Source organism: Typha latifolia, chromosome 2 (assembly GCF_019914945.1).
Source record: "Typha latifolia isolate L0001 chromosome 2, TyphaL0001v2, whole genome shotgun sequence".
NCBI lineage: Eukaryota > Viridiplantae > Streptophyta > Magnoliopsida > Poales > Typhaceae > Typha > Typha latifolia.
Genome location: NC_133087.1, coordinates 5884219 through 6027810, shown reverse-complemented (window position 1 = coordinate 6027810; position 143592 = coordinate 5884219). Strand labels below are relative to the sequence as shown.

At 36.0% G+C, this 143592-nt stretch overlaps 12 protein-coding genes across 24 annotated transcripts in view; 2 read left to right on the top strand and 10 right to left on the bottom strand.

The window, feature by feature from the left end:
* Positions 1-7981: 7981 nt before the first annotated feature.
* On the bottom strand, positions 7982-8827 carry LOC140782084 (large ribosomal subunit protein eL27x-like). Its single transcript, XM_073128452.1, has one exon. It carries the CDS (start codon positions 8716-8718, stop codon positions 8311-8313), a length of 408 nt encoding a protein of 135 aa, XP_072984553.1. The 5' UTR covers positions 8719-8827; the 3' UTR covers positions 7982-8310.
* Positions 8828-12193: 3366 nt separating this feature from the next.
* On the top strand, positions 12194-16377 carry LOC140782245 (cellulose synthase-like protein D1). Its single transcript, XM_073128717.1, has 5 exons — positions 12194-12939; positions 13017-14591; positions 14699-15239; positions 15383-15791; positions 16007-16377. Exons 1-4 carry the CDS (start codon positions 12398-12400, stop codon positions 15788-15790), a joined length of 3066 nt encoding a protein of 1021 aa, XP_072984818.1. The 5' UTR covers positions 12194-12397; the 3' UTR covers position 15791; positions 16007-16377.
* Positions 16378-17133: 756 nt separating this feature from the next.
* Positions 17134-20309, bottom strand: LOC140781176 (probable glycosyltransferase At3g07620). The gene is made up of 5 exons (XM_073127018.1): positions 20265-20309; positions 19323-20154; positions 19107-19237; positions 18409-18757; positions 17134-18154 (listed from the first exon to the last, which is right to left on the bottom strand). The coding sequence occupies exons 2-5, from the start codon at positions 20121-20123 to the stop codon at positions 17495-17497; spliced, it is 1941 nt and encodes a 646-aa protein (XP_072983119.1). The 5' UTR covers positions 20124-20154; positions 20265-20309; the 3' UTR covers positions 17134-17494.
* Positions 20310-27818: 7509 nt separating this feature from the next.
* Positions 27819-32517, top strand: LOC140780989 (uncharacterized). The gene is made up of 2 exons (XM_073126730.1): positions 27819-28314; positions 32205-32517. The coding sequence occupies exons 1-2, from the start codon at positions 27958-27960 to the stop codon at positions 32232-32234; spliced, it is 387 nt and encodes a 128-aa protein (XP_072982831.1). The 5' UTR covers positions 27819-27957; the 3' UTR covers positions 32235-32517.
* A 4296-nt stretch (positions 32518-36813) lies between these two features.
* LOC140782220 (probable aquaporin TIP2-2) lies at positions 36814-38283 on the bottom strand. The gene is made up of 3 exons (XM_073128688.1): positions 37982-38283; positions 37626-37873; positions 36814-37347 (listed from the first exon to the last, which is right to left on the bottom strand). Exons 1-3 carry the CDS (start codon positions 38106-38108, stop codon positions 36976-36978), a joined length of 747 nt encoding a protein of 248 aa, XP_072984789.1. The 5' UTR covers positions 38109-38283; the 3' UTR covers positions 36814-36975.
* Positions 38284-52461: 14178 nt separating this feature from the next.
* Positions 52462-54643, bottom strand: LOC140782850 (aquaporin TIP4-1). The gene is made up of 3 exons (XM_073129679.1): positions 54283-54643; positions 53508-53755; positions 52462-52984 (listed from the first exon to the last, which is right to left on the bottom strand). Exons 1-3 carry the CDS (start codon positions 54407-54409, stop codon positions 52607-52609), a joined length of 753 nt encoding a protein of 250 aa, XP_072985780.1. The 5' UTR covers positions 54410-54643; the 3' UTR covers positions 52462-52606.
* Positions 54644-58251: 3608 nt separating this feature from the next.
* On the bottom strand, positions 58252-78125 carry LOC140782637 (protein phosphatase 2C and cyclic nucleotide-binding/kinase domain-containing protein). Of its 7 annotated transcripts, none has more exons than XR_012107923.1 (16): positions 77985-78125; positions 76252-77349; positions 74941-75072; positions 74640-74855; positions 74381-74506; positions 74246-74308; positions 72475-72557; positions 63575-63806; positions 61163-61476; positions 60977-61068; positions 60811-60877; positions 60340-60617; positions 60175-60240; positions 59951-60072; positions 59101-59257; positions 58252-59005 (listed from the first exon to the last, which is right to left on the bottom strand). XR_012107923.1 is itself a non-coding variant. In XM_073129316.1 (16 exons), the coding sequence occupies exons 2-16, from the start codon at positions 77272-77274 to the stop codon at positions 58760-58762; spliced, it is 3210 nt and encodes a 1069-aa protein (XP_072985417.1). In that variant the 5' UTR covers positions 77275-77349; positions 77985-78125; the 3' UTR covers positions 58252-58759. The 7 variants fall into 7 exon arrangements, 5 of the variants coding, with proteins under 5 accessions (XP_072985417.1, XP_072985418.1, XP_072985420.1 ...); XR_012107922.1 differs by having other exon boundaries at positions 60807-60877; positions 60984-61068; XM_073129316.1 differs by having other exon boundaries at positions 60984-61068.
* An 8126-nt stretch (positions 78126-86251) lies between these two features.
* On the bottom strand, positions 86252-110776 carry LOC140781805 (uncharacterized). Of its 5 annotated transcripts, none has more exons than XM_073128036.1 (15): positions 110605-110776; positions 110401-110467; positions 108635-108771; positions 105943-106283; positions 98656-98693; positions 98450-98529; positions 96805-96872; positions 91240-91546; positions 89672-89784; positions 89526-89591; positions 88185-88275; positions 87984-88051; positions 86946-86983; positions 86643-86857; positions 86252-86531 (listed from the first exon to the last, which is right to left on the bottom strand). In XM_073128036.1, the coding sequence occupies exons 3-14, from the start codon at positions 108753-108755 to the stop codon at positions 86671-86673; spliced, it is 1518 nt and encodes a 505-aa protein (XP_072984137.1). In that variant the 5' UTR covers positions 108756-108771; positions 110401-110467; positions 110605-110776; the 3' UTR covers positions 86252-86531; positions 86643-86670. The 5 variants fall into 5 exon arrangements, with proteins under 5 accessions (XP_072984137.1, XP_072984136.1, XP_072984138.1 ...); XM_073128035.1 differs by having other exon boundaries at positions 108635-108824; positions 110605-110744; XM_073128037.1 differs by having other exon boundaries at positions 108635-108775; positions 110605-110665.
* Positions 110777-123164: 12388 nt separating this feature from the next.
* LOC140782425 (probable xyloglucan endotransglucosylase/hydrolase protein 26) lies at positions 123165-125235 on the bottom strand. The gene is made up of 4 exons (XM_073128977.1): positions 124975-125235; positions 124583-124683; positions 124290-124483; positions 123165-123832 (listed from the first exon to the last, which is right to left on the bottom strand). The coding sequence occupies exons 1-4, from the start codon at positions 125138-125140 to the stop codon at positions 123430-123432; spliced, it is 864 nt and encodes a 287-aa protein (XP_072985078.1). The 5' UTR covers positions 125141-125235; the 3' UTR covers positions 123165-123429.
* A 2232-nt stretch (positions 125236-127467) lies between these two features.
* On the bottom strand, positions 127468-128712 carry LOC140782391 (probable xyloglucan endotransglucosylase/hydrolase protein 26). Its single transcript, XM_073128922.1, has 4 exons — positions 128528-128712; positions 128244-128344; positions 127960-128153; positions 127468-127870 (listed from the first exon to the last, which is right to left on the bottom strand). Exons 1-4 carry the CDS (start codon positions 128691-128693, stop codon positions 127468-127470), a joined length of 864 nt encoding a protein of 287 aa, XP_072985023.1. The 5' UTR covers positions 128694-128712.
* Positions 128713-138472: 9760 nt separating this feature from the next.
* LOC140782332 (probable xyloglucan endotransglucosylase/hydrolase protein 26) lies at positions 138473-139936 on the bottom strand. The gene is made up of 4 exons (XM_073128845.1): positions 139719-139936; positions 139435-139535; positions 139148-139341; positions 138473-139058 (listed from the first exon to the last, which is right to left on the bottom strand). Exons 1-4 carry the CDS (start codon positions 139882-139884, stop codon positions 138656-138658), a joined length of 864 nt encoding a protein of 287 aa, XP_072984946.1. The 5' UTR covers positions 139885-139936; the 3' UTR covers positions 138473-138655.
* Positions 139937-142446: 2510 nt separating this feature from the next.
* Positions 142447-143592, bottom strand: part of LOC140782369 (protein SPEAR1-like) — a 4398-nt gene continuing 3252 nt past the window's right edge. The window contains exons 3-5 of one of the 3 annotated variants that reach the window (XM_073128894.1): positions 142972-143042; positions 142807-142897; positions 142447-142686 (exon numbers count right to left, since the gene is read on the bottom strand). In XM_073128894.1, coding sequence (XP_072984995.1) covers positions 142588-142686; positions 142807-142897; positions 142972-143042 — 261 coding nt within the window. In that variant the 3' untranslated portion in view covers positions 142447-142587. Of the gene's footprint in view, positions 142699-142806; positions 142898-142971; positions 143043-143592 lie in introns of all 3 variants that reach the window. The other 2 variants (XM_073128893.1, XM_073128895.1) reach the window with 2 other exon arrangements.

Below are 143592 nucleotides of genomic sequence, written 5' to 3'. Positions count from 1 at the left end.
AGGATAAAATACAACCGTTAATCTTTTTCAATATATTTAACCAAATTACATATCGAATTTAAAAATCCATATTTTAATTAAAGTTATAAAAATTTAAATCAGTATTCCAACCAATCTAAAAAAATATCGATTGGGTTTAAATAGATATATGTTTCTAGCGTATCTTTGTTCTTTGAAATCAAATTAATATTATTTTGTCTCTAATAATTATCTTCAAATTCTAATTATGGTAGGGTCAAATACAATAGAAAAGTAGCAGTTTTATATTGGATATAACCATAAAAGATAAAATGAAACAAATAAAACTATAAAAAGGTAAGTGAATTACAATAAAATATGATTACCATCAATAAAATATATGTTTGTAGGTTCTTGGTCTCACTATGGTACTGAAGGAAATGAGACCATATCCTGGAATGTGATCAGTTTAAAGTAATACTACAATTCTCAACAATGTTTCTCCAGCTCAAACTCTTTACAGTATTGAGAAAAAAAAAATATACAGAGTGCTAGACACAGTACCGACGAGAGAATGCATCAGATATGCACAAAGTGTGTAGCACCAGTACAGAGCAACGGAAAAGGTAACTCAAATTAAGTGTATGTTAATCCAAAAAATTGGAGGAGTTAAGAGATCAAACTCTATTACTTGATCCAAGAATCAATTGGCGCGAAAAGAGAATCTTAGACATCAAAGACCTTCGGATCCACGGATCCTAATAGTGATCAGGTCGCATTAAAAGTCCTTAAAAAAAAGGTCAAATAGCTCCCTCCATAAGATAGCAGAGTTTAGATCCATAGAGACGACGGAGAACGAAAATCCTAAGGAAAGATTACCAATTTGTGGCGATCAGAACTGCAGCTTGGTGAAGAACCACCGGTTCTTTCCAGTCTTGAACCGCTCCTCGAACCTGGCATTGGTCTCCTTGCAAGCAAGCGGCGACCTTTATGTCACGCGACTGAAGAGCGTCGACGGTGTCGACGTCCACGGCGTAGCGAGTGGGCATGAGGTGGGTGAAGTTGACGAGCTTGAAGAAGGCCTTCACGCGGAATTTCTTCGCCGTGTCCTTTCGGATCACTTTTCTCGGATACTTCGCCACGCCGGCTTCCAGGCAGTGGCCGTACCCTACTCGAACACCCGCACAATGACCGCCTTCAAGAACTTTACCATCTTGGAAGTAGGAAGTCGAAGGAAGCGGACTACGGCGGCGGCTCTTGCTCGAAGGAGAAGCGGAATGGAATTGATAACGCTTTTAATAGCGTAACAGAAAAATTGAGGGCTTCTATGTTTAGGTGGGTAAAATTACGCGTGTGTGTGTGCGTAAGTAGATAATGGATTAGTTTCAGGGCCGGAAAATGTTTGAAGATATCAAATGCGTAAAAAGGTAAGATTCCGCTTCCATCCAATTCTCATCTGTCCAGAAATCATTCGTTTATCACACTACTCCTACTAGAATTTGGTTATTACCTAATTCTTATCCGTTCATTAAACTATTTCCTACTAGGACTAGGAGTCGGCTTTCACTCTCACTATATAATATGAGCTTCTCTTCAAATGTAAAACTACTCCACTCCTCTCACTCACTCACTCACTCACTCTGCCGCTCTTCTTTCCTCTCTCGTCTCTCTTTGTACTACTCTTCTAGTTTCTTAGCCCATCACTCTTCATCATGTCTATTAGAGCTCTTTTCTCCTCCTTTCTCCAACACAAAGAAGCCGAAGCTGGTAGTACTGCTGTCCACTCCTTTCACCCACTCGAAGGAATCACTTCTCCGATCACTTCTCCATCTCCCTCCCCAACCCTACCAGACCTATCCGTCCCTTACGCCCCAGTGGTCCTCGTTGTCACCATTTGCTTCTTGATCTTCCTCATCGTGGCCATCAGTATCTACAAGGATAGTCGACGCCACTCAACTGATGCTATTACTACTGCTCCTCAAGCTGCCGACAAGATCCCGGTGACCGTCTACTCTACGGACGACGGCGGTGACGAGAGCTGCGTGATTTGTTTAGATGATCTGGTGGCAGGAGAGGAGGTTAGAGTCTTGCCAAGATGTCATCATACCTTCCACAAAGGTTGCATTGATCGGTGGCTCACCGCACCGTCCAGAGTCTGCCCGATTTGCCGGGGCCCTGTGCTCGGGGAGGAGACCAAGCCGGAGGTTACCATTAGCGTGACCGATATTTCTGTGGTGATCTCCATAAATGTATGAGATTATTTCTTGAAATGCCTGACCGAATAATCTAGGTTTTAAGCATGCATGAAATGCTTGGTGGATACATATATGTAGATTTCTCAACTTAACTTTGATAAGTGAGAAAAAATATTGTTGTCTAGTTATTGTACACAAAGTGATTCAATATATGATTCTTCAATTTTATCTCCAAGCTTGTGCTTTCTTGTTTTGTTTTCATGATCTCTTTTATGTTCATCTACGCATAACACTTGTCTAGAGAAGATTACCGTTTAAGATTAAATAGGAAGAGTTCCACTCTCTATTGGTCTAGGGCACACTGCAAGATGAATGCAGACCAAATGAGGTGGGGGCCCTACAGCACCAAATCTTTACCGCGATCAACTATCAGATTAGATCTTCTTGTGATATAGAATTTTGACATTCCAAATTTGTCATTCCGTGTGCATAAGGCGTTACACCAAATTAGTGAATTCACTTCTTGTGAGTAATAATTATTTATTAGTGTTGATGAAAAATTGAAAGTGCATAGTAAATTTTATAGTGTTTGACGAAAATGTCAAGAAAAAAATTGTAATTACCACAATTAATAATGCCATTCAATATAAAAAAGTTATAAAAAAGTTAGAAAGTGACTCTCTCTCTCTCTCTCTCTCTCTCTCTCTCTCTCTCTCTCTCTCTCTCTCTCTCTCTCTCTTTCTAACGTTTGTTCTATAATACTGATGACAATTATATATGAATGACTTGTAGATGTTTGTTATATAAAGAAGTTAATATGCTTATGCTAATTGAGAAATGCAATGTAAGCAATAAAGATAAGTTAGATTCTTATACATATAGGAGAATTAGTGTAAACACTTTTTTTTCTTGCATATGTTCATAATTACCTGAGTTCACAGCCTTGCGACAGTAGTTGCTTGTTAAGAGGAGATCTTGAATTGATTTTAAACTTCATTGACGGATTTAATTTTGGTGTAATATCAAAATTCATCCTAATGGGTGGTTCTTCGATACTTTAGCACCCAAAATAAGCGATTGTCTCTAACTCTCTCCTCTCATCTTCTTGTCTCCTTTATTTTGCCAACGGAAAAATTGACTGAGATTTTGGTGGTTTGAGAGATTAAATGATGCTTCTGCTGCCCTCTTTGGCTTGTTGTTGATTTCCTTCTTAAGCTCTCTTTGTTTATAATTTATTTACCTTTCTTTCCCATTGGCTGGTTGTTAGTAATCACAACTAGCGTCCCTGTCACTGCTTCTCACTACAAGTTCCTCTCTGGTGTGACTAGGACTGTGGTTGGTGAAATTGTATCAAGTTAGTTGGTTTTGGATTCGATTCGAATCACAAGCCTTCAAACCGAATAAATACAGACCTTTAGACCAACTTAGAAACTACTTGCTAGCTTACAAGGCTAACATAATTCTCTCTCTCCTAAATAGTTATGTTAAATTTGGCTAATATTTTCTAACCAAGTTAACAGAAAAAAATTTAGATCCGAAGCAAATATCCGGCAACCTTGGACTAACATTATTCTATTAAAAAAGTGGATTGGTTTGCCACTGGGTCCCACGATCAGGCGTGTATTAGATTTCCACTACTATTTTATCATGCGCTTCTCTTTAAACCCAATTCTTGTGGGGGTTTTATACTGATACATATACACATCTAAATAGATGATTTTAGACAAGTACACATGCAAAAGAGAACACGTATCTCTACGATTAAGCCAAAAATATTGGGTCCATTGCCAATCCTGTCACCAAGAAACTTTATGATATCTAAAGAGAAGAACAAAGTAAAGAACAATCAAGTGTTGGATTTCGAAAGTAACAAATAAATACTACACAAGCTCAGACCATATCAGTTACTCTATTATTATTGTTTACCCCTGCGGTAGTACTTTCAGAGAAACAATCGGATAACAATTGGTAAACGGATTTGAATGACTCTGAGAGCCGACGATATATAAGCTGCCATGGCTTCTGCAGGAGAGGCGCCACGGAGGCCACGCTGAGAAAGTAAACTGCCCATCTATAACGAGGATGAAAGATGATTGAAGCAAGCGATGCGAAGGCCAAAGCAAAGGAGAGAATGGCGACGATGTCAAGGGATTTGGCAAGATTAGCGTGACTGGGGAAGCATGCCGCAGCAACTAGAGAGAAGAAAACAAAGGATAGGATGAAGAAGGTGAAGGTGTGGATTGGGGTGAGGTGAGTGGCTATCATTATGTCCTTGCCCTCCTTGGTCGAGGTAAGATAAGTGGAAACAAGAGATAAGATCGCGCTGAACACAACAGGGAGCAAACTATTGTTTGAAGTAAACTGGAGCAGAGTGGAACGATTAAAATCTTGTGGAATGAGAGCACCTCCTCGTGTGGTGGGAATTCCACCCTCCGCTCTTTGTTCGCTTCCCATGATTATGCCCTCCTAATGAAGCCATTTGATGCGTTTTATAGGGCTAGATGGGGCCAAATCTTTTAATTCCACGCTGGGGACCCACTAGCTTTAGAACTGGTACGTGATGGCAGGAATCCTCAACTTCCTTTTACTTTCGGGGGGCAAAGCTAATTTCGAGTGGGCCAAAGATTTTGGTGTTGGGGGGGAGCTTCTTGGCGAAACCTGCATGCATGCACTCTGTAAGTTAGATATTCGTTGTCTGTTTTTTTATTATTCTTTATTCCTTTTCCGAGTGAAGAAACGTTTGGTTCGCAAAAAGCGCGGATGGTAGAGATTGGGACAAACGATAGAGAATGGGAAAGCAGACGATGATTTATAATAAATTAATCAGTTTTTCAATAGGCTAAATTATAAAAAAAGCAATTTGATGGGTTTTTTTTTTTTTTTTTTAGAGCTAGTGCGATGGGTGAAGTTATGGGAAGAACGTCCAAAAGAAAGTGTGAACACACGGTCTGTATAGTAGTGCCAAATGGAACCTTGTATATGCAATCAAGTGAACTTTACATACCACTTCTGTTTTAGCGTACAATCTAGGTCAACAACTTTTCCAGTCACATAATTATTCTTAGACCACCGGTGAAAACGAATCGGATAGTCCTCAACCCATATCCGGATCAATATTTTTAGTTCGGATACGAATATTAGACTGATAGCAAAATTTAAAACCTTATCCTAACTAAATGAATACGAATAATTTTCGGATAAAGGATCGGATCTTAAACGGATATTAATTAAATTTAAAATAATTATAATATTTTATTTAAATATAATTAACATAAAATTATTAAGAGTTTTACAACAAATAATTTTTTTTTGTATGTCAAATATATAAAATTAGAGAAATTAATCTCTATAAATAATATATAACGTATTATTAGTAATAATATTAATATTTACTATTTAAATAAGCAAACTAAAAACTGTAAATTATTTAAAAAAATATGCGGGTAAACGGATATCTGATATTCGTATCCAAATCCGAAAAATATATCCGACCCGTATCCGAATTTTTTTCAAAAATTCTATCTGTATCCGATCCGAGTCGGATAGTGGGTCGGGTCGAAGTTAATCCGACCCATTTTCACCCCTATCCTATACAGATACTTTTAATACCCAACTATAATAGCTAATTTTAACACTCGGTATCGATTCCTCGATACCAATTCCCAAACTATATTATATAAAATTTCCACCCTAATTTCTATACATAACCAATTGTAGATCAAAATGAGTCAATTCGAGGGGAAGATTGAATTAGAGAACTTAGCCGTTTAACTCGGCTTTTGAAATTGGTTGAGTTATTTATAGCTTTCAAAATTGGTTGAGTTATTTATTAGTGAGTCAAGTAAATGCGATCAAAGTCACATCACTTTGCATTGGAGATCGAGTCAATTTTCTTAGTTCAATTGTGATGCAAATCAACTTGATCCAATCCGAAACAACTCTGGCCTAAATTAGGGATGTAACTTTTGAAAAAAACTACAGACAATCTAACCATTGGATCTTCCTAAATTTTGAATATATTATCACCCTTGAAAAAAATCGTCGATCGAACATTAGTCGAATGTCAGATAAACCCTAGCTTATTAGCGCTTCAATGGCTAAATTAATGCTAAGTTAATTCCTTAATGAGATGAGGAATAAGTTATTATAAAATAGGGGGATTAGGAATAAGAGGAAGCCGACCAAAGACTTGAGCAGTGGAAGGAATGAGATGAGAGAGAGCGCCAATGACTAGAGCAAGAAGAGAAGGAGATAAAAACGCAATGTCATTTTCAATTATCACATAAACTCCAATTAGGATTTCCTCCACATATTTATAGAGGCTCAACCTTAAGGACCCATCAACTAAGTTAAATAACCCTAACTACCAAACTCACATGAGTGAGTTCAAACACAAAATTACAGTTCTCTATTGTTGCGAACGTATACAGGCGTTCAAACACGCAAATCGCGTTATCTATTTTTATGAATGCGCGAAAATCTTTTCATTTCTTTAAACAAAAAATCAACTAAATAAATATGCTCATCCTAATGAACCCAATGTCACAAGTGGAGTCAATACGGACCAAATAGTATCAATTAATATCTATTTTAACTATGACTTAAATTATTTAATTAGTTAATAAGATATTATTTAATTAGATGGTTGGATTAAGTTGAATTAGCCCCCTTTAAATAACGTGGAGTTGAACCTAATCGAGTTATCAAAAATTAAATTAAGATTATTTCCTATCTATCTCCCAACCCATCATCCAAATTTGAATACCAAAAACATAGAGTAGACCTTACAAAACAAATCCATCTTCTCACGGACAAATTCACCGAAGAATATTCTCCCCGAAATCAATATATTTAATCAAACTATTGATCAAATTTGAAGATCCATATTATAAATAAAGTTATAAAAATTTAAATAAGCTTTCCAATGCATCTAAAATAATAATGATTAAATTTTAAATAACAAAAGTATAATAAATATAATATATATAATGTCATATTTTTGTCATTAAAATCTAATCAATATTATTTTATATGCATTGCAAAACTATCCATTCTACAATTTTGTCTAATAATTATCTTGAAATACAAAGTATGTTTTAGATCGGATATAACAATAAATAGATAAAATGGAACAAATAAAACTATAGAAAGGTAACTGAATTACAATAAAATATAATTTTCCTAATAATAAAATATATGTTTATAGGTTCTTGGTCTCACTACCGTACTGAAGAAACTGATCCCATATCCTGGAATGTGATCAGTTTAAAGTCATACTGCAATTCTCACAATTTCCAGTTCAGAATCCTTTTGCAAATTGAAAAAAAAATAAGACAAGTACAAAGGGGAATTCCATTACACCCTAGCTTTACATTGCAACTACAGGCTTGAGTGCTTGACGTACAAGTGAATGCATCCCATATGCACAAAGTGTGTAACACCAGTACAGAGCAACGGAAAGGTAACTCAAATTAAGTGTATGTTAATCCAGAATCTTGTGGGAGTTAAGAGATCAAACTCTATTTCTTGATCCAAGAATCAATTGGCGCTCAAATTGCAAAGGATATGATGGATCTTGTAGCAGAAGGAAAACAGATTATGTCTCCCCATGAGCTAAATAAAATTCTAGAATAACGCGCAAATAGTCCAGTCACTTGGAAGATAATAGTTCCAACATCATATATGAAATTATGGAACTCAATGCACTAAATTCAAATTCATTCAAATAAGAACCCTAATACCAATTCATTCATATACTGCTGAAGATCTCCTACACTCTTTGGATGCCAAAAAAAACGTAATGGAAATACTAGAGAAACAGGAAATAATAGATATAATGTCAGGTAAATAGATTAAAAGTGCATAGAATTTGATGCATTCCTCATACAACACCTAAAGATTCCAAAAGAGAGCAAATGTTCCTCGAAGATTACAAGCGTAGAACTATGGAAACACACTTATCAATAAGACGATTACGAAAGCAGAGCATCTTAGATATCAAAGACATTCGGATCCATGGATCCTGATAGTGATCGGATCGCATTAAAAGTCCTTAAAACAAGATCAAATAGATCCATAAGATAGCACAAATAAGAGTTTAGATCCATAGGACCACGGAGAACGAAAACCCTAAGGAAAGATTACCAATTTGTGACGATCAGAACCGCAGCTTGGTGAAGAACCACCGGTTCTTACCGGTTTTGAACCGCTCCTCGAACCTGGCCTTGGTCTCCTTGCAAGCGGCGACCTTTTTGTCCCGCGACTGAAGAGCGTCGACGGTGACGACGTCCTTGAGATCGACGTCGAGGGCGTACCGAGTGGGCATGAGGTGGGTGAAGTTGACGAGCTTGAAGAAGGCCTTCACGCGGGACTTCTTCGCCGTCTTCTTCGCCGAGTCCTTCCGGATCACTTTCTTCGGATATTTCGCCACGCCGGCTACCAGGCAGTGGCCGTACGGCCGGTCGCGGGTGCCCTCCTCGAACACCCGCACGATGACCGCCTTCCTGCCGGCGAACCGACCCTGGAGGATGATGACAGCCTTACCTGGCTTCAAGAACTTTACCATCTTGGAAGTAGAAAGACGGAGGAAGAAAACTGCGGCGGCGGCTCTTGCTCAAAGGAGAATAGAAACGGAACTGATAAACGCTTATAATAGCGTGAGAGGAAAAACTAGGGTTTCTATGTTTATGTGGGCAAAATTACTTCTATAACCTTATACTGATCGCGCCAAGCCCAAGCATGATGCATGTAGCTTGGCTTGTTGGTGATATTGGTCGAGTCCTGCCAATTAGCCGACGAACGACACGAGGTGAAAAATAAGGGTATCAGCCGGCTTAGTCTTTTGCTCATGTTTCGCTCAAAATTAAATTTTATTAAGCTCAAACACTAATAGATTGGAACATTTTTAGCTAGTGTTCGACCCATTTAGTTCATTTAGCTTGGTGAGCTATGTCATGCACATTAACTTCTCCTAGCTCGTCTAGGGCTCATAAGCTTGATTCACTTAGATCAAATAGTGGGCTAAATACCTATTAATCAGCGATCAATTTTTAACTATTAACTTTTAATATAAAACTATATATATATATATATATATATATATATGTGAGTTAAGATTTTCTCTCTCCACAATATGATGAGTCTTGCTTATGTCCACCTACTGATCGATCACTACTAAAGACTATCAAATTTGTCTCAAACGTAATAGCAATAAGATTTTCAATTTTATTGATTACTATTGTTTCTTTTTAAGAATACAAAACTCTTTTTTGTTGTGTTATTTCTTTTTATAGTAATGACATATTATATTATTAGTTAAAAAGTTATAATCTATGCTTAAAAAAAGGAATGGAGTTCGAAGAAAAAAGCCAAACCCTTGGGAAGGCCCATGGATTAAGAAGCCTAATCCATGAAGGCAATTCGTATGCAGGGAATGGATCGGATTGACAAATTCATCCAACAAAATCTGATGAGACTAGTGAGAGAATTAAGAGTAGGGTTTGATACTCTCACGCTCGACGGAGTTCTCGATGGGGGTAAGTCTCAAGATAGATCACATCGCTCGGTGGGGAGTGGATCTAAGAAGGTAGAAGGGCGGAATAGGAATCCTCTATACAGTAAGGTACTTCGAGAGAATTCTTATCAAGAAAATCCTACGATTTTAAAGACTGAGGCAACAAGAAGGTGATCGAGGGGTTGTTTTTGGTTTGGTGAACGAGGGCATTGGGCAACATTGTGCAGGAAGAATGTTTTTTGCTACAAGTCCAACAATTTTGGATATCAAGCAACAAAATGGAGAAATAGGGCTTTCTCTTGTGAGATCCTCTTAGGTGCTTTTAAGGGCTTTAGAAAAAATGTGGAAAATTGAGTTTAAGCTGCAACAATGTATGATAGCTAGGGTCTAGAGAGCAAGAATTTCTACGCAAAATTTAGGGTTGGCTATGAGCACTATGTGGAATGGAGAGCATGATTGCAGAGCGAGAGGAGTCTTAGATCATGAGTATTTAGTGGATTTTTGTCTGTATAGAAGATGGAGAAAGTCATAAGAGGAGGAGAGATAGATCTAGACACTACAATAGTGATCTTTTCTCAACGGCGGAAAGACTTGGCACATAGTGTGCCAAAAGAAATCGATCTGGATTCGTTAGCAGGTATTTTTTTACATTGTTGAAATCATATTTATTTTATGAAAATAGTTTAAAATTTTTAAAAAAATGATATACAACTAGCTAGTATAAATTAGAGATGGTAACTTTGCCCTTTGACACGAATATTTTTTGAGAGACTATTGCTCTAACATCAATTATACTTTTTCTACATTTCAATCAACTTGATATATTTGTTAGTAACATATTATATATTTAACTTATATGTGATTTGAAAATTTCTCCTTAATAATTAGCATTAAACTCTATAATGACAAATCGAGAATTACTAAGAATACTAGAGATAATATCAAATTGAAGTTTCTCTTCTACAAAAATGTTATAAAATACATTTATTGTACAATAAGTTATAAATCATAAACTTGCAAAAGAATAAGCTTATTATCAATCATTTTAATATCAAAGTAACTGAAGAGTATATAGTCTAATGTTTTATTTTTTATTCTCTTAGGCTATTGAAATCTCATTTGCGGTCTTAATGTGACAGCACATATCAAACTTTAGTTGATATAGTACTATATCATAGAACATTATTCTCATCCCATTTTTTATAACTTTCTCTTTTATAGTGGACTTCTCGATTAAGATAGGATATTTATTTTCCATCACATAATGAGATTTTATTATTATAAAGACAAACTTCAATTTCTTATTCTATTATTTATAGTTATTTTATCAAAGTGATCAAGTTTATCATGCGATAACATGGATGAAAGTGCAGCGCTTGAAATAGTCATTTAAAATCACCAATTAATTTATGCTTATAAAAATATTAGAAACTAAAGAATATCGTGGAGCCAAATGAATTCAAAATGTCTAGACTCATGTAATGATTAGGCAAAGGTATGCAAAGGTATATCTATCTTCTGAATAAATTTGGCGTTAGTTAGTTGCAATTGAAAATAAAGAAAATAATATCTTTTCAGGATACAATACCATCATGAATAAAGGTATAACTGAAAAAGTAAACAAGAGTTAATATTAACACACTATGCATTGAGGTTTTCCAAGAATCAAAATAACTTTCTCAATTTTAGAAAATTTATTGGTATATCTTAAATTAATAGCACCCTCTTTAATTTATGGAAAATAAAAAGACAATAACTAAGAAGTGAAGGTAGTTAGATAACTAAAATATAGTTAAGAAAGTTAAATATGAAGGGATGCTAGCTAACTAACTACACATTTAGTTTGAATAGTTATTATTATGAAAAATAATTTTATCGAAACATATATTCACAAATCTATTTATTTATTTATTTTAGAATAACAATAGAAATCAACATCCCTAATAAGAAACACATGATAAAATAATAGTAGAAATGTTATTGATCATAATCTTATTCTAAAACCTAACGACAAAACATCCCACTTTTTCTAATACAATAATGTGAATTAAAGATTCCTCTGATTCCCAAACAGTATAAGATGTTATTCATCGTACTGGATGCAAGAGGATCTAAGATTATAAAATTAATCAAGGGGCTCAATCATTTGGTTGGATAAAACTTAATTAGACTCGATTTATATATTAATAAATAAATAACTATATATAAAAAAAGTTTGGTTTGAGCTTGATTTGAAATAGTCATGAATTTGCTTATGACTCAAATTGAAATTAATCAATTCAATTTTGATCTTTCGACTCAAGAATAAAAAAGTATTTTTTTATTCTAAAATATTTTGGTGACAATTATAATATTTAAAGAATATAATAATAATTATGATATTTAAATAATTTCAGTGGCAATTATTTAAAAAACTCAAAAATAAAAAATTATATAAACATACTCGTCGCACTAGATCAAAAATCTACCCCTCCCTCTCCCGCAACTATCGGCTCATCGAATGACTTCCGTCTCGCAATTCCCTCCTCACCACACCACTCTCGAGAAATCCTACCACATCCATGCAACCACCCAAACCTTTCCCACCCACCTTTTGTCTCTCTTCCTCCTCCTCCCCTTCCCCTCTCCCATGACAACCAGAAAATATCATCTCTGGATACACAAACTAGAGCACAAATTGATTTCTGAATCATAAAGGAGGGAAGGAGAAGAGAATCATACACTTACCACAATGTCATCTCCCAAAAAGCCGCCGATCAAGTTCGCGCGGCGGACGTCGAGCGGCCGCATCGTGAGCCTCTCCCGCGACGACGACATCGACATCGGCCTCGCCTCGGAGCTCACCTCCACCTCCTCTGGCGGCCCCAATGACTACGTCAACTACACCGTCCTCATGCCCCCCACCCCCGACAACCAACCCTACGGCGCCACCACCACCTCATCTTCCACCGCTGCCAACTCCCGCTCCACCGCCGCCTCATCCAAGCCCGACGACCTCCCGAGAACGGCTTCGAAGCTGGAGAGGAAGATGTCGATGATGAATTCGACCAAGTCACTGCTGTTGAGGAGCCAGACGGGGGACTTCGACCACAACAGGTGGCTGTTCGAAACGAAAGGGACGTACGGGATCGGGAACGCTTTCTGGTCGCAGGACGCCGCGGGGTACGACGACGACAGCGGCGTCCCAATGAGCATGTCAGATTTCATGGACAAGCCGTGGAAGCCGCTTACGAGGAAGATCAAGATACCGGCCGCCATACTAAGCCCTTATAGGTATGTACCGAGATGCAACGCCCGTTAGTTGTCTGAGATAATGTATGAGAGACAGGAAGATATGTTTTCTTATGCAGGCTGCTGGTACTTGTGCGGCTGGTGGCGCTCTTCTTGTTCTTGTCGTGGCGGATTCAGAACCCGAACGAGGACGCGATGTGGCTGTGGGGACTGTCGATCGTGTGCGAGGTCTGGTTTGCCTTCTCCTGGTTGCTCGACCAGCTCCCTAAGCTCAACCCCATCAATCGAGCTGCTGATCTCGCGGCCTTGCGCGATAAATTCGAGTCGCCGTCGCCTGGCAACCCCCACGGCCGCTCCGATCTACCAGGTCTCGATGTCTTCATCTCCACCGCCGACCCTGAGAAGGAGCCACCCCTCGTCACCGCCAATACCCTCCTCTCCATCCTTGCAACAGAGTACCCTGTAGAGAAGCTCTCCGTCTACATCTCAGACGACGGCGCGGCTCTTCTTACTTTCGAGGCAATGGCTGAGGCCTCCACCTTCGCCGAGGTGTGGGTCCCTTTCTGCCGTAAGCACTCCATCGAGCCCCGCAACCCGGAAACCTACTTCGCCATCCGCGGCGACCCCACTAAGAATAAGAAGCGCCCCGACTTCGTCAAGGACCGCCGGTGGATCAAGCGCGAGTACGACGAGTTCAAGGTCCGAATCAACGGCCTCCCTGACTCCATTCGGCGCCGCTCGGACTCGATCAATTCCCGCGACGAGCTCCGCGAGAAGAAGATGGCGCGCGACAAGGGGGAGGAAGTCGACCCATCCAAGATCGTCAAGGCGACGTGGATGGCCGACGGTACCCACTGGCCGGGCACGTGGGCGGCCCCATCCCCCGACCACTCCAAAGGAGACCACGCCGGGATCCTCCAAGTGATGATAAAAAGCCCACACTTCGATCCGCTCTACGGCGCACCGGGCGAACACCCGTTCATGGACTTCACGGGCATCGACATCCGCCTCCCCATGTTCGTCTACGTCTCCAGAGAGAAGCGCCCCGGTTACGACCATAACAAGAAAGCCGGCGCCATGAACGCGCTCGTTCGCGCCTCCGCTATACTATCCAATGGCGCATTCATCCTAAACTTCGATTGTGATCACTATATATATAACTCTCTAGCAATTCGAGAAGGAATGTGCTACATGATGGACCGCGGCGGCGACCGGATATGTTACATCCAATTCCCGCAGCGGTTCGAGGGGATCGACCCCTCCGATCGCTACGCAAACCACAACACGGTGTTCTTCGACGGCAATATGCGAGCTCTCGATGGTTTGCAGGGGCCTATGTACGTGGGAACCGGGTGTCTCTTTCGGAGGTACGCGCTCTATGGATTTAACCCACCGAGGGCGAATGAGTACTCGGGGTTATATGGGCAGCATAAGAGAGCAGCATCAGATGTGCCGCTGGGCGAGGAGGGGGAGGAAGCGAAGCCCTTCGCGCACCACCCGGATCTCGACGCGCCGAGGAGGTTTGGAAACTCGACGATGTTTACGGATTCAATCGCCGTGGCGGAGTTTCAGGGACGGCCGCTGGCTGATCACCCGGCGGTGAAGAATGGGAGACCGCCGGGGGCATTGCTAGTGCCGCGGCCGCCGCTTGATGCGCCGACGGTGGCGGAGGCCGTCTCGGTTATCTCATGCTGGTAAGACTAATCCAAATATGTTGTTTGTTTTTCTCTATTTGCAACACCGAACGCTGGAAACAGTTAGAAAAAGAAGTTGAAACCTAGCTCTCCCTAACAAATATAAGGTATGAGGACAAGACGGAGTGGGGACAACGCATAGGATGGATCTACGGCTCCGTGACCGAGGACGTCGTGACTGGATACCGCATGCACAACCGGGGGTGGCGCTCCGTCTACTGCATCACAAAGCGCGATGCCTTCCGCGGCACCGCCCCGATCAACCTCACCGACCGGCTCCACCAGGTCCTCCGGTGGGCCACCGGCTCTGTCGAGATTTTCTTCTCTCGAAACAACGCCCTCCTCGCCTCCCCTCGTCTCAAATTCTTGCAGCGCATCGCCTACCTCAACGTCGGCATCTACCCCTTCACCTCCATCTTCCTCGTCGTGTACTGCATGCTCCCTGCCCTCTCCCTCTTCTCCGGCCACTTCATTGTCCAGTCTCTTAACATCACCTTCCTCGTTTATCTCCTCCTCATTACCGTTACACTCATGCTCCTCTCCCTCCTTGAGGTCAAGTGGTCCGGCATCGCCCTCGAGGAGTGGTGGCGCAACGAGCAGTTCTGGGTCATCGGTGGCTCCAGCGCCCACCTTGCGGCCGTCCTTCAGGTGATTTGATGTAGCATCAATGGGAGCTTTTAGAAGATGTCTACTTTAGTCAAGCACTAGCATCAAATCTTCTATTTGGTCTCTTTCTTGATGTTGACCATAAATTCTTTTTATTCTCTCTCTGTCTTCATTTGCGACAACAGGGTCTTCTCAAGGTTGTTGCCGGAATCGAGATCTCATTCACTCTCACCTCCAAGTCGGCTGGAGACGACGAGGAAGACATATACGCTGACCTCTATATCATCAAATGGACTAGTCTCTTCATCCCACCTCTCACCATCATTGTCATCAACCTCGTAGCTGTCGTCGTCGGGTTCTCCAGGACTGTCTACAGTGAGATACCACAGTGGAGCAAGCTTCTTGGTGGAATATTCTTCAGCTTTTGGGTGCTGGCACATATGTATCCATTTGCAAAAGGGTTAATGGGAAGAAGAGGAAGGACGCCGACCATTGTTTATGTCTGGGCTGGGCTTGTAGCCATTACAGTGTCGCTGCTCTGGATCTCCATAAGCCCACCAGATGATAGCGCCAGCCAAGGAAGTCAATCGTAGGGTGAGTTATGAGCTACAGGATGTTAGAATTATTGTTCTTCAAGTTTGCAGGTCTATATGACTGGAATTAAAGATGTGCTTGTGTAGGTGAAAGTTGTTCTTTTCTTCTTTTTTTGGCTCTGATAAATCCTGTATGTAATTTTATATCCACATACTGACATTTAGCAATTCATTGATTCTTTCTAATTTGAAGACTTCAATCATTTTGTTATGCAGGTATGTTAAGTATATTAGATGCAATGTTGTGCTGCTTGATCCATAAGCTTTCTCCATTCAGTCAAGCTTGCAGAGGTTGTAGACAAATTAAATGAGCATATTTCTAGACTTCTAAACTACCCTGCAAATGTCTCATTGTTCGATTCGTTTCCTGTGAGGTTTAGTATCCCAGTCAGTGTGTGACTTCAGATGGGAGAGCAAAGATGATTCAGAAAGGAAATATCCAGATTCAGCAAATTTTTTTTCCCTTTTCCTTCGTTCCGAGAAGCAAGATTAGGAACGGAGCTGCAATGTCTTTTTTTCTCTTTTCTATTTTTTTTTTTCAATTCTCTGCTCCTAGAAAAGCTCTTCTACAACATTGTAAATTTTCAATAGTGGTATCTCAACATAAATTGAGGGCACTAGACAATTATGTTAAATGGGACCCTTCGAAAATTAAAGAGCTATTCACATATTTTTCACTGAAGAAATTTCAAATATTGTAATTATCACCAAATAGTTTAATTCTTCCTAAAAATGCTGCTCTTGTCGGGAAAATCTAACTAATTATAGTTTAATGAACTTAGATTAAGAAAAAAAAATCATTTTATTCTCGGGTAAATTAATAAAAAAAAATTAAAAGCTATCTAGTTTTACCCGATATTATAATACAAGAAAAAAGATAAAAGAAAAAAAAGAATCTATGATAAATGTTCTATAATAAAAATTGTATTTTAGTAGTTTACATGCATTTATTAACTTTTGTAGTTATTTCTTAGGAATATTATATGAATATTTCTTAAAAAACACTAACCATATTAGCAATACTCTAAGAATAAAAAAAAATTAGAGGCAATTCTAATATGTTAAAAAATTTAGTGGCAATTATAAAATTTCTATTAAGAAATTCAATCGCAATTATATAAAAACCAAAAATTAAAATTAATTTTCCTATCTCCTTTTATTCTCATATATCAAATTGTAACCTTGCTTGAAGCTAATTATCAGTCTAAGGACTTTATTTTTTTTTTTAAAAAGGCAATTAAAGATCAATCTCGTGACAAATATAAGAAGGAATATTTCCCAATTTCTCCAATGCTTGCATGCTTCTTCTCGCAGTTGCAGAAATATTCCAAGGCAATGCAGTCTTAAAGAAGCAAAATAAATCTATCTTCACAATCTTACGGAGATGAGGCAACAACATATACACGTTAAAGCAGTATTTGCTGCTTCACTAGTGGTTTAGACTCCACCTGTCAAGAGGATATTGAACAAAAATGTCTAAGATCTGATTCAAGAACTAGACCATATTCTACTTACAGTAGAAACTTAATTCTCTTTACATCGGCCATGTCAAATTGGTATTGGAAGAGAGAAAATACTGCTGCTCCAACCTCTTCACTTTGTTACTCTGCTCTTCTGCATGAGAACTTGCCAAACAAATTGATACATGGCCTCTTAGTCCTTCACCATTCTCTCCAACATTAATAGTTCCATCCATCATCTGTTTCATATGCTGAACACTCTATTGGACCAGACAGAGTGAAGGATCATATGAAATGCGTCATACTTCACTGGCTTATTATGCCAAAGAAAGTGCTTTTGCACCTTCCTCACACCCATCTGCAATGCTCGATATTTTTCTCTTGGAATTGAAAGAAGCAATTCTTTCAGTCTATGAACATCCTTCTCTGGAATGATGACAGAGAATGCTTCCCAATTCAATACTTCGAAGAAGGGCGGCACGTAATTGTCTGCGATGATCACAGGAACACACTCATAAAAGATGGACTCTACTAATCTTGGGCTGTTAACTTCATAGCCCCTTGGACAGATGCAGTACTTGCTGCTCTTCATGTACATTTTGTATGTCATGTTGCTTCTAATCCACCGGAATGTCGGCCCATATATTTTCATGTCAGGATCTTTGTTCTCCCAGTACTGCAGTAACTTTCCGCGGAGGCCACCATGCGTGTTTCCTGCAAAAAAAGCAAGTGTAGGCCTTCTGTTGGCCGGCATTCCACCAAGTTCTCGAAGAGGATTCTTTGGATAACGGACAGCGGATTGTAGCAGAGAGATATCCTTGCCTAGTTGGAAGCCGTTGTGGAGATCGGCAGAGCAAAGGGCTCTTATAGGATGTTCCATGGTTCTCTTAGTTTGGGATGGTGCCTGTGGAAACATTATAAAGCAGACAAAGGTAGTTAATGGAAATTTTACTACCAATGAATAAGATATAGATGTCTATGAATCAGGAACGAGATGGACTTAGTTCTACTTCAGAAAACTGTAAGTCATTTTACTGATAAACTTTTAGTTGCTAAGCATGCTACATAGAAACAATATGGAAATTTTATCAGAGTTCGGATGAATTGTGATACTACTTTAGCCGTGCTACTTTAGGATTGAAGTTTTAGTATGCTCACCCAGTCATGGCAAGCAGCAAGAAAATGGTCAGCTCCCATAGTTCTATTCCAGAAAGGATGTTTCGCGGCGATTGTCTCCAAATAATTCCTCAAGTACCATTCTAAGTCTCCCATGTTGTGGGTAGAAGGTTGGTACAAGTGAAACCTCAAGATACAAGAACTGTATGGCAAGTAAAACATGTGGGCTTTCGCAGGGTTAGTTACGACGAAGCGTTTGCTTGACTCCATTTGCTTCATGAACCATCCTTCAGAGGCATAGATACCCTTGAGCAATGGCAGGTGAAGTATGGGCTTCTCTCCTTCCTTGTAAACATAGACCTTGAGGATTTCTTCCATCAACTTGTAGCTCCTGAAAATAATACTTGTTAGAATTGGCTGTCATATGGTACAAGGAACTATGATGGTAATATGCAATTGGTTGCAATCTTATAGAAGGCAGAAAGATTAATATAGAAGTAGACTGTTTAGAATCTGAATATCTAATAACTTTTGTGTGCTCAAGTACATATTATCTTCAAGTACAAGTACATATTATCTTCTTCCATGCAGGATTACAGAGATCAGACTATTAGCATAATGGATTACCTTGAGGAAATTAATGGAGTTCTTACTTCAACATACTGTGACATATATACTTCAGTTCAAACAGTTGCAACAACAGATGATAATAAATTGCAATATTAATTTAAAAAATCTACCTTTTAAACATGGAAATATTTCGATATATAGGTGCGTAAAGTTCCCTATCCTCCTTCACTAAAGGTGCATTCTCAATCTCTGCCCTTGCAGCTAAAATCTCGCGATCTGGTGCTGAAGACCATAGAGGCCTCTGCAATCAAGATAAAAGCATGACTTATCATCAAACTACCGTCAAGCTGAAAAGAGTAAAGGAAAAAAAAAACTGAAGCATTTACCGCTGATCGATATGAAGCGCGATTCCTAAGTAGTAGTTGATTCATTTCTGATATGTAAATTGGGGGCACTACCGACTTCTTTTTATTTTTTTTCCTCTTCGGAGAAACCGTAATTTCTAACGTAGCATTATTATCTCTGTTTGAATAACTAGCTTCATTAGAAATAGAGGTCTCATCCTTAAGAGGTATGTCATTTCCTCGCAATCCAGACGTAACTTCCATTGCTTGCTCTCCTGATAGAGCACTAAATGCCACAGCCATGAAATGATCACTTGAATTCACACCCAACTTCTCCTCTACATGCTCATTATCATAAGAAACAATGTCGGTAGACGCCAACAGAGAGGTATCGACTTGATTCATGTCGATTTTAACTTCCTCGCCGTCGGATGTCGAATTAAATCCTCTATCACCATTCAGTACCATCCAAGAATTGCCAACGCTTTCTGATACATAGCCATCTGATTCCATTAGCTTTTTCGACGTAAAACTCTCGTCATCATTCTCAGATTCTCCATCAATTCTCTCTGTCCTTTCGCTTTTTGATGAGTCAATGAAGCTACCTGTGTCACCTACAAGAGAGAGCTTTCCAGCACTTAGTGGCAAAGAAGTGGCGGCGGCTTCTTGTGGTGGACTTGTATTCTGGATGATGGAGAACTTCAAATCAGGAAAGGGAGGCAGCAAAGCAATCCTGAAGTGGAGTTTGGAGCTCTCAAATAACATCACAGCAAAGAGAATGATCACCATGAATCGAACCCATCTCCTGGATTTTATCAGAGATGGCTTCTGTGATCTGGCCATGCTGAAACCCACAAAACTATCCTCCTTCAACCTGCAAGGTGATAAATATCACACAATTGAATTGCTACCAATCGTATAAACAAGGAGAGATAGCTAATAAGATAAAAAGAAGGTGATTGAGAAAAACCAGAGCAAGGTTACCTTTTGCATTGGATGTTCTCTTCTTCCCTCCTCTGTACTCTCTCTCTCTCTCTCTCTCTCTCTCTCTCTCTCTCTCTCTCTCTCTCTCTCTCTCTCTCTCTCTCTATTATCTGTGCTTGTGTAGACTTTGAATTCTTCAATGTTGGCATGGCTTGATTAAAAGTATTTCTACTGATTCCATGGTCATTTTAATAAAGTATTTTAAAAGAATCAAATTGCTCATCACCTAGCAGGAAGAGAAGGGACCTTGACTATGTTATTGGAGTAATTAAAACAAAAAATAATTTCCTAATAGTAAGGATCTTAACTTCTACAGACAAGACAATAGTACTTTAATTGGCGCCGTCTGATTTACTCTTATGACATGTCGGTTGAGGCACATGGTGTAAATAGAGTGCGGTAGTTAACCATGGTTATAATTTGGGTTAATTGCATTTTACTATCTTATCTTAATTAAAATATAAATATTTTTTTATTATATTTGACTAAAGTAGAGATCGAATTTAAACATCGATTCTTAAACAAAGATATATTTATTATATTTTTATTATTTAAAATTTAGTCAATATTATATAACTTTGTCTCTAATAAAGATCTTTAAATTCACCTCAAATTTAGTCACATTAAACTATCGAATTAGTTAATTGATTTATAATCGAAACAAATCGACTTGCTGGTCGATTCCAAGGTTTTTATTAGTCTGATCTAATTCTAACCTCTAAAATGTGTGACTTGGTATAATTTATACCACTCAAAGTAAAAAAGAAAAGAAAAAAAAAAGTACACTAATCCCCTCCTAAAGGACTAAATTATTCAAATATTTCAATCTAGTCATCCTCCATCAGTACACCATTTGTATTTCCATCCAGAATAATCATAACTAATCTTTCCCACGTACTCTCTCTCTCTCTTCCTTCCAAAAGCTTTTAATTCTCTTATTTTTCTCAATCTCCAACAATCTCTCTTCCTCCCATTAATCTCAATCAACATCTCTCTATTCTCATGTATACAAAGGCAATTTTGTAAAATTAATTTTTTTTGTGCTAACATGGTAACTAAAATTATGATATTTTTTCTCTTTTAGGGTATATAAGTGATATTATGTTATACTTCATCGGGCTAGAGTATGAGCAACACCCGCTTCCCTTCCCTTCCCTGCTTTTATGTCATACTTTGGACCTTTTAATTTTGATAAATTATTCTTATGTTGGTAGTAATAAAATTTTACCACATATCTCTCCTGGGATGGAGCAAATTGTGATTAATGAGAAGCATCATCGTTACCTAAGAAATTAACGATTTTCCCTTGCTACTCATTATTATTCTAGAAGTAATAGACTTACTCAAATGGATGATATAGTTGATTTACTACATCACTACACAATATATCAATTTACATCACTTGTCCATGATGATTGTGTGTTCATAATAACATATTTTCCTAAGGTAATGTTTACTTATTCTATGATGATGTTTATGACATACATGTTGATATATTACTCACATAATAATATGCTATTAGCATCATATTTATGGCCATGAGGCCTATAAATCTCAAACAACTAGGCATGTTGTTATTCGCACTTAGACAAACTATTCATGACTTGCTGTATTATGTACTATATATCATGTTGGGTGTAATTATGTTATACATATTGTGCATGCTATGTGTTTCTCTCATACATTACTATGCTTCAGATTGTTGATACTTGTTGCATATTAGACTCACCTTATATTTAATAAATGACACAGATTGACTAATCTTGTAGAGGAGAGCATTTTGGGATATTAGGTTCACTTGTTTTAACTTATTTTGTAGTAGTTGTGCAGGTTGGGAAGAGGAAATCATTAAAACTAGCGATTGCTTGCTCTTTGATCAATTATTCACCACCCACTAGATCGACTCATGGAGCCACAAGGAAGGATACTAACATAGCAGGGTAAATGGAAGGGTTACTAGTCTTTACAAGCTATTTATATGGGGTCAAGCTTAGGGCGAATCTACTTTAGTTTTATGGTTATCACCATTAAAATGCTCCAATTGTAGTTTTTCAATCTCTCCCAGTTATTTACTCGTAGGTTTATGAGGTGGAGCTTGCTAGGGCATCTCTAGAGCCATCTCGTCCATATGTTTGGTGGAAATCGACCATTTCCCTGAGTGATTTTTTCGAACAACAAATATTGAAGTGATTTCAACTATATCAAATGTGCCAACTACATTTCATACCTCAAACCCAAATGCAGGTATGGCATGCATGCTAACCCCAATTGGATTTTAATTAATTTATTTTAGCCCTGTCGTTAAGACTACCACAACATCCTATTGTCTAATGTAAGACACTCCTAAAAATAGTTAATGCTCTTTAGGTTGAACACTACAATAGGGAAATCATCTCGTAATAGGCTTCATTTGAGTTTTTATTTTCTTGGTATATTTTGTATTAAAAAACTCTCCTCGCTTAAGTATTATTGATGAACTTGTTATGGCTCGCAGACTCCCTTTTTGTTTCTACAAGTTTTTGTTATTTTGATTATGATGCTATTGTGGGTAGCTCTGATTCTCACGAGCATATTATATGAGGGCAACCTTACGTAAGGAAGCACATAGCGAATTATGGGAGGGGGATTGGATATAGATTAGATAGTGGTAAAATTATATATGTAATCATTTTTTTATAGATATGAATTCAAATACAGATAGTAAATAGAGTGTGTACTTAGCTATCATATTCACTTCGATTCTCTACCAAATCTACAAGTTTCCTTGCTTCTTTTAATGAGCCAATGAAGCTACCTGTCACCTAAAAGAGATCCTTCCAACAATTGATTGCGAAAGAATGGATTCTTGTGTTGGATTAAAAATTCTATTTTGGATGATAGGGATCTTTAGTTCAAAAAAAAAAATAAGGTAGCAAAGCAAACTAGGAAGGGAGTTTAGTTTGGAAGTCTCAAATAATATTGCAAGCCATGCACATGCAAATAGTGCTTTGGTATAAAGAGAATTACTAACTTCTTAATATATAGATTAGATAATTTGACTAAGTTTTTTTAAGAAATATATCATAACAAATTTAAAACTATATACAAATAATATTCGATAAAAAAAATATACTAAATATTAGCTTCAATATTTACGATGAAAATTAAATATTATCATCTTAAATTAGTAAAACTCAATCACCGAGCTACGGTAATAATTGAAATTAATACTATATTATATGTTTATAGTAATTGTTCCGAGGACAACACTTAACTTCTTGATGTTTTTATATACATTTATTTTATATGCTTGGACAATACTATATTATATGTTGACGGTAAGGTCACATTGGTGCTACCTTTACTCCCACCCACTCTTTTTGTCACGTTTGCAGACAAAGTATTTATATTTTTGATAGATTCTGTCTACTCATCAATTTGACTTTGTCTAGATTACAATATAGTCAATATCATATAAAGGCAAAAAGAAATATTAAAGATGGTTGGTGGATAAGATTACGGGTGATAAAAGTGACCCAACAATAATTTAATTTGATTTTTTAAATGAGTTTGAATTTAGACTAATTAAATTCGAGTTATCAACGGATCAAATTGTCCAACCCGTCTAACCCTATTATTAAACAGGTAGTGCTCGTATTTATTATGTTGACTCATTTAATTTATTTATAATTTGACCCATGAATTTATTTAATGTATTTATAATATAATAAACTATTTATTATAAAATAAAAAGGGAGTTTGATTGGAAAACGAGGATATAAGAGGGTAATTATTCCAAAGTATTCTTTGGTTGCAAAAAGATAGATAAAGACCAAATAAATTATACCTAAGCTCTATGAGTTATGATATCATTGATGCCTCCGAACGAAAAAAAACGTGACATTAAGACTTTCTATATTTTTTTTAAAGAAAGTCTATAGATTGATCATATCATTCAATTTAGACAACCGATTACAAAGTGATACAAAGAGAGAGAGAGAATATAACAAAAGATATAAGGATAAGCCTCACACTTGATTGTATTATTAACTGAACAATAATTAAAGTAGGTATCTAAGCAAACACTCAAGCATAATAATATAGATGAGATAAATTAGACACTTTAGAGACAAGCCTCTTGCTTGGCCAGCCAACAGCACTATGTAAAAAATAGTATGAATTTTAACAGACTGAGCACTTTACTAAAGAGTAAACTCATACAAAAATTCAAGCTCATCAGTGATGGAGTTTAGTGACTTAAAAAAATAGCCTTTCCACACTATCGTGTTCATTAGAAATAATGCTTATCTTAGAATAATCATTCTTATTAGTACTCATAAAATATAATTTTATTTTAGAAATAATTAATTCTATGTTCACTCATAAGTTAAAATAGTGATATAATAATTACTTTTAATATGGCATAAAGTGAAGTAAAGTATAAGTAAGAAGTGAAAATTAATTAAAATACCTTGATTTGATATATGGATTTAAATTGAAATATTCTATGTACAGTAGATGTGCATTATTTTTATTGTAGGTGTGCACTGCATACTTGTAAATATACAATAAAATATGTAGGTATGTAGGTAGCAGGAGAGAGGAGAATGACTGGAAATATTTTAATTGAATTTTTTGTTTGTGGAATGACATAAGTGGGCAGTAGGAGAGAGGAAGAAATTTTAAAATAATTTGAGTCAAATCAGTGGAATAATTGTAATTGGCTTTTTGTGTGGAATAATTTGTAATAATATTTCTAACCTAGAGTAGAGAAACTATGATGTTCACTTACTAATCTGGATATGCTTTCTAATCTAAAATATATAAAAAAAGAGATAATTCTTAGGGTGGGTCAATTAAATTTATAAAACTATCTACTGCTTTTATGCACATATGGGCTACAAGAGAAGGGGAAATATTTATAGAAATTGCTAGGGAGAGACAATTGGGAGTAACATCATTAGAAAAATTTAAGATCGAGATTGGGATTGGAAGAGAGAAATGTTGGGCAAGAAGGGGGAGATAAGTTGAAAGTGAATTTAAGAGTTAAAAGAGAAGCCCAGCCTTCCAACTCCTGGATTTGGGCCTGTTTCTATTGGTTCTGGGCTCACAGTTCAGATGATTAGCCTATTGGAGGTAGAATGTAATCATACTGTACTTGAAAAATTGAGTTCCGATCATTATTAGCCAAGCCAAGCTTAAGCTGCTCGTTTATTTTGACACCCTTATATGTCTTTAGGTTCTTGCTAGGCTAAAAAAGAATTCGAGCCATCTCGAGTTTAGCTCGATTTGCTTGTTTAGCTTAGTGAGCCATGCCAAGCATATAAATATAACTTAGCTCCGTTAACTCAATTAGGATCAACAAGTTCAATTGCTTTGCTTAAGTATTGAGTAGAATACCTATTAATGAGTCATCAATTTTCAACAACTAGTTAAATTTTATTTTGCGTCCAAATAGCTCCACTGTAATGTTACCCATTTGCTGCATTTTTAATAGAACATGGAATAGTCAAAATGAGAGGGACTTATTGGTGTATAATAAAGAGAAAATGAGTTTTACTCAAACTTAGCCCTAAATACTTATATGATTCAAACTAGAACTTGTTTTAGATGCTTGTATAACTTAATTGAAGTTGTCTCAGTGACTTATATGATTTAATTAAAGTTATCTTAGTGACTTACATAACTTAATTGAACTTGCCTTAATAGCTTACATGACTTAACTAGACTTATCTTAAAGGCTTACATAAACATAAATTAATTAAAAGATAAATAGACTCGATCCATCGAGCTCAATATTCTCATAATACGATTTGATCTAACTCGGTTCACATCACAATCTTATTCACTATCTCTACCTCTGTCTCTGCAAATGCCTTATTTGTAATTTTCTCTTATTTGATAGATATATTATTCAACTCATCTTTTCAGCAACACTAATAATACCGAACAATTTTATCTTCGCCAAAAGAGTACTCATCGAGCATTTTTAGTACTTCATTGTCATTGTTCGCTGTCCTATACATATGGCCATCAAAGGATTTGTCTTATATCATAATTGCAATGGAAATTACTCTTTATTTCACGAAAACAATTAACTATGCATAATCATGATAAATTATGAAGGTATGTTACTATCCATTAACATTTTTGGGATAGGAAGTAATTAAATTCACCTTACAAGAACCCCCTTAACATAATTTTATTGTTGAAATATTTTCTCATCTATAGAGAGAAAAAGCAACAAACATTACTAAGATATGCTTTTAAAAATACTACTAATATGACTAAACAAAAGCAATTGACTGATTAAGAGATGCACTTAAAACTATACTGCAATTTACTAATTAAAAATGCATTTTAAATTATTCTGCAACAAATGCATACATACATATGGACAAATTTTCAAACTATTATTGTCTTAATATAGGCATACAAAAACTTCACGCTATAGTAATTAAACAAATTGACAAAAGGCCTGATATGAAGTAATGCATTTAAAAAGGATCATATTTGAAGGAAGCTTACTATGATCATCGGTCGTCTTCCTCGATGTGTCTTTCAATCATAGAATTATAGCTTTGCCACAGTAAAGAGAAAGAGAGAGGAGAAGAGAGATCAACAAGCCTCGGCCTTAATAAGAATAGAGACCAACAATTGAACTCTGATTGATATACGAATGCAGCTAGATAAGAGAGATCAACCAAGGGTTTTGATGAAGAGAAGAAGGTTTTTTGGTATTTTTGCGGAGCACTAGTTTATGCAAAGAGAGAGAGAGAGTTCGATAGGAATAAGTTATTATTCAAGAGTATATTGGTCCTTTTTCACCAGTTAATTTAGCTAATGTATAAGGTTACCTTTGGTTAAGAAAACTAACATTAGAGTGTTCTTGAAGATTAAATCCATGATGCAGGGATTGATTGATAAATACTAATAGAATAGGGTGTAATATTTTAAAAAGCAAAATGCAGAATGTTTTTTTTTTTAATCAATATTTCTTATTTTTATGGGCTAACGACAAGAGCTGGTTAGTGGAAGTGTAAGGAGTGGTGGTGGATGGAGCGATGTGATGGAGCTTAGAACCGTAGAGCAATGGAGGTGGAGGTGGAGGTGGAGCTGTAGAGTGGAAGAGTGGAGGTGGAGCAACCGAGCAAAAGGACTGGACGCTTGGAATCGTAGAGCAGCGGAGGTGGATGCTAGAAATAAAATTTGAACTTAATTTCAAGTCTGGATTCCTAATCAAGCTTGAATTGGTTCCATTTTGAGGCTCCAATCTTTTAGCACCATTTAAAATTAACTTTTAATCAAACTAGTCTTGTTATAATTTTTTTTACCCAAATATACTACTCTTTAAATTTATTACTAAATGAGGTTTAATTTATTATAGTCAGCATTTTATCCCTAAGCAAAATCCTAAAGTATTAAACTAATTAATATTTTATATATTTAAATTTTTTTAACTTAATCTTAAAGAAAAAATTAGTGTTATGGCTAGGGTGAATCTTCCTCTATTTAGTAATAAGTTTGAGTAACTTTCTCTATTTAGTAATATAGTTTAGTCAAAAACTCCCCAATAAGTGCACTGTCCCATCTCCGTTCACCTATTCACCCCCTCCGTTCGAATTTCCAACCCAAGCACTCGGAGAAGAGAAGAGTTGCGGTAAGAGAAAAGGACTCGAGATCTAGAGAATAGAAAAGGAGGGAGCAAAGGAGGATGCTGAAATTTCTGTCCAAGGTGCGGATCGAGTACAACGCCCTCGATCCTCGCAAGGCGGCGTGCGTGGAGCTGCTCGCGCAGTGCAACGCCCGCAAGGCGAAGGAATCGAACCCCGCCTGCACGGTCGAGCTGCAGCGTCGCACCGACGACGCCGTGCCGCGCGTCGTCGTCACCTACGTCAACGGCGTCGAGGAGGCCATCGATGCCGTCGGCACACCCGCCCAGGTCATCCGCCAGCAAATCCTCGATCGCGGGCAGCTCCTCGAGACCGAGCAGATGTTTCGCGAGGCCGGCGAGTCATGGCCCGTTCTTATCCCCGAGGAAGAGATCCACCAGTCTTTCCCTGGTACAAAGGTATGGACTCCTTCGACTGGAATCTCGTTTGAGCATTTCGTCATACAAGTTCTGGGCATGCTAGTTGCTTTGTGTTTCCTTGAAAAGTAATCGAGACCCTGCACATGGAATGCTTTTACGTTGCCTCATTTCTTCCAGTTCAATTGCTCATTTAGCCAGACAAGTTGCGGGGTATGTGTTAGAATCTAAAGTATAGAAACTACCATTTATAACGGCTTGAGCTTTTAAGTTAGATGGTGAGTTAACATGGTATCAGAGCTATGGTATCAGAGCCAGTGGTCATGGATTTAAACCTTGTGTCATGCCTTTTTGCCTGAAAATATAAAACTCCACCAATTTGAATTAAATTTATTTTTTAGGTCTCAAAATATTTTAGCCCAGAAGTGAATGAGAGTATCAGAATATAAAATATAAAAACTATTGTTCTCTAATATCTTAAGGTTTTAGAGTAGTTGGTAAGTTACCAATATGTTGTTATGTTATTTCCACATAGAAAGCTTGTTGTTTGGTACCAAGTCTCCTCTGTCTAATAAATAAACTGATACAAAGTTGTAACGAAATTATTCTAAAGACATTCTATAGTTTCACGCCACTGGTAAACAATATTTTAATGGTGATCACAGAAAGCTGATGATAACAAATATTTTCTGAAATACAAAGACTAGATATGTATTTACAATGTAGATAAAGTTCGGCTTGCTGCTTTTAAAACTTATATCAACAAAGCAGTATGATAAAAGTAACTGATGTAATGACCAAGATCAAGTAAATGACTTGCTTATATGTTTCTTGTTAAACTAATATTAAAGAACTGTAGGATTAAAGTACTTGATAGAGTGATCATTCAACTAGATGACATGCTTCCATAGAGATTACAGGAATCAAGTGAATTCCCTGATTGTCGGTGCTACAAGCTTGATGAGGAATCTTATCTTGTTGACGATTTTTTTAATATCATCCTTCTTGCACTCCAACAACTGGCAAGTTTTCTTGTAGCACATAGACGGGAAGTTCATGGGTTATGTAGAATCATCCTTAAGATTCTAGAATTTTGTGTCCATAACTTCAATGTTAAGTTTCAATCTGATTTGATAGTTTTGCTAAGAAAATTGAAGTAATAGTGGAATTTCTTGTCTATCTGACTAAATAGAACCTTATTTATGGAAGAACCAGATGTACAGGATACACAATGTTAGGAATGGTCTTTATTCTGTGGCATCTTCTATATTCTATATTCTACATGGTAAGTAGAAATGTGCTATGGTAACGGTATAGTACTAGTAAGGAAAGATATCAGCCCACATAGTATCTGTTAACACCCTGCAATCTGCAGAGGCTCTGTCCTAGAGTGTGTGGATATTTAATATTGAAATGTGGCATATCTTTTGGATGACTTTTGATGACAAGGTAAGCAATATGCTCAATGGAGGAGATATGCACAAGGATATAGTTTTTTTTCTAGAAATGTGGCTGGCTTTGAGCTTGAGAAAGGCAAACCAAACATATCTTCTCCCAAATTGTGACATGCTGAGATACAAGCAATATCTAAGAATGTGGATTGTAACTAGTAACCACACGCCTTCTGTTGAATACTATAAGCTACAAATTCAGAGATCCATTTTATTTGTTAATTTTTTTACTTACATTTTGGGAGATGCACAAAATAAGTCAAGTCAAAGATATGAGAATGAGAGTATCAAGGAAGAGATTGTTAAGGATGCTCAAAAGGAGTTTTCCAGCTGTTATGTAGATGGAATATTGTTGATGAGATATACAATAGTATACATGATTTCCCTCTTAAATTCTTTAGGAATAGAGGTAGATGAAACTAAGATGCAACGGAAAACTGAGATACAGAGTGTTTCAGTAATAGGTCGATATTTGCATTCCCTTACATAGTGTTGTTTCTGCAGATGAAATTTTGAGTAAGAATTCCTTGTAATCTGAGACAATTGTGAAAAAAATCAGTTACATTTTCCACAACACAAGGAAAAGAATTTCCTATAATTTTGAGGAAGTTGTTTTTCCGTTAAATGATTCCACACGACATAGCCGAAAGAATAAATAATTCTGTCTCTATGCTTTGTGTTGCTTTGGGAGGCTTTGGTAATGAAGATCCAATGAGAACTGAGGTGGCATCTAGAATGGAAGGAGTGGAGGCATTCTTTTGGGTTTCTTGACTTCAGCTATTAATTCTGAGAACATCCACAGCTAGTACTGGATTTAATAAAGAATAATTTTTTGTATTGATTCAACATTAGAGGTGTTTAACTGGATACTAGAGTTAAGATGTGTTTGTGTGGGGTTGACTACATAATATTCTGTATGACTATATGAAACTTATTTAATAAATGAGTTGGATGTTTATGAACAAAGCTGACCATTAATTAAATAGGCTACATGATGAACCTGCTTAACAATCATAACTCATTTATTGCCTGCATTATCATATTTTAAATATATTGATCCGAACATGATGTGAAGATGACCCCGATCACGATAGAAACATGGCATGAACAAGACTCGTTTGACTGATATGGGTTGATTTGAGTTAAAGTGGTTTTGTAATGGAAACACGAAGATTACTCAATTAATAATTGTTTTAGATGGGTCAAGCAATTTTATCACACAATTTATAGTTTAGTTCATATGTCGGGTCAAAAACTGTGAACTTTATTTTGAATAATTTTAAGGTGCCATGAGAAGTTATACTAGGTGGGTTTGCTCCTGATATTGATAGTACAATTCATCATCGGTTATCCATTTGAGCTTCAAGAGAGCAAGTTGATTCTAGAAGATAGACATTGGAGAATGCAAGATTGGAACACCTTGTTCTTGGCCAACATAGGCTTATTGAGGGCATTCTAGTTTAGATTAAAAATAACTTTGAAACTAAAGAATCAGATGGAATAGTCCTTTCTTTCTGTACATTTCTAGTAGATTCTGTTCAGTTTAATTTATTCAAAGGGTGCTTTTGGCCATTTCTGGGAAATTGCAATGTTCTATCTGGAAATAGTGAATACGCAGGACCAGACCATACGTTAAAACCTTCGGTGTTGCAGAAAATTTAACCATATGAAATATTTCCTACCCTTTGTACATTAGAAGTTTCTTGCGTGGAACTTACTTCAAAATAGCATGCATATTTCTATTTAAGCATTTACAGGGTATATGTTAGTAATTATGGACTACAGCTTTATTCATGAACTTGACATCTTCCTCTATGTCTTCTTGTTCCATATAAAGAGGAAATGCGGGACTTTGCTTCTACAAACTATGAGAATGAACTGTATCAATTTAATTGATTTCAATACTTCATTCTCCTATATTCTGTTCTTTACAGCCACAGCAGTAGCTGGTGCTACTTCACAGCAGCAGCAGCAGGTGCGCCGTAGTACCTATTGCTGCTTCACTGTAGGAAGAGAAAGAGAGAGGGAATGAGAGGAATTAGAAATTGAAAAAAAAAAAACTAATCCGAGGTCGCCAGAGTTCGAGGTCGTTAGATCTTCGTCGGAGAATGTTGCCGAAGGTCGAGGTTGCTGGAGATCTACTCGATTACCGGTGGAAGAGGTGAGAAAGAAGAGAAAGAAAGAAAAAAAAAAAAGAGGCGGGGGGGGATGTCTCGGATCCGACCCGTTTCGACCGGGATCGGTCGATACCCAAGCGAAAACCAGCAAACCGACTAGTTTCGGTCAGGATCGAGATCGGTTAAAACTGGGAACCTTAGAACTAAATCTGAGTTTGATATATTCTTCTTGACTAAATTATTTTGGTTGATTCTGTATTTCTGTTCTATTATATTGACATGGTGATATAAGGCAGAACTTTCTCTTTATGCTGTTATTATGTTCGTGTTGTTCTTCACTAAATATTTATATTTCTTTTTACAGCCAAAAAAAGCTGAAGAAAAGCCCCAGTGATTGGAACTGCCCTGCTGGAATATTTATGCATCATCAATGGGGTAGATTTTTGTATTCCTCGTTGTCAAGGATAATTTCCTGAGAGCTGGCTGATGTTAATGTTTCTGTGTCTTGTGATGGTGTAGGAATGTCATCTGTTTGGTCTTTAAATTGGAATTGCCAAAATTATACTTTGACCTGTTCTCATGTTATTTATGCCATTAGTTTGTTGGACATTTATCATGTACGAATTTGCCATAAATTTAGATACCAAAGCTTGCGCAACTTGATTTAGAGAACAGAAGCATTGGTCATCTGGCTCTGATTGTTATCTCTTGAGAATGACTACTATTATCTGATGAATGCATAGATAAATTATGAAGTTTGTTCATTCTTTTCCCCATTGTTCATCTTGTCTGTAATTGCAGTCTACTATAATGATTGCAGGTGTCTCATGAGTTCTATTTGTTAGTACTCTACTCTCTGAACATTGCGTTCTCCTTCAGTATAGTTAAGTTCTGCAATGAAGTCTAACATGTACCTTCTTTTAATATTGGGCTTCAGTACTGTCTTCTTTTGTGTTTAGTTCTATCTTGAAATTAATCTCGTGTGTTTAGTACCTTGCTAGAGTAAATTTGTGATGACCTACATTTGATTGTGTTTATTGGATCATCCAGTGTGTTCAAGCCATGGATACTCAATATATTTATGCTTGTCAAAAATACTGGAAACTTGTGATTTTTCTTCGGAAAACGAAATGATTGAATTTATCTGAATCAGATTTGGAATTTTGAGATTGACTTTGAAAATACAAACTCAATATAAAATTCTTAGAATTTGATTGATTCTTTTCATTGCATAATGATGTTTGCAAAGTGAGGATTATGATATTGAGGGGAGCATTCTCGCTTGTGATTTTCTCCTCCATGATTGCACTCTTTGTTATTTATAATAAAAAAAAGTGGGAGAGAGAGTGATTTAAACTAACTTGTGGTATCATGCATGCCAACATGTTATTTTATACATGCATTTCATTTATTATTATTATTATTAGCTATACATGAATTTCACGTTGGTATTGGTTGACGAAAATTTTTAAATTTTATTTGTATCTCACTTAACACTTGTGCATTGCTCTGTTAGGATCTTATGAGGAGTGTTGATTTATATTTTGTATAAAATATGTTATTTTATCATAAATTGTCAAATGAGGAGAATGTAAGGCTTTCATAAGTGGCAATCTGATCAAACTATGTTGAATTTATAAAAGAATCTAAATTTTATGTGTAAGCATTGGTGCAAGTGTAGAGAGGAAGTCAACAAGATATTTGAAGAAAAATAAAACTATTTCAAGATGCAGTTTTACCCACTCAAAAGTTATTAGAATGCATATGAACAGAGATTTTCATGACTACTAGGCATTCTTTAAGGGTTCCAACGAATTAAGATCAAAAATCTCAGAGGTCGTCCTTAGGGTGTGTTTGAACGCACTCTTATAGAGTGTTTGAATGCTTGCACAGCTTGAGGTCTTCCAAGTCCAATCTGCATTGTTATTAAAGGGGTATTTATGAAATATTCATGCAAAGTCTTTATTAGGACTTCAAACTAACTCTAGGCATCTTATCTATCATCCTCGGGGGCCAACTTTAGGATCATCTCAAGGCTTCAAGAGAGTCCGTGACGAGGGTCCTGAATTGATTCCATACATCTCGTCTTCTTCTTATCATGTGAGATTTCGAAGATGTTGGGAACTAATCACAAAAAGTATTTTATCACAGATTCTACTAAGAAAAGTTATTACAGATTGAGTCGTAGAGATTAATACGAATACGTAAGTATTTTTATTACAACTGCATTTTTAATAATTTGATCATGATTAGTAGTTTTCTATCCGAGTTTAAAGTTTTTTTTTTCACGTAAGTATCTTGTGTTTGTATTTACCATTTTGTTCTTTAATTTTGTATAACAATAACCGTGTCTGATAAATCAATTTGGCATTTTATAAATCTTCAAATTCCATGTGAGAATACCCATTCGTTATATCTGAACGGTTTTCATTTTCCTATTTTCTTTGATTTGGTATTTTATGTGCATTTTTTAAAAAGAAGTTCGCGAGGTCGCTTTTTGTGCATTCAAAATTTCAAATTACCATACTTTTCTTTTGCTCCATAATAAAGTAAATACTAGTAGCGCTTTGTTTGGAGTGCTCACTCACTGCAATATAATTTGGCTCTTTATTCCTGACATTGTTAACTGTTGGCTTGTTATAGTGACAAAATCACTGAAAGACATGACTCAGAATAAGTATCCATTAGTTATAGCTCTTAAGTTCTAAATTATCTTTCAATAATGTAGGGCTCACAGACTAGGTTTTTTTTTTTTTTATCAATTCCTAAACTCTGTGTACAAGGAGCATACTATCCAGTTAAAATGAAGTAACGGTAGATTCATACTATAACGCCCCTGCCCGGCACGGCACGTGCGCGCCCACGCGCCCACACGGCACGCGCGGCTCATGCGACAGGTCGGGCGGGGCCCGTCACGTACAGATACTTTCCTGTGCACATATAATCATGACATCATCAAATAAAATCTGTTAACCTATCCATGATCACATAATCCATCACTAATTACTTAAGACTATATATGTAGCATCTTGGGAATGCCTTAGGTGTTCATCAAGAGAAATATATAAGATATAAAGTTTAGCTCAACCTTATTGAAAAAAAATAAATTAAAGCACCAATTCACCATTACTCATAACAGTACAAGTACAATTCGCCATACACCATAGCTTGAATACGGCTACGGTGTATGGCGCAGAAAGGGATGGCGTGAGCAAGACAATGCCACAAAGAGTTTTCAAAAGAGTTGTAAAGAAGGATTTGAGTCCAGCCAAACAAATCATTGGTATAAGAATTCGTAAAGTTAGAGAGCTATGTGGGAGTTGAAGCTATCATAAACACCATAAATTAAGAAGAATCTAAAGAGGTTTAACATGGAAAAGTCAAAGTCTATTAACACTCTATTAGCATGACACTTTAAGATTAGCACGAAAAAAATATGTAAAGACTCTAAATAACGTCTACTCGAAGAAAGTATTATATGCATTAACAATAGACAGTCTCATGTATACTATAGTGTGTACGACGTCAGATATTAGACATGCAACGAGAGATACTAAATTTGCTCGTCTGAGTGTTATTAGCTCTAACAAGCTTCCTATCTTCCTTCATACCCAAGTGGTCAATGCTTAGACAAACATGAAATACATTTTTCATTTTGTACTTTTAATGTGCCTATTTGATAGATAGATCATGACTAGTAGGGTAAAGATGGGATGATAATTATCTGGTGCCAAACGATAAGGATATGTACATTTATTCATATTCAAATACGGATATCCAAGAATCTGCTTATCTACAAAAAGCCTGCTCTTATCCCATCCCACTCGATATCTATATCCGAATAGTTCGTTTTCGCTCTGCACTAGATAGGGACTGGAGCGGACCAAGGGAAATTAATTATTTCCATACATTAGATTGTATGTCACGCATAAGTAATATCTATTATCTAATTCTTATTCCATGTGGCCAAACAATCGATATCCAACTTCGCCCTTATCCATTATAATCCGATTGCTATCTAATTAGTATTTTTATTGTTTTGAAGAAAACCACTATCTTCCCTAATGAGAACAAAACATTGAGTCAGCATCTAGAAAAACCCCAACCATAGTCCTCAATCCTTGTTTAACCTCTTTGAAATGAAGTGCGTTTTCCTGCTGCAAGCTTTTTCTACAAACAAATCTAGATGACTCTTACTATAACAGATTAATATCTTGCCTAATGAAACTGTTCAGATGAATAGTCCTCTTTCTACGGAAGTTTTTAGGAGCCATTTCATGTACTTGAAAAAATGGTAAATTTATGAGAAACACTATATATTTTGCTGTAATTTAATTTATTATCATTCACACTCTATCGTATAGATATTGCTTATTCACTCTCACCGTTATTTTATAAAATGTCATAGAGACACCCTGGCATTACTGTATAGAAGTGTTAAAATAATTATAGATATAATACAATTAATGAGCCTTAGTCTCCCCTCATATAAATTTTCTTGAGGTAGGGTAAAAATAAATAGAAAATTAGATTTTAAAATCCAATCGTGGGTATTTAAATTTTATATTTTAAAAAATAACATACTATTCTCCATTCTGTTACTAACTTTTAGGATAAAATTAACTCGAGATATTTTATAATACCCTAAAAGCAAAATGAATATTAATATGGTAGTGTGTGAATAATAATAAAAATAAGATATAAGGTGTTCTTGATAAATTACCCTTTAAAAAACTGCATCTACACAGTAGAACGTAATATTAAAATTAGATTTTGATTTATGAATCCCATTACTTTTCGTTTCTACGTGCCAAATTAGAGTCCTATACACATCTTGATATTTACTTAAAGTAAAATGCTCTTAACCTTTGTTTTTACAACAATATCTTATTTAAGACTATATATGTAGCATCTTGGGAATGCCTTAGGTGTTCATCAAGAGAAATATATAAGATATAAAGTTTAGCTCAACCTTATTGAAAAAAATAAATTAAAGCACCAATTCACCATTACTCATAACAGTACAAGTACAATAATTAAGACAGCAAGGATTGAAAGCTAATTACAAACCAATTAATAGGAAGATTCCAACAAGCAAACAAGCAAAGATCTCACTCTTGCACTAAGCTCCGAACTCAGAAGTCACTGCTAGGCACTGGTTCATGAGAGGAGTTCAAGTACACATAGGTGTAAACCAGGCCGGCAAGGCCACCGCCGACGAGTGGGCCGACCCAGTAGATCCAGTTGTTGGCGAAGTCTCCGCTCACCACTGCCGGTCCGAAGGAGCGGGCTGGGTTCATTGATCCACCGGAGAAGGGGCCGGCGGCGAGGATGTTTGCGCCGACGATCAAGCCGATGGCGATCGGAGCGATTGTGCCGAGGGAGCCCTTCTTCGGGTCGGCGGCGGTGGCGTATACGGTGTACACGAGGGCGAAGGTGATGATGATCTCCATGACCACTCCCTCCAGTGCTCCAACTCCGGCAGCCAGTCCATGGGTGGGAGTGTCCTGAAAATAGGAAAAAAAAGAAAAGTTATTAATTGTATTTTATGGATATTCTGCGTGCGCTTAATTATATGCTGAACGTAAAAGAAAAAGAAAAAAAGAAAAAAAAGAGAGGGTAATTTAACATAAGATTTACCGCAGTTGATTTCTTTTATATTTTAATACTCTCCCATGAGCTCATGATATAAATGCAAGACTAGAATCTGAATTAAATGGTTATGAATCTTATAAAACTCATCCCTTTTTTTAATAATTTATTTCGTATTTGCTTCTAGCCTTACCAATCCAGTGGAAAACTTTACGAGGTAAGCTCCCACAATGGCCCCCACAAGCTGAGCAACCCAGTAGAAGATGCCTGTGAGGATGGTGATCTGCCCCCCAAGAGCCAACCCAAAAGTGACAGCAGGGTTGACATGTCCACCGGAGATGTTGGCGGCGATCGACACGGTGACAAACAGCGCGAATCCGTGGGCAATGGCCACGGCGACAAGGCCGGCGGGATCGAGAGCCGCTCCTGCTGTCAACTTACCTACAAATTATAATCGACGAAAAATTATCATTATATGCTTTAAGTTTTTAGAGAAGTTAATTATGAGTCTAACGCCGAATTAGTTTAATTGTGTGGAATGTTATATACTGTAAGCTATGGCGGATCCAACGCCGGCGAAGACGAAGAGGAGAGTGGAGATGAACTCAGCGAGGTAGGACTTGAGTGAGCTGACACTGAACGAGTCATCGAAGCGACCAAAGGCAATACAAGCCATGGCTCTAATTTCTCAAGAGGAGATAGAGAGGAGGCAAGAGTGAGAGAAGAGCGAGTGGGTTGCAGAGTAGCTCACGATCTAATGTTGGGGGTGTTGTACGTATTTATACAGACGTAGGTGTCGATACTTTTTTGTCTGCATGGGTGGTGGAAGTGGAATAAGATTTAATAGCGACGAGTAGATTAGGGCTGAGCTGTAGAGCTTATCCAATGCCAACATGCCAGCTGCTACGCGACGTCTGATTGGTGGTGCTGTCTGGATGCTCATTAATGACAAATTGGTGGGTCCCACTTGGCCAGCCGACTAACGCACGATTCTGACACGTGGTGGTCCCGCATGGATGGGGATGTGACTTTGTGGTGGAATCGAGGGAGATTTAAAATCTCACGGATTGGAACCAGCAGTTGCATGTGGCTGGTCGAGCTCGCGAGTTTCTAGGACTCAGGTGGATCGACTGTTAATGGAAAAAAAAAAAAGGGTCATAGTTTAAACCAATATATATACTATAGAAATTAGAAAGGATAAAAATTATACTAAATAAAAATAAAATAATGCTATTCTCTCGTCATAAACACTCTTTTACAAAAATCTTCAATGTGGTATAATCTTATCTTCATAATTTTTATTTGTAGAGTATGTGTGGGCATTACATTGCTCATAAAAATATATATAATTATTTAATTGCAACCCATAATCATAATTTTAATATAAAAACAATATAAATGGCCTTTTTTTTTTACTTCTATATTTTAGGCGTTGTAAATATCTTAAAGCAAGATAATTTTTAAAATTTTAATAATAGGACAATACTTTTATTGTTAGTTTTGAATTAAAAAAATTACAATTATATTATCGGTTTCAAACTCTGCCACGTAGGACATTATAATGTATGCACCATCTTAAATGATGCGATAATTTTTTTTTTCTTTCAGAAAAAAAAAGAGGAAAATGCAACATCATGTGAGATGTTACAGTGAGTGAAAGCATCTTCTTCTTGTATTCACATGGCATTCATTGCTGGGAGGACGATGACTTGGAGACATGACATGGCGAACAGTCAAAAAATCTGAAATAGGATCATATGGTGGTCCTTTCAATCATGGAGACGCCAGCATGGAATTGAAGTGCTAATCTCCATAAAAGATGTTATCCATCTAATCAACCTACTAATGACAGGCATTAAGAGAGTCGTCCATCTACTTGAATCCATAACCTTCGTTGGATGTCACGATTAACTTATTTTTGTTGATTTGAAAGGTCGAATAAGTTGAGGAATATACTTGGAGTTATTCCTTTGGCATCCAACTATGCCTCCCACCTACTCGAAAGAAGCCACAAAAGAAGGAACAAGAACAAGTCAATTCAGAATAAAGAAGGGCCACCACCAAACAAAACCACATGCCAGAGGTACGATTGGGAGAAACTCCAAGAATAGGAAAAGGTAGCAATGGTAATATCTAGTTTGAATCCAATTCCTAATTATACGTCAATGGAGTATGTGTTTAAATTAGGTCCATCATGAGAGCCTAATCGCTTGGGAGACAGGTATTGAAATAAATTGGGTCATTTGCATGAAAGATTAAAATTATTTATACCATTTTTGCTTGACCGTTAGATTGTAAGAAGGGTTTGAATACTTATGCTGCAATATTGAAAATCCTTTCAGTTTTTCGTATAATGAATCGAAAAAATTTACGTAAAAATGGGACTTATTATTGCATCACATCTAAGCTAACTATATCAATAAATGTTTAAATACATTATTATCATCCCTTAATGTAGTTATATAACATTTATAAGCTATTGACTCTAATATTAATTATGTTGGATGACCAAAAGTTGATCATGGCAGCAGATGTTGCAGAAGTAATCGCATTAAATTAAAGGGTTAATTATAATTATACCCTGAACTATATCCGATTTTCACAAAAACTCCTAAACTATTTTTTGTTACAACATCTCCCTAAGCTTTGGATCAACGTGAAGCGCCCAACAACTGTGATGAAAAATGTCTAATAATTATTATATCCCTAATAAGTATACAAAGCCTTTTCACCGCCCATCTCCCAACTCTACCGACACCACTACTAGCGGTACGCCCAACGACGAACACCACCATCCTCTTGCCAAGACCCTACGAGCTCTTCATCTTGGAGCTCACCATCCTTTTATGGCTGCACATCGAGGATAACAAGCGCCTCACTTTGCAAAAGAATGACATTGCCCTTGCGATCACTAGGACATCTTCAACTTCCTCATCAACATAGTCCCAAGGGACGAGATCAAGGAGGATATTTTGGGATTAGTTGTAGCAATACGGAGTGCTACTAACCCTACTATTGCTACCACCACTGTAGGGATACCATACTACTATCTTTTATTGAGCTAGCTACTAGTAGGGATGATGATCGAGTAGCCAATGTTGCCTGGTATCGATTTGTCATTGTATGTCCACCGTCAATCCCAAGCATGGCAATCAATATGGTAGCAGAATCTAGCAAAGGACAGTGCAACACGTTTGGTGGTGGTAGTCAAAACTTGGATGGCTAGGCCTATAATGCTCCTCCTTCTCTAGGTTCTACCCAATATACCCTCCTCGTACTTTGTGTAGAGAGCTATTGCCCCTATTAGAGTCAATTTCTCGCGTAGCTTGCGCGGGCCATTGCCAATTATCTAGTCGATGCCCAACCCTAGCTTGGCCATTTATTTATCCGGTAGCGGCACTAGAACCTAATTGATCGGGTTGAAGAAGTTCCATGTCGAGGCTCCAAATCTATCATTGATCATTGCCCGTGGTATTAGGGGGAACATGACCCTTTCATTGGTGGGACCAAGGAAGATGGTGAAGAAGAAGAGGGGAATGCCTTAAATGGGTCACCGATGTTGGCATTATCACCGATCTCGACTTCAGCACTACCGAGGATGCAATCGGGTTCTAATGGCAAAGAAGGGAGGTTGTTGGCAATGGAGGAGTAGGTGGTCGTGGAGAGCGAAGAAGAAAGACAGTGATGGTGATGGAGATGAGACGTAGGCAGTGCTAGTGATGGAGATGGGACAAATGCGATGATGGTGATGGAGATGAGAGGAGAATGAGAGAAAAGGAAATAGGGAGGGAATTTAGGTCATTTCTTATACAATACTTTGATATGACTGTCATGTAAGTTAAGTCGCTCAATTTAGCTAATAATAGACTAATAGAAGAATGACATTAAGATTGTTCCAAAGTTTAGGGGGATATTGCAATAAAAATAGTTTAAGGGTCTTTGTGAAAATTAAGTATAGTTCAGAAGGTGTAGGTGTAATTAACCCTAGATTAAATCTAGTTGCTAAGTTATAACCTAATAGTACAAACCAATATCACTTTATCTTTGTTCTGCTTAACAAGGTAGCTCAGCTGTTTAAGTTCCAAACCTCACCTCTATTTTTTATTATTAGCATTAAAAAAAATATTGTTTCTTTTTCAGCAGCTTCTCATCTGGCTCGAGTGAAATAAGCTTAGCATGGTAACCTCACGGGAGCAAATACTAGTCTATATAGACTTCTTCAGCTATTAGTGCAAAGTGGAACTGAGAGGTGATTCTTCTAGCCTAGCATCACGAACTTAAATGGTCTGATGCACTGCCTAGTAGGTCTCTGAATTATGAGCAACAACAGGACGTGGTTCGAACCCAAGTAGTCTAGGTGTCGATCAATGCAACTATGGCAACAGCCCGACCACTCCTTATTTGCCAAAACACGATCAAAGTGGACTCACATGTGCCTACTACCTTGCACCAGGTGAATGAAAGTTCTTCAAAGCATGCATCGCAAAGCTCAACATGGTTGATAAACTCCGCAAAGGCTAACATGGTTGATAAACTCTGTGAAAGCCAACATGGTTGATAAACTCCAGAAAAGGCGACAACTTTGACTATAATATGATAGTGTTTCTACACTTTTTCTCCTCAGCATTAAGGAAAGCATAAAGTCCGCTGCCACTAGCTAAGAGTCGACAACATTACAAAAGTTGTCAATCTCCTCCTGAAGCTCCTATTATTGTAGGAGATGGTTGCTTATGCAAACCACCATCATCATCCATGTTCGAATTGTCACAACATCTATGTAACCAAAGTCTACCTTCCATAAAATTAGAATATCCTTGGAGCTGCTATTAGCTGCTCTACAAATCACATCCAACACTTACCAAAGGCCATCCCTACATTGGTCAATAACCTTATTCTTTAATGCTCTTCTACAATTCTAGATTATTGCTTTAATCATTAAAACACAAATGAGGTAAGAGTAGACCGCTGAGGTTGTCCACCCTTGCTTGGAGGTGGCTTGGCACTTTTTTTCCATCTAGATATCACCCTCTATATCAATTGGGCTTTCTAGAAATAGTAGCTGTTAGTGATTGTGTTTAATATCCATAGTATCCTCACCTTCCTCTCTTCGGGCCAAAATAAGGGCCAACTTGAGCTATTGGCTACCTTGGTATGTTGACTAGGCAGCCCGAGCGCCAAGATGAGGCCGGTATGAAACTCGTCGAAGCCAACCCATCCACATACATCCCTCCAACTAGCTACACATAGTCATGTTTGTCTTGTCTTTCCTATGAGAGATTTTAATGAAGGCCGAACGAGCAGACTAAGTTAGACTTGTCCCAAGTCTTATCAACACCTCGTAAATAATGGCACCTCTAGTTGTATTAGGAAATGCTTCCATGTCAAATGGTATAACGATTATTAAGGCCATATGGTGGTTAGCATTAAATGCTCCTCAAACGTGTCAAGAGGGGGAACCACTAACTCGTCTTCACTTTCCAACTTTTCCCACATGAGTGTATTGAGGGTCTACCCAAATCTTTCCTATTAGAGATAGTTACCTTGGGATCAACAACCCTGTGAATAATTTTTATTTGCCTTGACATCTCTTATTATCATCAACTACCATCTCCTTACCTTTGGCAGAGCCCTTAGGCATTCTTTTGTTATGTCAAAACCTATTACTAGCATTTGTATGCTTACATATCTAGCTTGTTTGCTCATCATGTGGCCCTTTCACTTTCGAGGGCTTGACCTCTCTAATCAACTGGGTTGTACTTTTAATAGCCAAATTTCAGCCCCATTTATAAGGTTTCCCAAGTCCATCTTAGCCTTCCTTGAGGTTTTAGTGGACTCCTCCTTGCTACCACATCACCCCTCCCCTCCATAAAGCCTAACCCTCTCCCTCTAACTTTTCTTTTTCCAAATTGCCTCCTCCCCTTCACTCCTATGTCCTTTATTTCGAGTTGTCGAAGCACTCGACAAAAGCTGCGAACCATTAGAGCATCGCCGAACCCATCCGACCCCTCAATTTGATCCATAGGTTAGTCATTTACCACTCCTTGTAATTAATTTAATTTTTTTTAGTAATTATATTTAACTTCTAGTTTTTCTATATTTGACCTCACTGGAGAAATTCGCTGGCCGACGATTTTGGGTCGACCACCCACCGGTCTGAGAAGCTCTGCTTCTTTGTTCTCTTGTTGTGGATACCCAATTTGGGTACCCATATGGTGCATGGGATGCTACACTACGTTGCCTCCCATCATCATCTTCCCTCCATGAGTTCAATCGCCATGGACAACATCGACCTCGTTCGCATAGTCGATTAGTTTCCTCTCGTCTAGAGAGAGCTATTGGTGCCTTCAATTTGGATCCGTGGCCGTCAACCATGGAATCCTCCTTCTCACCACCGACCACTCTGGCCGAAGGTTTAATTGCTTGAGAACCTTCTACCCGCTTCATATGGTGTTGTAGTTAGGTTTCAGACCTCTCTTCACCTTTGGTTCGTGAGTTCTCTCAAGTCATTTTTTTTTCTATTTCTAGGCCAACTACCTAGAGAGTTAACCTAAGTCGACCTTGTCAACGTTGGGAGGAGGTGCAACTCAACCACTAACGATAGTAATCACCGATAGCAGCACCCTCCTTCACCTATTTGTCTTCTTTTTTAGGAAGAAAACAACCAACAAGGTAAGGGTTGGACCAAACTCCCACCTGACTCTCTATAGGCTACGGGGTGGGCCGTAGCCCACACCTGTAGCCAACCTAGCCCGTAGCCAGCTGTGGACTAGGCCCTTAAGCCCAGTCCATCCCTTAGCTTAGTGGGCTAGGGGTAGGCTTACAACCTATTTCTTCAACTAGTGCAAGATTGAGCTTTAAGCTAGCCCAGACCTATGGGCCATAGCTCATTAGTAGTTTTATTATTTTATTATTTATTTTAGTTATCTTTTCAGAAATTATTTTCCACTATTTCTCTAGTAGAGTTTATTTGTTTTACTTTTCCTAGTTGGACTTAGCCCCTGCAAGAGATTCTATATTTTGGATTTTGTATATGAATATGTATCTCTAGAGGTTTGTTGAGGCCCACAATATTATATATTTTGAATTATATTTGTTTGGACTGTTATGATATTTTTAGACTTTTTTGTAATATTTTGTGAGAATTCTGTACTCACAGATCACGTGAGAGTCATATGGGTTGTTTCATGTAAAAAAAAAATTATTTTAAAGGTGAGTATTGCAATAACGCAGTTCTCTAGTTGTTCTTTCATTTTTTTCTAAGATCTCCTCTAGGATGCGCCCTCGAGTAGCTTTAGCCCAATGAGCCCTACAGCCATCGATACGAGTCCTACTACCTTCTTGCAGCCCTCACCTCTTGGAAGGTTTAAATAAGGACACTCCTTGAGAAGCACATCCCCACAAAAATCCTTTACTTCCTAAAAGAGAGTAGTGGATATACTCTTCAATACTACAAGGAATTGTTACTCATAATTTGGATTGCCTTTCCGTTATTGAACATCCAAAATACCATGTGTAGCTGTTCAATAAATTAGTTCTATGTCGAATTTGTGAAACCTAGCATTCATCTTCTCTCTCTCTCTCTCTCTCTCTCTCTCTCTCTCTCTCTCTCTCTCTCTCTCTCTCTCTCTCTCTCTCTCTCTCTCTCTCTCTCTCTCTCTCTCTCTCTCTCTCTCTCTCTCTCTCTCTCTCTCTCTCTCTCTCTCTCTCTCTCTCTCGTGTCTTTAGAACTTTCAAATAAATGATCATTGCAATAGCTTACCTAATTACGATATAGCATATTTCTCTCTCTCTCCTGTCTTTAGAACTTTCAAATAAATGATCATTGCAATAGCTTACCTAATTACCACATAGCATATTTTTTATGGTTATAATAGTCAGATAGTTTGGAAATAAAAACCTAAGTTTTCATGGCTACTCATCAAGCCATGCTTAATAACATCAATAAACATGTCGATGTGAAAGTTTTGATATTTGAAATGTAGAACTCAGACTATATCTATTTATGGTCCTACAGGCTTAATGGGTCATTATTATAATATAATTACTATTTTTTTCTCTTTATAGTAATAAATGATATATGCCAAAGAATTATAAGATGCGCTTACGTTTATTTGTGTTCACCACTAATTTATTTTTATGCTTACATCTTATATTGTCTACTTCTTTAAATTGTAGATCAGTTATTATAATACAAACTAGACTAGTGACCAATTTTAATACAAAAATTCTATGCCACTCTTTGATTTTAGAAAGATAACAGTCCTAAATTTTATTTATGCAACTAATTGCATACATTAGGAACAGAAAATCCACATCAAACGCTGAGAAATAAAAATTTAATATTTTATCTAACTTTTGTAAATCATCTAAGAAATTAGTAAAGGTGCCAATTAATTAATTAGGCCATCTTGGTCCAAAGGCTAGATTGGGTCTTGACAAAGTTCACCAAGTCGTAGCCCAAGATAAGCCCACTTTCTGGATCTTGGGCCCCAACATTTATAATCAAAGGTAATTATCAAATACTTTATGCTAATTTAAGTATGTAAAAATAATAAAAGGAAAGATGTAACTGAGTATATATTCACTATAAAAGGAAATAGTTAGTACAAATTTAGTTATGTCAGGGAATCAATCATATTTGGAAAGAATCAAAATATGATGAAGATGGTTGTATCTGTATATCTCATTCTCCCATTTGTTCATGAATCTGAATTAAGGCTTTCCTCCAATATCTTCTCTTACTTCTCTATATATACCTTACTACCAAAACTAACATGATCACAAAAAACAAAGAAAGAAAGAAAAAAACATCTCAGAGCTCCCTTCTGGCATCCTCACCATCCCAATTAAACTACCCCTTTCCTTCCCATTGAAAACCCTTCCCCTATGTCATAGGCTCTTCCAAGTTCAAGTGATACTAATGTTGAGGGCATTTAAATGTCCCTCCACTCTATGCTAGTCGACGAGGACAACAACTCAAAAAGTTATATAATAGTGGTCGCATCGGAGACGATGCGAGGAGAGGCAACCCTAATGCGACGAGCAACATAGGCAGGTGAAGCATCACTATGCAAGAGGTCAAAGGGCTTGCCAGATGGTTGGGAGATACAAGTGAAGGAGAGGGGACACGGAAGCTCTTGAGGACACAAATTAAGATCGATAAGGTAATAATGCAACAAATAGATCACATATATAATTTAATTAATTTTAGTGCACAATGCTAATAGTATTCCATATTGTAGTCCTACATCTAATCCAACCAAAAGTTTCGGTTTATGAGGAGAAGTCCATTTAGTATTTAGCATTTGGTAGTGCTAAGTAACCTAAAATAGATGTGAATTAACTTGATTTTAAACAGTTCTAGCATGGGACATAAAGTTCGAGATAATGCTGCAACCAGGTGAAAATATGGAGGCAATTCCTTTGCTTTCTTTCATTTTCTTGTTATGTTTATATTGTAAAGAGAAAGAGACACTAGTAAGAGATAAATCTCTTGTAAGTTTTGCTGCATAAATAAAAGTTTTTGCTATTTTGTTGAGGAATGAAAAATAATTTAAGTCTGCATCCTTAATTTGTCCCTCTTATAATTAATGTTGGTGGCTATAGTTTGAATCCACATTTAAATAATTTTGGTTGAAATTCCTTTATATAGATAAATTAACGAATCCTTATGAGGTGGACAAATAAATTCGACCATGATAAATCTTCATTGATATGTGTAGATCACAAAATTTTGCAAAAGTCTCAAAAAGGGAAATCAAAATGAAAAAACGAAAAAAAAAAACAAGAATACTTAAAATATTCAAGTGTAGTAAATTTAATTGTAGTGAAACAAAGTGCGCAGAAATTCTTCAATTGCAATGTAGCACTTGACTTGCGGAAAGAAAAATTTCACCACATCTTTGTGGATTATAATACAAACACAATTAATTTGAGTAGTTCTTCTATATATGGACCATTTAGTATGGTAATGAAATATATTTATGTTATCTTTTGTTATTTTATATTTAATAAATTTATCAAAACCAATGGGCATTTGCAGTTTAATAATAATTATTCTTTTAATGAATAAGATTGTGTTTTTAAAAATTGAGTGCATATATTTTTTATAGTCAATGTATATTTACTATGATAGAGTGTGTACAATTTATATATGTAGTGCACTATTATTGTTAAATCATAAAAAAATATAATATAATTAAGTTGTAAAAGACCTCTGAACCAATACATAATAATTTTCTAATATTTTTGGGATTAATTTATTATATTTGGGGTCCATGTGGTTTGTATTACCTCCTCCTATTAACGAAAAATATAGCCTTTTAAATATATGGTCATACATTACCATTTTTCTCTCTTTTTCCTAAATAATAAGAATATAAAAATCATAAATCTACTCATGTGTGAGTCATATGATAATTTATGAGAAAAAAAAAACATAATAGAGAATCAATTGAAGAGGGATTTGAGATCAATAGTTTAAAGAGTCTGTGTACCAAAAAATAATATGGAAAAATAGGTGTATGTGAAATGAACAATATTAAATTATCTTTAGGAAAAAATAAAGATAGGGATAAAATAGAGACATGCTATATAATACCAAAAAAATAATCTCAATTCATATCCTTACACTAGTTAAGTGCCTCATTCTTCAAGGCTCCCCTATAATTTTAGATTATTTCTTTAGTAAACATCAATAAGGAATAATAGCCTACTTAGACTATCCAATCGATCTGGCTTAGAGGTGGTTTGGCACTCTTCACCCATCTGGGCATCATCCTCCATGCCAACAGGATTTTCTAAAACTAGCATTTTATATAAAACTTGCTACATTCAAAGCTCATTGATATGCCATTATTGATGTTATAGACATAACTTGATCAATAACTATGAAAATATGGTTATTTCCAAACTGTCTAACTATCATAACTATAACTATCAAAATTATGTTCTCATATGGTGGGGGACAGTGAGCAACGAAGAGGATAAGAGCTTGTAATGGTTTGAAGTCCACGTAAAACATGATCTATAGTCTCAACAAGCCCCTCGAGCTTTGGTTTTAGAAGTTTAGTAAAGATCGACCTACTGAAGACAAATAATAAGATTAGCTATTCTATAAAAATGGAAAGGATTCAATCTTTTTTCCACGAAGGCTGTCCATACAAAGAAGGCTACATTGGATGGTAGTGGAGATGAATGAAAAGCAAGGGGCTAGAGTGGAGGGGGAAAGCAACTCCACCTATGGGTCATAGTGCATGATGCAAAGAAGGAGGAATATGACTGTGCGAAGGAACTATGGGCCTAGTAGTAGGGAGGATACCATTGCTTTGTTGAGCTCAGCTTAGGAAAGGCCAAGGGGATCAGTACAACCTTGGACAAGGGCTAAGATTTGGCCGTCAGGATATGACCCAGTGAACTAAAGAGGCCAAGCTCTTAAAAGCTAAGGGTGAGGAGAGAAGGAGCACTAAGTGGCCACATGATGAGCAAACAAGCTAAGCATGCACATGCTAGTGATGGGATTTAGTTGAACAAAAATATTCCTAAGGGCCTTGGCAGGGTAAGGAGAAGGTGATTGATGATAACCAGACCTCAGGCAACAAAAGAAAATTCACATGGCAGTCGACCCTAAGGGCTTGTTTGCTTTGAGTTTAGGGACCCTAAACTAATTCAGTAACCAAACATTTTTTTATTTTTTTCACATCTAATAAAGTTTACTTTTTAAAGAATTAAAACTAAGAAATAAGACTAATTAATTAAGTTCAGAGCTTAGCCTCAAACCAAACAAGGCTTAAGATAACTATATCTAGTAGGAAAGATTTGAGTGGGCCCTCGAGACACCAAGTGGGAGAAGTTGCAAGACAAAGGACTACTTGGAGGCTCCTCCTCTTCATATGAGCATTTAATTAGTAAGAACTAGATAGCCTCAACAACTTTTGGATTGTCTAATTTGGAGGAATTTTTTAGTAACAAACGAAGATATTATTATTAATTGGTTGTCGAAGACTTAGGACATGCCTAACTCGGTTTGCTCGCTTAGCTTTCGTCAAAACCTCTCATAGAAAAAAGAGACTAATGTAGTTAGATTGTATTTATTTATAGTCATGTACATAGTTATCATAGTCGGACTGGATATTGACTTGGTTAAGGGTTGAGTCATTGGTTCACCGATCGAATTGCTGGTTTTTAAATTTAAAAAATATATAAATAGATCTAAATAATTCTAAAAAATAAAAAATATCTATAAAAGTAATCTAAACATATGTACATCTCTCAAAATAAATGTTATTTATATTGATACCTTCATGATTATTTTCAAGTTAAGTTATTTAAATTAAAAAATAAAAATACTATTAACTAAGACAAATATTTGAAAACAAGAATAAGGATATTTTGACCTTTTATATTTAAATTGTTCAAATTTTAATGGTAGTTTATTCCAAGTAGTTTTCACGCAAAAAAAAAAAGATTTGAAAAGGTTATGTCAAAAAAGTTTGTATTTTAGAGAGATATGCGTACAAATATTAGATAGACATACAAGCAAACAAGAGATTTTTTTTTCAAGGGTATATGAGCCAAAAAAAAAACTAATTTAAAAACAACATATATATTGTAAACTAAATATTTTTTAAATTTTAGGACTAAAATATCATTAGGATATAGAATAGAATAAGTAAATATTAAGAATAATTATATAATTTTATAAAAATAGTTGACCCCGCTGATTCGCCAAAAATGAACTAGATTGCATGGTTCACCAGTTCAACTGGGTTAGTCAGTTTTTACCTGATTGATCTGATTTAATAATAAAATTGAACTAGTTTGATGATCGGTTCACCGATTTATCATTTCGACCACCTGATCCGGCCCGATTCTGATTACTATAGTCATGTAGGCTAAATGGATCAGACTATATACAACAACAACAACAATAATATAATTACCATTGTTTTCCTCTTTCTAGTATGCCAAAGAATTTCCGGATGTGTTTATATTTATTCGCATTTACGACCAATTTGTTTCATACTTACATACTTTCATCTTAAATCGTAGATCAGTTAAACCAGAGTAGTGACGAATTATGATATGAAAACTCTACGTAAAACAAAAACTAAACTATTTTCTCCCATAAAAAAATCAATAGTTACTACTTGCTTTTAGAAAAATAACAATACTAAATTTTATGTATGCAACTAATTGCATACATCATATAAAGAAAATCCACATTAAATGCTCGGAAATAAAAATTTAATATTTTATCTAACTTTTGTAAATCACCTAAGAAATTAGTGAATGTGTCAATTAGTTAATTAGGCCTACTTAATCCAATGGCTAGATGTGGGTCTTAACGAAGTTCACCAAGTCGTAGCCCAATATAAGCCCAATTTCTAGAACTTGGGCCCCAATATTTAAGAGCAAATGTAATTTCAAATGACGATCAAATACTTTAGGCTAATTTAAGTATGTATAAACAATAAATGGAAAGATGCAACTTCTCTCTCAAGAAAAAGAAAAGATGTAATTGAGTATATATTCACTATATATTCTTTACTAGTTGGTACAAATCTAATAATGTGAGGGAAACACTCAAACTTGGAAAGAAATCAAAATATGATGAAGATGATCTTTCAGTATAACTCATTCTCCCATTTGTTCATGAATCTATGTAAAAGCTTTCCTTCAATATCCTCTTCTACTTCTCTATATATACAGTACTACAAAAACTAATATGATCACACAAAAAAATTATCTAAGAGCTTTTTTTTTTTCTTACTAGCAATCCTATATAGCATCATCACCCGCCCAATCCTCGTTTACTAAAACAATTCCTTCCCCCTCTATCAAAAACCCTATCATTCTCTCACAAGTGTCTCTAAGTTCCAAGTGATACTACTGTTGAGGATGTTTAAACATTCCTCCACTTTATGCTAGTCGATGAGAACAACAACTCAAAGGAAAATAAGATGGTGGTCACACTGGAGATGATGTGAGGAGAGACAACCCTAATAGATGCTACAGCAGAGGCAGGCAAAGTGTTAATATGTAAGAGATCGAAGGGCTTGCTAGATGGCTGGAAGATACAAGTGAGTGAGAGGGAATACAAAAGCTTTTTAGGATACAAAGATCAATAAGGTAATAATACAATCAATATTTCACATTTATAATTTAGTTAATTTACCGCATAATGTTAATTATGTTCAATATTATAGTACTACATCCAATCGAGGACCAGGTGGGGAAAGTTCATTACTTCTTAGCAACAGATAGTGCTAAGAAACCTAAAGCGGAGATGAGTTAGCTTGATCTTAGATTTTATGGATTTGTCGTTCATCTGTATTAGTGATATATATGTTTCAACCTCATGCATTATGTTATTGGCATATTTTTTTTTTCGGCTTCTAGTTTTACTATGGGACATGAAGTTCGAGATTGTGGAGCAATTAGGTGACAATATGGAGGCAATCCCTTTGTTTTTCCATTATTTTCTTATTATGGCTATATTGTAAAGAGCAAGAGATACTAGTAAGAAATAAGTCTCTTATAAGTTTTAAGGCATAAATAAAAACTTTGGCTATTTTGTTGAAGAATGAAAAATAATTTAATTTTGGCGTCTCTAATTTGTCCCTCTTTTAATTAATGTTGATGGCCATTGTTTGAATGCAACACTTAAATAATGCTTTTGGTTTAACATTTCTTTATAAAGATGAATTATCAAATCCTTATAAGGTGGACTAACTGATTTAAAATATTAAATGAAGAAAATTAATCTACATCAGATACTGAGAAATAAAATATTCTATCTAAGCTTTGGTGTCAACTTGTGAAGTTCAAGTGATACTAAAATACTTTAAACTAAGTTATGGAAAGCAGCTGGGTAAAAAAGAGCCCTAATCGAGTCGAGAGGAGAAAAGCTCTTGCTAGTTGGCTATTGGTTGAACGAGCCATATTTTCGTGATTAGTTGTTAGGTTAAACTTAATACAGAATGTCAGTTTATCCCTAGATTACAAAGGTGGACAAATTGCCAGGAAAGGAAACAAAAACATAAACTTACATATATATATATATATATATATATGTAATGACATTCAAACAGTAGCAATATCTCTAGACATAACATAATTCAATACGAACACACATATCACTTGTTTGGCTGAAATTAAAAGATAGGAGGAGCCTTAGAAACTTTCGTCATCTCTAGGAAGAGGTACGTGGGTCTTAACAATGAGCAGGTGCTCATAGAGAAGCCCGGCAAGGCCGCCGCCGACGAGCGGCCCAACCCAATAGACCCAATGGTCAGTCCAATTCCAGCTGACTAATGCCGGTCCAAATGATCGGGCTGGGTTCATGGACGCACCCGAGAACGGCCCGCCGGCCAAGATGTTGGCTCCGACGACGAGCCCCACGAGCAGTGGGCCGACCCCGGCAATGATGCCCTTTCTAGGGTCAACAATGGTAGCATAGACTGAGAAGAGAAGGGAGAATGTGAGAATTATCTCCATTATCACTCCTTGAAGGCCTCCCATCCCCGCAGCAAGAGTATGCACAGGAGTGTCCTGCAATGTTGTAGCTATCTATGAATTAGAACTCAGCATGTATATAAATTTTACTGTCCTGAGGAAAAAGGATGCATTTGATCAGTTTCTTGTTAGATGGAACTTACTTGAGCCAATACATCAAGCATGATCAAATTATATTTGAGCCTTAGTCAATGCATCAAGATTAACTCATTTCAGATAAAAGCCGGACTTGATCAAACCTTATCGAACTAGTAATTATTATCTTACCAACTATTCTAAAAATTTAAATTATTAGAGAATAGTAATTTTTATTTTTTATATTTTTATATTTTTTTCTCACTTTTGGGTTTGAAATATTTTAAGAGATCCAAAAATTGGGTTTGAAATAAGTGTATAGAAGTTTCTATATAAAATTCAAACTTAGAACCTCTACTTTTATGCCTTGTTAATTCTACGACTACGTTTTTAGCTGACGAAGAATAATTAATTTTTTATAATTTATATTCTAACAATAGTTTTGCCGAATAATAAACCTAGTAGCATCTATAGATATACGTACCAATCCATTGGTGACATATTTAAGAATATAGCAAGCCAAAGCGGAGGCCAACAACTGCGCTACAACGTAAATCACCGATCGGACGACGGTGATGTATCCTCCCACGGCGAGGCCAAGAGTGACTGCAGGGTTAAGGTGGCCGGCCGAGAAGTGTACCCCGGCGGATATCGTAACTGCCACCACCAGCGCGTGCGCCACAGCCACCGCAGTCAGCCCCATTATTGTATCTTCACCGCCAGCCATCTTCCCTATACTCCATATACATCCCAAAACGAATAAATTAATTGTATTTATATATATATATATACATCACTTTAGGAATACTTTCTTCATGTGGTTCTCGGCAAAGTGGAAAAGAAAATTTATATGGAGAATATTCCTTATAATCTACTTAGGGTTAGGGATGAATATTTACAAATATACATGAAAAAAAAAAAAAAAAGAAAAAGAAATGACACCTTTGTCTTATTGCTGCTAAGTGGATCAAATATTGGTGGGTGGTATCCACACAAAAACAGTAGTTCTAACTTCTCAGGGAGATAGAAAGAAAAACAAAATTATACATAAGATATATCTTGTAAGCTAATCAGAGGTGCTTTTTTTTTTTGTTGCAAATATACACGCAAAAAGAGTTGTGGTGAAATAAAAAATAAAGAAAATTCCATGCGGTAGTCTAGTGATGGAGAGAGAGAGAGAGAGAGAGAGAGAGAGAGAGAGAGAGAGAGAGAGAGAGAGAGAGAGAGAGAGAGGAGAGAGGAGAGAATTTGGTGCGTGCCTGCGGTCATGGCAGCTCCGACGCCGGCGAAGACGAAGAGGAACGTCAGAATAAACTCGGCGAGCACGGCCCGGATGCACTCGGGCTCGGTGGCCTCATGGTGTGTGCCCAGAGCTATCTTTGCCATCCTTTTTCGCTTGAAGTGTGAGTTGGATGGCAATGGTTTAATTTGCCTTGGGGTACTGAGTGTGCTCCTTATAGAGACTGATACCGAGATGATAACATTATAAAAGAACAAAGTTTCAACTCATGTACTATATATGATATGATAAATATCGTTCCTTTCCCAGGCAGGCATGATCGATAATATTCGTCGTCTTGACCTTAGAGAATTATTGGTACTTTTTAATTTTTTTTTTATAAAACAGATATGTATCTTTTAGGTGGGTTTTGTTAAATACTTAGTTAAGCTATTGTACCAATTGAAAAACGTAGTAAATGCTCTAAGAGATACTATTTATCACACACTATTAATAATAATATGCAAAAAATAAAGCGTGAAAAAGATAATTGCAAATACAAAACTTTTTATATGAAAAAATTCTAAACCAAGTAAAAGATCACGGATTTAAACTTGGATCAAACCAATCACCAAACATGTAGCAGTTAACAAGAAGCTTACAGACACCCGTTGATTCCCACGACTTAATCTGTACCAATTTTGCTCGCTAGACCTCGCGACATACTACTTCCCATGACAGGTTTCCAAACCTCAGTGACCCTCGATGTTGATACTTTCGTCTCAGTAACCCTAGAAACATAGTTCTTCTAGATCTGATATAGATGCGTTGATATGAAAAAGATTTAGCACAATCCGTCTAAAATAGAGAGTGATTATAATGGCTTCCAAAAGATGATCTCCTAATTAATTGTAAATGTGTTACGATCCGACTACATGGGTTAAGTCGAGTCAAGTCTAGTCATGTGAGTTATTAAGGCAAGTCGAAATAAGTCATGATAGCCCTTAAGGCAAGTCTAGTTAAGGCAAGTCCAAATAAGTCACGACAGCCTTTAAGACAAGTCTAGTTAAGTCAAGTAAGCCTTTAAGGCAAATCTAATTAAGTCATGTAAGCCTTTAAGGCAAATCCTAATTCGAATCGTGTCAGCCTTTAGAGCTAGTCCCAGTGGGACTCGTTGTAACCGACCTCTATATATATAGGGGTTGGGCTCCTTTGTTAAGCATCCAAGCATTGAGAATTAATTGAGTTTAGTTATTTTCTTATTACCGCATTTATCGTTTTATTGTAGCATTAGATCGTCTTAACCTTTCTAGGAGTAGATCATATCCGTAGAACCTCCAAAGCTTCCAAACCTTAGCCACCACCTTCCTCCAACAGCCATCCTACCCTACGATTCGTCCACCACCGCCTTTAGCCATCCACCACCCTCCGACGACCGCCGCAACGTCGGATATTTACCGTTCTGCCCTATTCTGACCTATCTCCACTATTTTATTTTTAACTTTTCATTCCAACCTTCACCTAAATTTTCATAATTTTTTTTATGTCCGGATCGGTCCAGTAACAAGATGGCTTTCTAAAAGTTGATTTTCAAATTAATGCTTGACAACCTTTAGGGTTAGATTAAACCTCTTTGTATACTTCTTAGAGATAAAATAAATATCTCTTAGAAATAAAGTAAATATCTCTTAAAGATAAGATAAGTATCTTTTAGAGATAAGATAAATATCTCTTCAAAAATTCTCTATAGATTCTCTTAGAAATAAAGATAAATATATTTTAGAGATAAAGTTAAATCCAAATCAAATCAGGTCTTACAAAATATAGACTTTGCAAGTTACGTGGGGGCATTTGAACATAGATCGAGCGTGTTCGAACACGACTTGAAGTGTGAACATGTTGCGAACACCCAAATATGCACCTCTTAATGTGTGAACGTCTATGAACGACTACAAGATGTGTTTGAACGGCCAAATCACAACCTCTGTATGTATGAACGCCTGTAGGGTGCGTTCGAATGCCTATGAATGTGCTACGAACGCGTTGTGAATATACTGTGATCGCACGGACTTAAATACTTCAAATCTTGAAAATTTTCAAACTAAATCTTATCAAAACTTATATATATGTTCATATATATGTATAAAAACGCGAATATTTTGTACACATTTGTCAACACTAAAATTCTAACACATTATAAATTAAATTAAAATATTTTTTTGACTCATTCAAATGATAATATAGTAATTTGGTAATAGTCATTTTACTTATAATTGTTCTGCCAATCGTAATCCTTGCTCTATTATTGCTTTATAAATATCAATGAGTTCTGACTTCTAAAAACTTATTGGCTTCTAAGAATAAGCCATAGACTAATTAAAAAGATTCGTAAGGTGGAGTAATTAGGAGAATGAAGTAGGAATCAATCCCACTACACTCTTCCTCCTAACACTAACAGCATCTTACTTAATTAGAATATAGATTCAGACCCTGCACAGATCCATCCAAACAGCATCTTCTTCATAGAATTTAAATTGATATCCTACAACAGGGATCCAGCTCAACTCCACTTGCATCGATCCCTGTGCCATAGAAGTAACATGCACTTTGTAGTTGAATGGAATAGGATAAAGACTCTTTGGGCACCAACCACCCCTATGTCACTGTTAATCTCTCAGAAGGCGAAGTCCTTTCAGACCAACATGATTGAGTTTATACAGTGAGATGGTGGACTTAGCTTTTCCTCTCTTTTTTTTTTCCTTTATCTTCTCCTCCTGTCAATGTCCCTATTCAGTCATATTATGTGATCATGGAAGCAAAAAAGAAATGCTTTTGATTGCTATGTCACGGGCACCGTCCACTGGAATAAAAAGGGTTATATGACTTTGCTGATGGAAGAGAAGACACTAGAATAGCAATGGAGTAGAGTAACCTTTTTCTTTTCGTTTTTTCAATCATTAAGGGTCTGAAAATTAGATATTAGCTCGACAAAAAATTAACTCTTTCTAAATATAAATATACATAGACTTTAAAAAATATATAATATAATAGATTGGATAACTGAGTCAACTCTCCCGTACAGGATCCACACACATGGGCCATTGATCGCATCCAGCTACTACTTCCAAGGCAAATACTGCTGAGCCATTATTTCAAACTTTCAGGCCATCGGGCTAATCTTCTAAACCACTACAACAGTAGTAGAGTCATAAAGCCAAACCAAACCGCTTAGCTAAGCCAAGCTATTACATCCATATGCAAGCAAACAAAGTAGATTTGTTTTCTATCCCCCATATTAGGACGTTTGCATTTAAACACACTATATTTTCGTCTATTTGCCGTTTACACCTTGCATTTTGAATTGAGCACTACCTATTTGACCAAGTATGTGCAGAAAATTTGAGTTAGATTTCTGCTAACACCATTTGCGCAAATGAGAATATTCCATCACTGCAAACAATTATTTTCTTAGATGTCAGAAAAAGGCTCCTATCTTCTTTCTTCTTGGGCACAATGAGTTTTATCTATTTTTTTCCAATGTCAAATCTCAAAGCAAGAGAACTAACTTGGATTCGATCAAAAATTAAAATAAATTCAACTCCTCCGGAGGTTAAACAAAGAAGCTGATCTGCCCAATATTTATAGATTAGATAAATAGGTTAATCCAGCCGAAAGTCTACAAAAGATTTGAACCTATGAATTCTATCATAGGCTGATGAGCATAAAAAGTCAACCAGAAAGGATTTAAATTATTATAATCAGAGACAAATCATAAATAATTAGACCCGTCTAAATTGATTATTAAATAAGTCATATTCATGCTTGTTTTTTCAATCTTTTTAATTTGAACCAATCTGTTTAAGCTACTAAACTGACCGGACTCGATTGCATCCTAAAGGAGCATCACTGTGCCCTCATGTTGCTAGCCAGGAGAGAAACGTTCTTAAGTTTTATGTTGAAATACTGACATCTAATATTCTAAAATAAAAAAGATAAAGAGAACAAAGAATGGGACCATCAAAAGCAACTGCAGACTTCAATTACTCGCTGAAGGAGAAAATGGAATGCATATAACCCAAAACATCCAAAGTTGTTTTCTGTCTCTGCCTAGATATTCAGCAGTCTATGATTGAATTTGTCATATACATAGTGAGGAAAGTGTATGTAAAGCATACCTGGCATTGTTTCATCACTAGAGGAAACACCCATAATTTACACCTGTTCCGAAAGAAGCATTGGATTTGCATGGAAAAGAATTCAAAGCTTCTGTTCAAAAACTAGGCTTTCCAAAGGCTATTGCAGTTGATTTCTACAACATTTAACAGATGTTGTCCAAGAAGAGCAGCTCATATTATTCTGTGAAACTGAGGAGTTGCACTCTTCTAGCTGATTGGGACTTCGAAGAAAAGCACCCTATTAGATTGCCAGATGGCTTGGATCTGATCACTAGGAAGATGATGATACTACTGTGACTTTTAGGAACCAAACAGAAGAATTTACTTAAGTTCCTGTTCATACTACCAATCTTCAAGCCATTCTGTGGAACTAAGATCATCGAACTCCCCAGTGGGTGAGAACGTAGATGTTGCTACATCCCCTATATAATTTTCTAGGTAGATATTGATACGAGAAGTGATTTCCTCAGGAACTGGAGAAGTACCATCTGCAATTCCTTTCCAGTCAATGCCATCAAACCATGAGTGGGCTTTTACAGAATCAGCGCCGCTGCTCCCCAGCCGGATTGTTTCGTCAACTTCAAGTAACTAGGAAAGTTTGAAATGGATCAAATTTTCAAAATCACATAGTAAAACTGTAGTCAATATTCACACAGGCAAAAGAACAGATAATAGAAGAGTACCTTGGTTAATAGGTCAACTACTTCAGGGCTGAAGGTCGAAGGTAGAATTAGCTGTCCTTTAGCAATCTTTGCAAATGATTCCAATTCACTCTCTCTCCATGACCCAAATGGCATATTGGCTTGGAGCATAAAATAAATCAAGACTCCCAATGCCCACCTAATCATGCAAAAAAAAAAAAAAAAAGAAGAGAAATCAATCAGTTTCCTGAGCTAAATGTAAGAAGCATGTCATCACATAGATATATCTCAGGACTCTGATAGCAACATAATTGAGATCCAACTTTTCTCAGCTAGACATTGTTAAAAAGTGAGGCCAAGACTATATACATAAACAAGGGTCCTTATTCATTAAGAAATACGGAAGGACTTTTCATGCAAAACAGTCCTTGTAACTATCAACACTATTTTTAGAGTAAAATTAGCTTAATATACTAAATTAATTTGACAAACAATGAACCCTACAGGAACCAAATTGTTGCCACTATATCAGGCCAGCTTGGCGTGGCTTAGGGCAAAGGTTAGCTTGATTTCAATTTTTCCGGCTTGGTATTGTAGCTTACTCCAGTGACGGTTACCATCAGTATTTTGTCTTAGTGTTGACTGAAATGAAGCCAACCAAGAGATCAACATGTATATTACAGCTCAATGCTGGTAAACATGATGCAGAAAATTACGAAGGCCTAATATTTAAAATCAATGTTTGTCCAATTTACTCTGTTACTTCCTATAAATAAAAGCAAACACCATAAGCTTAATATTCCATTTTAGAAAAGAAAAGAAAGCTCGAAGTTTGATATAAATGCATAAGACATAGTACTTCAGGGATAATTGGGAACCAGAAGCCCCTTACCAGTCAGCAGCAAATCCATGCCCCTTTCCAAGAACTATTTCTGGAGCTAAAGAATCTGCAAGCCCACATATTGTGTAACTTCTTTCACCACATAACCTCTTTGCAAATCTGAAGTCTACAAGCTACGTCACGTGAAAACGAGTATTATGAGAGATAATAACACAAAATTTCAGAATCTTTCCATGTAAGTAAGAATAAATTTTAGAATAATATAAAAGAATCACCTGCAAATGCCCTGATCGATTGAGCATCAGAATGTCTGGTGAAACACCTCTATAGAGAATAAATTTCTGAATAATAAGATGAAGTATCAGTATAACTTACAAATTGACATGAAAAAAATAACACAGAAAAAGATTTAATGCTCCATAGCGAAAACAGCAATTGACCTGGTGAAGTTCTTCTAAAGCAACAACAACAGAGGCTGCATAAAACCTTGCAGAGGACTCATCTAGGGGCATGCGAACAATTGAAGCCAACGAACAAGATAGACAAGTATTAAGCAATATTCCCACATATGCTTGATTAGCACAAGTACACAGTATTTGTGGTACACAAGCTGATGGACTCAAGCTCTTCATTATATCTTTCTCCTTCAAGACTTGTGATTCCTTTCCAAGCTCTTTAAATCTCCTTTTTGAAAATCTTTTTAGGCTTAGCATACTATCTGGCAGACAGTCAAATACAGAAGCAAAGAAAATTAGTATAAGCTTGTGATTGTACTTAGTACAGATTCCGATAGTTACTGAAAGTATAAAAAGATTTCCTGTTATCATATTAGTCATCAAAACAGAGGACATAGTTAAATCAAAAGTTAACATAACACTACGGCAATAAAAGAAGTAAAAATATATACCAACCAGAACCTTTCACCACGACAAGACCAATCTCACTACAGTCAGTTGCATATATGCCCGTTCTCCATTCCTATGAAAGTGCAATTATCAAAACTTGACTATCTTAACATCAGATTTCTGCTGAATATATATGCATCCATGTTCTAGAAAAAATAATGAAGGTACTAACCCCATACCAATTCAGAGAACTGAAACCTCATTCCTAAAGCAACATCATCATTTAAATCGCACCTCTTAGAAGAAACACTAGAATCTTTCAACCTGGATAACATAGTGAATCTTAAGCAAAAATATACTGAGAAAGACAAGAAACATAATAAATGTACATATATGCAGGCATCAATATAAAACATACATGTCATCATCCTGTGGAAGTTTTGATAAAGGCCCAACTACTGAATCAAACTTCTCCTTTGTAATAACTGCACAGATCACATCACCTATTGAAACCACAGTTAAAGAGCTGGTACTCTCGCCAATGAGAGCCCATTCTCCAAAATGGTTTCCCTCTGCCATCTCAATAACGTGGTCACCATTGTCTAGGGTGTGATGCCCCTGGTCAAGATGAGAATACAGAGTGCTGCACACATTTGGACTCAGAAGATCTGGTGAATATCTCAGCCTCACACGACCTTTTCGAATAATATAAAGTGAAGATGGACTGTCATTCTGTAGAAGATATTGGTAAAATCAGCAGACTAGTAAGACAAGAAGCATTTCATTCAACAACAAAATATCATGCTATTCAAACATTTATATTCATACAGACATTATATTGTAAGGACATATCATAGGGTGTAATCTTCATTCATACACACATTATATATTTACCCACATACACAAAAAGACACATGCACAGTCACATATGCATGCAGTTGCATTCTCAAATGCAAAAGGATGCAAACACGTGCGTGTGTGGTTTCACCCATGCTTATGTTAGTTATGCTTAAGTTGTTAGAGAATGGTGGTTATCTTTTCTATTCTAACATTCTCCTCACTTCTTATCTTAAGATATTTTTGATAAGCCACTTTGAGGGATGCACCTCCACCGCATCCTCTCCGTTGGTCCTCATGCAATAAAGTCCCAACCAATGCTTGGTTGGCACTAAAAGTATTCCAATCATCGGATCTCTACATCAAAAGTCATGACTGTGGCTGCTACTACTGATCAGACTGATTGGTATAATTGGAATCATCACTTTTGTCTGTTTCTTTCCATTTTGGGAAATTAGAGGACCACCAACAATTACAGTACTCATTGATTTGGTTCTTGTGAAATTTCAGGTAGCTTTTCTACTCATCATCTACTCATACAGAGGCATAGGTCAGTGCTAATAAAAAAAAAGTCATGTTCAGAGAGATACCAAGTTCCTTTTGAATCACATTTTGCAAACAAGTATCTTTTTTCCTGTGCACACTGGAAAACAATAGCACAGCTGCATTTCTGATCCAGACATTATCTTTATGCTATATGATATGCTTGAGTTCTGTTTGTTTTCTTTTTAATTTTTTCAATTGCCCAGCAGCCCATTTTTCCCTAGCTGCAGATCTGCTTTGTTGATTTTGTCAAGCTACCAAGCCAAGCTTGACCTTTCTTGAGCTTGAAATGAGCCGATCTCGAGCCGACAATTTCCAGCTCGAGCTAAAAATTACCTATTGAACCAAGGGAGCAGGGCCAGCTCAATAGCTAAGCTATTGAGGCGGCCGCCTAGGGCCCCACTTAGAAAGGGGCCTCATATTTTCTAAATACATATAATTTACTACATATATAGATGTACTTCCATAAATACAAAAAATTAAGAGTCATATTTTCTTCATAGATACATTTTCATATAATTAGATCACTTGGTTCTATTTTAATAATAAAAAATAAGTTTTAATGTGTATTATAGTTTTTACAATTTAGTATTACTCATTTTAGAAAGGGTTCTATTTAGAAATTTTGCCCAAGTCCCCTATAAACGTTGAGCCAACCCTGCTCATGAGCTAGGCTTTAGCTCACTCGAGCTCAACTCATTTATAACCCTACACATGTCACATAGTCCCAGAATTCCAATGTAATAGAAATATGAGGAATTCTCTTAATTTTATGGTTTAACATCATCCAACTAAGTTAATAAATTTAAATTAAGATATTACTAATTTAAATACCTAATACTACATTTGCGATATGATTACATGATTAAAACTATTGTGTAGTTCATCTTCATTTGGCAAAAGACTTCCAATGGAATATTTTTATCCCTAAATATTTCCAACTTTAACTTTGAAAATGACATGTAATGGCATGGATCTGCAGCACAAATATGAGTTTTATACCAATGATTTCACTTGAAAGAAGTGAGGCCTCAACACCCTCAAAGGAATCTCTCTCTCTCTCTCAAATTATATATATATATATAATCAAAATGGCAAGTTATATATACAGTGCAATACATAGAGAGTTGGTGCATAGGTGTTCTGGATCGATAGCTTTGAAACAATCAAACCCTGTCATTTTATCTTATCAAAATATCTGAAAAGGAAAATTTGTTAGCTCTGAAAAAGAATATCTGATGCATCAATAAGTTTCAAATCTAATGCATCATATCATACTACGTGGAGTGCTTTGATGCAGATAAAATAGGATGCAAGAACTTGTGTCTTCTGCATGGGCATTTTGAATCTTGCAAAATATATCTGAAATAACTCTCGGATGACATGTTTATCTGTAGTTTTAAGTAGATATAACATGTTATATGAATCACATAGGTCTTTTGCCAGGTACCTTATCAATTATTACTTGTCCATCTGCAAAAGAAACTTCAGTGAGCAACTCAGCAATGTGGCTCAGATGTAAGATTGTTAATCTTGAGAAAAGCTCTACTGATCGGAGCAACTTCAATGATGATAAATTAGTAAATTCAGACATTAGAATTCCACGGAAATCTTCCCGCTTCAAAGCCCATAAAGTTCCGTTAGTCACAGCATGAACAGATGCTTGAAGTGGCTTGTTAAACCTGCTTATCAGAAAGAACATAAGACCACAAGATAACTCTTTCAGTTATCGGCAGAGGAAAAATGGTTAGATAATTAATTGGTTGCACAAATGTAATATATAGTTATCATATTAACTCACTAACTAATCTAAAAACTTAAACTGTTTGAGAACGATAAAATTTTGTGTTTTATATTTTAACTCTCCCTTACTTTTCGGCTAAAAATAGATTTGACTTAAATAAGTAGAGATTTTTTTTTTCTTTTAGACAATGGTCAAGGCTAACAAGATTCAAACCTAAAAGCTCCTACTCTGATACCATGTTAATTCACCAATTACTCTCAAAACTTAAATTGTTAAGGAATGATAGTTTCTATCTTTTATATTCCAACATATCATATAAAATATGTAATTATTTTTTAAATTATTAATTCACCAACTACTCTAAAAACTTAATTTGTTAAGAGAATAGTGGTTTTTATCTCTTATATTCCAATGCTTACCCTTACTTCTAGTCTTGAGACATTATGATAGGCCAAGAAGTGGATTTGACATAAATGGGTGGATGATTATTTTTATTTAATTGACAAGATGGCCTTGCAAGATTCGAACATGGGACCTCCCGCTTTGATATTATATTAATTCATAACAAATCTAAAAGCTTAAGTAGTTAAAGAACGGTGATCTTTATATTTTATATTGTAACACCATGTAATCTATTCAAGTGCTGCTCTAAAATGTAGCTTATGCACTCATATATCCAGCAAAACAATTTCTACGATCTCTTGGCCAAACCTCATAAAACAAACCTACATAGGGTTTATTGAACTTATTTGAGCTTTAGAACTCTATCTACTAATAGCTTAATAGATACGAATATCTATCTACCATTAATTATTTTGCTATTTTTAATCAATTTTGAAATTTTAGCAAGTCTAGATGTTCCAAAATTCAAGTGCTTATAAATATGAATGCATATGCCATGTACTTGGTTAATTTGTGATAAAAAAAAAACCCTATGAGTTGTAACTAGTTAAATTTTATTATAAAGACCAAAAACACATCTTGGAGGCAAAAGAAACTCTCCTGTTCAAATCGGATCATTTCGTTCAAAGGATTCTTCCCACGAAGTTTGATTTTTATTAGTGTTGGAAACTCGTTCGAACAATTTTTCGGAATGCAGTTCCATTTGAACGTGATATGCATGGCTTGAAGAAATGTATCAGCAAAAAACAAGTGGTATCCAACGTGGGAAAGACGTTCGAATGGCTGTCTAAAGACTTCAAACGTTGAAAACCCGTTCGAATGGGGGTTTTCATAGAGCAATTCTTTCCAACGTTTGAAGCCTGTTGGAACAAAATACAGTAGGAAGCACAACACGTTCCGACCTCCAGATCTATTTTGAACAATTTTATTTAGTCTATTCTCATTATACTAAATTAGGTTTTTCTAGAGGCTATCTTTCTAGGGATATAAAAGGGCAACTTGAAAAATGTGAGAGGCACCTCCGGAGGTTACATTAAGCTACACTTGAGAGAAGATAGAGGTGCTCTTGGAGATGCTAGAAGCTTGAAGACATTTGATTCATCCCATGCTTGTTTAGTCCAAGATTGAAGATATTTAAGATTGCCTCAAGAATCACTGAGGCTGCACTACGACCTTAAGGGTCAATAAAGTTGGAAACCAAGCACAAGAGACGGTGTACCGAGAGGAAGTCAAGCAAAATACTATCGTGCTGATTGCGAATAATATCAATCAATTTATAAGTATTCTTGTAACCACTAAACCTATAGTGCTTGCTTTTACCTCATAGAAGAGGTACGTAGTTTTTTAACCGTTGGTTGATAAGAGTTTTTCTACATTAAATTTGTGTTGTTTGTGCGTGTTTCATTCTAATATTTTAATCTGTAAAGGTTCTATTAATAGTGTTCTTTGTCTAGCAGGTGTTTAGTTTTTTAATTAGTATCAGAGTAGGACTTTTACATTATATAGAGATCCTTACGAAACTTCTTGGAGAATGACAATCTACTTCCTCTACTCGATGGATCAAATTATCCAAACTAGAAAGCCAAAATATGAGTGTTTTTAAAGTGATGAACGTATGTGGCTTTCTGTTATTTATGGTTATAAATCTCTCACATTTATTGATAAAAATAGAAATGCCATTGCTAAACCTATTGCTCGGTGGGATAAGATTGACCATGAAAATTCTGGATTCAATAGTAAGGTGATAAATGCTATTTTTAATGGTGTCACTCCCAACGAGTTTCGTCGTGTGTGCACCTCTGACATCCTTGAGACTATGCATGAGAGAACTACCGCTGTTAAACTGTCTAAGTTGCAAAGATGTTAGCTACTTTTGAAAACTTTAGGATGGAAGATCATGAGTGTTTTGATTATTTTTATGCCAAACTAAGTGATGTGGTGAACTCTTGTTTCAATCTTGGTGAAAAGATATCAAAGAGCAAAGTGATCAAAAATATTCTTAAGTTTCTTTTGGAATGGTTCCAAGATAAGTTAAAGGAAAGTAAGGACGTTGATACCCTTAAAGTTGAACTTGAAGGAAATCTCCAAACTTATGAGTCCTCTGTCAACCTAGAAAAACAAAGGGGATTGCTTTAGCTACATTGAAAATAGATGAAGTCAATGAGGATGAGTGTAAGTTTGATCTGGAGATGACGACCTTATTTGTTGAAAAGTTTAATAGATTTTTCAAGAGTTTTAAGACAGGTAACAGTAGTCAAACTAACACTAAAACTTTGTGAAGAATAAAGTGACAACTTCGATTGGTCAAATTAATAATGTTAAACAAAAAGGTAAAAATGGTAGTGCTATGAATGTCAGGGGTTTGATCATATCGCTAATGAGTGTGCTAACCGTCTAAAACGCAAAGGTAAAGCTATGAAAACTACTTTGAATGATTCAAAAGAAACTAATGATGATAGTTCTGAAACTGAAAATAAAAATTCTGTTGTCTTTACTGCATCTATTTTGTCATCTGATCATAATCTTTAGTCCTTGAGCACAGGTGAGTAGGATTTGCATGATTACAACTTGGAAAACAACATGATTTTATAGAAGGCTTATAAAGAATTGTACAAGGATGCCTATAAATTGAAGAAGCTTAACATCAAGCTCATCAGTAAGGTAAAAGGATTGGAAGCAAATAAGCTGAAAGTTGAGGAGGCAAGAGGAATCTCTTCAACTTTTGGATAGACTAAAAATGGAGATGGATGAACTGTTGATCAAACACAAAGCAACTGAGGAAAAACGTGATCATTTATTGAGCACACTATTAAAAGGGAAGTTGAAGTTGGATGAAATTTTAGATGCTCAAGTATACGAAAATGAAAAATATGGTATTGGATATAAAGAAAATTCATCTAATGTAAAGACGGTGTTTGTGACTGTAGGTGTACAACAAAATTACGTGCCAGAACGGAAAGTTGAAATTAAACGACCGCTAAGGAAAGTGAATGTCACAAACATCGTCAACAATTAGGTAAATCAAACACCTCAAAGTATACCCAAGGTGAGAAAGAGTAAATCTATACATACTTGTCACCATTGTAGTAATTGGACATATTCGGCATCGTTGTTTTATTCTAAAACAATTTAAAAAACTCAGACGTATTGCATGAAAACTAAAGCAAAATGGATTAGAATAACTGACATGAAATGCTATGTTATTAATACAGCTTTCAAAACTTTAAATTTTGACATGTGGTATCTTGATAGTGGGTGCTCTAGGCATATATCCGGAGATAAGAATTTGTTTACTTCTCTAGAAAATTATGATGGAGGATCTGTGACCTTTGGAGATGGGAGTAGTACAAAAGTTTTGGGCAGGGATAGTGTAGTAGCACCTGGTATTCCTAAACTTGATAACATTTTGTATGTTGCAGGGCTAAAAGCATTGTTGAGCATTAATCAAATCTACAATGATAATCACAAGGTACACTTTTCAAGTGACAAATGCATGATTCTTGGCAAACAAGGTAAAACAATAATTCGTGGCATACGAACTTCTGATAATTGCTATTGTGTTGGTACCACTAATGAATTGAGCTATAATTCTACATATCTTAATGAAACTGACTTGTGACATCAAAAATTAGGTAACATAAATCATAAGGATCTTCTTAGATTATCAAAAATTGAGGTAATAAATACATAATCTTTATTTTGAGATTGTCTTACCACAAAGAAACCCTTGGATTTAGTTCATACAGAACTAATGGAACCAAAAAGAACTAAAAGCATTGGAGTTACGAAATACATATTCCGTATGGTCAATGACTACTCTAGGTTTACTTGGGTTAGCTTTCTACGGGGAAAATATGACACCTTTGAATCTTTTAAAACTCTTTGGCTAAGAATTTAAAATGAAAAAGACACTAAGATCGGTAGAATCCATTTAGATCATGGTGAAGATTTTGAAAACGATCTATACATGAGTTTGTGCAACTCTCAAGGTAAAACATAAATATTCTGCACCCAAAACATCTCAACAAAATGTAGTAGAAAGAAAAGTAGAGTGGTTCAAGAGATAGCACTTGTCATGCTCCATGCCAAAAAAAGTGTCAAAAATTTTAGACTAAGGCAGTTAATACCATGGTGCATGTTATTAAACGTGTGTACTTAAGGCCTAGCACAGATCAAACTGCCTATGAGATTCGAAAAGGTAAGAAACCAATTTTGAAGTATTTTAGAATTTTTGGTAGTAAATGCTACATCCTTCGTGATCTTGAGCTCTTGGGAAAATTTGACATCAGAAGCAACAAAGGTATATTCTTGGGCTATCTGAAACCAGTAGAGCTTATCGTGTCTATAATTTGCACTAATCTACTGTAATGGATTCTATTAATGTTGTATTGATGATAATTCGTTGGATGTGTCTGACTCACTAGTTGATGTTGATCCTACATGTACTGAGGCAATTTGGAGGAAGCTGAAATTGGGAATCAAGGCATAGACACCCGGGTAGCAAGCATGCCACAGACCACATCAAGTGAGAAGGAGTTGGAGTCAACCGCTAGAGTGAAACTACATGACCCCTTGATGTAAGTAATTGACAACGTAGCTGAACCAATGAAAACTAGGAGATAGATTAAAAATGAGGTAACATTTCTTTGTTACACTTCATTGGTAGAGCCTAAAAATATTAAAGATGTTTTGTTAGATCATGCATGGGTGGATGTAATGCACAATGAAATTAGAGCAGTTTGAATGTAATAATGTGTGGACTCTTGTGCCTAAGCCTAGTAATGTTAATATTGTAGGAACAAAATGGATTTTTCAAAATAAAACTAATGAGCATGGAGTAGTTGTGAGACAAAAAAAGCTAGACTTATAACTCAGGGATACACACGGATTGAGAGAATAGATTTTCATGAAACATTTGCTTCTATTGCTAGACTTGAATTAATATGCATTCTGTTTGCTTTTACTTGTCATGCATTTTAAATTATTTCAAATGAACGTGAAAAATATATCTTTAAATGGGACCATAAAAGAAGTGTATGTTGAGCAACCAAAAGGTTTTGAGAATTCCCAATTTCCTTCCATGTGTATAAGTTGCAAATAAAACATGTATGGCTTGAAATAGGCTCCTAGAGTTTGGTATGGTATGACAAGTTGCATCTTTTTTGTTAGAGTCGAGGTTCACTCAGAGAGAATGAACAAAATTTTATTTATAGTCATGATTTTAGAAAGTTTGTGGTAGCTCAGATTTATGTAGATGACATCGTGTTTGTGGCTACATTTGATAAGCTTGCTAGGACTTTGCATAGTTAATGCAGAGTCAATTTGAAATGAGTTTGATGGATGAACTGAAGGAGTTAAAATTGATTAATTTGGCAATGGGCTTTTCATTTCTCAATCTAAATATGCTAGAAATCTTGTTAAAAAATTTGGATTGACATCTGCAAACCACCCTAGAACCCCTATGAGTGTGAGTGCAAAACTTGGTAAAGATAGTACTGGAAAAGTATTGAACAAACTCTTTATATGAGCATGATAGAAAGTGTGCTGTAGTCAATGAAGCACGGGCAAGGACACGGCGACATGGCAAATTTTAAAAATATAGGACACGAACACGACATAGGATACGGCGAAATAAATAAATAAATAAATAAATATATATATATATATTATTGATACATCTAAAGTAAAAATTTGCAATCTAATATTGTTAAATACACATACATCAAGCTATAAGAAGTATTATTCAAAGAACTAAAAAGTATACATCAAGCTCTAATTTAACAGAGCAGAGAGGCTTTAATATAATTTAACAACAGATATTTCAATTTAATATAATCAATTTATCACACTAATTAGAATTAATATAAACAATAGATATTTAAATTTAAGCCCTAATGCCCTATCGGAATATAAAAAAAAGAAAAAACAAAACTATGAAAGGGTTTAAAGGAGAGCAGAGAGGTAGAGAAAGAGTGAGAGAGAGAGAGAGAAGCTACTTGCGAGAAGGGGGAGAGAGAGAGAGAAAAGCTGCTTGCAAAGAGGGAGGGAGGGGGAGAGAGAGAGAGAGAGAGAGGGGGAGAGAGAGAGAGAGAGAGGAGCTACTTGCTGGGAGGGAGGGAGAGAGAGAGCAGAATAGAGAAGCTGTTTGAGGAGGGAGAGAGATAATTTCACCGTTCGTTGTAGTCGTCTGTCGCATAGCCGTTCGTCGTCGCACAGCGGCTCACTGTTGCACAATCGCTCGCCATCGCGCACTATTGTCTTTGACTGAGAGGGATTTGGTGCTAAGAGAGATTTAGGTTTTCATTTTGGGGTGGGGTAGGGTAGGGGGTGGAAGGGTTTGGAGAGTTAGTTAGTTTTAGGTTTAAGTTTTGGATTCGGGAGAACAAAAATTGACCCAACCCGACCCATTAAAGATTAGCCAATTTTACTATCGTGTTCCGCCCATGTCCCAGTAGTGTCCTGCACACGTCCCTTTTTTTATTTTTTAATTATAAATATTCCAGACACATGTCCAACACTGACACCTCTCCTAGTGGGAGGTGTGCGTGCTTCATAAGCAGTAGTTGTCTTTAGTGTGGGAGTTTGTACTATGTATCGATCTGATCCCAAGAAGTCACACATTTCAACGGTCAAATGGATTATTAGATATGTAAATGGGGCAGTTGATCATGAAATTTGGTATACGTTTGACACTAGCGTGATTATTTCAGATTTTTCTAATGCTAACTAGGCTAGGTCGTGTGATGACAGAAAGAGCACTTCAAATGGTTAAAAGAAGCTCTCTCATTCGAACAAGATCATTCCGTTCAAACGGCTTCTACCCATGAAGTTTAATTTTCATAAATGTTGAAAATGCGTTTGAATGGTTTTTCAAAACACAGTTCTGTTCGAATGTGATATGCATGGTTTGAAGAAATGTATCAGCAAAGAGCAAGTGGTTATCCAACGTGGGATAGACATTCGAACGAGACTTTCTAGAGAGTTCACTATATCCAATGTGGAAAAAACGTTCAAATGATTTTTTAAAGAACTAACTATATCCAACATGAGAAAGGCATTCGAACAGATGTCTTAAGACTTCAAACGTTGGAAACTCGTTTGAACCGAATTTTCCAAAGAGGCAATTCTTTCAAACATTCGAAGCCTATTGGAACGCGATAAAGTCAAAACCTCAACCTGTTCGAATGCTCCAGATCTGGTCTGAACGGTTCTGAACGGTCTTATTAGACCAGATTAGGTCTTTTTAGAGGCTACCTTTTAGAGATATAAAAGGAAAGGTGAGAGGCACCTCTGGAGGTTGCATTGAGCTACACTTGAGTAAAGATAGAGGTACTCTTGGAGATTCTAGAAGCTTGAAGACGTTGGATTCATCGCATGCTTGCTTAGTCTAAGATTGAAGTAGTTAAGATTGCCTCAAGGGTCACTGAGGCTGAGCTACAATCTTAATTATTAACAAGATTGGAAATCAAACACAAGAGGCATTGTATTAAGAGGAAGTCAAGCAAAACAGTATCGCAACGATTGCGGATAATAGCAATCAATTTGTAAGTGTTCTTGTAACCACTAAACCTATAGTGCTTAGGTTTACCTCACAGAAAAAGGTACGTGGATTTTCACCCTTGGTTGATAAGAAACTTTCCACATTAAATTTATGTTATTTGTATGTGTTTCATTCTAATCTTTTAATTCGTAAAGGGTCCCGTTAGTAGTGTTCTTTGTCTAGTAAGTGTTTAGGTTTTTTATCAAGAAGATAGAAAACATGAAGTCAAATCCAATCAGATATCTGTGTAGTAATAGCAATTTCCATGTAACGTTGATTTGCAATAAGCCCCATTATAATGAGGTCAATTTGGGTTAAACTACAAACTTGCCTGACAGGCCAAATAGCTCTATTGTCATCTCTTAGTGACTATTTAGAGATTATGTAATCATGAGGTCATTAGGATCTTATAATAGCATGTCGTTATACAAATTTTCTTTTTTTATGCTTATTTAATTTCGTAATGCATGAGCAGCCGTCAACTGTCATTACTTATCTTTTGCCTATGTTAAACATTGTGGAATCTATCATCATAAAAGCAAGATAAAAGCTCCAACAACAAATTCAGAAAAGAGAAGCCTGCACATAACTAGGGCATTAATAGCCAAATCTGATGTGGAAGAAACAGATTAGGAGGATCTAGTTTAAATCTGAGATATCTCACATTAGTGCTAACTCTCCAAAGGAGGAAAGCTTCTCAGCTGTATATCGGTGCAACACCTTTTTCACTTCCATCCCTTGCTCTTCCTGTTTAATAGATCATATTATCAGCTTAGAATTGCAAATACCATGAGGATAGTAGATATATGCAAATCTCGAAAGAAACTCACCAGAATACTCCAATTTTATCCCACTTACATTTCAAAGAAAATGTGATAATATCTAAAACGCTTACTTCAATAAGTAGGTTTGCGGGCAACTCAATTTTCTGCGTTCATCCAACAGAATATCGAATATGTTCAAATGTTACCTTATAAAATCTGGCTATTATTTAATATATTATCAACTTCCTATTAGTGAAATAACACATTTATTCAACCAAACCTTTTTGGACCTTAACTTTTACAATTTTAGTATCCATTCTTTTATAAATAAAAAATAGAGGAATATACACAACCTCTTTCAAGATGGGCCCAATATTTTACGTGACATTAACACCCTCAAAGAAATAGTAAACGTTGTATGAACTTCTTTGCCTTCTTAGTCCCTAGTAAAATACACTTGTTCTAATTGTAATTTCAGCATATGTTACCATAGGCGAGAACTGTCCATAACCATAACTTGTTTATGGTTAATACTACTGTGCCACATGTCTGAATTATATCAAAAGGAAGTCGACCAAGTGTGGAGTGACCATAAGGAAGCTAGGATGGTCCATGAAGAACAACCAAATCATTACATACTTAAAAATATATAACAATTTGAAACTCCATCCTCACTTTGAAACAAACAATTGACAGCAACTTAAACTTCATATGTCCTGAAAATTGTCTCATGTTCCCTAATAAACCAAGGCAAGAAACTATAACTACCAACTCTTCTTCTTAGTCTAAAACTCACAAATTTCATTATTTTTCCTTTACTCACATGATGCATTGTAGTACATTGACTTTAAGACATCTCCTTATGTGCGACTCCTAAACACCACATGTGAATAGATAAAAGATAATAGGATGTATAGTCTCTGCACACCACACAAGAATAGATAAATGAAATAGGGATTGACCGGCGCTAGACTAGTTCAGAGTTTGAACTTATGATCTCTAGAAAAATTGGCTTTAAAACCATGTTAGATAATCCATTGATCTAAAAACTTAAGTTGATAGATAAGGACAACAATGTTTATTAGACCTTAAAGAGCCTTAATTGCTAAAATGCCAATTTCACCCTTCACTATGACAACTCAAACTTCTCTCTCATACAATCCACCTTGCCATTTTCCACTTCATTATATAATTCTAGAAGATAGCATCTCTAATACATGTTTCTAGTTGATTAATAAATAGTGTATGTAAAGATGAGATTGATTGAAGTTTTGAAGTTGCTAGCTAAACACCAAACAGATTTTACCTGCATAGTCGTATAGGTATTCCAAGCAAGTATTTAGCGGCTCAGGGCTGAAGATAAAAATGGACCTTAGAATGTATATATTTACCATCTGATAGGCGAATTCATATGTGCATTCACTAATTCTCTTGCTCTTTTAACTTCAGATATTCAATTAAGCTATCTACATCAGTCATCACATTAGGTTTTTCCCATCGCTCTTACCCTCTGATTTGTAAAGAAACTGTCCTATGCTTTACATACCCTTTCTCGTGCATTCCCATTTGCTCAATTAAAACATCATTAACAAAATCTTAAACAGAAAACGAAAAAGAAAATTTCTACATAATTAGAAAAATTTGAAGGTGCATTAAGTGCCAGATAAATACCTGAGTAGCTAGGACTTCAAACTCACCACTTCCGACAACATAAAAGCAGTCACCATCACTACCCTGTATTTTACAATCTTCATTTAATTTATTGTTTACAGAATATCCACATGAAACTGAAGATGGAAAAATTACCTGCTTCACAACTACATCCCCAGGTTTAACTTCAATTCGTTGCATGCAATCAAGCAAAACATGGCACTGAGAATCCGTAAGCCTTCTGAAGAGAAAGTGGTCACGCAATGCCCTCTCAATATGTGCCTGGATATCAGGAGAAGTTCTTATAAATTGCTCAACGCTGATCCATCAATAATAATAAGAAATCCTAAGTACAATAAATTGCTATGAGTGAAATAGTATAACTTTTTGAAGATATGTAATATAGTATAAGTACTTCTTCTTCCCATGTCTTCCTGTGTGATGGAGAAGGGGGGATCCAAATTTGACCATTCTCAAGGGAACTTTCAAGTGCTCTCAGTCGTCCACGTGACAGATCATGTCTTGCACGATTCCTAGAGTTCTGACTTATGTTCAATGGAGATTCAGATCCGGCAACTTCCATGACTTGCTGCAAAGGTCTTAATGAATTTTCAGTTTGAGTAGACTCCATCTGGTGAAAGAATAATTCAGGGTAATAAAAAATTAAAAAGTTCGCCCACTTATAAAGGAAAAGATTAATGTATGACAACCCATACATCTGTTAGCCCATTAACATGAACAACTATAATAGTGATATCATCAGTACGAGTCTCATATTGAAGCCAAAGCCGATACGATTCAGCAACAATGGCAGCACATGCATCACGAGGATCCTGAAATTTAGCAACCTGAAATCCAGCAAATAAATGGAATGATAAGAGGACCTTAAAGCATTTTTATGTGCTTCAGTTTGAAGAAACAAGCATGTAAGAGATAATTCACATAACATACATGTTAGACCTAAGCATGAAGAAAGGGTGGAAGTGCAGAAGAGAAAGGATATCTATCAGCAAAGATATTTTAGATGTAACATGAATATCCATGAACTCAAAAGAAGAGCATATGTATATAACAAGGTAATAAGAATAACAGCAATAATGAGGCATTAACTAAATAACTGTTATCTTCATAAATCAACTTTAAGGGAAATAATTCAGAAATGCAATCATGTTTGTGCTGTCTTTATTTGTTCGTTGGAATGTGGCAAGTTAGCTTCCACTTTTGTATTGCCTAAGGAAAATCCTAGGTGAGCTTCTACACTTTTTCTTCCAATGCCGATTACAATCTACAGGTACATCTAAATTGTAATAAGAAAGTATAAATAGAAAAATCTTGTGCCAACTCCAAGAGAAGCCTAGTTGCTGACAAGATACTTCGACAGATATTGCTACATCATGTCATCCCTCAAGCAGCCACCAAAGCCACTTTTTTCAAATTGGCTTAAGATCAATTTAATCCTCACTACGCTTCTTTTGGAAGAATTGTATATAATTGTATTACACATACATTTTGCAACAGAAAGAAACAACAATTATCTGTCTAGATAATCTAAAAAGGAATACCAAGTGAATCAACTCAAGAGAATTTTACCTCCACAAATAGTTTGCTTAGGATTTAAGAGAAGAATATAAGACTAAGTTGACTTAAAAATTTTGTTCTATGTATGTTTAATAGGGCAAATTATCAGCCAACAAAGTGAACAATTGTTCTTGAGCAACTATTGCCAGCCCTTTCATCCAATGCCCACTAGTCAATGAAAGGCAGCCAAACAGGAGAGAAGAATCTAATTAACTGAAGAAGTAAATGACAGGATAGTAACCTATACTTCTTGGGTCACAATTCAACTAAGAGATTCAGCAGCGAGTGCATACATTTTCTTGTAATCTCAACTCACTTGTACAGTTACAACTATCTCAATAAAGCAATCTGCTCGTAAAATAAGTTAAAACAATTGTAGCTCTAACCTCTACTGAAATAAAATTTTGGAACTTCATGAGCAGATTTTCTGTAGGTATGGAAGTACTTACCATGTCAACTACAGTTTGGCTGGAGAGAAACTCAAAAACTCCATCACTAGCAATTACAAAGAATGGATGATTAGGAGTGAGCTCCATAATGAAAATTTCAGGCGTTGCGACAACACCAATAGATTCGGCAACAGAATCTCCAATACTCCGTGTGAATGCAGTACCTGGATACATGCCGTTCTGCACCCAAAGTCTTGGAGGATCACCATCATCTCCTTCTTCTGTACCCCAACACTGTGCATCTGGGTTCTTTAGCCCCTCTATCTGGTCTAATGTCAGCACCCTCGCACCGCAGTGCTTGACCCTCTCAAGCTCATCAGTTCGAAAAGGAGTCTGATCTATAGAGAGGTCCACTGCCACGATCTCCTTTCCCCGTCTTTCAGCAATAACTGCCCTGGAATCACCTGCATTGGCAACATATATTGTTGTACCTCTCACCAAAATTGTTATTGCAGTAGTGCCACTCATGGTGTCATCCAGGCTATCTGCATGTAGCTGTGTGTTTGTTGCCAAAAATGCAGCATGGCAAGCCTCAACAGCATCAATATGAAACCGACTATTTTTTAGCAGGTTTTCACATAATTTCCGCTTTACAAATTGGGAGCACTGAGCTCCATATTCTCCATGCCCATCAAAAACACCAAAGAAATGGTCATCTGGACTTGTCCCAAATGGTGTATGAATCGAAAAGCTATCTTGGTTTGGTTTATCCAACGATTCAGGATAGTATCCTCTTTGAGATAAGTAGGAATATCGCAAATCATAGTTCCCAACAGGTACCCTTACTTTTCTTGACCCTTCAGGAGGAAGAAATTGTGACGAAACTCTTGAGAGACGGTTTATACCTACATCTGAATCCCTTGTTATGCTCAACTGGTTCAATTGGTCTTCATCTTCTCCAAGGTCATCCGAAGAAGAAAGACCAGAATCTGTTACACCCTTTCCTCGACTTGCCTTACCCCTCGATTCTCTTGGGGAGTCAGGCACTTGTCCAAGGCATCCCTTGGAATACAAACACCCCATCAAGTGGAAACTAAATTGTCAAGCAGAGGAATCATCAAATAACAAGACTAGTTGTAAGTATCTGTCTTAAAAATCCTGCAGAAGTCATAACAAGTGGAAAGCTCATTCAGAAACCTGACAACAATCTAACTAACAGAGCTAAAACCAAACTGAGAAATTATCAGATTCTGCTATTGTCCTCAACTATAAGAAATGGCCAATACTTTGCCACTGCCAGAAATTACTGGAAGATCCGAAAATCAAAACTGACGAATTCCCTGAAGTGTAAGGAGCAAATTTCAAGACAAACTAAAGAAACAATTTGATAAGAAAAGCATTCTCACATAATTCCCTCAACATCTTCTGCCAAAATGCAAGAAACGAATAGATGAACACAACCTTGCGTATGGTATAAATGGAAACAGAACCGAGACACACAAAAAATAAAGCTCTCTATATGCAATCAAATATCACTGTTCATTCTAACATGCTCATCTCTGTCCCCACTACTATGGTAACCAATTGAAAAAAGAAAAAAAAAACAAACTGAACAAAGCCAATACTCCTGCAACTTGCAGCTCTCAAACTCCCAAGTACACAAACTCTTCCAGGGTCCTCCTAGCTATCAAAACCGTACCAAATTCGAACGAAATGATATCTTAAAAGAAGCTTAACATCCAACCCTTTCCACCCGACCCAAGAGTTGAAAGAAGAACAGAGATAAAACTTACAACGGGGTCTAGAGAAGAAGGAAAAAGCTCGTATCTTTGGGATCCCAACGAATAAAAAGGAAGGACCCAGATCATAGAATTCCATGAAAAAGAGGTGACGGATAAAATTTCATGATCCCCATGATGGATTTTAGGGGATCCAAAAAGGCATAGGTTGTACCGCTAACAACAGTAACTGCACACCTTCGTGTACTGCAGGAAAAGGATATGTCCATCCCCTTTAAACTGCGCCGGGGGGTCCGGTGCGCTACTTCCAGTCCTCATGTCACCTTATCATCTCCCACGGCCAAGTGGCACACCCTCAGCCAATCCTAGCCGTCGATTGTGTGGTCCCACGTTATGCACCTTTTCGGGACAAGGTGGTCATACTTGGAACATAAAATTCTTGTGCAGTCCTTGCCTTGTTTCTGTAATTACGACTCGTGGAATTTTGCATGTAACACCCCAAATTCAATCGATTTGAGGTTAGAACCCCTATTGAATTATCCAAAATATATAAAAGCTAGCGTTTTATAAACTACTTTCTTTCGAGACACGTGGCTTAACATAATGTACGAAGTGTTGTCTAGCTGGGAGTCGACGTGGTACAAAGCAAACCTAAATGATATTAACTTTAGAATGGTCTATAACTTATACTAATATATTTTCGTCTTATTTTGTAGAAAGAAAATAAAACAAGGTGGGTGCGATTTACAAATATTAGAAATGCAAGGGGGTCACCTGTTAATCGTCAAATAAAAATTTGAGTTTAAAACTTTTTCTTATAGAAATTTCCCCCACTTTTTGTCTGACCAGTCCAATCATAGGAGGAGCCCATTTTATTTATTTACTTATTTTGTCTCTAACCTTCCATGGATTTCCCTCACTAAAAAGGAAAAACATGTGGATAGGAGATATCACCATTGGCCTTGAGATGGATAAGGGAATGGATAAATTAAGCCTCCCCTTTCGGATAGATACATGCATCTTTCTCCAACTGTCCTTTTCTACTATAAAATCTAATCAAAAACCAAATCACATAGTACTTAACCAAAATAGGTCTCTTTAACAATTTATCTACTAAGAACGATTAATAGGTCTATTTTTGAAAAAAAAAATACTAAATTATTAGTAGTAGTGTAAAAATACTAACAAATTCTGTCCAAAATAGATCACTTTACACGTACTCAGTTTGGTGAATAGATTATTTAGATAAATAGGTTTCAAAAAAAAAAAAAAGGTCTAGTTTGGTCAAAATCACATGGGGTTGTTCTTTTATTCTTGGAACCATGCTCCAGTGGTATCTGCATACCTTTTATTTTTTATTTTTTTGTCTAATAATCAAAATTGGAGATCTTCTTTTGAGTTGCAACTCATGAGAAGTTATAATGATATGCATTTCAAGCTCAAGATCTCTTGATAACTTGGCTATGACACCATATAAAATTAGTAGTGGATATAGATAGAGTTGTAACACAATGGATATGAAGTCACAACGATTCTTATATTATTTTCCTCAACTTCTTATCCTCTTCATTGTTTACAAGTATTTAGGCCGTGTTGGATGGATGGTAACTTTCATGTGCAACACAATATCCCATAAGACTTTTTTTGTAAGATAAAAATAAAATATCCCGTATGAGTAGAAAAAGAGAAGAGAGGCACAGTTCATGTGTGTGGCTATGGAAATACCAAGGGGGTGGATTTTCCAATGATCCAAAGTCTCTTTCTCTACCTTGCTCTTCGTGTTGTGTAGTAGTTGGAAAGATTGATATATACCGTTTTTTTTTTCACTTTTTTTAATTATGGAAACATGTTTAAACCAAAAAATAATACAGAAAAAAATAAAATAACTTTTGGAAGTCTCTAAAATCAGTTTCTCATTTTATTTTCCATTCATAAGTTATCATATGAATAGAACTAAATGTATTAATTGGGATTGAAATTCATAATTGTGTTATAGCTCTCTAATATTTCTCCAAAGGCCCTCTCTACTTACGATTGTCAGGGTCTTTTTTCTCTTCTTCCCCGATAGGGGAGGTAGCTGTCTTGGCCCTTCTCATGACAACGTTATTCGTATTCATAATTAGTCGGGTGTTTTAACACCTAATGAGGCAACTTTATTGGAAGCCCTAGTGATCCCTATGGCTGAGGAGGGGACCACCTACATTCCTTAGGTCCGCCTCTACTATATTTAATGGTGAAGCCACCAACTGCGATAAATGTCATGGATTCTAGGCCTAGGTGATTAAAGACCAACCATTAAAGGGAACCATCTAGCTCCTAAGAAATTCTCCCTCATTCCTCCCCGTATCTTAAAGAGGATCAAAGTTATGACCATTGAATGGGTAGAGATTGACTCGGTTATGCTGAAGGTAAGCAGAGCTGAATGAAAGTTTGCACTTTATGGAAAATTCCTTGAAAAGCTCATGCTCACTGAAGCTCTAAGATCTATTATTTCTAAAAATTCGCCGATCAATGGTCTAATCCTAGCTTTCAACATGGTGTATAGTTTTACTTATTTCAATTATCATCTGAAGAAGACATGACTAGATTACTAACTAAAAGCCCATGGTCTATTTGGGAGCCAGTGTTGAACTTGATATGATAGTAACCTTATTTCTTTCGAATAGAGAAATTTATCCAGGCTATTATTATTTGGGTTAGAACATTGGATCTCCCGTTGGAATATCAGAAGTCTGAATTCTTGGTCGATATTAGAGCGAGATTAGGGGTCTCACTATCTATTGATGATACCACACTATCCAAAAGCTTGATGCATGTACACTTGCATGTGTATCAAGTTTGTCTTGTCTAAACCCTTTCGGTAATCACTTTGGATAAGGATTGGCAACATGAAGTGTTATGTCAAATTCCAATATGAAAACCTTCATAAGTTTTTCTTTTGTTGAGGTAAGGTGGGTCATCGCTTGTATGAGTGCCTTGATGCTTCGCAAAACTTTGGTCTTGCTAGTGGCAAGCCGACTAAGCCTGCCACCTCTACCAACACAAAAGTCCCGAAGATGAGGTGTATGGAGGTTGACTCGTGGTTGAAGATAATGATGAATTATTGTTTGGGCCTTGGATGCGGGTGGCGCAAGGTAATCGATGCAAAAACTACGTGCCTAAGTTGCCAGTCATAGTGACTATGGTATCAAATATAGGGATACCTATGGTTTGACATAAAATGCAGCTAGTTTGATTCAAGTTAGGACTCAGGCGCTCCTATACAGTGTGTGTCGTCACAGGACTAGTTGCATTTTGACAAGTTTGTTATTTACGTCAAGGTCACCTCAAGAGAGCATGTTAATGATCACAACGAGTGAAAAATGATAACTCTATTCTCTCCTACAGATCCTACTAGTATGCCTTTATCATTGGTTGGTGCAACAACATGCCCTCCTCTGCGTCACAATATATGGATAAGGTGTTTACTAATCAAGTAAGTATCAAATCTTCACCCTTAGCTAGCTCACTTGCTCCTTTGTGCATATTAAATGAAGATGTGATCTCCCTCAATGCATGTGGTATGGGGGCTAATTTGAGTGTGAGCTATCGCCATGTTGATCAAAAGCATATTGCTTTGGTCATTTCAAAAGGCAAAATTGTCACCCTTTTCTATCTCCTACCACAATCTCTTCTACTTTTCATTGTCTTTCCCACTTTCTAACACCATACTCCATCTGGCTCCCCCAACCTTTCACCTCCCATACCCAACTCCTTCTAGGTTTGAGACTATCTCCTCGAGCGCAAGGTACTCTTAGGACCTTAAAGTGGGGAACTTCTCCATAGTCATTAAACATTCTCAAAAATCTTCTCTAACCTCTCTCATTACCCAATCTCCTTCTATGTCAACTAGTAGAGAGGTTCCACTAGATTTATTTGTACTGTTAAATTAGACTTCTAGGGTAGTGATTGAAATGACTTTGAATCTCATGGAATAATTTCTTGTTATCCTAAATGTTGTGACTATAATGAACAATCTCTTTGAGTAGGTCCACCTTGCTTCAGTCTACCATCTTTCCTCTGGCTTCCTATATATGCATTGCCTTGTAGCTTTGTTCCCCTTATTGTTGTGGACAAAATTGATAAAGTGACAATTTGATATTTTGATAATTTGTTTGCTTTCAAACACACCTTAGTACATCCTTCTCCCAACCTATTAATTAAAAAATTTAGATGACTCACACGGTTGATAGTTCCTAATGACCTCATATTTTTTTAGTCTCCTAGGGATTCCCTCAGCCTAGTGGTCTTGCCTATTCCATTACCTCTTACGCTTATAGTAGGTGGATTTGGACCCCTTAATTTAAGGCCTAGGTCACGTGTCATTCCTTTTGCCACTTTCTTGCTCCTAAACATGAGTATCTTATTTTGTCTTAATAAGACTAATAGATGTTATAAAAGTAGTTGATTTGCCCAAATTTAAAATTTTTATTTGAAAAATCATGTGAAGACATTGTTAATCAATTCTTAGCTTTAAGCGATGTCTTTGTCTAAGACTGACATATGTCAATGTTGTAAAATTGATAGTGAAATAATATCTCACTTGCTTTTTCATTGCCCTACTGCTAAGGAAACTTATGACTTATTTGAAAGTTATCTGTAGATTCAATTCTACCCTCAGAATTCATATGTAGAGAAACTTAGATTAGCTAAGGTGAAACCTAGAAGTTGACTTTAGAAGGAATCTTCTTGCCAGCATTTTATATGACCTTTGAAATATAAGAAAAGGTTGAAATACGCTTATCTTCAACAAATTTTTTTTGAGTCCATCAATATCATAACTATTGTTGTATATAGGTAGGGTCACCCCTAAAGCTTAATACGCAACCCTAGGCTCAAGGCAAGTAGGATATCGCTTTGAATGGTCGTATGCTCAAAATGATTATTGATGGTGCATATTATGATAAGAACAATAATGGGGGTGTCAGCTTTGTGATTCACAACCATGTTGGCGTTATACCTTCTTAGGTGCAGCTAATATCACCACCACTAGTGCCATTAAGGCTAAGGTCCTACGATTGGCCCTCCTCAAATGTCACTCCATAGGCCTATCCAACTTATCTATATTCTGATTGTGAAATACTAACTCTTATTCTTGAAGACAAAAACACATTGCCCTAGCGAATTTCTTATACATTGAGAATCACCAACATCTTGACTATCATCAATGCTTATTTTGTTTACTAAGAGGCTAAATCTATTGCTAATTGACTTACTCAGTTTGGTAAATCTCTATCATTTTCTATTTTTTGGGAAACTATGTCCCTCAAGAATATCTAAATATTATATCTAGAGATAATAACCTACCTAACGTGTAGGAAGGCAATCCTCCTTTTTTTTGTGGCATTTTTAATTACCTTTAGTGAAACAAGATATATTTTCACTTTTTTTGTTAATAGCATCAAAGAAGTGAGGTTTTTCAATGGTTTAGAGAGTCTATTTATGCTAAAAAAACATTCATGAGGGGTATATAAAAACAAGCAATAGTTTAGAGAGTCTAAATGGAATCATCCGTAGTTTTTCTCTTTGATAGATTATGAGCTCATAGACAAGATAAATTAATTATTTTCTACATATATGCTGGGCATTTAAACCAACCCTCCTAAGACAGATCACAAAAGACTCAAACAATATAGATACAATAGTTTTCTTCTTTCATGAAAAATCTATCAAATATTATCCCCAACACTCACGAGAGATGTGAACTCATAACCTCCCTCAAGAGTTGATGAGCCTCGACCACTAGAATCCAAGGGCTGACTTGATCTATAATTGTTAGCAAGTAAATTTGCACTTGATTGCCTTCTCTGCGAATATTAATGACTAATTCTAGGATTAGAGGGATACACGTAAGAGACTCAGTATCTAAATAATTATGTGGTTTGAGAATTGCTTAATGGTCACAATGAGGGCAGGGCAGGGCCAATTAAGGTACACATGCATTTAATAAGAGGATGTGATATTTGCTGTGTCACATGTAAAGGCATTTTTGTTAGAGACATTGAATCTATAATTTTTGTTAACACTAAATGACAAGTCACAAAAAGCTAAACTATATCTTTTAGAGTTATTTTTGACTCAATTGGCACTGAAAACTTTAAAATATTATAAAATATTTTCACTCTTCTAGAACTACCATGGTTGTTAGTTTTTAGCATAATATTTATATAACAATCATATAAAAATGACATAAAAGAAGATTTTTTTTCCTTAGGGCTATGATATTAGGTAAAGTATTGAATACTTCTGAACTATTTTAAATAATTTATATAAAAACAAAATAGTCTTTTTTAAATCAAAGTTGTTTTTTAATTATAAATTTATAATTAGTTGAATTTAACAAACAGAATGACATTGTACAAAGAGTTTGATCGTAATTATAATATTCTAAAAAAAAATCAAAATAATTAGATATTTTAAAAAAATTTCAGTGACAATTATGTAAAAATCCCTATGGTTTATTTGAGAAGAGAACAAACATTAGCCAAGTTCTTGTTCATAACTAATAAATTCTTTTTTCCGAGCTTGTAGACTATAAGCTAGATAATAAGACTAGTCATTCTTAATAATTAAGTTAGATAATTGAGCTAACTCTTCTCATAGAAACAATCAAAATAGACCAATTTTAGCTTACTCGTGGCAATTCATCATCGCAAGAATTTGAAACACATGGTTTTAGTTGGAGAGGTAGGATCCAACCCCCCCATTCTTTTGGAACTTGCTACAGTTAAAAGTAACAGGAAAAAGGAAGTAAGAAAGGGAATTATTACCGTCTTTTAGCAACCAAAGTCCTTTTAGCCGTGACACAGTCTTCTTTGATCCTTCAAAGACTTTTAGAAAGAAAAAAGAAGATTCTATAAGACAAGTGAGGCCAAACTTATTCACACACATATATATATATATATATATATATATATATATATATATATATATTTGAAAACAAAAGGCTTATTGATAACTAGTCAGATGTCACGTCGAATAATTAGTACGGATAGGAATAGAATGTATTCATCGAAATGATGCTCAACGCATAAAAATGGTTTTGAGGGCTGCCGTAGAACTCAGCTTTATTCTTCCTTCTTCTCTGATGACTATAATTCGATGCTTCAGAGTTCGGATCAAACAAGGACTAAATCCATCTTAGAATCAAACAAGGTACCTCTCTCTTTCTTGAAGGTGGTAGGCTTGGCCTTTTAATATGACAACTACTTGTGTCTTAGGGTTACTTTACAGGCCAGAGCAATTGGGAAAGATGATGAGTCCCACTCATGGTTAAAAATGCCGTACTTAAATGGTCAAAGAGATTCTTTATATGGGTATTTTAAGGTTCAAATTCCACCAGCACATAATAGTGTCCACTTCTTAAGAGAAAAAATAATGATAATTATACTTGGTCCTTTAAAACTATCACCCTTTTCTACGGAAACTATTTATTATCCACTTTCTAAGAAAAATGGTAGTTACACTTAGCCCTGTACTAACACCGTTATTAACCTACATTTCCTATACCTTTTTTATAATCCATATAGATCCCTGAGCTAAAAAAAATATCCTCATAGATTCTTTAATTATGAAAAAAAAATATAGTCTAACTATATAGATTCTCTGAAGTAAGAAATTTTTTACGACAAGAGATCTCTAGTTCAAAAAAATAAAGAAAAAAAAAGACCATCTAAGGCTTGCTCGAGTGTAATTATTCCAAAAAAAGAATGAATGATATTTTTTGCTTTGCATATGAATGTTAGACTTCGTTGAAATCTTTCCAGTTGTTTTTCTTCCAGAAATAGATGGGAAATAAATCTTGGGAATATCTTTATAGTTTTGGATCTAGTTGTGAAAATATGGCTGACTAATATATATATATATATATATGACAAACTATTCGGTATCTTAGAACTAGTTCAGAACCAAGCTGTCCTGCTCAAATAAATAGCCTTAAGCTGGATAGGGCCACAAAACATTTAAGAGCTTAACGTCACACTCTGAATGAATTAAACCACAGTTTTACCATTTTATCAAACACAACCTGCATGACAATGACTCCACATTTATATTGGATGATGTTGGTCAAGAAATAAGTTTCTACCAAATCAATCTTTATAATTGAGCTCTTGACTTTTAGGTGTTTCGTAATATTAACTACTAAGAGAACAAAATTAGTTTTAAAAAAAAAAACTATTTGACTGTTTAAAAGTAAATTGATTAGCAAGACAAACGAACATGGAGAAAATGCATCCTAATTTGAGCATCATCCAACTTGATAACTGAGGAGACACCAACAATTGACACTAGAGAATTTTGATATTCATATCTAGCAAAACAAGGTATACAGTATTCAAACTTGCTAACAGAAATTACATGGACATGTTCATTCTAATGAATCAAGTAGCCCAAAGAGAGTGAATATCCACCTAACAGATACAATCTACATTTAGAATTGGACAATAAGTAACTTACAATAATGAGAAAAGGAGTGGCCAGCTGAAAGTATCGACGTCAGAATATTGCTCATCCTGAAGGATGTACAGTATTGCAAGGTACACTCAAAAGGGCACCATGCACCTACAAAGAATAGTAACAAGACATCAGCACTAAGCATGTAAATTTAAAGGCATAAAAAGATGAAGAGAAGATTGGTCCAAGAAGGGTACCATAAGATTAAAGTGCGGATACCTGATTACATTATCCTAGACAGTGACAGTCATTCAGTTTGCATGTCTTCAGGCAAGGGAATTGAAGAACAGCAATGGTAATATCCACTTTCATCAAACTTGAATCTCTGAGAGAGGTGCACGACAGGGATGTGATACTCACCCCAATCTTCTGAGCCATAGACCCTAAAAATATGCCGAGCATCAAAGAAATCGTTTCTTCCAGTCCTTTTGCTCCTGAAATAATAATTTTCAAGATTAAGGAACCTGCATAAATCATCTCTGACAGACAGAAATGCCACAAAGTTATCTGATCAAAGAGCACCTTTTTCTGTGCCGCACATTCATCAAGGTGGCATGCAACTGTAACTCATGCATATAAAAGAGTCAGACTAGTTTTGAGGTATAATATACAATTGATTGGCCACTTATGTGCCAAATAGCTGCAGAAAATTTCTCAGTAGATTGTGAATAGTTAGAGATGTAATGATTGAATAAAAGTGGCATGCACTGGGTGAGTGCAACTATCCCCTACACTATATAACATTGCCTGAGAGAATATAAAGATTCCAATAAAATTTGAATGTAACCCATCTGTTACATTCAAAGAAAACTATCTACAAACACTTCCTATCCAGATATCCATGTGACAGATGGATCTTGGATGAAGGTCAGCTGCATGTCCACCTATTATTTTACATTTCTAATAGATTCTCAAATGATTTTTAATATAATTTTATTTGTATAATCACATTAGAAGAATATGGACAAAAACACACCTTTCTTACAAATAAGGGCTACTTTGGCTTTGCGGTGCACGCATTTCATATGTAATGCGTAGATTTGTGTAACTGCATACTTTTTATGTTCAACATTTTCATTTATGTAAGCAGTGTAGAACTTTTATGGGTAATGCATCTGTTTGTTTAGGCAGTACACAATTTTGGTTTATACACAGTGTGCATCTAACTTCGTATACAACATATTGCAGCAATGTAGATCTTGTTTGCAAGCAACATGAGGTCTGCTGTTCTGGTCTATGCTTGCTAATGTGATTATAAGGTGGAATTATCTGCAAATCATTCAAGAGTCTGAAAAGTTTAATTTAAACAAATTCGGCATTCAGTACTGCTACAAAAATAGAGTACAATGATCCTGCAATAAGAATGTGATAGTTGAGGATTAACTAACAAAGTTTCTGAAGTGTAAAGCAAGAACAATTCAGCATTAACTATGTAGCAATTACTACCCTAGTAAGAACCATCGTAGACAAAGATTATACTGTAGAACATTTGATTTAAAAAAGAAATGCAGAAAGTAAAATATAAGGAACTAGGGGAAAAAATATATTCTAAGGCCTTACCTTCAATGTATGGTGGGCGTCCTTATCAAGAACAAGGCCTGACTCAACAAAGGCATCAATAATGACTTCTGTTTAAAATGGAAAGTCAAGGAGTAATTTTGCCATAAGAGGATGATCTGACCAATATAATAAACCATATAACTGCACTAACAAATGAGTAATTTAAGAACAGAGTAATTAATGTAAATTGATTTTGGATACGACAAGCACGTAATAAACGTCCTTCCCCACCGACTTCTATGACTGGAGCATACACCACACGAGCCTTTGCTGGGGAACCTCTCATGCATGTCTACAATTAAACATTTCCATGAGATTTATTCCAAAAAGTAAAGTGAAACAATAAATTTCTACAATGTGAACACTGTTAGATAACAGTGACTGATACGAATTTCAAGGAGACAAGGACATGATTGAGAAATTCATACGGAATGTACAACAGATTTTTCACAACCTAGGACCAAAAACAATAACCAAATGCTAAACAGAAAGAATTTCTTCAAGGCCATACAAACAACAAAAGCTACTTTGCAATATCAGCCATATGGTATTTCTCACATGAATACTTGAGAAGAAAATGAACAGATTAATAAAACTCGTCAGAAATCTGTATAGGAATAAATCCCATGATACCAAGATACAAAATACCATGTCTTTAACTGATCTATACTTATACTTGGATATAGGATGAGAAACTTCCTTACTCACGTGGGTTCTCCCCTTCTTATACTGAAACCCTCTAAATGTATCTGGAATTAGAAATCGAGAAGGAACCAGACATCCAAGGAGAATAAAGCTATTGGAAACTTCCTTACTCACGTGGGTTCTCCCCTTCTTATACTGAAACCCTCTAAATGTATCTGGAATTAGAAATCGAGAAGGAACCAGACATCCAAGGAGAATAAAGCTATTGGAAACTTCCTTACTCACGTGGGTTCTCCCCTTCTTATACTGAAACCCTCTAAATGTATCTGGAATTAGAAATCGAGAAGGAACCAGACATCCAAGGAGAATAAAGCTATTGGAAACTCTATAATAACAATTTCCTCATATTTTTTCCACCATCAAAACACTGTTTGATGGATGGTCCAAATAACACAAGGATACTTCATTCTCTGAATCTCAAAATATCACATTAGAAGAGAACTCATTAGATAAGAATGCATCAAAATCACAAAGAAATCTGAAAAATTAGTCTTGAGAATCTAAGAAGACGAATAGCAAAAAGAGGAAACTGTCTTGCAGCTTCCTTGAAAAGATCTTGTTTTAGTCTATTTTGCCGGACTCGTACACTTAACACTCTCATGAAAGATACTAAAAGTTAAGCACTAAAATAAGATAAGATTTCATCAGTCATCAAGAAAATTTGTAACCTCACATTACTCAGAGCATATTATTCAGTTACCAAGGCCATAGCAAGCATCATAGCATTAGCAAACCTCAAATAGGTTAACTAAAGCATAATTCAAAAAATTAGGATGTGGAGAGTAAAAAAACCACTAGTGCATCATAGAAACCCATATTCCAAGCAAGCAAACTCACCAGCCCTTTAAGCCTTATTGAAATTGGTCGATTGTCCAAAGCATCCTTTACTTTTGAAGATATACTCTGCTATGCAAATAAAAGAGCATTATGCATGGAAAAAAAAACAGTGCCAACAAATAACTAGATCCAGAGAAGTCAATCACCTGTAGGACCTCCGAAGCTGCAGCAATACGATCCTTGTTCCACAACTTTAGCATCAGGACAGTTAAGTGAAATGTCTTGGGGCTGATAAATATGGATCTCTCGATTCCCAGATCTATAATAGCACAAAAGAAACTTAAACCTAGAGAACAGTATCACATAACTATTTGAAATAACAGAGGAAATAATACTATTATACTCATATTGGAAGAATTGCAGAAAGCTTATGCTTATCTAGGCCAATTTGAAGAGATAGCTAGCTCACAAAACTTAAATGATTTGGGTAGTACATGGTGATTCATTCTGCACAAAGCCAGTCTATGTGATTAATGTATTATGCTCCAAACGAGTCACAAACCCATTCAAAGTTTAAATAAGTATACTGGAAACAGCACAAAGAAAAGCTTAGTTCAAAGGCTAATAGTCCAGGAGAAAACCAAATATCATGAACTCATCCATAAAAAGATTAGAATAAAAAAGAATTAATGATGATACTTAAGCAGAGGAGAAGCTAAGTGAAAAAATCCTTTATATTAAAAAATCATGACATGAGACAAGAATGTTGGTGAAGAGCAACTCATAATTAACTTCAGAAAGAGAACATGCTAAACCAAGCAAGCATATGAAGGACTACACCTATATTTGTACTAGACCTGAGCAAAGGTTGGAGGGCTGGGTAGTAGCAGGGCAAGGTCCGCCTTCAGGACAGTTTTGGCCAGGCAGCCAGCCCAATCCAAAAGTAACCCAGTGTTCTTCCCCCCTTCTTTTTTGAGTCTCATTCACAAGCCTGATCCAAAGCTAATTTTAAGGTGCGGGCCTGCCCCACTTGCCCAAAGCAAAAGACCAGCAACAGGCAGAGCATGGAGGTAGGTATTAGGAATATAATGCAATGAAATCACCTTGCAGAGACGGTTTCTTAAGCCATTAAAGCAGGAATTTTGAGGTGGGTCTGCTGGAGATGGAGCTTACGCTTTTGGAAATCTCTTTACAAGCTTATTTTCAAGCCATTAGTAGGACCATCATACCCATCAATAGTTCATAATCAATGAGAAGATATAGTGACAAAACCAAATCTACCAAAGGAAAAAAGAAAACACAAGATGAAATGTTGCACCTGGGGCAGAATAGCAGAATTGTAGGATGAAAGAAGGGTAGGCAGCTGGTGGAGAAGAGGAAAGGATTAGGATAGACAGCAGGTATGGACATATAAGTATTTAAGAGTACCGGGCTAGATTCAACAGGCCCAGAAAAACTCATAGCAAGCCCTGAGACAGGATCAAAGAAAGTTGGATTTATGAATCGAAGACCAGCATGGCACAGCAGGCCGAGAAACCATTGAATTGATGCACCTGATCCAGATCAGCCTAATATGCTCTAGTAAATAGTAACTAAAGTGATCAGTTCACTCTTTTTCAGGTCATCTCACAGAAAGCAAAAATTGCGAGAAATTTTTTTCTAATAAATGATCTTCAAATGATGCTTAATTCACTAGATCCAAGTAAATCTTCAAAAGGAGAAATCTGAGAGTGGTTTGCTGACAGTTATTCAAAGATAGTACGTGTTGCAATACCTGACAATGTCGAATTCTTAGAACCTTGACTATAGTCTACAGTATCTATCTTCACTCTTACATGCTCCATTTTGTCTTCAACTTCAAACTTAACAGCAGCACTTGAACTTCCTGCTTGCTTATCATCGTCACCTGTTTCAACTGAAGTATCCTCATGTAAATCCATGTCAACATCATCATTTAGGCTAGAACTACTATTTCCAAGTATCGAGTTCTGGAAATGATGTAGCTTCTGGACTAGAGCCGGATGGATAGCCAATGGAAGAGAGACAAAATGAGAGTAATCAAGCTTTGGGCTTTTCACTGCCTGAAAATCACAAGGATAAAAACGGCAGCAATTAAAAGATGCAGAGGATAATTGTAAGAACCAGAAAAAAAAAAAAATGATCAGGGGTTGAGAGAGGAGGGTGCACGTGCTCTACACGTCCAACCCCTCCCCTCTCCCTCTCCGGCACGCGACGAAGCCAACGGAAGATCTCGCCGAATCCAATTCAGATTCGGGATCTTTAATTTATAAATTAAAAACCCTAATTTTATAACTAATTGCAATAAAAATATAAAACAATGTTAATGTTTTTGAGTCTCTAAACTAAATAAATAAAATGTCTAATCTAAAGCATAAAATCAAAAGAGCGGAAAGATAAATAGGTGAATCCTAAGTGGAGGTGGAGTCCGAGTACATCTCGCTCAGTCGCCCTGCTGACTATTACCTGAAATAAATACAAAAATAATAGAACCCATGAGCCAACAACTATAGCTCAGTGAGTGGAATCCACTCACTAACCAAATAAATTTTAATTCATATTAATGCTGAATAAATTAAACTAAAAGCAACAATATCCATCACAATATGCAATAGGCATACTCTCTAAATAATAACAATGATAACAATAGAGAGAGATGTTACAACTTGTAACCTTGCACGTTTTCAACATATTAACATCTTTTGATATTTATACTGTCATATGTCTCAATGGGTCTAAACCCTGTGGATCCACATCAACTAGAAGTCACCTCGAGATGACGCTCAGGACTTTTCTTCATAGCTGATCCAGTTAGGGTCATCAGAGGGTATCATCCTGTGATTAACACACTCTGTCTTTTCCTCTAACCGTTGAGAGAAGTTAGAGCCACCTAGGAATTTTTCTTATTCATCGTAGGACTGTTCTTTAACCCCGCCAGAGTCACCTAAGAAAGTCACCGCAGTAATCTAATTTAGGACTTTCCCCTGGACTTCCAAATAGACTTGAGTCACTACGGAAAATCGCAACCGATTTATACCGGGACTGTTCTCTAAGTCGTATCAATACTAGTCTCATTTTTCATTTCACAAATTTCAATATTTGCACGAAGTATGGTGATGCACTGAATATAATAATTAAATACACACAGAAAATAAAACAATTAAATTTTCGCATGTACGGATGAAATAAATAGATTTGCACACAGAATTTGCAGCAATTTAATTTTTACACATAAGGGTGAAATAAATAATGTGCACACAGAAAATTTATATGGTCTGACAAAAATACGAAATACAATAAAATAAACATGTGAGTGAACCCACTCACTTGAGTCTAGGCAAGACAACCGAAATCTCAAATCTCTAGCTCACGTACTAGAAATCACCACCTTAAATAATAAATAATATTCAAATTTTTAATTTGAATAATATCAATATTTCTAAAATTTAAAAAAAATAAAACTAAAAGTAAAACTAAAATGGGTTTAACCCACCCATTGGATTGGGCTGGGCTACTGCTGGCCCGGCCCATTCCAAAAATAAGGCTAATCGGGCTGGGCCAAAGCCCAGCCAAAAGAAACTAATCGGGCCGGGCCAAGGCCCAACCAAGAAAATGGATTGGGTGCGGTTTAGCCCGCAGCCCATCCAATTTAATTGGTTCGGGTCGGGTCTGTGGATCCAAAATCCAAACCCGAACCCGAACCCAATCCGAATTTGAAAGAAAAGGGGGTTGGCTCGGGTTAAACCCGAGCCTAACCCATCCCTTCTCTCTTCTCACGTCCGACACGAGGAAGGGAAAAAGCTAGAGAGAGTGGTCGCCGGTGACTCCGCCGGCGGCGGGTCACGACCGGCTCCCTCTCTCTCTCTCTCTCTCTCTCTCTCTCGTGGTGGAGGAGAACCTACTCACCGACGGCCGACGCCGACGTCGATTGGAGCCACGAGGGCTCCCTAGAAGATATCGCCGACACTGGGCTTGGAGCACGAAGCTTCCGGTGACGATGCCGTTGCGACCCGAAGCCGCCGGCCGGCCTGATTTGCCGAAGAAGCCGAGAACCCCAATTTTAGGTATTTTCGATTTACCCCTTTAAATTTAAATTAAACTAGAGGGATGAGAGAGGACTCACTGGGGAGGAGTGTGGTGGTCCCAATTTCCTCCGGCGATGCTCTGGCGATCCAATCCCACAGCGACGACTCCGACGGTGAGAAAAGAAAGAAAACGGTGGAAGAGAAGAAGGCTGGAGGAGGGGGTTGAGAAGAGAGAGAGGATTAGGGTTTAATTTATAGATTAGAAGAGGATTAAATCTAATCCGATTCGGATTAGATGAAATCCCCCCTTATTAGCGCCTTGTCGCGTGCTGGAGAGGGAGAGGGGAGGGGCTGCACGTGCGCCCTCCTCTCTCAACCCCTAATTTTTTTTTTTAAATTTTGTTTCTGGTTCTGACAGCAGCCCAATCCATTTTCTCGGCTGGGCCTTGGCCCAGCTTGATTAGTTCCATTTTTTTTAGAATGGGCCGGGCCAGAAGTAGCCCAGCCCAATCCAATGGGTAATTAAACCCAATTTAGTTCTTTTTAGTTTTTTTTTGAAAATTTTGAAATATTGATATTATTCAAATTGAAAATTTTATTATTATTTATTATTAAAGGTGGTTATTTTTAGTATGTGAGCTAGAGATTTGAGATTTCGGTTGTCTAGCCTAAACTCAGGTGAGTGGATTCACTCACATATTTATTTTATTATATTTCGTACTTTTGTCGGACCATGTAAATTTTTTGTGTGCAAAATTATTATTTTCATTCATACGTGCAAAAATTAATTGTTACATTTTCTGTGTGCATTTAATCATTATACTCAGTGCATCAACATACTTTGTGCAAATATCGAAATTTGTGAAAAGAAAAACAAGACTAGTATTGGTACGACTTAGAGAACAGTCACGGTATAAATCACTTGCGATTTTTCTGCGGTGACTCAAGTCTATCTGGAAGTCCAAGGGAAAGTCCTAAATCAGATTACTGCGGTGACTTTCTTAGGTGACTCTGGCGGGGTTAGGGTACAGTCCTACGATGAATAAGAAAAATTCCTAGATGACTCTAACTTCTCTTAATGGTTAGTGGAAAAGACAGAATATGTTAATCACATAGTGATACCATCTGATAACCCTAACCAGATCAGCTATGAAGAAAAGTCCCGAGCGTCATCTTGAGGTGACTTCTAGTTGATGTGGATCCACAGGATTTAGACCCATTGAGACATATGACAGTATAAATATTGAAAAGATGTTAATATGTTGAAACCGTGCAAGGTTATAAGTTGTGACTCTCTATTGTTATCATTGTTACTATTTAAAGAGCATGTCTATTGCATATTGTTATGGATATTGTTGCTTTTAGTTCAATTTTTATTCAGCATTAATATGATTTAAAATTTATTTGGTTTTCGAGTGGATTCCACTCACCGAGCTATAGTTGTTGGCTCATGGATTTTTTTTTTTGTATTTATTTATCTATCTCAGGTAATAGTCAGCGGGACGACTGAGCGAGATGTACCCGGACTCCACCTCCATTTAAGATTCACCTATTTATTTTTATGCTCTTTTAGATTTTATGTTTTAGATAAGAAGTTTTATTTATTTAGTTTAGAAGCTAAAAAATATTAACATTGTTTTATATTTATTATAATTAGTTTTAAATTTAATCAAACAGATTTTTATTTTATTTATTTATTTTGCCATTGTACACGTAGAAAGTATTAATAAGGCTTCGTGTATCTCAAGCATATTGAGATGCATGGCCGGTCATGATTTCTATTTTGGGTCGTGACAATAATCATATAAGTTGGGGGGTTAAAGCATCGTCAGGCATAACAAATAAGAGAAATAGATATAGTTAGAAGTTCAGAGGGAAATAAGCAAGCTGATGCGAGATTTGGTAAAGTTAAAGATTAATGCGATTACTTGACAGATTGTACAGTCACATTTACAATCAGATTCCACATACTAGCATCCCCGCATAGTGCGACTATAGTAAACATCTCTGATTGCAATGAATATCTAGGACTACAGATTATGCACAATTCTCGTGCATACTGTTGTGTTGATATTCACCTTGCCCTCATGCTGATTGCTTCTTCAGTACAGGTCAATGTCAGCTACAACTGTAATTTAAAACAACATCGATGATAAGCACTGCATATAGACTGCCAGAGAAGTAAAGAAGAACCATCACCAGCGCTTCCATTGACCACAAGGAGAACAAACCGTACCAGACAAGCCTATTTTCTGTCACCAAAATATTCAATTGTTCAGATTTTGGTGCTCTCTTACCTCTTGGTACGACCACATAAAAAAAGTATATACTCCTAAAGGTTTGAATATGAGAAGTTGGAAACTAGTGTATATTTTCTAAACAAAGGATTTATATGGCACCCTACTCACAAACCGGATGCCATGTTAGTAAATATAAAATAATAGCATGCTCACTCTACAAAGCGTGTTCATGATGAATGAAATAATAGATATTTATTGACTTTTAATTACTATGAAGATTGTTGACATTTTATTGTCTCCATCAAGCCTTGTCCACGCCATATCTAATCATCTTTATGAATTTACATTCATCAACTATTTATTTCTAAGCAATCTATGGACATATATAAGATTCATCAAATCATTTTGCCACCAATATTAGCTGGTCCCTTTGGAAATTGGAAAAAGTGAAAGAACTTCAAGTGTGTTACCAGAACACTCTAAAAAACATAACATATCCTAGACTCCAATAGGACAAAGTAACCATAAACAGAAACATGAAATAATGAAAAACCATGTTGATGGATGAGATGCCAAAATGGTTCAACCGTCGGGGACAACATTATATGGAGAGTATATCATGCTACAAACTTATATGTCCTTCTCAGAGTACCATGTATGGATTCAAATCTATCTTCTATCTTATATGCAAATTTTCCAATCAGAAGTTTGAATAAGAACTAAGATGATGGTTAACCTTCCAAAGTCAGCTACTCCCCTTCTACATCTACTGTCCTACAGCTACTCTATAATCCCCAAGCTAGCCCCTCCCTCCCGCACCAAAAAAATAATAATAACAACAACAACAACAACAGAAAATTGTTACTGTTATGTTTGTGCTTCAAGCCCAAACACCCTACATCTTAAAGAGAAATCATAATTGAAGAGTGAAACGTGATGCTAAAATATTGAAATGAATAAGGTTCTTGGTTGGGATCTTAATGTGGACAACAACGAAAACAACTAATATGGAGGATTCAAAGCTGTATTATGTAACTCAATCTGCAGAAAATCTACCTCTTCAAGTACAGTTGTAATTTTCTCTGATGCTTTAGTCACACTTTCAACGTCATTTCCCTCGATAACTGCAAAATGAATAGTACAAGTACTACCTTACAAGTTAGGCATTAGGAAGCAAAAGAAGTCCGTCAAGAAGCTAATAATAATATAATATGAAAAATTGCAAACTAACTATCTCACAATTGTTAAATGGAGTCAAAAATAAATACAAAATTAAGAGAAATTAGTGTGGATTGAAAAATGTACATTGACAAAAAAAACATAGAAGAAGAATAATGCATCAAATATCTATAAAACATGACTTGATCAGAACACCATCATAGTTTTGAATTTCAAAGAAGGAAAACTAAACAAAAACTAGATAACTTTGACTACAATTGTGCAAATATTTCCATTTATTCATGTTAGATAATCAGTTACTAAAAACTTCAGGCCTTGTTTGGTTTAAGGCTAAGCCCCGAACTCGATTAATTAGTCTTATTTCTTAGTCTTGATATTTTTTTAGAGTAAACTTGATTAGATATGAAAAAAATAAAAAGATGTTTAGTTACTGAATCAATTAAGGGGTCTCTAAACTAGTTCAGTGAGGATCCCTAAACTCAAAGCAACCAATAATATATATCATACATTTAAAATTAAAAAAATGAAAGATAATAGGGTGTGGTCCTCCACACCATATAAAAATAAATAATGAAAAATTGAGACTAAATAGGGCTAAATAAGGTTTGAACTCAAGATCTCTAGAAACTAAGCTCTGATAATATGTTAGATAATTAGTTAATCTAAAAGTTTAAGTTATTAGATAAGAGACCAACAGCATATATCATACCTTTAAAATCTCAAAAAGTAATCATTTATATAACCTTTAATGCATATATTATGTTAATGTGGGTAAACCAATTTTCGCTCTTTTTTGATATCAAAGACAAAATAGTGGAGGATGGAAAGTTCATTACCTAAAAAAATGGGGTTGACCCAAGAGGACCCTTAACAAATGTGGAAGTATTTGAAAGACTATAAAACAGCATCTAAGATATGAATTTAGCCTTATGACCAAAGCTGGCACAGTATCTGCAACCAAATCCACATAGTTCAAGATATTATGTGTAACAATGTGACCAGGTGACATGATTTATCTTGCCAACTTAGGTTCCATCCCCTAACTAGGGTGATAATGTTAACGTTATTTGAAGTCTAATCAAAAAGGTTGTCCACAAAACAAAGTGGTGAAGTTTGTTATGAAATTTACTTTACTATTTCAGGTTCTGCTAATTATCTATCACTGAGAACTAAGGACATCAACTATAAAGGAAATATAAGAATACTGCAGAGGTTGCACATATTGAACAAAGAAAAAGCTCAAATCCATTACCATGATGATTAGTCAATCCCTATATAACATCTAGTTGACTTAATGGCACTTGTCCTTTTTCTGTCAATACAAGTCCTATAAGAGATCTAGGTGACTACCATTGTTATCTGTCAGCACAAGGAATACAGATCTAACACGAGATAGCAGAGTGGAATTTTCATCCTTGTAAAGAATTGTTGAACTTCTTGACAATTTTAATGTTTAAAAAATAGGAGAACTTGGAAGGTTTTTAAGTGGCATTGCCATGAAAAGGTCAAAGATAATCATTACCAACAGAAGTCGCCTTCTTGGATGATTTAAAAATAATTTTCACTCCTGTTTCTCCCTCGATTTGTTTCTGCATCGACCCTCTACAAGGTAAAAAGGTTCACTTTCTTAAACAATAAATCTTCAGATGAACAATTTAGGAAAAGAAATATCTGCATTGAAAATATAAGGAAAATTTAAGGAAAATAAAGAGAGCACGAAACTTATACCCTTGTCCTCTCAAGAAGCGAATTAAAGGAACATCTACCTGCAAAAGATTAGGTACCATATGATATGAGGAATTGCATTTGAAAGGAAATGCAGCTCAGATGCCTAAATAGAAAAAAGAAAACAGCTTGCCAGAGAGACACAAGGGCTGCATCAGTTCTCAATGAATACCAAAAGTTCTCCAAGAGTGCAATTCATAATTTTATTATCAAAGCAGTTCAGACGCCTAATAAGGAAAAAAGATAACAGCTTGCCAGAGAGACACAAGGGCTGCCTACAGTACTTGATGAATAAATGAAGGGTTCTCCAAAAGTGAAATTCAGGTTAAACAGCACTTTGCAAATGGATTTGCAGAGTATGCTCAACCAAATTATAGCATTTGCTGCTACTTAGTACAGAGATAAGTGAGAATTCAGAAAAGATAAAAGGAAGATAAAGTATAGGGAAAAATACATTTTACCCAGCTATAGTTGGGCCAATATTGAAAGTTCCTTCCCGAATTTTCATCTGTGACACTTAAGTACTTAACCAACTTATAGTTCTAAACTATTAGTAGTTCGCTAACAAAAATTAGAGTTAAAATTAAAAAAAAAACGAAATGCCCCTTTTAATTTACAGTAATCAGTAGAAAAAGTAGATTTTTCATGAAAATCTGAGTTTTGTTCTAACTACACTACAATCATTGTCATTTGTCAATTTTAAAGTTAGGAGATCGCAAACATTTCAAAAGGAGAGAAGATAAAGGGCAAAAATATCAAAAGTTTGACAGTCTTGATAGGAAATCGCTCATATTATAATTGGATGGAGAATCTAATGGTTGCACATAGATAAAAAATGATAAGCATGTGATGTAAGAGCCTATAAAAGTAGAATAACTATATACTTTAACTAATATATTTTTCCTTCAAGGAGAACGGAATATCAACCAAATTACAAGAGGGTAAAATATATTTTTCCTTTAAATATAAATACATAACTATATGTTTAATTGCAAATACTAAACTTTCAGAAAACTAGGTGGAGATAAATATGTCTATATGTGTAACTTGTTTGAAAGTAAGAGCCTATAAAAGTAGGATTAAAAAAGAAAGGAAGATATTACCCAGTAAGAATTCCAAAGATTTTGTTCTTTCTTTCATACAAGTTAGATTACCTCCTTAATCGGCTTAGCAAAACATTTTGAAAGAACTTATTGTCCTTGGCCTTCATTCCTCAAAGATAGCTTACTCTTAAGAATAATCTATACATCATAATCATCACCATTAGGCCATCTCCAAACATTGAAGATTCACTCAAATTTATTGAAAATAAAATTCCAGAGTATTATTTGGTTTGAAGCTAAGCCCCGAATTCGATTACTTCGTCTTATTTCTTAGTCTTGATTTTTTTTAGTAAACTTGATTATCGGCACGCCCAACCGTGTCGGTGGCACACCCCTACATGCCACTAGCATATATTTATAATATTTTTAATAAACTTTTTAGAATATTTAAAATATTCTTGGGTCTTCGATATATCAATCTTTAGTTTTTAGTTTAAATATATGTGTTAAAAGTTCAAAACCTAATAATGCTTTATCTTTATATTATTTTTGTAAATGACCTATTTTAGAAAAAGAACCTAGAAATTATTTGTATTCCTCGGAAACCCCCGCCCACATCACCGTTCAATATTTCTTGACCTACTATTGGCTAAACCACCTAAGCACTAGGTCTAATATGAGTAGGATTAGAGGTATATCTTTGCCTGCTAGGCTAGAGGATAGCAAGTTACAAATTCTATCTCAGTAGGATATGTATTTCTATTACTATAAAATTAATAAATGAAAATAAACTAGTTAATGGTAGGGATACCGTTATCCATAAAGATAAAACAAAAATTAAATATAAATATTATTCAACACATACTATGACCGAAGACATTCATTACGACTAATATTAATGATAGGACAATCTATAATATAATTAAATACATAATATTAGCTGATAATAGTTTAATAATTAAAAGTAATATTTAATTGAACATAAAATAACGAGGATCACAGACTTCATTTGCCGGCACAAAAATAACATGAGAATGTTGTATTAAATACTACAGATATTCTTCAAAACCCATTCACTGATAGTATTGTTCTTTGTAACGTTTCACATAGTCTTCATACAAATAGAAATTTTATAATTTTCCTATGATAGATTATGAATATTGAATATGCACGAGAATGAACGGCATCGGATAGACATAGACACACCATAAGCATATGAAGATTGTAGATATAGAGTATATATGGGTGTTATGATTATAGTGAGTGTGATTGATATGATAGTAATTATGATGAACTCATATTATTCTGTAAGTGCACTTCTCCTAATGTTTAGCTACCTACAAACCCAAGTCTTTTATAAAAATAATCTCTTTGAGAAGACTGTGTAACAGGAACGCATGTCTCATCTCCATCATCACTGCCACTAGACTAAGTCTCATTATTATCACCATCGCCATCGCCATCGCCATCACCATCACCATCACCATCACCATCACCATTATCATTATTATCTCTAGTCTCATTATCATCAATTTTATCTAAGCCTTCTAAATGATCAACTGATTAGTTGATTTGATAATAATTAACAAAAATTTTAAAAAAATTTAAAAAGGGCTCTACATGGCATAATAACCAGCACGCTGTCGTTCCGGTCGACACGGGTCGGCATAGCAAGTGCTGATCGGTATGGCCATCCATGCTTGGTTAGATATGAAAAAGATAAAAAGATGTTTGGTTACTGAACTAGATTAAGGGTCCCTAAACTAATTCAGGAGGGTCCCTAAACTCAAAGCAAACGAGGCCCTAGAAGAATAAGCTTATTGCCAACTATCTTGCTGGTGAGCTAAGCAAACTAAAGTCAAGCCTACGAGGAGCCTATCAGAAATCTACAAGGACAACTAGAATACATTTTTTTACCTTAGGTTTTGCAGTTGGACTTATGCAACCAAAGCATCGCCGTGGAAAGATATCTTCACATTGAAAGAGTCATGAAAGGGAAAAATCATATCTTTTTTAGACACTCTTTAGAAAATGTTATGATACAATCACATAGGTTAAGTCGAGTCGAGTCAAATTAGTTAATTAATTTTTTTCTTATTTTAATTTTTAAATAAATCGAAAAATTCATATGTAGATCCACTCGGATTTTTACTCCTATAAATAGGAGTGGTCATGTGTTGATAAATAATCATTAAATAAATCTAAATTTAGTCAAATTATTCTTTTCGTCTTTATTTTTTACCGTAATCGTTAGATCATCTTAATCTTTCTAAAAGTAGATCATAACCGTAGAAACATTCTGATCTTTCAAATCATGGCCACTTTCCTCCACCAGCAACGACTCTACTCTACGGTCGTTCACCACTACTCTTGGTTGTCTACCACCCTCCAACGTCCACCGTAATGTCGGATATTACCATTCTGCTCTGTTTTGACCTTGCTCCACTCTTTTATTTTTATTTTTCTATCTAGACCTCCGATTTACGTGAAACTAAAACTATTAGATCTATAACTCATGTACCACCAAATAAATTTTCATAATTTTCTTACATCCATATTGGTCCAGATCTAGTGCGTAACATTGGTATCAGAGCCACCATTCCTCGGTCGTTAGTGAACATGTGATCCAAGACAAATCCAAAGTAGATCACTATCATGGAGGACCAAGAACTCATCTCCCTACCAACTAATGCCACCATCACTAGCAACCATCAACAACAAGTCGTCGGCGTGGGCAAAGGTATTTTTTAAAGAATTTTCTAACAAGGTAGCCAAATCCGTCAAGAAAAGCATCGAGCGGATGGAAAAGGCTATTCAGGCCTTGGTGGTAGCCCTCCTAACTCAGCATGGCCACCCCACGCCGCCGACCACCACGGAACAGGTGCCACCTCCACCTTCAAGCACTAATAATGGTGAAACTGTGGAGACCATTCAAACCGCAACAATTATTCCTTCTCCGATTGCAATTGAGCACCCTCCATCTTTGCAAATTGAGCCCTCCATCATAGCAACACAGCAGCCCCTAGAAACGGCAACGACACCGCCTTCCCCAACTGCAATGGAAGCTAGGGCTAAAAGCTCTAGCTTTCCACTAGCGGCGATTCAGGCCCTATCGGCCCAAACCATCATGATTGGTCACTTCCTTGGATTTTCCGTACCCGAGCCATGGCCTAAATTACATGCGCTAAGACCTCGACTCGAACCACCCGCAATTAAAACAAGTGGACCCTAGAGCAAAATCCACCATGGGCCCCTCCTTCACGTGGCAAATGAGACCCACGTGAAGATCAAGGATATACATTTCGAGATGGACGAAAGATATGAAAACCACCATGGACACCTTGAGGACAAGGTGGTCAGAAGCGTGGTGGATCGTTATAATCCGATCACATGGATTAACTCGAGTCAAGTTAGCTAGTTAGCATTATCTTATTATTTTAAATTTTAAATGAATTGAATAATCCGCATGTAGATTCGATCGGCTAAAATTTTTACTCCAATAAATAGGAGTGGTCATGTGTTGATAAATAATCATTAAATAAATCTAAATTTAACCAAATTATTCTTTTTATCTTTATCTTTTACCATAGCCATCAGACTATCCTTATTTTTCTAAAAGTAGATCATAACCATAGAAGCATTCCGATCTTTCAAACCCTGGCCATCTTTCTTCACCTACAGCCACCCCACTCTATAGCCATCCACTACCTCCCTTAATTGTTCGTCACCCTCTAATGATTGGCGCAAAGTCGGATATTTACCTTTCTACTCCGTTCTAATTTTGCTCCACTCTTTTATTTTTATCTTTTTATCCAGACCTCTAATTTACATGAAACTAAACATTAGATCCGTAACTCGTGAGGCTACCACAACATAAATTTTCATAATTTTTTTACATTTAGATCGGTCCAGATCTGGTGCGTAACAGGAAATAGAATAGAACGAGGATGTCTTAACATTTTGAAGTACATCGCTTAGCTACAGCACCAAGAACCTTATATATGGTTTTGTTTTTCTTTTTGTCCTTTTCATAGTAAAAGGACAAACAATTCCAAATAATTATTTTGAAATAAAGAAAAATATCCTAAATTACTTTATTTCAACTCTAAAAATGAGTCCTTCCTCTTCAATGTGCTCCAATTGTCTCCCAAAGATAAACATGAAAAATAGACACAAGCATAATACACCTCTTGGTATTGCTATTAACAAAAGACTCCCTTAGTTGGCTTGTAAGTTGATCCAGATGCTTACAATGCTATTCTGTTGACTCATTTAGTCCTTTCCACTGAATGGAATGCTTGTTTGTCCAGGCTGCATTGCAGTTAGGCCATGAAAGCAAACATGAATCTAGACAATGAAATTAAATCTGGCAATGATATCCTAAAGCTAGGTAAATTAACCAAGCTAACTAAAAGTGCCAAACCACTGAAAGCTCCAAGATGATAAGTGTCTCTGAAGCTATTCCTTCCTTAGCACTCACTAGCCAAAATGATAAGAAATTTCTTAGAAAAAAACATGACAAAACATATATTTCTAAATTGTGGTTTTGACCATGCAACAATTCCAAACAGCAGTCTTTGCAGGAATTTCATTTTAAGCTATAGGAATCATACTATCTCTAGGATTAGAGTGATCCAACAACATAAAAATACTTACTTTGTAGAATTAATCAAACTAATATATGGGTTTTAGATAGATGTAACCATATTTCATGTTGTATTATATAACCAAAGCAGTTTCCATATAGCGGATAAAATTGTCTGAAGTTAGAAAAGGAAGAATAAATTAAAGAATTTGGTAAATGTGTATGCCCCAAAAACCTCTATTGAGGAAGCTGTTAGATATATGTCCAGGAACAAGAAAATATTATAAAGTTCGAAAGTGATTGGAGTCTGGACTGGCAACAGATAGAACTAGATGTTAAATTGGAGGAGCTTGGAAGTCTCAACTGAAGTTCAAGGGTTGTCAAAGAAGCCCTGACCAGATCTATGAAAAAGGACTATTTCTTCACATCTTAATCTAGAAGAGCCAGCAAAAATGTTAGTAACTTAGTATATCTGCTGAACTAGAATAGTTAGTATTACATGGACTATCTATAATCATATTGGACAACAAAGATATATTTGTATCACTGTTACATAGAAATTTGACCATAACTGGCATGTTTATTATTCCATCATGTTCTATTATATGTTCCAGTACAAGAATGATAAATGGGTATTTCACTAGACTAAGGTAAGGAAAGTTTTGAGGAAAGATAATATCTGCATTGGTAAAACAAAATATCAGATTGAATGCAGTTAAATCCAATGAAATAAGAGCAGTTCAATTGATTTAGAAAATTCCTAAAATATGATAGAGACAAGAGACAAGAAGATCTAGAGTCTGTCATAACCAATTCATACCAAGTCATCACAGCATGCAGCTAACCTAATGAAAACCTAATATCAGTAGCGAGGTCAAGAATGTTTTCAATAAACAGAAGGTTCAGTAGTTATTGAATCAATCAACATATGAAAGCAGCAGCAGATAGAGTGTCTCAAAGGTCATAGATAAAGGAAATTTACTAAAATATAATAATAGCTAACGATCTGCATAATAATACTATGGGATTGGAAGACCATGGACATGCAAAACCAAAAGTAAGGGAGGTTATGCTTATGGATGACTCAGAAAAATTCCAAAAGAAGAACCTGAAAAAAATTGTATGGTTCTGAACTGGGTTGACTTAAAAGAGGTAGTAGCCTCCCTACAACAATAGGCGAAAGGATACAAAATGGCCCCAATCTAGAAAGATCTTCAGTTGCATAGATGTTACAACTTACAAGATACATAGGATCTAGCATTCACAATTAGACATGATTATTTTATAAATTTACCATGTGAAAGAATAAGGAGGTGATCATGATTCATAACCTCTTCTAGCTGAACCATTAGTTTGTCATTCTAACTACTGATATTTTAATTGACATCCAGATATAAACTAAGAATTCACAAAGATAAAATGTTCATACTACATTCATCAAGAAGCTTTTCAGAAGTATCATGTCAGGGGACGACCAATATCATGTTTTTAGATCTTATGAAAAGTCTTCTTTATGATATTACCTGGGACAAGATACCCACAAATCAACAATGATAAAACTGGACAATACAAATATGAACCTGTAACACAAGTCTATAGAAAAACCTAAGTTTACAAGCCTCACACCAAAATGCAAGGGAACAAATACCTTCATAAACATACCTCAACAGAAAGTGAATGCTTCTCAACGTCATTTGTCAACACTCGATCCTTGTTTGAACCATGTTCCTGAAGAACTTCCTCTATAACAATTCCATGGAATGCCTTATCAGACTGATCACAACTTCCAGTCTCACTTTTGACTTCATATGAAAAGGATATAGCTTCTTTTTCTTCTATGGCTTCAGATTCATCAACATTAACTGATGCAACTGTTGACAATTTGGTAACATCTACTACTGATTCATCAGTGGAGAAAATCTGACTATGAGATGTTGAAGTATACGAGCTATTCTGAGCTTCTGGTTGTTGACAACTATTATCAGACCTTTCATTACGGTCAACTGCATCATGTGGAACTCCAACATCAACCTTAGATCTACTTAAAAATTATCCTATAGATGAGAAAGCTGGAAAATTGACAAAGGAAAATACAAGACAAATAGCAAGACATGCATCCAAATATCAGGGAATGGCAAGATAAAATAGAATTGTCATGAAGTTTTGACCAAGAATAAAGAAAATAATAAAACTAAATAAGAAAACACTTAGTAGTTACAACCTTATAACACCTAAATAAGTACAAAAAAAAACTGATAAAAATGCTTTTTCCCAACCAATTAAAGAAAATATCATCTGGCTAGATCACTAGACTCAGTAATGTTGGTACCGTGGGTAGTCTTGCAATCTTCAAATAACTAGATAGATATACTTGATGAAAGGTAACAGATATGAACCTATTGACAGAAATGAGTTACTGTCTTCTTAAAACTGTAAATATCACTCAAACCTTCGCAGAATTCAGTGGCAAATCATGCAACCAACAACGGGATCTCACTATAGTCAATAAAAGAAGTAAGAAGAAGATGGAAGGAGAAGATCAAGAATAAAAGTTGCACAGGAAAGGTAAGCACATCTTGGATTCTTGAATTCTTGAATTCATGAATTACTTTCCTTCTCAATCCTTGCTGCTCTCAAACCAAATTTCACTAGTGGCTTGTAAATCTTACCATGAAGAAAAAGGAAGGGTTAAATAAGTTTTGGGAAGCTTGACTTAAAGAGAGGATGATTTTGAATGCCCAGGGGAGAAACTCTGGGAGATGCATTCCATGGGGAGGCGAAGACGTTGGTAATGGACATTCAACCTTTTCAAAACCAGCCAAGCCCTCTGACAAGTAAGCAGGAATTCACCAGAGGAGGGGATTGGAATGGACATAGGAGGGGAGGCTGCAGTAAAGGGTAAGGGGACGGAATCAGCAACTGAAATTGGTGCAGGTGATGCAAAACCTTCTTGGGCAAAAGTTTCCGGCAGGGATACTTCCGTCTCTTTCCCAAGGTTTTGGAGGAGATGGCTTGTGTTAGAGCATTATGTTGGGAATGAATAGTTTTTTTCACCAAGAAACTTTCTAGAAGTCGGCAAAGATTGGTCCATGCTTTATTTGCCAGTTTGTAGGGGGGAAGTTTCCGTGGAAATGCTGAGACATAAACTTTCCTTCTTATGGCAAGCAAAGGCCATGCTCACAGTGGTAGATATGGCTGCAGGAGTTTATATGATCATATCTTCAACTTTCAATCGGAGGAGGACCGGAACTACATACTTTCTTCGGGACCATGGCAGGTAGGGAGTAATCTTCTTTCACTCTGAAGATGGGAGATTAGATTTTGGCCATCAGCGGAGAGTATTAATTAAGGTTCTAAAACTCAGTATTGGGATTGAAATTGCCGCTAGAAAAAACGATATGTATCGATTGTATTATTAGATCATATAAGATAGATATTGTGATAGTAGAACATTTTATTGGTGCAGACCATCACTGGAATGAAGAAGCTTTGCAAGTGGTGTAGTGAGGATGTAATTAGCTCTATTAAATTAGTACAAATTGTTGATGAGGTGGATTCCAATGAAAGTCCATTTTGGATGTTCTCTAAGGATGGAAAGATGACAACCTCTTCAGTACATTATTGGCTCAAACAGAAACAGCATGACTGGCCGATGACCTTACATCATTAGTCCTCGATTTGGAGCACACCATGCTGATCTCGCATCAGGCATTTTTTATGTAAGCTTTATTATGATAAACTAGTCACTATCGATGTCTTTGGGGCATCTTTCCCTCTGTGTGTATCCATCATGCTAATGTGCGAAAAATTATGAAATAAATAATAAAGGGAAGTCGCAAGTAGAAGAGATTGACGTACTGTTAGGATTTAAGAAGTTGAAGATGAGGCCAAAAAGTTATTGCACTAAAACTTTTTGATAATCATAACTTCTTAACAAAGATATGTTGTCTTGATTCTAATTCTAGAGAGATTACTAATGAAATAAGGGAACAGTTTAGGTCATCAAACAGTAACAAACCTTTTATGGGAAAACAAAGAAGAAGAGGACGAAACACGAGTGATACACCTAAACATACAGAAATAATGAACAAAAAAACCTTAGTGTTTGAACTTTGAAGCAAGGATATCTTTATATAATAGAATCTTAAGTTCCTGAGTAAAAGAATGACACTATGAATCAACTCAAAAATATCATCAGCTCATCAACTGACAGACTTTGTCATGCAAAATCCCTGGGAAGAAGCGTAACATGTTGTTACCATTTATCACAAATTCACGATCATGTCATACAGTAAGAAGAATGGAGTCTAGCAATGGACCAATCAAAGTTAAAAAGAAAGTGAACAAGACAAACCTTCAGCAGAAACTGCTTCTGTGGAGATTGATCTCCATGCATACCCTTCTTTAGGAACTCCTTGTGTGGAGATTTGCCTCCTTCCATGCGCAATAGGTTTATACTTCTTTTGTTTGTCCATCTTATTAGACCAATCTCTTACTCCATCCATTTGCAAAGCATAAGATGAATTTAATCGTTGGAACAATCCCTAACAGACTCAAAGAAGTATCATAAAAATATATTTCTTAAAGTATGCCTAAGTTCCAAACAAAAAGAGCATTTTAGTTTTGGGGGAAGTTCATATATGAAGCATGCCTATGGATAAGAAAAAGAATAGCCTATGCATGTGTGTGGCTTACAGTAGCCCAACTAATATAGTTAAAAGTTGAAACATTGTTTGCCTCAACGAAATCACAAGAAAAAAAAATTTACAATGAATAAAATCCTCCAAAAAAGGGTGTTCACTAGAAAAATAATAAGAATCTATGAATAAAGCTGCACCAGGAAAGATTGTCTTCAACCTCTAGTACAGCCGAATTGACCATCTATACTTAGTTCTGATGGATTAAATCATTCTTCATATTCCAATATAACAATCAATACGATATATGACTTCAATAACCTTCCTTTATAGGTCTATTTTAGATAGCCATAGCCAAGCTGATTCTGTAGGTAAAATTACATATGTATAGGGCTGTCAAAAATAATTGAGACGGCTTGAGCTTGGTTCGATAAGGTTCGATCAAGCTCAACAAGATAAAGCTCAAAAATAATAATTTAATAAAAAATTAATATTATATAATATATATATAATACTGACTAATATGAGCCTTTAGATCAAATCTAAAGGTTCATAATATTACTATATTAATTCTTATAACTTCGTCATTAAATTAGGCCTTATTTCAACCATGACTCATATCAAGCTTGATTAGGTTTGATTTAGACTTGAATTGGTTCAAGCTTAAAAATAACTTACTAGTCGGCTCATTTAATCTTGAGCTCGAAACTGGCTCAAAATTGGCTCAAATTGAAATTATTTCAATTCAATCTTGATTCTATAATTAGGTTCAAAATTATTTTCTTAGTTACACCCCTACATATGTAGCTCAAATGCATTGCTAAACAAAGGGGCCTACCCGCTGATTGGGGAGCCAGAATGAAGCATCCTAACTCTGTGTTAACAGATACATTATTTAAGCACTTGATTAATGTGAAGATGCTTTTGCACTTAATATCAAGATAAAAATCAGGAAGCAGTTGCGGGTGTCCATTCTTCTGCAAATAAACATATTGAGATAAAGCCTACCATGCTTAGCACACAATTGTCTATATAAATTTTCTCGAGACCAAGCGATTAATGAAAATTTCTTTTTTTTCTTCTTTATCTCCTCAACTTAATATGTTAAATTAATAAGTCTAAAAAATCTAAGAAGTCAAGTTGAAATTCATCAAAATAATTCTAACCCATGTGGAAAACATATGCACAAGAACAACCAAAAAAAAAAAAAAAAACTGTTCACTGCTTATCCTTTGTTTTCACAATTCAATACAGAACCTCTTTCTAAAACGTAGGGATCACCAATCCACCAGGTCGGAATTGAGTTAAATCATTTTAAAACAGAGAAACAATGTAGTAGAAATTGTTCTGATGGACCTTACCAAATACCATGCACTTCTACTTCTCGCATATTCGAAATTGAACGAAGAACCCTAATATGGCATCCTACCCACGCTTGATATGAGCAAAAAAGAAACCAGAATAGGCAGTAAGAGATGGAAACCTGAAAGTAGCGCAGCGAGTATGGCAGAGCCGTCGGAGCACACAGTGCTTTATAAAGACGATCAGCACTGCGGAGGGTAATGAAAGGAGTGAATATAAGATTGCCCGAACAAGGAGCAAAGCGGAATCATCAACGGTTTCTTTTCAAAGGAGATGAGTAATTTTTCTTTTCTCCGTCGTCGGGGTAAAAAGGAGGAATCATTACCTTGCTTGAGGCCTGCAGGCGATCATTTGAGCGGTTCAAAAATGACGTCTGCTCAAACAGCTGCCTCTCCCCTGCGCAACGATATAGCAGTGCTCGGCACGGTCTGTTGGCTTTTCCCCCATTTATTTATTATTTTACATAATTGCCACTAAATCACAACCATGCTATCTATAATTAGAAAAATTTGCACCAAAACCACAATTAATAGTTAGTTTTCGATTTTGTCACTTTTCTTTGCAGATGATATAGTTACTTGTACTCTTTATTTCTTCTCTCTTAATTTTTTTTATATACAAGTCTCTATAATCGTTCTTTAATTAATAAAATAAGATATTAATTGAAAATATGATGAGATAATTATGATTAGTTAAATAACGAAAAGTTTTATAAATATCTCTAAAAATTGAACATAAGAGTGATTAGACATTTATATATTAAAATCTAGTTTGCGAAAGTTGCTATTATATTTGCAAAGATGACAGTTTCATAGGAAATTATAATATAACTAGTTGTTATTATATTTATGAAAGTTGTAATATAACTTATATAGGGAAGTTTATATATGTGAAAGTTATAATATACCTACGAAACTGGATAAGGCTTAAGGCTAAGATATGTTTTATAATAGTTAGAAACCGGATTTTCAAGTTGCTTTTGGTGCTAAAGGATTTTCTTAAGCATGACACTATATGATAATTATTTATTTATGTAAATTATAATAGTGAAATATGTAACTTTTGTAGTGTATAATCAAGAATGACATTAATGACAGGTTAAATAATAAGTTGTTAATATATTTATAAAAGTTATTATTATATTTATAAAAGTTATTATTATATTTACAAAAGTGGTCGGAATTATAATATAACCAGTTGTAATATAGAGAATTTGTTATTATATTATGAAAGTTGTAATATAACTAGTAAAACAAGAATGTTGCTATTATATTTACAAAAGTTATAATATAACTACAAAATTGGTTAACAGGAAGACATGGTCAAGCTTAAGGCTAAGATGTGCGTAGGGGTGTCAAAATAAATGAATTACTCAGGATCGGCTTAAGCTCGACTCAGCTTGGTTCAAGCTCAGACGAGTCGAAGCTTATTTTGAGGCGCAATTGAAATTATGAGCAGAAATCGGCTCGGCTCAATAGGCTCGTTTATACCTTGCTCCTCTTCTATTATTTCATCCCAATATAATGTAAAATAGTGACCTACTTACAAGAAATGACGTGCTCTCCTCCTACAATGGACTTGAGTCTCGCCCCGTCTCGTCTCAGTTATGTCAACTTAATAGGCTCGATTTTCACTACCAACTCTCGCATTCAATTCTCCTTCACTTCCTCCCATGCCACCTTCTCATTGTCTCTCTCCTATGGCAAAAAGTACTTAAAAAAAGAGCTTAGTAGGCTCGATTTGCTTTTTTTTTCTCTATCATTTTGGAGAAATATTGAGAGAGTGAATGAAGAGTAGGTTTTAATGAGAAAGGGTGTTCTCACCGCCTTCTCATCCTCCTCCTCCTCCTTCTACTCCTTTGGCAAGTCTCCACCGCCGCCGCCTCCTCCTTCAGCCTCCTCCTACTCTATCGCCCTCCTTATCTAGCCTCCTCTTTCGGCAAGCCGCCGCCATTACCTTCTCCTCCTCCTTTGGCAACCCACCATAGTTGTCGGCTCTTGCTCCTCCTTTAGCCACTCATCCTCTTCCATCAATCTCCTCCTCCTTTGGCAAGCTGTCGCCGCCTCATCCTCTTCCATTCAAGCTGGCTCGACTCGAGCCTTAAGCTGAGCCAAGCCTAAAAATCAAACTAGGCTCAAAATTAATTTTGAACCAAGTCTCAGCTAGAACTGACTCGCTTAGGCTCAGCATGTTGACACCCCTAAACATGCGTTACAATATTTAGAATATGATTTCTAGGTTGCTGCTAGTGCTAAAAGATTTTCGTAGTCAAACAACAAAAGTTGTTTACATAATTGTTAAAGTTGTTATTCTATTTGCAAAAGTTGTAATATAATTACGAAATTAGTTTAGAAATTTACCAAGTTCGCCATTCATATTGGCTAGTTGAATAACAAGATAAATATATTTATATTTTTCATTAACAATATAAGTATATTAATTACAGAGCCGCTTCGTACAAAAGAGAAATGCATTAAACATATGGTCCATTAAGACGACCTAAAATATTAAGGCAATGTAGTACTTTAGCATAGATCCAAATGGGAGTAATATCGGGAGAATGGTCCTCGAAGAGGCTACACCTTTTATAATTATAGACGCCAAAATAGGAAACCAATAAGCCTTTCACAACTGAACTATGCCATGGTGAAGGATTTAACTAATTTTAGTTATCTCACCTCTAGCTCCGATTAACTTGTTATTTTGTTAATTAAAGAATAATTAGAGAGACTATTGTATATAAAAAAGAAGGATTAAAGATAGAAGAAGAAAAAGAAGTGGCAGCAAAAAAACAAGAAAAAAAGAAGTAGCAGCAACAAAAAAGAAGAAGAAAAAAAAAAGAAGTAAGTGTCACCTCTCTCTATTCTTATATTATCCCATCAGCATTCATGACATTAAATGACAAAATGGCAAACTTAGAAGAAAAAAAGAGAATGTCACATCTGCAAAGAAAATCGCAGGTAAGCCTGAGTGACAAAATAATAACCTACTATGTTTTTTGTGCAAATTTCTCTTATAATTAACTTGGGTGATTTGAAAAAGAAATGGGTAGGTTTTTCGATTTTGTTAAACTTACTTACGTTTTTATTTAATGTTAATTTTTTTTCTATCTTTTCTTTTAACTTTGCCCTCGTTAAATAGTGAAATTTTGCCCTCATTGCGTAGTGTAGAGGTTCACATGCATTTAATACAATCTGAACTTTTTAGTAAATTATACTATTCTATAATTTTTCGCCACGGGAAGACTCGCACAATAAATATTTACTCTTTCTCATATATATTACATGATTCATAAAATAATTGTGAGTTATATAAAAACATATAATATGTTGCTTTTACCTTGGAAAAATATGGGCGATAATAATATTTACTAACTAATATATACTACGAATTACGTAAACTCATTACAAAATTCATAAATGAATTATATAATAAAACGGCAAAACAAAAATACAAGTGTTCAATAATTGTAAATTACCTAATAAAATTTGATAACTCGCACAAATACAAGTGATATAAAATTTTGTATAAAGTTTCTGTAATCATTTACTTGCTCTACTTTAAGAATATTCATCCTTCTAATCTCATCCCACTATTTTTTATAAACATTTAGGCATTACACACTAAGTATTAGTGATAAATGAGTCTTCAAAAATTAAATAGGGTAGCATCTCTCTCACTACTCCTCCTCCTTTTTCTTTACTATAATTCATAATTATTTTTAAAATTCCACCCATTTAAAATTAATTCACTTCCTAGGCCCTCAAAATATTTCAACCCTGAGGGGAGCGTTAGAATAAGAAATATAAAAACTACCATTCTCTAACATCTTATTTTAGAGTAGTTGGTGAATTAATATGTAGTTACATTATCATCTGATATACCTAATTATTTGAGTGATTATTATGTGTCATATGTAGTTACATTTGATATTATAGCATGGTCATGATTAGCATGCATTTATATATCATATTTTGAGATAGTTATGATGATGGTACAATTAAATATTTATTTATATATTATTGATAATTCTATACTTAATCAGTTATGACATGATATTTATCATACATTTATATACTATTGAGGATACATTCATATACTCATTTATGACATGATGTTCCTTTCGATTCATATTATTCCAGTACATGATTTACTCTTTTTATTTGACATTACTAATTTAGGGTAAAATTTATTAACTAAGCCTTTAGCTTATGACTCTTTATTTCTTTTCTAACCCCCAGATTTGTGGTATCAAATAGCGACTTAAGACATTCTAAAAAGATATTTTAGAACAAAGATGAGGCGACTAGATGTGATATGATATAAAAGGTAATTTCTGTAAAAATTTTGTATCGATGTTGTATATTTGTATATTCCACTATATTAGACTGTATTTTGGAAATATTATACAAGTTGGATGGTATTGTATTTATTGTATCTTGATAGTTTGTCATGACATGTATGGGTTGTGCTAGATTATGTAGCTGTCTAGTATGATTGTTGTGGATTTAGATATGGATATACTAACCATTTTGTTAGTTTATGATAATATGATTTATTTTGCGATAGATTATGTAGAGTATGAATGTATCTGTGCGTGGTGACCCAATCTGTTCTGTCACGTGCATCGTGCGTGTCGTCTAGGTACATGGGCATGCACATGCCCATGACGGGCAGGGGCGTTAAAGTGTGCTTGTCAAATTTGTGGTAAATTTAATCACAAGGCATTAGATTGTTACAAGAGATTTGATTATGATTTTAAAGGAAGACATCCACCATAAGAACTTGCTACTCTTGCTACACAAAATACTACTCCACGTGCATTTATTGCTCGCCAATAGAATGACTAGTGGTATATGGACACAGGTGCTAATTAATGGCAATTATGTACAAAATATTTTAAGTGTATTTATAGATGTATATGAGCTTTAAATAAGTCTAGAAAATATTTGGTTTGAAGAATTGTAAGATTATTGGAGAAAAGCTTTTGACTTCACACCGCGTTCACAAACGCATTCGAACGCTGGTACTTGCGTTCACACAGTCCGAGAGCTGCATTCACAAATGCGTTCGAACACGGGTACTTGAGTTCACACAGACCGAGAGATGCGTTCACAAACGCGTTCGAACGCAACCTAAAAAGTTCAAGCTGTCGCATTCGAACGCACTTGAGATCAAGTCAGGCCGTTCGAACACACCCGGGCCGCATTCGAACGCACCAACGAAGTTTGATATTCTTAGACTTTCGTGAGTTTGGATAAGACTTGGATTTGACTCTATCTTAGAGATTATATATAAGGATTGTGATGCCCTAACTCTAGGGTAGTTGAAGAAGCAATTTTGAAGGAGACTTCTTGAGGCTACATCGGTTCTTCAACTAACTAGGTCCTACTCTTCTTAAAAGCTTAATCTTTTGTCTTAAGGGCTATCTAGATAAAATATCAATCTCAAGGGTTAACTGAGGTTGGACATCAATCACGAGAAATAGTGAATCGTGGGTTCTAGCGAGCAAGACTGAGAGGAACAAAGTCGTTTGGATCGACTGGTTATTTTGTGAGTCAGTCTTGTAACTGCTACTATCCTAGTGATTGGCATTCATCTCTGCCTTCATTCTTAATATTTCTTTGAACTTTTACTTAAGCGAACGAGTGATATCATTGCCTAGTATTTAGATACATACTTGTGTCTAGAGGTTTTTTTAATTGGTATCAAAGCAGGTTCTCTCATTCGTAGAGAGAGATCAGATAGGCATGAATTTTCATAGAGATGGACCTTCGTCTATTAGACCTCCTATTCTAGATGGATCAAATTATGGATATTGGAAAGCTAGAATGAGAGCTTTCTTGAAGTCTATAGACGAGTGAGTATGGTTTGCCGTTGTGAACGGTTGGAGTCCACCAATGTACATGGTGGATGATAAACTTGCTGAAAAACCGATAGAGTCATGGGATATGACAGATTATAAAAAAGTTGGATGAAATAGCAAGGCAATAAATATAATTTTTAGTTGTGTTTCCTTAGAAGAATTTTAAAGAATTTCTACTTGTGAGATAGCAAAAGAAGATTGGACGATCTTAGAAACTACTCACGAAGAAACTATGACTGTAAAACTTTCTAAACTTCAGAGGTTGACTACTAGTTTGAAACTCTATGTATAGAGGAGAATGAGACATTTGATAAGTTCTATGCAAAGCTGAGTGATATAGTCAACTCAAGTTTCGACCTATGAGAGAAAATTTCTGAAAATAGAATTGTTCGTAAAATCGTTAGTCCTCTTCCAGAAAGGTTTTAGACAAAAGTTACAGCTATTGAGGAAAGTAAGGGCATCGATTCTATGAAAGTTGAACAATTGGTAGGAAATCTAGAAACATTTGAGTCTAGCCTTTCGAGACTGAGGAAGTCCAAAGGGATGACCCTATCCATAGTTGAACAAAATATAGAGGAGTCTGATGATGAAGGTGATTTAGATGTTGAGATGTTGGCTATGTTTGTCAAAAAGTTTAATAAATTCTTTCGGAAGCCAAACAAGTTGAATGCTGAAAAACTTGAGAAAAACAATGATTTTGTGAAAAAGAAGAATACTATGAGTTTGAATACAGTGGTAAGCAACAATAATGTCAAACAAAAAAATAAGAATTTTGAAAATAAAGTTTGATGTTTTGAATGTTCTAGTTTTGGACACATTGCACAAGAATGCCCTAATCGTCTTAGAAGGAAGGGTAAAGCTATGAAAGTCACTTGGGATGACTTAGATGAATCTGATGATGATTCTGAGAAAGACAAAGAAAACTTTGTAGCTTTTGCCTCCTCTCTTCTTAATACTGACATTTTAGTTGATACTGATAGTACAGATGATCTGGATATGTTACCAGCTGAGAAAGATGAATTTGAAAAATAAAAGGCATATAATGACTTGTATCTGGAGTCGTTTAAACTCAAAAAAAGTAATTTTAGACTACTTCAATGACTCAAGGTAATTGAATCAAAAAAAAATTAATTTGAGAAGTACAAATTGGAACTTGAACGTATCAAAAACCTTTCTGAACAACTTGACGATGTGAAAAATAAGATGAAGACTGATGAAGTTGAGCTAGAGCGATTGCAGAAAGAAGTGATATTTCTTAATGGGAAAAACAAACTAGACGAGATTTTAAAAGCTCAGATTTCTGGAAAAGACAGGTATGATATTGGATACTCTAGTAACTGAGGTTGGACATCAATCACGAGAAGTAGTGAATCGTGAGTTGTAGCGAGCAAGACTGAGAGGAACAAAGTCGTTTGGATTGACGGATTGTTTTGTGAGTCAGTCTTGTAATTGCTACTATTCTCGTGATTGGTTTTGATCCGAGTTTGGATCCATGGTTTTTTCCCGTTTGCATTTTTCCACGTTAAAATCTTATTGTTCATCTCTGCCTTCATTCTTAATATTTCTTCGGACTTTTACTTAAGCGAATGAATGACATCATTGCCTAGTATTTAGATACATACTTGTGTCTAGGGGTTTTTTACATGTTACTCAAATCTTGCAAATCTTGAACATCTTTAAACTTTAGAAGGTAACACATCCATCGTGTTATAGGTAATACCTCTTTATTACATGTTACATATATAAGTTTCACATCCCTACAAACACCACATAAGACTTTTATCCTAAAATATGTTGCTCACTGTCCAAATGTCTCTACAAATTTGATATCTATAAATAAATTTTGTGTTGACAATAATGTCATGTTTGAGTTTACTAATCATGGTTATATTATTAAGGACATACAGACGGGGGTTGTGCTTCTAAGGGGACACAACAAACGTGGACTCTATTCTCTTCATCAATAAAAAAACTCTTAGAATAAAGCTAAGTGTCTCACTGCATTTTTTTGGAGTTAACACTTCACGAGCAATATGGCACAAGCGTCTTGGTTACTCTTACTCTACCAGTCAAAAGTACCTCTGTTTTAGATCATGTTTGTGTTTCATGTTAGTTAGAAAAGCATCATCAACTCCCTTTTCCAGATTCAACAAGAAAGTCTACTGTCCTTTAAAATTAATTCACTTAAATATGTGGACTTCTCCAGTCCTTCCTCTTAGTGGATGCAAATATTATATTTTATTTATAGATGATTATAGTAGATTTATCTATCTTTGATCAAAATTGTGTCTCTCTCTGCCCCTCAGTTTGCAAGGGGGTGTTACTGAATCCTGTATCAAATTATCTCATTCTAATTCTTTAGATCCTCCGGACAATACCTGACTATTTTAGGTTGCCATATTTCCTTGTTAAGCTGGTTTCTCTACAAAGCTAGCTTCCCATACTTTGGTGATTTACCTAATTTAGTTTTTCATACTCAAAGTGAGAAATTGGGGAAGCATTCTTTGAAATCTGCCTCAAGCTCCCAAGATGCTTCTTATGCAGTTTTGCCAAACCACTCCACTAAAAGTTCTATCACCCAAGTATCATTTTGCAAGTCCACCTCTTAGCCAAGATTGCTACTAGCTTGGGTTCAATTTGATTGGGCTACGAATCCAGCAAGTTTGTCATAGCCGCATTACTCGGCCTAATTAGGGCCCTCAAGCTTGAAACATGGAAGACCGGATGTATCCTTGACTCTTTGAGTAGGTTCAATCGGTATGCCACTAGTTCAATTCCCTACAAGACCTGGTATGGACCAAAACAGAGGTGTGTTAGCTTTTGGTTAGTTATGGTTGCATGGTGGTTTGTCAATAAGGTTGCAGTCGAATGTACACTCAATCCTCTACATCATAGCTACATTCTTGATGCCTACGACCATATGTTTGCTTCATTCTATTTTGGGCCACTCCTAGGTGTCATTTGAGTTGCATATATAATGCATCTTAGTCTACTAGCATCACATCGACTTTAGTGCAGTGCATTGAGCTTGGTTGATCATAAGTCATTAAGGTTGTGTTAGGAGAAGGTGGTAAAAAAACTCAAGAGAAGAAGATTGTTCTGTTAACACAAAATGAAGTAGATAAAAACTTTAAACTTTCTTACTTTACTTAATTATCTTATACAAGATAAGACTACATATGTATATAGTGGTTTACATAACTCTTAGATATACTTTATGACTCTTAGTTATCATATATGACTATTTGATTTCCATCATCTAGAGAATCCAAAAGATTACTATAATTTAAAGTTATAGAAAATACTAAGAGTCACCTCAAAACCAAAGCATTATTCTTGAATTCTACACTAGCCAATTAATCTAACTGACTAGTCAAATAAGTTAGCTTAATATTCTAACATTCTCCTCTTAAACTAGACCATTTCTGCGCCAAGTTTCTTCTTCAATTTGGTGAAGGTATCCATATTGAGAGCTTTGATGAATATGTAAGCTAATTGATCTTGAGTCTTGCAATACTTGACCTCGATCTCACCATCTTTGTCCAAATCTTAAATGAAATGATATGTAACTCGAATATGTTTGCTTCTATTATGGAGGACCGGGTTCTTTGTGAGTATAATTGTTGATTTGTTATCACAAAATAAATTTGTGCATTTTCCTTGTGGATGCTTGAGTTCTTCCAAAATCCACCTTAGCCATAATGCTTGACAACTTGCTAATGACAAACCAATATACTCCGCTTCCGCGGTAAAGAGAGTGACAACATCTTTCTTCTTTAAAGACCATGAGATTGCATCGAAGCCGACATTGAAAACATAGCCGAAAGTACTCTTGCTATCGTCAGCGCTTCCACTCTAATCATTGTCACAATAACCAACTAAACATGAATTGTTTGTACTTTTGTAAGTAATACCTTCATCCAAGGTACCACTAATATATTTCAAAATTCTTTTTTCGACATTCCAATAACATCCTTTTGGTGTTTCCATGAATATGTTCAAAAGACTAATAGAGTACAAAATATTTGGTCTTATACCTGTTAAGTACATGAGACTACCAGCAAGACTTCTATAAAGAGTAGCATCTATAAATTTATCATCTTGCTTGCTTAATTTCAAGCCAACCTCTATAGATGTGCTTATAGGTGAAGCACCTTCCATTCGGAATCTCTTCAAGAGATCCTTTGAATACTTCTTTTGTGAAATGAAAATTTTGCCTCTACTTTATTTAACTTCAATGCCAAGAAAGAAATGTAGAAATTATATGTCTGTCATCGCAAATTCATGCATCATGCTTCTCTTGAAAGCTTCTTTGATGTAAAGAATATACTCAAGTGGACACCTCTTGAATCCATTTTTCAAGAAATATCCATCTATGCGACTATATCATGCCCTTGGTGCTTGCTTTAAGCTATACAAGACTTTTTTCAACTTGCATACTTTATGCTCTTCACCTTTCTTCACATAGCCTAGATGTTGATCAATATAGACCTCATCTTCAAGAACACCATTCAGGAATACTGATTTGACATCCATTTGATGTATCTTCCATCTATTTTGAGCCGCCAAAGCCAAAACCGTACGAATAGTCTCAAGCCGAATAATAGGGGCAAAAACTTCGTCGTAGTCAACATCATACTTTTGATTGTAGCCTTTCGTTACCAATCAGGTTTTGTGCTTTTCAACTTCACCTTTTTCATTTAACTTGGTCTTGTAGATCTATTTAACACCTATTAGTTTGTGCCCAGTAAGAAGATCTACAAAATCCTAAATATCATTTTTTGTGATTGAATTAGTTTCTTGATCCATAGCATGCCTCCATTTTTATTGGTCTGAAGCCTTATAGGATCTGCATCAATAAATAGTGCAAAATTGCTCATATATTCATATGATACTTCTCTTGTACATTCATAGATCTCTCTAATGCTCCTTTTCTTCCTTGGTAGAGACTCTGATGATGAAGACGTTGAAGATGACGTGGAAGAAGAAGACGGGGAAGTAGGCAGAGTCCTTTCTTCTTCTCCAAGATCACCACATTGACTTTCTTCTTCACCTGCAATAATAGAATATTTTATTTTCTCTTTCCCATCCCTCCCCTAAGATTTTCCTTCATTAAATTTTACATCTATACTTACAATAACATTCTTGGTAAGGGGATTGAAGAATTTATAGGTTTTGGACATTTCACTATAGCCTATAAGAATACATTTTTCAGATTTATCATCCAATTTCTTCCTTTTTTTATCGAGCACATGCACATAGGCAATGTTTCCAAAAACCCTTAAGTGAGCAACACAAGACTTGTGTCCACTCCAAGCTTTTTGAGGCATCATGTTATGCACATTTTTGAAAGTTGTACGATTCAAGAGATAGACTGCACATGCAACGGCTTCGGCCCAGAATGTATTAGGCAACCCTTTTACCTTTAACATGCTTCTAGCAAGCTCCATAATAGTCCAGTTCTCCCTTTTCGCCATCCTATTTTATTATGGTGTAAGAGAGTAGTAATTTGATGTTTTATGCCATGCTCTTTAGAAAAAGAGATTAAATCTTATGAATTATATTCACCTTTCTTAGTCAGAACGTAAAATTTTTAAGATATGACAACTTTTTTTCAAGGGTCATGATGTTCTCTTCAAGGAAGATATATGCGAAAGCAAGAACAAGAACAATATTCTTATAGTCAAAGTGAAGATGACACCATAAAAAATATTTCCCTTGAAAATACAAAGTGAAGTTCTTCTGTGCTTCAACACCATTATAAAGGACGAGTCATGGCTTTGGCATCTCCGGTATGGTCATTTGAGTTTTAGCTCTCTTTCTCACATGTGTAAAAAATATATGGTATGGGGCATGGTAAATATTCATCAACATGATTAAGTATGTAAAGAGTGTGCACTTGGAAAGCATCACCGGGACTCTTTTTCAAGTGGAAAAGCTTGGAGAGCATCCAACCTCTTGAGCTTGTTCATATGATCTATGTGGCCCTATGCACACAACATCCATTGGAGGTAATCGTTATTTCTTTACCTTAATTGATGATTATAGCAGAAATGCATGGATTTATTTTATTAAAGAAAAGAGAGATGTATTGAACAAGTTTAAAAAATTCAAAGCCTTGGTCGAAAAGCTCTAGTGGAATTATATATGACTCTTTGGTCGAAAAACTACTTTATGATTCTTAGTTATTATAAATGACTTTTTGATTTCCATCATCTAGAGAATTTAAAAGGTTACTATAATTTAAAGACATAGAAAATACAAAGAGTCACCTCAAAACCAAAGCATTATTCTTGAATTCTACACTAGCCAATTAATCTAATTGACTAGTTAAATAGGCTAGCTTAATATTCTAAGCGATGGATGCCTAACTACTTCCTACCATAAAAACTACTTTCCAGTGTGGAAGACAATCATAAAGCATAAATATTTTTTATTTAATTATCGATAGATGGCAATAAGGCATGATATGTCACAGTGAACTTAGTATGGTTTTACTGGAGGTAGGGAATCCTCATGCTCCAGGCAAATCTTGCCATGCCTATTCAATTTTGTAGCTTTGTACATTTCAAATAGTTGATCAATGAAGTTCTAATTAGAACTGAGGATACTTTGTAGCTTTTACCTATCAGAGATAAGTTTTGGTGAAGATAGGATGGTAAAACTAGGTTATGAGTTGGAGAATGTAAAAACTTGCTCTTTTCTTGATATATATGTGTTTTATGATATTTGTTGGCTTGTTTCACTAGTGACATGTGAGAATTACTTGACTATTAATTGTAACTAATGGATAGTCATTGCTTCTTTAATTGTCATTCAGCCATCCATGTTCTTCAGCTTGATATGTATTGGAAGATAGCATTTTACAAGACATTGATTCAAGGTGACATAGCTTAACTGTCAATTTATTACTACAGACTCCTGATATAAGTGCTTTTATTTAATTATCCTTTGTTTATAGAATTTTTATCATGCAGTGAGTACATATTGACACAAAGTGAAGCCCAAGCATTATATAATTTCTGTGAATATGGTTTGTAGTATTTGTTTCATGTCATAAGTACATATAGGTACAAAGTAAACCTCAAACTTAGTACAATCTCTTTTCAGAAGCAATAAAATGGATATACTTGAAGGTAAAAATTGACAATCCTAAAAAATTGTAGAACAAAAAGAAGTAAAACTCCTTGAAACACCAGGTAAGGAATGAACAACACTTTTCAAGCCATGCAGGCTTATTTATGTCTCTTTGAAGAGTATCACACAAACTGTTGTGCCTTTTCATCAATACTGTGGCTGAGAACACTCAGGTGCCATTTGACCATTAAATCTCTCGTAGTCGGTGCAGTAATCATAGATTATGTAGTTGCTCCTGACCCACTGCATTTGCCCAAGCTGCGCATCACTCAGCTTGCTGTACTCCGGTGCAGCATACCAGTTTTGAGATGAGCTGCATTGGTTGATATCGCCTTGGTTGTAGCAGTCACAGATATTTAGCTGGATATTGCGGTACCGGGCGATGAACGGCGCCTGAGTCCAGTCAGTCTTCACTCTCCCTTTCTGAGTTGCCCATTCATCAGCATTCCATATGCTGGAGTAGGCCTTCATGGGTTGCACGGTAGGGAATGGAATGCCAATGCTCTCATAGTTTCTGAATACTCTGATAGGGACTTGGTCAACAAACCACCTGCAAGAAGTAGAAATGAGCATTGTTCTGAAATGTAGTTTCTTATAACAAAGCAAAGCATGGTATAGTGTGGAACTTTACTTAGTTGATTAGGCCTAGTTATTTGCTTAAAAGACCATCTTTGAAACTTAGCAGTCATCGTAAGATGCTAAATACAATAATTAATGTGTGTAATAATGTTTTAGGCATGGTAACCTATCTAAAAAGACGTCTGTTTTCCTACGAAATCAAATCACTGAAGTTTGATCGACAACAATTAGGAGTTCCATTTATACATAGATTTTCTCTAATCCTAATTGATTCAGCTAAATGATGGAAAATTGTTCAGGTCTACCTAAATTTAGAGCACAAATTTAGAACAGATAATTGTAGTGAGGCTTGTTGCATAGATAGAAGATGGTTTAGACCTAACTGAACAACAATAAGATTGTTCAATCAAACAAGATTAAGAACTTACACTATCGCAGAAGGGTTCCAAAAGATGGTGTAATTGTGGAAATCAGAAGTTGGGTCAAACCAAGGTTTGAACTGCTGCTCTTTATCTCCTACACCATTGGCGAAGACATTTGTGTGAATAGTGTATGGTTGTCCAGTTTCGTTCCCTAGGAACTCGAAGTCGATCTCGTCGTGCTTGTCTCCTAGGGAGGTAGTCTGCCATGGATTTGCAAAGAATATATGTCAGCTATTACCTCTTCATGGAGTTCTAATTTGATACTATGTTGTGAGAGACTTGATTTAGATTATACTTACATAGTATGTAGTTACAGTGCCAGCAGAATTTCCAGCTACAAGTTTGATTTCAATCTGTATGCTTCCAAAGAGGAATTGCCTCTTTGTTCGAAGCATGGAACCTAACAATATAGCCAAAACCAAACATATACAACAGGTAAGATTGTTGGAATATAGGAAAAATGTTTTTTTACACTCTCTTTTTGGTTTATTATCATTTACACAGTCTTTTAATATGCACTGTTTGCATTATTTTTCCTTATTTATTGCTCCAAACCAAACAAGTCAAATGTTGTGCGTTCAACTGCTAAATGTCCTTTTTAATGCATTACAATGCTATATGTTGCTGACATTTAGACAAGAACTAGTTCAGAATCTGAAGACATTCTGGAAGGAACAAGGATGGGAATTACCTGTGCTATTGGTGAGTGAGAGAGCAAACTCCTCGCCCTCGGCCCAGGTGTTCTCTGGTCCCCATGGGATATCGCATTCGTCGTAAAACTTATTTGCATGCACAATATCATAGTTGAATACAATCAAGAACGCAAGAGCTGCGAGGAGAAGCCGCAAGTCCGCCATCACAATGACCAGAAGAAGAATTCCTCTCTTCCTCTCTGCCTCTCTCTGACTAAGATATATGAAGCTCTGCTTTGTTATGCTTTGAAAGAAACCAGGAGCTTATTTATAGGATGCATTCACATTTCTTTATACACTGCTAGAACATAAAGAATGGAGCACGGTGTCACGTAGGCATGCATTCTTTGCCAGCTTTGCTTTGAAAGTTCTGCATATTTCGCTTCAAAAGTTGTGCTCTGCACTAATGCTGGTCCCCTATTTTTAATCAACAACTCAGGTTATTAAAGAAATCCTAATAACTATGAGGGGAACAGCTTGTCATTATATTATTGTGGGACCTTTTGTAGGAAAATTGATACAGGAACAAGGAGTCATGCACTTATTATATATCGTCTGTGAGGTTGGCAATGATCCTCCCTCTTCTCCAGTTACTGGAGCTTCGAGTAGATCATCTGGCCATTCAGATGGCTGATGAGCACTGGACTATCCAGTAACTGGAGAGTAGATGAATTCATTCTTTTGGGTGTGCTCCAGGCTGTGCCAAGAAAGTTGAAAGGAAAGTACTTAACAATTTGACCAATACTGCTACTGTATCAGTTCCGACTTGTTATGATTAAGATTTTCTTAAAAACAATAGTCAAATGCTAAAATTAATCACACAATGAGATAAATATATTTATCTATATTTGTTTATAATAGATTCAGAATTCATTTGGACTATGTTCATTGTGTGGGAAATGAAATGGGCATGCAACCACGACTATTTGTCGGCAACAAATCTAAAAATTATAAACTATTTACTCGCTTCAAAAGTTTTTATATATTTTACTTTATTTTTAGTCAGTTTTCTGCACAAAAAAAATATATTAATGGATATTGGTTACTTGCACATTTTGGTATATGTAGATTAATAAAGATGGTCAGAAATATGAACTTTTTGTAATCATTTAATTTAGATTAGAGTTCATCATCGTGCTCAAAGAATCTCTTATTAAGATAAACCAATTAAAGATGTCTTTGCATGGCTCGATGATCCTTTTGGATCCGAATAATCAATGAAAATAATATTATTTATGTGTTTACTACTTTGGTATCTTGAACTCAGCAAAATTTCTTACCTCCTGGGGAAGTTGCACATTATAGAATAACTGATTGAGTAATTAATAATCAAGTTCTATGATAATGATTTGATTAATGACATAATATTACAATGTAAAATTTAGAACGGAAAACCATATGAATTTGGTTGGTGCATAACTCTATGTTATTTGTTAATTAATTCTTTTTTATTTATAAACAGCACATTAAACATAAAAATCGCTCTAGAAGTGCATCTTTTAAGCATGAGCAACGTGTATAACTTAAAATTATGTATATTTTAATCTATAATCACATCTCTTTTCTTATTAAAATATGTATAAATTTTTTATTCACATTTAATGCCTGAAGTGACCAAATCATAACTCCTGAGAACTCATGTAAATATAGGATATCATCAATTTTAAAAGGGTTTAGTAAATCTCTGACTCACTGTACATTGGATGATTGGTTGATTACTCATGTAATTTGTTTCTTAAATATGATAAATAGATGATCTACATAACTCGTTTAATAAATAAATTATATTTATATTTAATTTTTTAATTAATTTAATAAATGGGGAGTCATATTTGTATTGGCTTATCAGATACTTACCAAGTGAGGTCCTACTATTAATTCTATAACCAGGGATAAGTGTTTGTTCGTCATTACTTGACTCTAGTTTGATTAGATCTAACGGCAGGGACCTAATGGCCCGAACATAATATTATTGTAAATTAGATTGCCATTAACTATGACATTATTTTGTGCTGTTCCACATATCAAGGGTTTAAGACAGTGGATTGGATACTGTCATGACTTCATTTTGTCGGATTATGAAACTAGATTTTACTTACACGTCCTAAATCTTGATCCATATCCGTTTCTAAATATCTATCAAGACACAGGTAAGACAGCTAATATATTAAAGTAAAAAATTAGAGTGCAATAGTATATTCTCCCATTTATTTAAAATATAGGTAACAAGTTTATATTGCACGATTTTATATCCGTATGACCGTATCCACGTAGTACAATTTTTTTTTATAATTAGAAGCAATAAAATGGATATACTTGAAGGTAAAAATTGGCAATCCTCAAAAAGTGTAAAAGAAAAAGAAGAAGAAGCAAGGTAGCTCCTTGAAACATCATGTAAAGAATGAACAAATACAAATACTTTTCAAGCCATGCGTGCAGGCTTATTTATGTCTCTTTGAAGAGCATCACACAAACTTCTGGACCTTTCATCATCAATACTGTGGCTGAGAACACTCGGGTGCCATTTGACCATTAAATCTCTCGTAGTCGGTGCAGTAATCGTAGATGATATAGTTGCTCCTCACCCACTGCATCTGCCCAAGCTGCTCATCATTCAGCTTGCTGTACTCCGGGGCGGTGTACCAGTTTTGAGATGAGCTGCATTGGTTGATATCACCTTGGTTGTAGCAGTCGCATATGTTGAGCTGTATATTGCGGTACCGGGCGATGAACGGCGCCTGAGTCCAGTCAGTCTTCACTCTCCCTTTCTGGGTTGCCCACTCATCTGCATTCCATATGCTAGAATAAGCCTTCATTGGTCGGAAGGTAGGGAATGGAATGCCAATGCTTTCATAGTTTCTGAACACCCTGATAGGGATTTGGTCGACGAACCACCTGCGAGAAGTATCGATCAGCATTGCTTTTTTGAGGAGCAATACGATCGTTCAATTGAAGAAGATTAAGATTAATGTTAGCTAGCTTACACAATCGTTGAAGGGTTCCAGAAGATGGTGTAGTTGTGGAAATCAGTTGCTGGGTCAAACCAAGGCTTGAACTGCTGCTCTTTATCTCCTACGCCGTTTGCGAAGACATTTGTGTGAATGGTGTATGGTTGTCCGGTCTCGTTCCCGAGGAACTCGAAGTCGATCTCGTCATGGTTGTCTCCGAGGGAGGTAGTCTGCAATGGATTAATTTGCAAGGTATATGTATGTCAGCCATTATATACTTCTCTCTATGTTGTGAGAGACTTGATTTAGATTACACTTACATAGTAGGTCGTAACAGTGCCTGCAGAATTCCCAGGTACAAGTTTGATTTCAATCTGCACGCTTCCAAAGAGGAATTGCCTCTTTGTTCGAAGCATAGAACCTAAGAAATATAACCAAAACTTGTTAGAAATGATGCATGCTCTATATACAACATGAAGGAAGTAGAGTTCTTATTGATCCTTTGATGTGAGATATTACTACAAGGCTTTAGGTTATTGCATGAAACATTTTGAGTAAAAGCATAGATACTCCTCACCTGTAGTTTGATCAGATTTTAACTTACCTGTGCTATTAGTGAGCGAGAGAGCAAAGTCGTCGCCCTCAGCCCAAGTGTTCTCGGGTCCCCATGGGATATCGCACTCGTCGTAAAACTTATTCGCATCCACGAAGTCGTAGTTGAACGCAATCAACAATGCAAGAGCTGCGAGAAGAAGCCGCGACTCTGCCATTACAATGACCCGAAGAAGAATTCCCTCTTCCTCTCTGTCTCTCTCTGGCTAAGATTTGAAGCTCTGCTTTGTTATGGTTTGAAAGAAACCATGAGCTTATTTATAGGATGCATTTGCATTTCTATATACACTGCTACAACATAAAGAAGAGGAGCATGGTGTCACGTAGGCTTGCATTCTTTGCCAGCTTTCGCTTGAAAAGTTGTGCTCTGCACTAATGATGATCCCCTATTTTTTAATCAATAACTCTGGCTATTAATGAAATCCTAATAACCAAGAGCTTGGCATTATATTTTTGTAGGAAAATTGCAATTGAAACGAGGAGTCGAGCACTTATTATATATTGTTTGTGCAAAATGGACCGAGAAAGTTGGGTTTGCTTCAGGCTGGTCCCAGAAAGTTGAAAGCAAAGTGTACTAAACAACATGATTAACACTGCTACTGTACAAGTTCTCACTTGTTATGACTTAAGATCTTCTTCAATAGTTGTTAAATGCTAAAACTAATTACACAATGAAATATATTCTTATTTATCTATACATAGTTATTTATATTAGATTCAGAGTTCATTTGGAGAATGTTCATTGTACGGGAAACGGGAACGGTTTATACATGCAACCACGACTGTTTCTGGCACCCATAAAAAAAAAAGAAATTATTTACTCATTTCATCAGTTTTGATATATTTTACTTTATTTTTAGGTCAGTTTTCTGCAAAAAGTTATTAACAATATTGGTCATCGCACATTTTGGTACGTAGACCAATAAAGAGGGTCAAAACCATAAACCTTTTGTCATCATTTAATTTAGATTATAGTTCATCAAGTTAGTAGTTTAATTACTTATTACATTTTGTTTATTCGAGTTCATGTCCTTGCATGCCTCGATGATCTTTTTAATCAATGAAAATAAATATTATTAATGTGTTTAATACTTTGGTATCTTGAATTCAGAGCAAAACTTCACAGGGTAGTTGCATATTATAGAATAATCGACTGAATCATTAATAATCAAGTTCTATAATAATTATTTGATTAATGAAATATTAATACATAGTAGACGTCAAAATTTTAGAAAGGAAAATTATATGAACTTACGAGGGGCTTCCAAGAAGCTGCCCGAAATTGTGTGACAGAGTTGATTATTAAGTTTAATGTTTGTTTAATTATAGTATTAGGAACTAGAATTGGTGTTACTAAAGCTATGCGAGTTGCTTGGAAGTTGGGTCAATGCTGAAAAGTTGAAGATATATAGGGTACTATATCAAAGTATGCCTCTTTGACCTTGCCGGTATCTATGCTAGTACTAATTATATGATTAGGAAAAAACTTTGGCATGGCCCCAGTTTACTTTTGTCTACAAATGCTCATTGTTATCTTATTGGGGATTTTAATATGATAACTGATGCTGGGAAAGAAGGGGGCAAAACGCATTATTTAAACCCGAGTGTTCATAATTTTAAGAATTATATTGATATCAATGATGGACAGAGGGTTAGCAAATGAGGCTTGGCTTCGAGCTTACCATTACTGCTCTATTAAGCACCTTGAGTGTACAAGCTCTGACCATGTTCTCCTCTTACTTTCTATGTTTAACGATGCTCCGAGGTTTAATGATATTTTTAGATTTGAGCCGTTTTGGTATTAGTATTATGAAGTCAATGAGATTGTTAAAAATGAATGGTTATCTACTGCTGTCAATCCTATTGGCATTATATCTAGTAATCATGCATGATGTTAAACATGAGGCTTTGTATTGGAATAAGCATGCTCGATAATCGTATTTTTGCTTTCACTGTGCTTATCTATCTCTAAGCTTGAGGGTGAGGACGGTGTTGGGATGATCTCATAAGGGGAGGCTGGGACCCATCAATTTGCCTACAAGAAGCACATTCCTCTCCTAAGGGAAGTTGAACATTTATGAGAGGCTCAGGTGAGGAACAATGGATCCCTCGGAGAAATCATAACACTAAGTTCTTCCAAACTGCCACTTTGATTACAGGTAGATGTAATCACATTGTTTCTTAGATTACTGATAATAGTATCTGTGGATTCTTGGGATGGGTTTGTTTTTGAATTTTATGATGTTTTATGAGAATATTTGTGTATCTAGTCCACTCCAGTAGATCGTAGATTTTTGTCGAATTTGTCCTCTCTAAATCCCACTAGCAATGATGATCTCACCAATCCTTTCATCTTGAAAGAGATTAATGATACTTTGTGGTCTATGCTTTTGGGTAAATCCCCATGTCTGGATGGTATTACTATAATTATTGGGATGTGGTGGGTCAATCGGTCTACGGCTTTTCTTCAATTCCAAAGTGCTTCTTACATTCCTATCAGTTAATGTAGAACCCATGTAACCTTGACCAATCCCAAACCTTACTGTTGTGAATGAATTTTGCCTTATCTCCTTATTAATGCTATCTATCGGTTGTTAGCTTAGCTTCTTGTTAGTAGAATAAAACCTATTTTAATTATCTGGATTAGACATGTGGGGAATAAAGAGGAACTTTATATGATTCTTAAATTAGATACGGAAAAAGCCTATACTAGGCTATGATTCCTATTGGTTTTTGAACTCCTTAGGAAGACAAAGATGATCTAATTCTAGAAAGATAATGATGATCTAACGGCTACGGTAAAAAATAAAGATGAGATAATGAAATATTATCTTTTGTTAGGTTTTTAATTATTGGTAATTGTGTACAAAATATTCTAAGTGTATTTTTTCATGTATATGAGGTTTATACAAGTCTAAAAAATCTCTGGTTTGAAGAATTGCAAGATTATTGGAGCAAAGTTGATGAGTTCACACCGTGTTCACAAACGCGTTCGAACGCGGGTACTACGTTTACACAGATTGAGAGCTGCATTCACAAACGCGTTCGAACGCGGGTACTGCGTTCACACAGATTGAGAGCTGCGTTCACAAACACGTTCGAACGTGGGTACATGCGTTCACACAGACTGAGAACAGCGTTCACACAGACTAAGAACAATGTTCACAAACGCGTTCCAACGCAACTTGAAGAATTCAAGCTGTCGTGTTCGAATGCACTTGGGCCCGTTCGAACGCACTTGAGATCAAGTCAGGTCGTTCGAACGCACCTAGGGCCGCATTCGAACGCATCAACGAAGTTTGATATTTTTGGACTTTCGTGAGTTCGGATAAGACTTGGATTTGGCTCTATCTTGGAGATCATATATAAGGATTGAGATGCCCTAACTTTATGGTGATTGAAAAAGCATTATTGAAGGGGACTTCTTGAGGCTACATCTGTTCTTCAACTAACAAGGTTATACTCATCTACAAAACTTAATCTTTCGTCTTAAGAGCTATCTAGACGAAAGATCAATCTCGAGGACTACTGAGGTTGGACTTCAATCACGAGAAGCAGTGAATCGTGGGTTCTAGCGATCAAGACTGAGAGGAACAAAATCGTTTGGATCGACGGGTTGTTTTGTGAGTCAGTCTTATAATTGCTACTATTCTAGTGATTGGTTTTGATCCGAGTTTGGATCCGTGGTTTTTTTTTCGTTTGGGTTTTTCCCCGTTAAAATCTTGGCATTCATCTCTGTTTTCGCTCTTAATATTTCTTCGGACTTTTACTTAAGCGAACGAGTGATATCATTACCTAGTATTTAGATACATACTTGTGTCTAAGGGTTTTTCATCTTTATTTTGGATAATGACGATCGATCGAATGCCATGTTAACACTCTTGCCCAACTACACAAACACCTCCAAGGTAGGGTAGACCCTAACAGTAACTTGCACCTGACGAATAATATGAACGATTGCCCACCATCACAAACTAAGGACTTCAATCGTAAGCCCATCACATAAGTCAGTATAGCACATCAATACTACTATCTAAGCCTCGGCTCCACATTATCGCACCATCGTGTGGAAACTCATCAGCCGTCGTTTAAAGACACCATCACACTACTTCATCGGGTACTACTAGATCTACGTCATCCTACATTTTCTATCTCTAACTATAATATCCTAAAGAATATGACTCTCGTCGATTAATAGTAAATCGCCCTTGTCCGATGAAATGACTACCTAATTGTCCGTGATCAATAGACTGATACCTCAAGTGTAGACCCTAGTAAGTATAATAATATCTCATGCCTTTAACCCTAACTAGGGAGGTGTCAGCTACTAATGAGATACAGAAGTCACTCCCTTTATAGTTGTGCATGTGTGCAAGTGGTATAATATTCTACCGCACAAATAAGCATAATGAAACACACATTATTATCATATTTTATGTGCTATCATAAATAATTATGCCCAAGGATATGCATATAAATCATGATACACGTAATCTTGCCGAACAACAAATAAAATTAACATGCATGACATGCGTCAATACACGTAAGGAAACGTAGATACAAATATGATATAAATATGTGATGTCATAAGATAAGTCATTTCATTTTCTAAACTACTCTTAGATTATGAAGTTTCACTTGCCTGATATCGCTTTTCAAATAATGGGTTGTAACTACTTCACGGGATCATCCTCACATGGTACAGAGTCTACCTCGATATGAAGATAATAAAACATGAGCACCATATTCCTATCACTAAATAATTAAATAATCCTAGTAACGTCCGCTATAGGCTTAGGTAGGTCTAATTAAGAATTCATTGGTCAAGTACGACCGGCAAAGCTATACCACAATTTGATACATTATTAAACGTAATTAAAATAATTTACTTCTAAACTATCGATCAAATCATTTGATCCAATTACAGTAAATCACAAGACAAATTTAAATTAATTAGCTTCGATAAATAAAGCAATTGCTTAAAATCATTTCTCTACAATGATTTGTATTAATTCTTCGCTATGAGTAATTAATATAGAGACATACAGACCACCAACTCAAATGTTAAAATTACTTAACCAAAATTATAATTGATCACATTAAACTCCAATTAGAGCTAATTTCTTATTAAGAGCAATTAGAAGGCACTATTGGGCCATTGGCTAATTATTACAATTGATTTATAATAATTAATGTATCTAACAAAGCTTCCCTCTAAAAGGATTAATTTTAGGCTCGAGTTGACAATGATCAATAATTAAAAAGGATAAAAATAAATTACCATAATTTAGAAAATAAATAAAATACCTAGGCCAGCCTTAGGCCCAACTCAACTAAGGAAGCCACCTAGGAAGGCACCCATGGTGGCAACCCGGTCGGCTAGGAAACCAGTGACCACTCGTATACGGGCAAGAACCCAATCGATGGAGGGGGGCGGGGAGCTGCCGATGAACCTAGCCATTGACAATCTTAGCCGACCACGCCGACACGCTCCCTTCGACGAGCAAAAGCTAGCTAAGGGGGAGTCCAACTGCTAGCGGCGGTCGACGACAAGAACCCACCTTGCCAAGGCCGTCGACAAAGGCGAGGGCCACTCGACGGCTTCGGCCATGAGGGCACCAAAGAAAGCCACCGAGGGCATCCGCGCGAGGAGGGGAAGCTTTTTCCACTACTCAAGGAAGGGCAACGCCAGCCAAGTTGACTGACAACCAGCTCAGAAACCGCTGAGGGGAGGCTACTATTTGTAGCCTTCACTGGGGCATAGGATGGTCCATAGAGGGCACCATCAGCTAGAAGAAGGTGAGGGGAAGCTAATGGGGCCGGTGTAGTGAGGCATGAGGTTGTTGGCTGGGTAGATTTTTGGCGAAATTGAGAGGAGGAAAATTAAGGAAAAATAAATTAGCTAACAAATTTTAAATTAAACTTACTTGGAGAATAGGGGAGCTTCAGTGGTTTGATCTGAGGGGTCAGGGGCTCGGCGATGCTCTAGCATGACAACATCCCAAAAGGAGAAAAATGGCAGTTGCAAGTGAGGGAGAAGAGAAAGAAAAAGAAAAAGAAAAGAGAGGGAGGGAAGAAGAGAGGGAAGGGGTGCACATGCCTCGCACGATGCATGTGCGACTCACTTGCGCTCCAATTTTTTTTTGTTATATGAGTGTTATAGTCACGATAGCTTGTCGGGGTCAAGCTTGTGTTGCACTTTTCACTAGTGATTCCTCCTCTATTTATTGCTAAAAATGTGGTTATCGCAACCACAAAGCGAACTTAGTGGGAGGCTATTATTTCATCTCTATTGGACGTTGCTCAAGCCTTTGCCACTCTTCATCTTTCTTAGTAATGCTCGCATGATACACTGATATGGGTGAATTATGTTGCTAAAGGTATGCTATCCTATTATCGTTCTGATCATGTTCAAGTTGGTAGTGGCGAAGATCTAGACATTTCACATACTACAGCTATTTCTATGCCTTCTTCTGTATGTCTAGAAAAAGTATGCTTATAGTACCTGCATTATAAAAGAATTCATTAAGTGTACATAGTTCACTTGAGACAATCACTATTACTTAATTTTTTTTTATCCTTAGGGTTTTATTGTTCACTTGCATATTGGAAAGACACTATTAGCTAGACCTAGTCGTGGGGACCTATATTACGTTTCCTTTAATAAAATTGCTCGAACACCAATCTCTAACATGCTCAATTAGGTTATCCCTTATCTCATATTTTGGCGACATTATTTAATTATTTTTATGAATGCTCATGATTTACTTGGTATTTTCTCCTTTGCCAAAAATATGAAGTTGCCAATATATTCGTTGCAATTTTTAAAATTATGTCGCCAAAATGATGCATTTGTGAAAATTGCCCAAATTTATGATAGTGGAGAATATTTGAGGTCTAATTTTCAATCTTTTCTTCGCTTTGAAGGAATCTCTCATCTTATGTCTTGCCTTAGCACCTAAGAGCAAAATAGTTTTACTGAATGCAAGCACTATCACATTGTTGAAACCGATCTCACCTTGGTGCAACATTCGCATCTCTTGAAGGATTTTTGGTAGCATGCGTTCTTTACGTTGGTGTATCTGATCAACCCTTCCAAATCCTTACAAAGACGAACCATGTATGAACTTCTCTTTGATATACCAACTTATAATCACTTTAAGGTTTTCAGTTGTCTTTGTTATCCTTGTTTACAACCATCTAAAAGGGACAAGCTGGACTTTAAAAGTGTACAATGCATATTGTTTAGCTACTATGGTTGTGACAAAGGCTATCACAGCTTTGATCCCATTACTAGCCAGATATATATATTTCTCTCCCTATCTCTTTTGCTGAAGATTCTTCCTATCTTGGTTCCTTTGCTCTATCTTCTTCAGTGCTCTCCTTCAGGGTCAAGAAGATTCTTATTAAACTACTTCCAATTTAGCTCGTTCTAGATGTGACCTTATTTTGACCAACCAAAACTACCAACAACCACTACTAAGGACAGGGAGAGGCCAACATAGCATGAGATGCTTCCCATTCTTGTGGCAGCCTAGGTGATATTCGTGCCGATACCTACCACTGCTACTATTGCATCCAAACTTATCTAGTTGCTTATCTACAATTCAAAATTATTTATTCATCAAATTGGTTACCATTCGTGCTATCTCTCTTAGTTGATCCCTTCATCAACTGAAAGGCCATGGGCTCTTGGTTGGGTAGTGGCCAACATATATGTGAGGGGGTACCATGTCGGTAGATAATCACCGGTGGTTATGATATGCCAGGGCAAAGAAGAAAGCCTTGCAAGAGGAGAGACGAGTTCAGAGGAGCAAAAAACGAGAAAGATAGGGGGAAGACTAGTATAACTCAATTCATCATTCTATATCCACTAGGTTGCACTCTATAATTATTTATAGAGGCTGAATTGACTAGTAGACTCGGCGGGGATCTAATAATTATGTTGGTTTGGATTAAACCATACAAGGACTCAAGCTAATACAATAAGCAATTGACTGATCTGGAATGCAATAAATAAAAGACTCGACTCGGAGTCCACTAATTCAGAGACTCGAGCTAGACTAGGATTCGGACTTGGTCCAAGACGGTAACAAAAGCCCAATTGCTTCTGGACTGCAACTCTCGGTCAATGGATCCCCTATTCTTGCTGACCATTCCATCAATTAGACATAATCATCGAGCGGGCCGGGCTCTTCGGGCCAACCGGGCTTAAATATTTGTCCATGGCCCGACCCACCAATCACTCGGGCCGGGCCGGGTTCAGGCCGGGCTAGAATAGTCTAGCCCGTTACCGCCCGTTGGCCCGTGAGAGATCGGGCTAACCAGTCGGGCCGGGCCGGCCCGACCCACCAATCACTCGGCCCAACCCATATTTTAGCTATTTTTAGAATTTTTTTAACTATTAGCTTATTTTAAAAAATATATATTTATATTCCTCCATTTTTAAAAATTAAAATAAATTAAAAAATTTTAAATGTGTGCTTAAAATAATGCAAAACGGTATAATACCAAATTTTTTTTTACTGTAGCAGTGGTAAATTACTGTAGCAAAAGGGCAAAGTACTGTAGCAGACGGGCGGGCTTAGTTATAGGCCAAACAGGCGAGCTTTCGGGCCGGGTCGGGCGGGCAAAGAGCTAGCCCGTGCCGCCCATGGGTAGTTTAGGCTCGGGCCAAGCTGAGCCTAAACCGAGTCCGGGCCGAGCTTAGCCCGGTCCAAACCGGGCCGGGTCAGGCCGGGCAAGGGCGGCCTAGGCCATTTGATCATGTCTACCATCAATTAACAAATGGTGCCATCAATCGTCAAATGGTGGGCTCCCTTTAGTAGCTCTCTCTTACCCGATTTGACTTAGCCTTTGCTGTCAATCATGTTTAACCAGTTCAACCGCATGCACATACCCACTAACCCTCACATAGACATAATCATTAGACTTGACCCGTCCAAAGCTAGCTTGAAACCACTCGATTTTAATCGGGCTAAGCTCGGCCTGAGCCCGAGATGGTAGTGGGCAGCATGGGCTAAGCCTTTGCCCGCCTAGTTCAGCCCGAAAGCCCGATCTACTATTCTAATATATGACCTGACTTATAATGCATACATATTCTTATAATATTTTTAATCTCACATTGAATATTTAGTAAACTATATACTAAAATATAAGTATGTTCTCATTAAAGATAACTAAAATATCTTTATATAAATCTATTAAACTCGGCCCAATAAAATATAATATTTTTTATATTTAACCCATTACATCCAACCCAAACCAAATATCTAATGGGCTAGTAGCCGATAATGGGCTAGAATATTCTAGCCCAGCCCAAACTCAACCCGGCTCGAGTAATTAGTGGGTCGGGCTAGAATATTATAGCTCTGCCAGATGTTTACGTCTAGCTTCACATTGAGGCTATCAAAAGGATTTTTCATTATGTTAAGACATACTCTCTCATGGGCTTAGTTTTGAAAAGATCATTCGCCTTCTCATCGTGCCTACTTGAATATTCACCGCTCCATTACCGGCAACACCACATTCGTCGAACCTAATGTAGTATCGTTGGGAGCTAAGATAACCCTGCAGTATCTCCAAGGCCAAATAGCATGCACTTGCCTCCACCACGACCGAGGTCCTTTGATTCTTACACCTTCTTCATCATTTAAATATTCAAATTCACTCTCCTCCTGATTTACTCTGATAATGTCACCGCCCTCCACATGTCTAAGAATCCGGCCTTCCATGTACAGCCATACAAAGCATATTGATATCGATGTACATTTCATTCGTGAGCATGTTCTCCAAGGCAGCATGTTCTCCAAGGCACCATCCACTCGGCTCATATACGATGTTCTGATCAAATATGATTACATAGATACGTGAAAGTTAAAGAGATAGATATAATATACGCAGAACTTAATAACATTGTAGGCGAGATGGTCTTGGATGAAGTAAAGCACAAATATATTATAATCCCTGTGATCACAATCCTCGAAAAATGTAGAAGAAAAATAAAGATCATTCTTGAAACATCATATAACTTAGAATGAACAGAAGTACTTCTAAGCCATGCATGCAAGGCTTATTCATCATCTCTTACAACACTCTCAAACTTCTGCGCCTTTCATCATCAATACTGTGGCTGAGAACACTCGGGTGCCATTTGACCATTAAATCTCTCGTAGTCGGTGCAGTAATCGTAGATGATATAGTTGTTCCTCACCCACTGCATCTGCCCAAGCTGCTCATCATTCAGCTTGCTGTACTCCGGGGCGGTGTACCAGTTTTGAGATGAGCTGCATTGGTTGATATCGCCTTGGTTGTAGCAGTCGCATATGTTGAGCTGAATATTGCGGTACCGGGCGATGAACGGCGCCTGAGTCCAGTCAGTCTTCACTCTCCCTTTCTGGGTTGCCCACTCATCTGCATTCCATATGCTAGAATAAGCCTTCATTGGTCGGAAGGTAGGGAATGGAATGCCAATGCTTTCATAGTTTCTGAACACCCTGATAGGGATTTGGTCGACGAACCACCTGCGAGAAGTATCGATCAGCATTGCTTTTTTGAGGAGCAATACGATCGTTCAATTGAAGAAGATTAAGATTAATGTTAGCTAGCTTACACAATCGTTGAAGGGTTCCAGAAGATGGTGTAGTTGTGGAAATCAGCTGATGGGTCAAACCAAGGCTTGAACTGCTGCTCTTTATCTCCTACGCCGTTTGCGAAGACATTTGTGTGAATGGTGTATGGTTGTCCGGTCTCGTTCCCGAGGAACTCGAAGTCGATCTCGTCATGGTTGTCTCCGAGGGAGGTAGTCTGCAATGGATTAATTTGCAAGGTATATGTATGTCAGCCATTATATACTTCTCCTCTCTATGTTGTGAGAGACTTGATTTAGATTACACTTACATAGTAGGTCGTAACAGTGCCTGCAGAATTCCCAGGTACAAGTTTGATTTCAATCTGCACGCTTCCAAAGAGGAATTGCCTCTTTGTTCGAAGCATAGAACCTAAGAAATATAACCAAAACTTGTTAGAAATGATGCATGCTCTATATACAACATGAAGGAAGTAGAGTTCTTATTGGTCCTTTGATGTGAGATCTTACTACAAGGCTTTAGGTTATTGCATGAAACATTTTGAGTAAAAGCATAGATACTCCTCCCCTGTAGTTTGATCAGATTTTAACTTACCTGTGCTATTAGTGAGCGAGAGAGCAAAGTCGTCGCCCTCAGCCCAAGTGTTCTCGGGTCCCCATGGGATATCGCACTCGTCGTAAAACTTATTCGCATCCACGAAGTCGTAGTTGAACGCAATCAGCAATGCAAGAGCTGCGAGGAGAAGCCGCGACTCCGCCATTACAATGACCAGAAGAAGAATTCCCTCTTCTTCTTCTTCTTCTCTCTCTCTGGCTAAGATATGAAACTATGCTTAATTTGATATGCTTTGAAAGAGACTGCGAGCCTATTTATAGGATTAGTTTTTATTCTACACTTTCTTTAGGAAACTTAAAACAAAAACAGGTTTGGGTTGTTTGCCAGCTTTTCGTTTGAACTTCAAAAATAGTGCTGTGCACTAACGGTTGCCATAGGGGTTGAGAATATATAGTGCTTCGCACAATTGTGAATTAAACTATGAGAGCCGTTTGCCACTCAAACTTAATTTAATATTTTGTATGAGACCTTCAATGTATTAGTAAGAAAACATAATTAGGAGCACCTGATGGTTAAGCTTAATTTATATATATCCTGGTGGTCTAATGCTAAACATTTTAACTAATTCTTTAAATAAAGGTGAAAGGAGGGTACTTATCAATGAGTTCATTAACTAATTCCTGGTCATTTGGACTGTGATCTAAATCTTCTTTTGTGAATATTTTTCTTTGTCATCTGAATTTATTGGATGTGTCGGTTAGTATTTTCCAAATGTCCTTTTTTATAGATTTTCTATTGAAACTTCTACATTTGCTGTCAAGCTAATTGACATAAATAATTAATTTAGCTTTAGTCGACTTTGATAATATATATTATATAGCATAACTGGAGCTATATATTCTATCAATAATGAGAGGAAAAAAACAATATTAATAAAAGGTTGTGCATGCCCATAGTATTTTCTCACTATAAAACAATAATAATAGTTTGAGAGCTATAATATTAGTACTTTGAGAAAGAGTGGAGGTTTACATGGCCCAAATGCATCTAAGAAATAATTTTCTTTGGACAACGTGGAATAATCCGGCCAAAATAAAATACAGGATATGCTTCTATCTAGACTTGATATATATTACATGAAATGAAGTAAAAAAACTTGCGTGCTCAGTGCACATTGGCAAGAATTAATCATGTTCTTTTGTCATGCAAAGCACTACCTCTGAAATTAGAACACAAACTCGGCCAAATGGTCAATTCAAGGACAATAGAAATAATGGCAACATCTTAGTATTTGTAGTTAAACGCAATAATTCCTTTGGATTTAATGAGTAAACCCCTCTGAAAATAAAATCTAGTGTTAGATTACGTATCAAGGACTAGATGTATAACTGGTAGGCAACTAAGGTGTCTGAGTAAGGCCTATCATAACTTCAAAATTTATTAATATTTGAGCCTACTCGATACTAGGGTTATATATATATATATATGCTGTAGGAGCAAGAAAAAGAACAGAAATTAGACTATTTTAATTAAGCATTGCCATCATACATTGAAAGTCTCTTTCGTGAAGTATTAAAATGTCTTAAAATCTAATGAATTTTAAAATTATTCTTTAAAAATCTCAAAAGTAATATTAAATATTATTTATTTAAAATAATTTAATAGTTCAATTAAAATCAATAATTTAAAAGGGTCATAATGGAGTTCTTGCCCAGGGATTGAATTTATATTGAAATGACCCCAGGAGGGGGAGAATTTGATTGAGAGAGTGATTTGTTTCTAATGGTGATTTTGATCTCCTTCATGGAGGCCTTGCGACAATGTTGAAATCTTGGATTGTTTTTTAAGAATTCTGAGCTTTTAATTGATCTACTTGATCTAAATTTTTTTTTTTCAGTTCTCTAAATTTTTATTGGTCAAGCGTGATTCTTAATTCAGGTTATTCTTATCTTCTCTAAAAATAAAATTATTCCTATATATAATTGAAAGGCCTTATGCTAGAGGGATATAGAATGATTAATTGACACTACGGCAACTGACATAAAAATCATCATATTCTTTTGTCACACCTAATCATAGAGTAATACTTCTACGATAAGCTAGCAATGATTTAATAAATAATACCAATTGGTTAGTTTAACTCTTTTAGTAGTTTACAGATATTATTAGGAAATAGTGATCACATATCTGAAGAGGATTTATTCAGCAAACTTATTTTCTGTAAGAGGATTTATTCAGCATAATAATTAGCTAAAAATGCAAAACATAAACAAAATGGATCTGACGCCAATCACAACCAAAAATCCAGGATGAATAATGCCATATAAGTGGAAAAGGTGGCTGAAAAAGATAAAAGAGAAAAGAACATTTAATAATTTAATATCTTCAAGTACCCTTCCGATCTCCCATTTTTTTTAAAAAAACTGGCTGAACTAATTTCCATCTTTTTTTCTTCATATAAATCTTCCAGAGAATAAAGGAATAGTTTTTTTTAGTGGTTTTTATTTTGTTTTTAAGAGAGAAAAATAAAGGGAACAGTTTTACTGAAACAAATGTTAAAAAGAAAAAATGTCTTTTTATCCTGTCTTTCAATTCTTCATGGTTTATTGAGACACCATGATTTTAGGGCTTGATCATATATTACCGCAACATTGAGACACCAAACGGTCAGTTAATGGAAAAATAATTAAAGGAAACTTCTTAATAGATAAGATAAGATTACTTTTGTTCTCATTAAATTTTTGATATTTTTTCTGCAGATCATAAATGAGACTGGAATCACAAAAGAAATTCTGATGAAGCAATTAATTACAAAGTTAGGAACTAAAACATTGTTTATCACTAAAAGAAGTTCATGATGTAACTTGCATGGGAATACTATGAAATGAATCCAGTCATCCACTCAAAGCTATAACTTCAGCTCTAAATCTAGTTCTTGTGAGTCGCTCGAATTGGAGGTCTGAGTGATTGCACCGGTAGAAGAGTATATATCGTCCCATTGCTTATTCTGCACTGAATCCTAAAGAGTGAGTTTCAATGATAATTGAATGTTATTTTGAAATAATAAATTCTTAAGAAGATACATTAATTATTAAGGTTGACATAGAAAAAGGATTCCGTGTATCACCTGAGTGGCTTGTGGTATAAGTGATAGAGTCACAGAAGGTCCGAGGAAATTATCAACCAACATCATCTCATCGCTATCGTTAGTGAATGATCTGAAGTTTAACAGTAGGTTAGAAGAGGAGCATGAAAATATGGTGAGTGATCAATAGAGGGTGCATATAATCACCTGAATGTTGCACTAGAATAGAGAACTCCACTGTATCTAATATCTGCTGTTGCAGTCTCTTGAAAACGAATCTAAAAAAAATAAATATTGCATGCATGACTTGTGTGAAGTGATCATAAAGGTACTACGATCAGAAATATTGAAAAGATTGACTAACCTTTGCATTTTATTATATTGGCTGAAAAATATTTAGACGCAATTTAACACTTTAAGATTTTATTTCTACTAATACAATTGATAAATTATGTTTTAAAATATAATTTTTATTTATATAATGTGTCTAAATTTTATGGATAAGCATATACAAGTTATGAGATGTTAAAGTGAAAGATGGAATTTAAAGTCAAAGTATTCGAAACGATTTTAGAATCGTCGTTGAAGTGCTCAAATGGTGTTATAATGGTTAAAGTAGTATAAAACAATACTCAGAGGCACAGAAACAACAACTTTACATGTTCAACTGTTCGATCGGACCATCGGGTGTTCAAACATATTTTCCCGAGACAGAAGAAAATAATAGGCGTTTGAACGGGATTACGGTCGTTCGAACGGCCTTGGCTGATTGGACTTAAATTTTGATCTATCTCTATTTATCTTATCCCTAAGAGAATCCGTGGAGAA

What these genes read in the sequence shown, in the direction of transcription:
- LOC140782084 (XM_073128452.1), bottom strand. Translation starts at nt 8,718, where the DNA reads ATGGTAAAGTTCTTGAAGCCAGGTAAGGCTGTCATCATCCTCCAGGGT.
- LOC140782245 (XM_073128717.1), top strand. Translation starts at nt 12,398, where the DNA reads ATGTCATCTCCCAAAAAGCCGCCGATCAAGTTCGCGCGGCGGACGTCG. An exon ending in GCCATACTAAGCCCTTATAG is followed by an intron (nt 12,940 to 13,016) that starts GTATGTACCGAG and finishes TTTCTTATGCAG; the next exon opens with GCTGCTGGTACTTGTGCGGC. An exon ending in ACCTTGCGGCCGTCCTTCAG is followed by an intron (nt 15,240 to 15,382) that starts GTGATTTGATGT and finishes TTGCGACAACAG; the next exon opens with GGTCTTCTCAAGGTTGTTGC.
- LOC140781176 (XM_073127018.1), bottom strand. Translation starts at nt 20,123, where the DNA reads ATGGCCAGATCACAGAAGCCATCTCTGATAAAATCCAGGAGATGGGTT. An exon ending in GCGCTTCATATCGATCAGCG is followed by an intron (nt 19,238 to 19,322) that starts GTAAATGCTTCA and finishes TCTTGATTGCAG; the next exon opens with AGGCCTCTATGGTCTTCAGC. An exon ending in TTGCTGCTTGCCATGACTGG is followed by an intron (nt 18,155 to 18,408) that starts GTGAGCATACTA and finishes ATGTTTCCACAG; the next exon opens with GCACCATCCCAAACTAAGAG.
- LOC140780989 (XM_073126730.1), top strand. Translation starts at nt 27,958, where the DNA reads ATGCTGAAATTTCTGTCCAAGGTGCGGATCGAGTACAACGCCCTCGAT. An exon ending in AGTCTTTCCCTGGTACAAAG is followed by an intron (nt 28,315 to 32,204) that starts GTATGGACTCCT and finishes TTCTTTTTACAG; the next exon opens with CCAAAAAAAGCTGAAGAAAA.
- LOC140782220 (XM_073128688.1), bottom strand. Translation starts at nt 38,108, where the DNA reads ATGGCTTGTATTGCCTTTGGTCGCTTCGATGACTCGTTCAGTGTCAGC. An exon ending in TGGATCCGCCATAGCTTACA is followed by an intron (nt 37,874 to 37,981) that starts GTATATAACATT and finishes TATAATTTGTAG; the next exon opens with GTAAGTTGACAGCAGGAGCG. An exon ending in TAAAGTTTTCCACTGGATTG is followed by an intron (nt 37,348 to 37,625) that starts GTAAGGCTAGAA and finishes TCCTATTTTCAG; the next exon opens with GACACTCCCACCCATGGACT.
- LOC140782850 (XM_073129679.1), bottom strand. Translation starts at nt 54,409, where the DNA reads ATGGCAAAGATAGCTCTGGGCACACACCATGAGGCCACCGAGCCCGAG. An exon ending in CGGAGCTGCCATGACCGCAG is followed by an intron (nt 53,756 to 54,282) that starts GCACGCACCAAA and finishes TATGGAGTATAG; the next exon opens with GGAAGATGGCTGGCGGTGAA. An exon ending in AATATGTCACCAATGGATTG is followed by an intron (nt 52,985 to 53,507) that starts GTACGTATATCT and finishes ACAACATTGCAG; the next exon opens with GACACTCCTGTGCATACTCT.
- LOC140782637 (XM_073129316.1), bottom strand. Translation starts at nt 77,274, where the DNA reads ATGGGGTGTTTGTATTCCAAGGGATGCCTTGGACAAGTGCCTGACTCC. An exon ending in TTTGGAGAGTTAGCACTAAT is followed by an intron (nt 63,807 to 72,474) that starts GTGAGATATCTC and finishes TCTGATAAGCAG; the next exon opens with GTTTAACAAGCCACTTCAAG. An exon ending in CTTTAGAAGAACTTCACCAG is followed by an intron (nt 60,241 to 60,339) that starts GTCAATTGCTGT and finishes CTTATTATTCAG; the next exon opens with AAATTTATTCTCTATAGAGG.
- LOC140781805 (XM_073128035.1), bottom strand. Translation starts at nt 110,630, where the DNA reads ATGATCGCCTGCAGGCCTCAAGCAAG. An exon ending in ACTCGCTGCGCTACTTTCAG is followed by an intron (nt 108,825 to 110,400) that starts GTTTCCATCTCT and finishes TGAGTCTGTTAG; the next exon opens with GGATTGTTCCAACGATTAAA. An exon ending in AGAAGCAGTTTCTGCTGAAG is followed by an intron (nt 106,284 to 108,634) that starts GTTTGTCTTGTT and finishes CACATGATGCAG; the next exon opens with TTGACCGTAATGAAAGGTCT.
- LOC140782425 (XM_073128977.1), bottom strand. Translation starts at nt 125,140, where the DNA reads ATGGCGGACTTGCGGCTTCTCCTCGCAGCTCTTGCGTTCTTGATTGTA. An exon ending in CTCACTCACCAATAGCACAG is followed by an intron (nt 124,684 to 124,974) that starts GTAATTCCCATC and finishes CTATATTGTTAG; the next exon opens with GTTCCATGCTTCGAACAAAG. An exon ending in TGGAACCCTTCTGCGATAGT is followed by an intron (nt 123,833 to 124,289) that starts GTAAGTTCTTAA and finishes TACTTCTTGCAG; the next exon opens with GTGGTTTGTTGACCAAGTCC.
- LOC140782391 (XM_073128922.1), bottom strand. Translation starts at nt 128,693, where the DNA reads ATGGCAGAGTCGCGGCTTCTTCTCGCAGCTCTTGCATTGTTGATTGCG. An exon ending in CTCGCTCACTAATAGCACAG is followed by an intron (nt 128,345 to 128,527) that starts GTAAGTTAAAAT and finishes TATATTTCTTAG; the next exon opens with GTTCTATGCTTCGAACAAAG. An exon ending in GCACTGTTACGACCTACTAT is followed by an intron (nt 128,154 to 128,243) that starts GTAAGTGTAATC and finishes AATCCATTGCAG; the next exon opens with ACTACCTCCCTCGGAGACAA.
- LOC140782332 (XM_073128845.1), bottom strand. Translation starts at nt 139,884, where the DNA reads ATGGCGGAGTCGCGGCTTCTCCTCGCAGCTCTTGCATTGCTGATTGCG. An exon ending in CTCGCTCACTAATAGCACAG is followed by an intron (nt 139,536 to 139,718) that starts GTAAGTTAAAAT and finishes TATATTTCTTAG; the next exon opens with GTTCTATGCTTCGAACAAAG. An exon ending in GCACTGTTACGACCTACTAT is followed by an intron (nt 139,342 to 139,434) that starts GTAAGTGTAATC and finishes AATCCATTGCAG; the next exon opens with ACTACCTCCCTCGGAGACAA.